At 41.4% G+C, this 144,179-nt stretch overlaps 1 protein-coding gene across 5 annotated transcripts; it reads left to right on the plus strand.

Annotated features, from left to right (window-relative positions):
- Positions 1–33,042: 33,042 nt before the first annotated feature.
- amot (angiomotin) lies at positions 33,043–111,462 on the plus strand. 5 transcript variants are annotated; one of them, XM_038708213.1, is made up of 15 exons: positions 33,043–33,331; positions 52,414–52,704; positions 55,130–55,205; positions 55,439–55,499; positions 57,241–58,246; positions 70,991–71,603; positions 72,427–72,571; positions 77,451–77,543; positions 77,754–77,899; positions 79,394–79,543; positions 88,204–88,400; positions 94,647–94,775; positions 106,834–107,072; positions 107,406–107,660; positions 109,444–109,577. In XM_038708213.1, the coding sequence occupies exons 4-15, from the start codon at positions 55,439–55,441 to the stop codon at positions 109,575–109,577; spliced, it is 3,168 nt and encodes a 1,055-aa protein (XP_038564141.1). In that variant the 5' UTR covers positions 33,043–33,331; positions 52,414–52,704; positions 55,130–55,205. The 5 variants fall into 5 exon arrangements, with proteins under 5 accessions (XP_038564141.1, XP_038564144.1, XP_038564145.1 ...); XM_038708216.1 differs by lacking the exon at positions 55,130–55,205 and having other exon boundaries at positions 109,444–111,462; XM_038708215.1 differs by lacking the exons at positions 33,043–33,331; positions 55,130–55,205 and adding an exon at positions 33,632–34,013.
- Positions 111,463–144,179: the final 32,717 nt, after the last annotated feature.

Raw genomic sequence — 144,179 nt, forward strand, 5'->3', positions numbered from 1 at the left:
TTCCTGTGTCCCCTATGTGGAGCTACATAGCACTTGCCGCTATGAATATAAATCGGTTGGCGTGTAGATGTCTGCGGGGTGGGAGAGTTATCAAGCACGTAAAGTTTGTTTCAGATGTGAGCATGTACACTGAACAATAATGTACCCAAACAATAAAATAAATTCCTTTTATATTTCCCTGCCTTGTTGTTTATGTGTACATACAGAGGAAGAATGTGAGAACAGCACACATTTCATCGTTACTGTGTGCTGTACCGCAGTTCTGTGTCCATGCATGCAGCAAACTGAAAGCACCGTCTGTCGGAGCGTCTACGTGAAAGAGAAGGAAGACATTGCTGGTAGTATTGTCTTCAGAGTTGTTAAACACCTCAGCGCACTGAAGGAAGCCATCTGACTGTGTGAGGGGCAAGATCGTTGATGTCTGCAGGCAGAGTAGGAGCTCTCCTGTCTGACTGGTCCACCAATAGCAGAGAAGATGACCCCTTGAGACACAGCCCCTCCTCATTTGCATAATGAGGCAGAAATGCATACAAAAATTTAAAAAGACAGGCAGAAATAAATACCATGGGTGAAAATAAATAAGGTAAATAAATACAAAGGAAGAATAAAACAGACAAAAATATTAAAACACACACATAAATAAATACATTAAAAAATTGTAATAAATAAAGTTGAATAAACAAATAAGGTAATTATAACAAAGGTGAATAGTAAAGGCACTAATTAAAATATATACATTTATGTCTCCTTGTATAATTTAATTACTACCTACATTTATTTATTTACTTTATTTTTTTGTGTATTTAATTGGATGCTTATTTATTTATTGAGCATTTATTTATTTCTGTATTTATTTCTGACTGTGTCAGGATCGGTCCTCCATAACGGGGTGGGAGAGTTATCAAGCACGTAAAGTTTGGTTCAGATGTGAGCATGTACACTGAAGTTACAACAACTTCCTGTGTCATGGCGAAGACTTGATCTCTGACGCCACGCCACGGACACACCCATTGACGAAAACTCGCAAATAGCACAACTTTTCATCTTCAATGCCTTTAGAAGGCACAGCACAAATTTGAAGTCGGTCGGACTAAATCCCTAGGAGGAGTTCGTTAAAGTACGAAGTGTGTAAATCATCCAAAATTTGACGTAAAATTCAAAATGGCCTACTTCCTGTTGATTTTAGGGCATCGCTCCAAGAGGCTTTTTTGTGCGTCTGGACAAGATACACGTACCACAGAAAATTCGTGCACGTAGGTAAACGTGCGGCGGGGGCTGCTTCGTTAAAAGTCACTTCCTGTTGCCAGCAGGTGGCGCTATGACTGTCTGTGAATGTCAGCATGTACATGTGTTCAGGGCGGGACTCTCATCCTACATGTACAGTTTGGTCCAGATGTAGCATGTACACTGAAGTTACGACAACTTCCGTGTCATGGCGAAGAGTTGATCTTTGACGCCACGCCACGGACACGCCCATTGACGAAAACTTGCAAATAGCACAACTTTTCATCTTCAATGCCTTTAGAAGGCACAGCACAAATTTGAGGTCGGTCGGACTAAATCCCTAGGAGGAGTTCGTTAAAGTACGAAGTGTGTAAATCATCCAAAATTTGACGTAAAATTCAAAATGGCCGACTTCCTGTTGGGTTTAGGCTATGGCTCCAAGAGACTTTTTTGTGCGTCTGGACAAGATACACGTACCACAGAAAATTCGTGCACGTAGGTAAACGTGCGGCGGGGGCTGCTTCGTTAAAATCACTTCCTGTTGCCAGCAGGTGGCGCTATGACTGTGGGTGAATGTCAGCATATACATGTGTTCAGGGCGGGACTCTCATCCTACATGTACAGTTTGGTCCAGATGTGAGCATGTACACTGAAGTTACGACAACTTCCGTGTCATGGCGAAGAGCTGATCTTTGACGCCACGCCACGGACACGCCCATTGACGAAAACTTGCAAATAGCACAACTTTTCATCTTCAATGCCTTTAGAAGGCACAGCACAAATTTGAGGTCGGTCGGACTAAATCCCTAGGAGGAGTTCGTTAAAGTACGAAGTGTGTAAATCATCCAAAATTTGACGTAAAATTCAAAATGGCCGACTTCCTGTTGGGTTTAGGCTATGGCTCCAAGAGACTTTTTTGTGCGTCTGGACAAGATACACGTACCACAGAAAATTCGTGCACGTAGGTGAAACGTGCGGCGGGGGCTGCTTCGTTAAAGGTCACTTTCTGTTGCCAGCAGGTGGCGCTATGACTGTGGGTGAATGTCGGCATGTACATGTGTTCAGGGCGGGACTCTCATCCTACATGTACAGTTTGGTCCGATGTGAGCATGTACACTGAAGTTACAACAACTTCCTGTTTCATTGCGAATCATCGACGCCACGGACACGCCCATTGACGAAAACGCGCAAATAGCACAACTTTTCATCGTCAATGCCTTTAGAAGGCACAGCAGAAATTTGACGTCGATCCGACTAAATCCCTAGGAGGAGTTCGTTAAAGTACGAAGTATGTAAATCATCCAAAATGGCCATAAAATTCAAAATGGCCGACTTCCTGTTGACTTTAGGCTATGGGTTCTTGAGGCTTTTTTGTGCGTCTTGATACGATACATGTCCCCAGAAAATTTCGTACATGTAGGTTGAACGTGAACGAGGGGCTAATCATTTCCAATTTTCTAGGTGGCGCTAGCGAGTCATTTTGCCACGCCCATGTGCGAAACTTGTAGAATACGAAATTTTTCACCGGTTCTGACATGTTTGCAAATTTTGGTGAGTTTTCGAGTATGTTTAGGCCATGTCATTTGGGCCTACTTTGCAGAAAAAAAAATAAATAAAAAAAATAAATAATCCGAGCAATTTCAATAGGGACCTCGCACGGTCGTGCTCGGGCCCTAATAATCCGAGCAAATTCAATAGGGACCTCGCACGGTTGTGCTCGGGCCCTAAATATATATATAATCCGAGCAAATTCAATAGGGACCTCACACGGTCGTGCTCGGGCCCTAATAAAATAAAATAAAAAAAATAATAATCCGAGAAAATTCAATAGGGACCTCGCACGGTCGTGCTCGGGCCCTAAAAATAATCCGAGCAAATTCAATAGGGACCTCGCACGGTCGTGCTCGGGCCCTAAATAATAATAATCCGAGCAAATTCAATAGGGACCTCACACGGTCGTGCTCGGGCCCTAATTAAAGCTGCAAGCAGCGTTGGGCGGGCCCTCGCACTTGTAAGCGCTTCCGCGTGTGAGCCGGCCGAGTTGCATATTCTTGATCTCTGCCGGTGCGGCTGTGAATTTGCTACGCGGTTTCGACGCCGCATGAAGGTGTTATATGTCACTTCCTGTGTCCCCTATGTGGAGCTACATAGCACTTGCCGCTATGAATATAAATCGGTATTGGTATGTAGATGTCTGCGGGGTGGGACAGTTATCAAGCACGTAAAGTTTGTTTCAGATGTGAGCATGTACACTGAACAATAATGTACCCAAACAATAAAAAAATTCCTTTTGTATTTCCCTGCCTTGTTGTTTATGTGTACATACAGAGGAAGAATGTGAGAACAGCACACATTTCATCGTTACTGTGTGTTAGAGCATGGGAGAACAGTGGATACTTTTAATACAGCCCACACCCCTAATACTGTGTAACTATAACAAGTAGAGAACAGAAGAAAAAGATGTTCTTATTCATATTGTGTAATGAATGAAAATAAATAGGCCTACTAGGCTCCTCTCTACTTTGACATTTAAGATTAGCTTGTTTGATCCACCTTCATACACATGTGACATTACTGTACAACTTGAGAAAGGTGAGTTGTTTTCTGCTCCAGCCTGCCTAAAAGAAAAGCGTTTTTGGGATTAAATGGACTTTATTAGCTGCTGCAGTGCAGGATGAACTCAGAACAGACCCATTTCTCACCTTATTATTCTAAATCATGCAACGAAGAAGAAGAAATGCATAATAAATCCTGGGACAAAATCTGTCCACAAATACTGTACAGCATGTAGTCTGATGAACAAGACTTGTGTTATAGCTGACTTGGGCAGTGAAATGTTAAATTTTTTTAATTCATGTGGTCATAGTTGTCCACAACTCAAATCAGAATATAAAAAGAAATGTTTTATACCACCTCAAGAAGGCTTCCTATCAGAAAGGTAGGAAGGTATTTCAAATGTACAACTGCAATCCTGAAATCTAAGTAAAGTAATTTCCCTGACATTTTTGTGTTACTTTACTTTTAATAGACCCATGTAACAGATTTTATACTTCCTGTGAGTATAATCCAATCAATCTTATTTTCATACTGTATATCCGTTGTGTAATTTGATAAATTGTGTTGTATGTCGTGCTCGCATCTCAGAGAAGACTCTGACTGCAACATGCGTCTTTGTAAAGAGAGAAACGGACAGAAAATGTCTCTAACTCTGCCTGTCAGCTCACTCTGCTCCGTTAAAACTGAATTTACCATACAGAATCAGAATTGAATACGAGTGCACTCCAGATTTAGCTGCAGCCAGCTGACCGTGTGCTTCTCCCTATACCGCAGTTCTGTGTCCATGCATGCAGCAAACTGAAAGCACTGTCTGTCGGAGCGTCTACGTGAAAAGAGAAGGAAGACATTGCTGGTAGTATTGTCTTCAGAGTTGTTAAACACCTCAGTGCACTGAAGGAAGCCATCTGACTGTGTGAGGGGCAAGATCGTTGATGTCTGCAGGCAGAGTAGGAGCTCTCCTGTCTGACTGGTCCACCAATAGCAGAGAAGATGACCCCTTGAGACACAGCCCCTCCTCATTTGCATAATGAGGCAGAAATGCATACAAAAATTTAAAAAAGACAGGCAGAAATAAATACCATGGTTGAAAATAAATAAGGTAAATAAATACAAAGGAAGAATAAAACAGACAAAAATATTAAAACACACATAAATAAATACATTAAAAAAATTAGTAATAAATAAAGTTGAATAAACAAATAAGGTAGTTATAACAAAGGTTAATAAATAAAGGTATTATTATATATTATATAATAATACTATTAAAGGCACTATTAAAGGCGTATTAAAGGCACTAATAAAATATATACATTGATGTCTCCTTGTATAATTTAATTACTACCTACATTTATTTATTTACTTTATTTTTTTGTGTATTTAATTGGATGCTTATATATTTATTGAGCACTTATTTATTTCTGTATTTATTTCTGACTGTGTCAGGATCGGTCGTCCATAGCGGGGTGGGAGAGTTATCAAGCACGTAAAGTTTGGTTCAGATGTGAGCATGTACACTGAAGTTACAACAACTTCTGTGTCATGGCGAAGAGTTGATCTTTGACGCCACGCCACGGACACGCCCATTGACGAAAACTCGCAAATAGCACAACTTTTCATCTTCAATGCCTTTAGAAGGCACAGCACAAATTTGAAGTCAGTCGGACTAAATCCCTAGGAGTTCGTTAAAGTACGAAGTGTGTAAATCATCCAAAATTTGACGTAAAATTCAAAATGGCCGACTTCCTATTGGGTTTAGGCTATGGCTCCAAGAGACTTTTTTGTGCGTCTGGACAAGATACACGTACCACAGACAATTCATGCACGTAGGTGAAACGTGCAACGGGGGCTGCTTCGTTAAAGGTCACTTTCTGTTGCCAGCACGTGGCGCTATGACTGTGGGTGATTGTGAGCATGTACATGTGTTCAGGGCGGGACTCTCATCCTACATGTACACTTTGGTCCAGATGTGAGCATATACACTGAAGTTACGACAACTTCCTGTGAAAAATATAATCTGAGCAAATTCAATAGGGACCTCGCACGGTCGTGCTCGGGCCCTAACTAACAAAAAAAATATATACATACACAAAAACTAAATCACATTTGCAAAACAGAACATAAATCAAAACGCAAACCACACACGAATAACGTTACACAAGCAAAACCACTGGTTTTTCGTCAATGGGCGTATCCGTGGCGTGGCGTCAAAGAACAACTCTTCGCCACGACACAGGAAGTTGTTGTAACTTCAGTGTACATGCTCACATCTGCACCAAACTTTACGTGCTTGAAAACTGTCCCACCCCGCAGACATCTACACACCAATACCGATTTATATTCATAGCGGCAAGTGCTATGTAGCTCCACATAGGGGACACAGGAAGAGACATATAGCACCTTCATGCGGCGTCGGAACCGCGTAGCAAATTCACAGCCGCACCAGCAGAGCTCCAGAATGTGAAACTCGGCCGGCTCACACCCGGACGCGCTACAAGTGCGAGGGCCCGCCCAACGCTGCTTGCAGCTTTAATTTATAGTTTTATTTCTTATAAATTAATTACTCAAGCAGAACTATTGTGGAAGAAAGGACTGTGCGTAACTTTGTAACTGCCGTGAGCATTCTGTCGTTTAGGCTGCTGCTGGCCGCCATATAAAGAGGAGGAGCGAACATTAAGAGCAACGGACTGAAAGAAGGGATTTCAAGGACAGTGACTATGAGGACCGAGACGGACTAAGGCTTGGCCTTTGAATCTTAGTAAATGTTTTATCATAGATGATTTAGATGATGAAGATGAATTTTTCTATTTAGGTCTTTTAACTGTTTACTTTTAACTGTTTATTGTTGTTTAATTTAATAAATATATCATTCGTTGGTTAAGATAAACAGTACTGGTCTGAGCTTCATGTGTTGTCTGGTGCAGCCTGTTCCCCAGCAGAATCCAAACTAAATTCAGTATTATTTTTTTTATTTGAATTTATCATTTTGAAGTCCCCCAGTAGACGGGAGGTGTGCCACAAACCAGATCACTACTACGGAGCCAGACAAGGATGCCCACTCTCACCATCCCTATTTTCTATTTTCATTGAACCACTCGCAGCAGCAATACGACAAAATAATAAAATTGATGGAATCCAGGACACCAGCTCACAACATAAAATTAGTCTGTATGCAGATGATTTATTATTGCATCTAAAAAAAATCCATCTGTGTCACTACAGGAAACATTTAACATCATTAATAACTTCTCTATAATCTCACACTACACAATGAAGTGGAATAAATCAACTATACTACTGCGATCTCTAGATGCGTGGGATTCTGCAGCTCAAGACTCCTCCTTTCCTCTTCATACTGTCAATATAAAATATCAAGGCATTAATATTTCTAATAAGATGTCAGATCTCTTCCACCTCAACTACGCCCCTCTGTTAAAAAAAAATAGAAGATGACTTTAAACGATGGACTAAACTTCCACTCAGTCTCATAGGACGAATCGCATCGGTTAAAATGAAAACATTACCTCAGATGAATTACCTGTTCTCAATGCTTCCCATCACCCCCACCGACCAATGGTTCAAAACACTAGACTCACTAACTACTCAGTTTTACTGGAAAAACAAAAAACCAACCATCTCACTTTCAACATTGCAAAACAAGAAATCACAAGGAGGCCTGGAAGCACCACATTTTCTTTACTACTTTCTGGCAAATCAATTACAATTTTATTTATTGAATTTATTCAAATGGACCCAAAAGCACAAGTTAAATTAAAGCTGCAAGCAGCGTTGGGCGGGCCCTTGCACTTGTAGCGTGTCCGGGTGTGAGCCGGCCGAGCTGCATATTCTGGAGGTCTGCCGGTGCGGCTGTGAATTTGCTACGCGTTTCCGACGCTGCATGAAGGTGTTATATGTCACTTCCTGTGTCCTCTATGTGGAGCTACATAGCACTTGCCGCTATGAATATAAATCGGTATTGGTGTGTAGATGTCTTCGGGGTGGGAGAGTTATCAAGCACGTAAAGTTTTGTTCAGATGTGAGCATGTACACTGAAGTTACAACAACTTCCTGTGTCATGGCGAAGAGTTGATCTTTGACGCCACGCCATGGACACAAAACTCACAGATAGCACAACTTTTCATCGTCAGTGCCTTTAGAAGGCACAGCAGAAATTTAAAGTTGGTCCGACTAAATCCCTAGGAGGAGTTCGTTAAAGTACAGAGTGTGTAAATCATCCAAAAATTGCTGTAAAATTCAAAATGGCCGACTTCCTGTTGGGTGTGGAGCATCACTCCAAGAGGCTTTTTGGAACGTCTGGACATGATACATGTGCCACAGAAATTTCATACATGTAGGTCAAATGTGCGGCGGGGGCTGCTTCTTTAAAGGTCACTTCCTTTATTATTACCATAACACTCGTCAGTTTAGTCACATTGATATTATTTGTGATTTTGTTCAGGGAGAATTATATTAAAACGATCAAATCAATATATAGGGAATTAAACATATTTCCAGCACATCTATAACTTTGTTTGAGCTCTAAGGTATTTTCCAATTGTTGTTGTTGTTTTTATTATATGATGAATATGATATTATTTTACCTCTTAATATGGCTTTGGTTGTTTCCCATAAGATTGAGGGTGAAATATCTGGAGAGTCGTTTATCTTCAGGAAGGATGCCCACTCTCTTCTCATAAGTGAGCTGAAATCCAGATTTTCTATGAGTGATGTGTTGAAACAACTGTTTTGTTGTAGTATAATTTTAATATTTGGCCATATATCAAGTGTTTCAGTAATGAAAACTAAATTACGGTAATGAAAGACCATGTTTCGGTAATGAATTCCATTATGTTTTGTTGGTTTATTCTTTTAGCATTAGACTGTTAGAATTTCCCCTCCATTTTTTTGTTATGGGGACAGCCCGGCTGACGGTGAGTGTCCTGGTTTCCTTTTTTTCTTTTCGCTTTATTCCTCCCATTGTTTTGCTCTGCCTGCCTCCCTGTGTTCTCTTCCTTTCTCTCTCTCCCTCCGCTCCTGAGCCCAGCCAACAACCCGCACCTCATCAGCCACCTCATCACCCTGCCACACGTTGTCGTTGCTCCCAACCCGGTGCCAACCTCTTGAGCTCTGGTGTTAATGATCTCTGTTTTCCAGTCCCTGGTTGTTCCTCGAGTGACAAACACTAGAGCCAAAAAGTTGATCACATAACAAATCTGAGGCAGAACATGCAAAACTTTTTCAGTCCCTTTTTCTCAACAAAACAAGTATTTTAATAGAAAAAGTGCTGATTTGTTTGTGATTCAAATTAATTAAACCAAATATTTATTGACAATATAATGAACATTTATTATATTGTTATTGAGGAAAGTTATATTGTGACAATTATCATTGTTTTATTGCCCAGCCCTACACTATGCCAATATTGAAAAAGAATTCCTTCAAACATTAGTATAAACAGTCCACAGCGATTTTGGCGGCAGAAAATAGACTGGGAGTCTTCGCAGAGCAAATACGGCAACATGCACAGTACAAGTATATAAGTGTTACTTGCTCAGGATATTTTAATAAAAACACCAAAACAAAAATACTTTCAGTAGCATTGTGTTTTTGCTTTGCATGACTGATAATACCCAATCAGAAAGCCTAATGTGAGAGTCTGCGTCATCGTTTTCAAAGTATTTTTTTATCACCTTTCAGCAGTAATACGTTAAGCTGGAGTTTTAAAACGAAAATGGGGTCGCAGCTTTTTCAAATTTGTTTTAGGTCTTCAGATTGGCCATTTAGTCTGGACGGGAGGTGCAAACGTACCACAAACTCATTAGGAAAGTGTTTACTGAGGTAAAAAGTCAAGTCAGAAGTAGGTGTTATTCTGCCATTATTACAACCAGACTTCTTTTTGCAACCAGTGGAGTCGCTCCCTGCTGGGCGTTACAAAGAATTCAGGTTTAAGTTACTTTGCATGGCTTCAATTTTCAGACACGGAGGTTGCCGCTTAATTAAGATTAGAGGCATTACATACACACACTCGTCACATTACTACAATTCTTAATTGGCCAATGGTGCAGGCCAGCTCTCCTGTATCCTGTGAGTGAGGCCGAGCGAATGAGAGAGAGCGAGCGGCATAACATGACAGGGAAAGTTAACGGACAAAAATACTTGCAGTAAGTTTCAGTCTCGCAGTAAACGTGCAATGAAGTTCACAGTGTGTCAGTTAAAAAAGTCTGTAGTTTCCCCAACTGCTGGAAAAGTGACAGCGGTTAGCACTAGCTAACATCTCCCCTGTGCAGCACGTGTTTTGGCTTTTATGTAACGTTAGCTCAATTAATAACAAAGTAATATTAATTAGCTCAGCTTTATGTCATTACTAAATTACTTGTCAAGGGTTGAGATCATCAGGTACAAGCTTAGACTAAACTGGTGTACAGCTCTGTCCTGTATACGTACTGTACATCCCGACAGTCTGACAACTGGTAAAGAAAGCTGGGGTTAATGAAGTAAATTAGGGACGCAAACTAGTTAAATTTTATCAAGAAGAAAACATTTCATATCAATCGACATCAATATATATCATAAATGTCAAATCATAATTTCTTTCAAGTTTAAGGGGGGATTTTTGCTTAAGGTTAGGTTAAACTATTCTTTATAGTCAGAAAGTGGTAAACACTTGATGCCAAACAGTGGATCATTTCACAAATCTGAGGTGGAACATTATTAGCAAATCTTTTTTCCATTTCCTTTTCCTCAACAAAATAAATATCTTGGTAGAAAAATTAAGAGCTAATTCGTTCGTGATTGAAATGAATTGAATCAAACACTTATTGACGATATATTAAACATTTGTTATATTGTTGAGGGAAGTCATTTTGCAATAATTATTATAATTATTATTGTATTATTGCTCAGCCCTGATACTGATATCTAACAAGCAATAGAAAACTATTCTCATATGAATCACCGTAACATCAGAATTCATTACCGTAACAGGCAACAAATGGCACGGTAATGAAAGATTGGTGTTATTGTAATGAATGCACTTTAGCTTAGCTAGCATTAAATGGCGGGAAACACAATGACTTGGCAAAAAATAATTCTCCATCACTACATTCCCACACTATCCATCCTATTATGTTCATAACGAATATTTGTTAGAGAAATATTAAATACTACAGTGTGACGGTAATGTACGTACACCCATGGTGAGGTAAGAGGGGTGTAAGAAAGCAAAAGTAGAGATCAAATGTTAACAGATAATCTTGCAATCTGCTTCCATTGGCTAAAAACGTAAGAAGCAGGCAGCAGAGTGTGCTTTAGCCGTGCCGCAGGGTCACACCTTTTGCTTTGACTTCAGTCGAGGACAAAATAAAGTGACTACTTTTGGCTGCCAAATGACCAGCATTCTGCGATTATTGAACCTATAAACATGGTCTTGGTATCATTTTAAAGTATATTTCAAGCTCTTTCTATCTGCACAATTTGTTTTAGCATTTAACCATGTTGAAAATGTTATTCACATAACTATAGTAAGTCAATATTTACCCTGCTATCACTGCTGGGTAACAGCTAACGTTAGCTATGTTAATCAACTCCTACGGAGCCATGGCAGCAAGTTACAGTATTAGGTAAAACTCATCAGATCACACAGAACACATGTAACTGTAAAGATAGCAATGAACCCAAATAATTTGGCATATTAGCAAAACTTCTAAAGGGAAGCTAGCTAACCTTGTTTTTTTTGTACAACCTTAGCTTCTGAAAAAAACACACAGGGAGTCGCGACAACAGTAAAAAAGCGTACATGTATCACATACACGCTTCATATGCAGTACTGAGTAGTAAAATCGAGACTTACATGCAGAAACAGTCGTGTTTACTCTTCTCTTATGGAAGACGGTTTCTTTTCCAAGTTTTGCTCTGCGGTCTGTCTGACAGGTTTCGTGCCAAAAAGTGCTGACCGTCCGGGCGCGCGCAGCCTGTTGTGAAACTGGATCCTGTTTCTGCAGTGTGCGATGGTCTAACTACTCTCCTTTTATAAGGGTCAGACTGTCATAAGATGCACATTCATACAACTTTATGTCCTTGGTAGCTAAGCTACCGTATGTTGTTTTATGAAACGGTAACGTTTGTTGTAACCGGTCTAGACTTAGTGTTGGGTACGTTAGGGCCTTTTCACACGGGTGTCAAGAGGGCGAGAGGGTAGGAAGGAAGGCGCGGGCATTCTGACGAAATTATGGCAAGTCATTAGTGCCAATAAACGTCACTCTTGAAGTATGTTTTATTTATAGAAACGTCGTTTTGTTTTGACACGCGGCGAAAAAGGGCGTTTTGTTTAAAAAACGGCGTTAAAAACGGCGACAGACCACCCAGAGGCAGGAAGTAACCACAGACAAGCATGAAAAACTCAACACAAAAGTCCCAGACTGATCAAGTAAATTGACTACATTTACCAAAATTTGAGCTACTCTAGGTTATAGCTTGTAACATCCATTGATTGATGATTGATTGACATAAATTATTAATTTGCATTTTATTTATTGTCACTGTCAGATGTAAGTATCTCCTAAAATAGTGCATACAAACATAAAGAATGTAAGTAATCACCTTAAGTGGAACAACTATCTTTACATGGTCATCAGTGAACAGTTTAATCAAATATAAGACACAGTTTACTTGTGAACCTGTGATTGTAAAGTCACAGTCACACCCACCAGGTTAGAATATTCATTATTTTTTGCAGTGGAAAATGTGTCTATAGGTTCAAACTGACTGTAAAGTTTTAGACATCTATTTTACATTAATAGAATCTTGCTCATTTCATATTTTATTAATGCTGTCAAAACACATTAAGGCTATCAGCAGGTAATAATAAAAAACTCACTTTTAAACCTTATTCAGGCCTATTTGTTTCAGCTGCACCATAGTCATCCTCACTCAGAAATAGTCACATTATCTCCAGTTGATAAATACGAATGTTCCAATCATTGCGGCTACAGTATGACAGATTACTGTTCATTGATCAGTTTTATAGGTTACATATTAAACAGTGATTACTGCAGTAATGTAGCTCACAGTACCTAAGTGTTTTCAGTGCGACTGTCCACAGAGTCGCAGCGTTATACCTAAAGACGGACATAGATTTTATTCTGGGCTGAGGATAAATCCACGAAGTGCGGAGATCTGTTCTTACATCGATGACAGATTGATCATAAAAGCGGTCATGTTCAAGATCATGTTTGGGTAAAAAAGTATTAGCCTATCTAACCGGGATTTGAAAGTATTTAAAGACGTAAATGTGTTCAGATACATGCTTTGATTCCAACTTGTGAACTTAACCTCCTAGAGGTTAGGTTCACAGCATCAGTTGTCGGAGTTACTGATCTAGGGATTATCTGGTCTTGCTCTCTGAAACAGAAAACCCTGACTTTCCCTCATCTCAAGCTCAACATAGGCCTACTCAGAATTTTCACTAATCCCGCTTTCTGTAACTGGACCCTGATCTGTTCAGTCCTGTTTTGACTTTTTTTGTGTTTGGTAACCTGTGTTCTGTCTTCTCCCCCTGTGATCACTCTGCCTGCCTCTGTTTCTTTCTCTGTATCTGATTGCCTCCACCTGGTCTTGATTCCACTCTGCTTGTTACCTGCTGTTAAATGTTTGCTTGTTGTGTTCAGTCACTGTGTGGTCATTGTAGCTTGTCATTCTCTTTCTTGTGCTGTGTTTTGTGTTGATTTTTGGATATTGCCTTTGGATTTAGTTTTAGATCTAGTTGTTTGTTTGGATTGTTTATTAGTCTAGATTTTCTGGACTCAGCCACTCAGTAAGTGTGCTTGCTATTAGTTGTTTAATAAATATTGTTGAACTGTGCCTGTATTAATGAATGACCGAAAAATACAAATCCACTTTTGATGTATCCGGGCTGGGGGGGCTTAAATTTTAAATTCAATTTTATTTATATAGCGCAATAATCACAACAACAGTTATCTCACAGCGCTTTTCATAAAAGAGCAGGTCTAGACCATACTCTATGATGTTATTAACAGAAGCCCAACAATTCCCACCAACAGCAGCACTAAGCGACAGAGGCAAGGAAAAACTTCCTTTAAAGAGGCAGAAACCTCGAGCTAGTGATGGCAAGTTCGAGTCTTTTGACAGACTCGTTCATTAAAATCTCTTTCATTAAAATGAACTAATCTTTTTTTGAGTCATTTCGTTCAATTGAACTAGGCTGGTTATTGCGTTCTCAAACACGGAAGGCTGCCTGGGTTGCTTTATTTGACAAAGTATAATGCACAAATTCACCTCTTGATTACTGTATATCATCATTATATAAACCCCCCTGGGCCCACAACCATATTCAAACCATGTAAAAACCACAGAAATATGTTGTCAGTATGTAATCACCACTACTCCGGCTAAAACCTGCCATTTTCACAATCTTTCCCGAGTATACAACCAGACCAGTCACATAAAGGCTTATGTATATAATTACTATCATTATCTCTAAAGTGCTCATTCATACAGTAGTCTAACGTCCCTATCCATGAGTAAAATATTATTAGATTATTATTAGATTATCAGATTTGCAGTAAATATATTGAAGTAATAAGCTTGATACACCATATGAAAAAACACACTCTTATTGAAATTCAACCAATTTAATAATAATCTGGATCAAGCTACCAAGAACTCCAGCACAGAGAGAGGAACAAAGAAATATTAACACATTATATAAGCGCAGCAGTTTGGCAGTTCTGGATGCAGAATGGGCCACATCAGGTCCTGATTCTGCAGACAGAGAAAGCCCATCGCTCTCAAACAATGCAGGTTGTTCACCAGTCAGGAGCTGTGAAACAACAGCACGGCTCTGTTGGTAAATAAAAAGGAAAAGTTACGTTGCATTCTCTGGCAGACCGGATCAGCTGTTAGCTGTTTACAGGGCTAACGCTAACATTGCTACGTGGATGTGTTTTAATGTTTTAATGACCAGGTCTGTTTGTTTTGGAGAGGAGACAACCTCTGAGGTAATTCGGCTCCAGGTAGAACCCTGTCAGGGCTCTGAAGTGGAGCGGACCCAGCACAACTCTCATCAGCTGTTAGCTGTAATGTTAAACACTAGCAGGACTAAAATTAAGGTACGGCTGTGTTAAAACTATAACTTAGCACAACATCACTGCACTGTAATAATGTTATGCTTTATAAAAAGTCACATAATTAACAAAATAGCTATATAATATCAGTCCAGTGACTGTTACCTGACGGCCGACCTGCCTCTCATTCTCTGGCGCTGGCAGTCACTCAGCCTGCCGAGTGAACGAAAGACTGAGGACCCATGTGAGCGTTGAACGAGTCGTTCATTCCTGCTCCACAGTAGGAGCTGTCACGTGACAAATGAACGACTCAGACCAAGAGACCCACAGTTGAGAGTTGTGAACTAATCAATACTGCTTCCGTGTGATGAGTGAACGTAAGAGTCCAAGATCCTTCACGCATGCATGAATATGAATGAATCACTCACTGAGACAACCCGTTCCTCCCAAGTCATACACACGTTTAGGTCTTATGAAGTCTATGAAGATTCTCAGTCATTCAGGTCATAGTTATCCAACGAAGGTTAAAGTCAAGGGCAACTGGACTTGGTTGAAAATACTGGAAGACGTTTCGTCCCTCATCCAAAGGACTTCTTCAGTTCTGACTGACTGGCTTGGTTGCTGTGACGACAGTCGTTACAGTCGTTAGGACTACCGGTGGCCAAGACTGAACGACCATCGTTGGTATCTTCACCTGAGGCCAATAGGTTACGTTTGTTGAGTTTCCTGGGAAGTGATGAAAGGACAGCATTGTAAGTGGGGGATAAGTGGTGGCGTAGACCCCCTCCTCTGTTCAATGACCGTTCTGTGTTGAGCCATGCGTTTGTGTAGTGGTTGTTTAGTCTCCCCAATATAGAGGTCTGTGCATTCCTCACTGCATTGGACCGCATACACTAGATTGCTTTTCTTGTGTTTGGGTGTGCGGTCTTTGGGGTATACCAGCATCTGTCTTAGTGTGTTCTTGGGTTTAAAAAACACAGGGATGTTGTGTTTGTTGAAAATCCTCCTGAGTTTCTCTGATACTCCAGACACGTATGGAATCACAATGTTGTTGCGTTTGACCTTCTTTTCCTCCTCCCCTGTAGTTTTGTTCTTCTTGGAGCTTGTGGCTGTTTTGAAACGTTCTTTGAACGAAACAACACTACCTCGAGCAGAACCATGGCTCAGGGTGGGCAGCCATCTGCCTCGGCCGGTTGGGGGTGAAGGAGAGAGAGAAGAGGGCAAGAGAGGAACAGAGAGGAAGAGAGAGAGGGGAGGGAGGCAGCCTACACAGTATACACAGAGGTACAGACAGTAAAGGTGATGTTGCTATAGACTAAATGAAAAAAGGTACAGATATTTATAGTAGTGTTAATGATAATAATCGTAATGTTAATGATAATAATAACAATAATAACAATAGGACTAGTAACAATGATTGTAGAAGAGGGTGTCAAGCAGGAACACGGGGGCAGCAGGTGACTCGCAAACACAGATCCAGATTCCACAGCTCCAGAGCCAGAAACACCTGCAGGAAGTGATAAGAGGATAGAGGAGAGGGACGAGAAAGCACAAGACTACCGGAAAGGGGAGATGTTGAGTTAGAAACATGCATTAATGGGATGAGGTTGCATACAGAGGGAGAGAAAGTAGAGGAGAGAGGAGCTCAGTGCATCATGGGAAGTCCCCCGGCAGTCTAGGCCTATAGCAGCATAACTAAGGGATGGTTCAGGACTCACCTGAGCCAGCCCTAACTATAAGCTTTATCAAAGAGGAAAGTCTTAAGCCTACTCTTAAATGTGGAGTTGGTGTCTGCCTCCTGAACCCAAACTGGAACCTGGTTCCACAGGAGAGGAGCTTGATAGCTGAACGCTCTGGCTCCCATTCTACTTTTGGAGACTCTAGGAACCACAAGTAACTCTGCATTTTGGGAGCGCAGTGCTCTGGTGGGGTAGTAAGGTACTATGAGCTCTTTAAGATAAGATGGTGCCTGACCATTAAGAACTTTGTAGGTAAGAAGAATGATTTTAAATTCTATTCTGGATTTTTACTCAGCTGAAGAGTCTTAATGGACTTTTTCGAGCAAAGTGATAATGAGGAATTGCAGTAATCCAGCCTAGAAGTAACAAATGCAAGGTTTTTCTGCATCATTTTTAGACAGGATGTTCCTAACTTCCGTAAGATTACGTAGGTGAAAAAAGGTGGTCCTTGAAATTTGCTTAATTTGAGACTTAAACGACATGTCCTGATCAAAGATAACGGCAAGATTCCTCACAGTGGTGCTGGAGGCCAGGGCGATGCCATCAAGGGAAACTATATCTTTAGATAATGCGTTGCGGAGGTGCTTGGGCCCCAGAACTAAAACTTCAGTTTTATCTGAGTTTAACATTAGAAAATTACTGGTCATCCAGGTTTTAACATCCTGAAGGCACATTTGAAGTTTAGCTAATTGATTAGTTCCATCTGGCTTGATCGATAGATATAACATTAATATTTCCTGATAATATTGCCTAAAGGAAGTATACAGGATTGGTCCAAGGACATACAGTATGCCAATGGAATCTTCCAGTCTCTGTAATTTTTGGGGTCCTTTTAAGGGGGCTGTGACAAAAAAAATGTGGAGAACCACTAGTTTAAATGAATGTAACTTCAGCTGTGTATCAACTGATGTTGACTCATTTCCGTTTCCGGTGGTTGAGTGTTGGTACCGTGTTGTGCTGCTCTCGCTAAATACCAGTTAAATTTGTTAGATTACAGCGGCCAACTGTCCGCTAAACACTTATTCTTACAGTAATTTTGCCTAAGCACTCACAGATCTTTCCATCTTTTAATGACTGCTATTCAGTCTCATAGCTCAAAAGTTTTGGTAGCCAACGCTACCGTACTTTAGCTTAGCCGTTTGCAACTTTAGCTTAGCAGCTAGCGATGGTTTCTCCTTCTCCCTCTCGCTCCTACTTTCTCCTGCTCGGTGTGTCAGATGTTCAGTTACTCCTCTGCCTCCTTTAGCGGTAATGGTACATGTAATAAGTGTAGTATATTTGTAGACATGGAGGCGAGGCTCAGTGATTTAGAAGTCTGGCTCCGCACCTTGGTAGATAAGTCTTTGATATTGATTTATTTTGTCTTGGCCTGGCTGGGTGATGGAGAATATGTTAGCCTAAATGAATCCACCCCTCCCAGTCATATTAATACTCACATTCCTCGAGGCACAGGCCGAGGAGGTGGAGTTGCAGCTATCTTTGACTCTACCCTACTAATCAGCTCTAAACCTAAACTAAATTATAACTAATTTGAAAGCCTTGTTTTTAGTCTTTCACACCCAAGTTGGAAATCACTGCAACCAATTCTCTTCGTTATAGTGTACCGAGCACCTGGTCCGTACTCTGAACTCTTATCTGAATTTTTGTCAACTTTAGTCCTTAAAATGGACAAAGTTATTATTGTAGGGGATTTTAATATTCACGTGTACGTTGAGAATGACAGCTTTAGTACTGCGTTTATCTCTCTATCTTAGATTCCATTGGCTTCTCTCAGAGTGTTCATGAACCGACTCGCTGTTTTAACCATACCCTCGACCTTGTTTTGGTATACGGTATTGAAATTGAACATTTAATAGTGTTCCCACAGAATCCCTCTTTATCCGACCACTGTTTGATAACTTTTGAGTTTGTATTGCTGAACTACACGCCATTAGGCAAACATTTTTATACAAGATGTCTGTCTGGTAGTGCTGTAGCTAAATTTAAGGATGCGATTCCATCAGCTCTAAATTCATTATCAGATCACAAAGTAACGGAGGACTCCTATGCTGCAGTCCTTCCCAAATCCTCTTGTTGATAGTGCTGCAGGCTCGCTGCGAATGACACTCGACTCTGTAGCCCCTCTAAAAAAGAAAATAATAAAACAAAGATGGTTAGCTCCGTGGTATAATAATGAAACTCGCAAATTAAAGCAAATATCGCGGAAACTTGAGAGGAATTGGCATTCCACCAAACTGGAAAATTCTCGTTTAATTTGGCAAGATAGTCTTAAAACTTATCGGAAGGCCCTCCGTAATGCCAGAGCAGCGTACTACTCGTCATTAATAGAGGAAAATAGGAACAACCCCAGGTTTCTTTTCAGCACTGTAGCCAGGCTGACAGAGAGTCACAGCTCTATTGAGCCAAGTATTCCCATAGCTCTCAGTAGTTACGACTTCATGAGCTTCTTTAATGATACAATTCTAACTATTAGAAACAAAATTCACCATGACCTGCCCTCACCTGGCACAGACTTATCTCTAAACTCAGGAACCTTAGAAACAGCTATAAAACCAGATATATGTTTAGACTGCTTTGGTTCCCTCAGTCTTTACCAACTAACTTCAATAATTTCTTCATCTAAACCATGAACCTGCCTCTTAGACCCCATCCCGACTAGGCTGCTTAAAGAAGTTTTATCCTTAGTCAGCACTTCTATACTAGATATGATCTAGATCTAGGCAATGTGCCACAGTAGCTGTAATTAAACCTCTTCTGAAAAAGCCCAACCTTGATCCAGATGTTTTAGCCAACTATAGACCTATATCTAACCTTCCATTTCTCTATAAAATCCTGGAGAAAGCAGTTGCTAAACAGCTGTGTGACTTTCTACAGAGCAATAGTTTATTTAAGGATTTTCAGTCAGGATTTAGAGCTCATCATAGCACAGAGACAGCACTGGTGAAAATTACTAACGACCAAAGTTAGTCATGGAGTTCCTCAAGGATCTGTGCTCGGACCAATCCTGTTCACTTGCTTCCTTTAGGCAATATTATCAGGAAATATTCCATAAACTTTCATTGTTATGCAGATGATACTCAGTTATATCTATCGATCAAGCCAGATGAAACTAATCAGTTGGCTAAACTTCAAATGTGCCTTCAGGATGTTAAAACCTGGATGACCTGTAATTTTCTAATGTCAAACTCAGATAAAACTGAAGTTATTGTTCTGGGGCCCAAGCACTTCCATGACACATTATCTGAAGATATAGTTTCCCTTGATGGCATCGCCCTGGCCTCCAGCACCACTGTGAGGAATCTTGGAGTTATTTTTGATCTGCACATGTCGTTTAAGTCTCACATTAAGCAAATTTCAAGGACCGCCTTTTTTCACCTACGTAATGTTGCGAAAATCAGGAACATCCTGTCTAAAAATGATGCAGAAAAACTACTCCATGCATTTGTTACTTCTAGGCTGGATTACTGCAATTACTTATTTTCAGGCTGCTCGAAAAAGTCCATTAAGACTCTTCAGCTGATCCAGAATGCTGCAGCACGTGTTCTGACAGGAACCAGGAAAAGAGATCACATTTCTCCTGTTTTAGCTTCTCTGCATTGGCTTCCAGTAAAATCCAGAATAGAATTTAAAATCATTCTTCTCACATACAAAGCTCTTAATGGTCAGGCACCATCTTATCTTAAAGAGCTCATAGTACCTTACTACCCCACCAGAGCACTGCGCTCCCAGAATGCAGGGTTACTTGTGGTTCCTAGAGTCTCCAAAAGTAGAATGGGAGCCTGCAACCTCATCCCATTAATGTCATGATTCTGTCCTGAGCAGTGTTATATTATTTTGGCCATACCTTCTCTGTGTTTTGATTTTGGTTTCTCTGTGTCTGGGTTTCAGTCCTGTCTTTGCCCTGTGTCCAGTATCCGTTATATAGTTAATCTGTGTTTTGGGGTTCAGTCATGTCTTGTGTCTAGTTTACTCTGTGTTTGTGCTGGTCTGTCTGGTTGTGCGGTTATGATCTGATTCTGATTTTTATCATTCTTCTGTAGCCTCCGTGTAGCCATGTTTATCCCCTTTAGGGGGCTTTCACACCTGAAAGTCTGCACCAAGGTCCGAACCAAAGTTCATGTTTTGATATATTTTGATACATTCGGTTAGTTTTGGTTTGGTTTCACACTATAATTCTGCGACCGCACTAAAGGACTTTACATGACAGACCTGCGTCCTGTCGTCATCATCTACGTTGGCTGCGTCTCCTTGTAGGCTACTTGACATTGATTGGTTTATTAAACAGTTCAGCGGGGAGCTTTGACAAGAATGAATGAATAAAAAATATAAATATGCATATTTGCCACTACATTGCAGTGTTTCAAAAGATGAGCTGTCACGGGAGATTTATAATTGTGTCCATATTTCTATGCATTTCTCCGTGCATTTATTTGTTTCCGGTTTAAACGGCAACCGCCAAACCTCCTGTAGGCTAAATAGTCTGAAAGTCTGAACCATCCAAAAAATGCTTTCACACCAGAAACGAACTGAACGATGGTTCAGGTTGATCCGGACCAAGACAACCTCTTTTGGTCGGACCAAATTCAGTCTCTTTGGACCAAACTGAAAAGTCCAAAAGTCTGGACCAAACGAGGTAGGTGTAAAAGCCACCTTAGTTTACTTAATATCTGTATTGTATCTTAGGTTTAGCTCTATCTTAGCTCCTCGTTCTGTGTCTCAGTTCATGTCTTTTCTGTGGGTCTGTGTACTTCTGTGTTTTACCCATGCCTGCTCTGAGTTCTGTCTTATCCCAGCGTCAGTCTGTTTTCCCTGTTAGTGTTAGTTTTGTTGTGATCTGTCTGCTTGCGTCTCAGTTAGTTTGTGTGTTATTTCTGATCTGTTACATCTTGTGTCATGGCCTTTGGTTAGTGTTCAGTAACTTCTGTTGTGTCTGACATGCAGAGGGATTACTGGGGTAACAGTCTCTCTGTTTTCCCCTTCTGTCTCTCTGCCTCGTTAACCCTGATCCCAGTCACCTGTGTTGCCCCCACCCTGCTCGTTAGTCCCTGTGTATAAATGTTTGGTGTTTGCTGTTCATTCCCTGTCCTGTCATTGTCGCATGTCTGTCCTGTCGGATGTCGTGTTACTACCTGTTGCTGTATCCATGAGTTTTGTCTTGCCAGTTGATTGTGCCTGGATTAAAGTAACCTGGAACTGCATCTGCTCTGCCTTGGTGTCTTGCATTTGGGCTCTCACCTCCTCTGCGTACCCAGCGAATGTGGCAATTAATGCATGTTACTAACTCGACTTCTCCCCTTTCCCGTAGTCTTGTGCTTTCTCGTCCCTCTCCTCTCTCCTCCTATCACTTCCTGCAGGTGTTTCTCGCTCTGGAGCTGTGGAGTCTGGATCTGTGGTTGCGGGTCACCTGCTGCCCCCGTGTTCCTGCTCGACACCCTCTGCTATTATAATAACAATAGGACTAGTAACGATAGTTGTATCGTTACTAGTCCTATTGTTATTATAATCATTAACATTACGATTATTATTATAAATATTACTGTATATATCTGTACCATTTTTCATTTAGTCTATAACAACCTTTACTGTCTGTACCTCTGTGTATATTGTGTAGGCTGCCGCTCTCGCGCTCGCTCTCGTTCTCGCTCTCGTTCTCGCTAATTAGCTTTATTGGCATGAATGTGTAATAACAATATTGCCAAAGCATCATACATACAACATAAGAACAATCAGCCCCATACATTTCTTTAAACAAGTAATTAAAGCGTAAAGTAATCAAAGTTTGTGTGTTATATATATATATATATATATATATATATATATAAAAAGGTAATTTTTTTGTGTGTTGTAATTTAGTGGTGTCTAATTAGAAATTGTATGTAACCTGATTTCTGTATTGTTTCTGAAAAATCATTGTCTTAGTCTTTGCTGTGTTTACTGTCAGGACCCAGGTCTGACAGAATCTCTGCAGGAGATTAAGGTGCTGCTGCAAACCTTCTTTAGTAGGTGAGAGCAACACTAAGTCATCTGCATACAGCAGACCTCTGATCTCTGTGCCGTTCAGGATGGGGCCAGGTGCCATGGAACGCTCTAATTGGTTCGCTAATTCATTGATATATAGGTTGAAGAGAACTGGACTGAGATTGCATCCCTGCCTCACTCCCCGGCCCTGGGAGAAGAACGCTGTTCTGCGTGCACATTCACTTTTTGTATACATGTTCTTAATCAAACATATGTTTTCCCTCCAATGCCACTTTAAAGTAGCCTATAGAAAAGGCCCTCGTGCCAGATGGAATCAAAGGCTTTTTGGAAGTCAACAAAACAGGCATATACTTTTCTTTTCTTAATGTTTAATTCTTGATCAATTAAAGTCTGGAGGTTAAATATATGGTCCGTTGTGCGGCAATTTGGCAAAAAAACAATTTGGCATTTACGCAGAATACTGTAGTTATCAACAAAGTTGACAAGTCGTTTATTAATGATGTTGCAGAATATTTTTCCCAGGTTACTGGATACACAGTTTCCTCTGTAGTTATTTGGGTCATATTTATCTCCGGATTTATGAACTGGGGTTATTAAACCTTTGTCCCAGATGTCTGGAAAAGTTCCAGTTGCTAGAATAGTATTAAATAGTTTTAGTATAGCCAATCTGGTTTTATGGTCTGAGTATTTGATTATTTCGTTGTGGATTCCATCAATACCACAAGCCTTTTTTCCTTTCAGGGACTGGATGACTTCTGTTTATTCTTGTTCTGTTACAGGGTAATCTAGAGGGTTTTGGTTGTTTTTTTATCACTGCCTTCAGTTTTTCATTTCGTAAATATCTTGTACTGATCATCATTTTTTGTAATACTACTAATTACTAATTACTGTATAATTCACTAAAGTGATTAATCCAAGTATTTCCATCTTGGATCGCCAATTCATCCTTCCGTTTTGTTTAGGTTGTTCCATTTCTCCCAGAACTGGTTGGACTCTAAGGATTCCTCAATTTCACAGAGTTGGTTCTTGCTGTGTTGTTCTTTCTTAGTTTTTAGGTTGTACATGTATTGTTTCAGAGTGGCCTCATATTGACAGCGTATGTTGTGGTTATCTGGGTCCCTATGCTTTACATTTGATTTCCTTATAGTTTTCTTAAGGTTTTTGCATTCAGTGTCAAACCATTTGTTATTGTTCATTTGTTGAGGTTTTGGTTTGGAGGCTTTCAAATTAGACAATGAAGCCAAATGATGAAATATTGAATTGATTTTGTCCACAGCAGAATTTACACCAGAATTATTCTGGGGAAATGTTTCAGTTAGAAATAAATGAGTTAAATGTATGTGTGTGTATGTTTTGATTTTCCAGTGATTTTTGGTACGCCCCCATGCTGTCTGGGGTCCACCTGTATGGTTATGTGCTGTTAAACAGTTCACAGGCACTAGGGGCTCCAGACTTAGACTGAGCCCTTCTCAGATAGATAGGGATTTTGCTGTGGTCTGAGATGGGTGTGAGGGGGCTGACTGTGAAAGCTCTGAGAGACACTGGATCTAGATCTGTAATGAAATAATCTACCGTACTACTGCCAAGAACTGAGCTGTAAGTGTAGCGACCCAGAGAGTCCCCTCGTAGCCTGCCGTTCACTATGTACAGACCCAGCGTACGGCTGTAAAAGCTGCAAACCACTTGTATTAGTGTGATTGTCAAAGCTCATTCTAGCAGGACATTCGGGGGGGGGGGGAAGCAAGTGTAAGTAAGTCCCCCTGGGTGTTCATAGTGTCAGCTCTTTCCCCAGTTCGAGCGTTCAAGTTGTTGAGAATTATTTTAGAACATTACAGCCTAAATTGTTATCATTAATTGCTAGAGTGAAGGTGGTCTGCATTGGCATCATTTAAAGTATTATTTTAGAGTGTAAAGTTAAGATTACAGTGTCAAAACTCTATAGCTATTGTCATCATTTAGAGTGTTATTTTATAGTGTAAAGTTAAGATCACAACGCTGAAACTCCATAGCTCTGAGAGTGTGTGGTCCTCTCTGTGTCTAGCTGCCCTGAGGCAGTAACAGTAGCACATGTGTGTGTAAGCAGGCACGTGTGCTCTGGGAGCAGAATGAGCACAGCAAGGCATCATCAAAAACACCAGCAAAGGAAAATGTAGAAGCGGAATTAGTGAAAATTGGGTTACAAAACAATCAATACAGTAAGAATAGCAAACAGAACAAGAGACACCAGCTTATTCCACAAAGTCAGGTTTTGGTTAAAATAGCATGATCAACAGAGGGCATGCCTAGGACACAGAGAGTGGGAGCATTGCAGACAAAATGTTAGACATAAGGCAAGAAACAGTCATCAGTGATTATCCTTGATTGATATTAATAATCATTGTTAATCATTTTAATCAGTTTTATTATCTTTAATCAGTTACTTTAAGTAATAATTCTTATATCATAATTTTTAATCATTTTACTAGTACTAATCATTAATCATTCTTAATCCAACCCGGTCTCACTCCCAAGTCGTCACATATGGACGCTTGGTCAAGAGCCATAATCGTCAGTTTGTGACGCACTAGGGATCCCTTTGACGTCATAGTTCGACGTATTGAGGGAAGCCCTGTTGTGTCAGTTTTTGATGGTAAAGGCAAGTATGATATTTAAGAGAAAAGACGAAGTAAGGAGGTGATTGGGGTGGATAGAGGGCCAGAACCCGGACCTTGAAGCAGGAGAACAGGGTTTGTGTCCCGTGCGAAACAAAACATTAAATGTTTTTATTTAGGCGAGTGAGGTAAATTGACATTAACGTTAGTTAACTTAAGTCTTAATTGACATACATAGCTATTTTAACCCAAACCATGATCTTTTCCTAACCCTAACCAAGTAGTTTTGTTGCCTAAACCCAACCAAGTAATTTCTGTGCCTAAACCTAACGAAACTGCAACGTTTCACGACTTTAATTATGCGCGTTTCAACATGGCAATGTATCGAAACGTTACGTTTTATCTTGAAAGTGTAACCGGATATTGCATATTTATTGTTGCTAAGCGTTGCTAACTTGACTGTGGATCCCTAAACGTCAATAATTGATGCAAAAGCGCTACCCAAGTCTTTAAAAAGCGACGACAAAGGGCCTTGACCATGCGTCAGACATTTGACGAGTAGGGAGTGAGACTGTGTTGCTCAATCATTTTCGTTTTTCCTAGATATGCTTTGGTTTTTACTTATAAGTAGTGAACTGTAGTTATGAACACAGAAACAAGCTCACTGTGGTTAGATCCTTGAGTGGGAGGAATGACTGCAGGAAGAGGCTGCAGATGGTTTGCCTTGTCCAACTGTCATCTACTGTAGATTGGGACCATAGGAGAGGCTGCAGGTGTGCAAGATCTGCCGACACTGTGACAGTGCATGCTTCGTTCTTCTGTTATCAACTGTTGTGATTACACGAGGAGCTGCTGATGTGTTAATCTGCTAATATTAAGACTACGTGCTTAATTACTGATTAAGGGGGTTTGATTGTCAACTTCCAACCTCTGATTATTATAGCCAGTATGAGCTGTGAGTGAATTTGCTTATGTCCTGTGTGAGCTTTGAGTGAACTTGCTGAAGGAGTGGGAGTTTGGCTGGATGTGGTCTGGATCTGAGAGGCGGGCACAGGGGGTTGTGTGGAATTCAGTCTGGCTTGTAGACTGAGCCTGTCCCTGTCCTGTAGCTCTTCTCTCAGTGTAGCCAACTCAGTTCTGCAGTTGTCTCTGTCCTTCCTAAGTTCCTTCACCTCCTCACTGAGATGATCCAGCTGTCTTCTCTGACGAGTTACTTCTTGTTGAAACTCTCTCAGCTGTGAGGTAGGCTGCTGTTGGTCCAGCTGCTCTCTGATCTGTACCAGTTCTATTTCCATCTGGGAGAAGTGTTCTCTCGTGATGTCCAGGGCCTCAGAGTGCTGTAGTAGGAGAGGATCAGTGTCAGCATTTGCAGGCTGTCTGTCTGGAGCAGGGACAGAACAGGACGGTTTGACTCCCAGGGTTGGAGCGATGCTTGCGAGGTACTCCTTCTCCTTCTCATCTCTCAGTCTCATAGCAGGAAAGTCGAGCTCAAACTGTCTCAGGTCGCCTTGTATCATGGCAGTTCCATTTTTGAACAGACTTACTGTTATTCTGCTGGTGACAGAGTCATTTTCTTCCAGTACATTTATTTTCCATCCATTACAAATGCCTGCTCTCTTTATTGCTGGGTAATGAGAGCTGAACACATTCAGCCAGGCATATGGTTCATCCGTCCAGAAGATTAAATTGCAGGATCTTCCATCTTTGTAGTGGTCCAGGAACAGAATTTCTGGTCTTTCTTTAAGTATTGTTTGTTTATATTTTCCCCTTGCAGTTTTGCTTTTGATAGCTGGGGGGTAGTCAATGGTTTCAGAGTGTGGAGACATCATGAAACAGTTGTTGATCTTCAAGCTTCTGTGTTCTGTGCTTAAAACAGCACTACTGCTGTTTGATGCCGTTGCTAGGTAACCACAGTCCAGTGTTAGCTTGTTAGCTATTAGCTTGAGTGTTTCAGTTGGGACTTGTTTTATAGTAATAAATGCAAAAACTTACTGATTTCAGTGTCCAGCAGTTTGCTGTAACTTGCTTGAGTCCCTCTATCCTCTTTTTGTTTGTTTTTGTTCTCGCCTTGTGTTCCTCTTCAGCTTGATGCTGTTTCTGAGCTCTGTTTTCTGAGCTCCTTCTTCAAACTGTATCTCTTTTCCTTCTTTCTCTTTCTTTCTCCTTCTTTTTCCTCTTTTTCTCCAATTTTTGGAGCGAAAACAAGTGTTTTGTTTAACAGCAAATCTTAAACATGACTTTCTCTCTCTCTCTCTCTCTCTCTCTTTCACCCCCAACCGGTCGAGGCAGATGGCCGCCCACCCTGAGCCATGGTTCTGCTCGAGGTTTCTGCCTCTTAAAAGGAAGTTTTTCCTGGCCTCTGTCGCCTAGTGCTGCTCTTGGTGGGAATTGTTGGGCTTCTGTAAATAACATCACAGAGAAGCTTGATAGCTGAACGCTCTGGCTCCTAGTCTACTTTTGGAGACTCTAGGAACCACAAGTAACCCTGCATTCTGGGAGCGCAGTGCTCTGGTGGGGTAGTAAGGTACTATGAGCTCTTTAAGATAAGATGGTGCCTGACCAAGAGCTTTGTAGGTAAGAAGAATGATTTTAAATTCTATTCTGGATTTTACTGGAAGTCAATGCAGAGAAGCTAAAACAGGAGAAATGTGATCTCTTTTCCTGGTTCCTGTCAGAACACGAGCTGCAGCATTCTGGATCAGCTGAAGAGTCTTAATGGACTTTTTCAAGCAGCCTGATAATAAAGAATTGCAGTAATCCAGCCTAGAAGTAACAAATGCATGGGCTAGTTTTTCTGCATCATTTTTAAACAGGATGTTCCTGATTTTCGCAATATTACGTAGGCGAAAAAAGGCGGTCCTTGAAATTTGCTTAATGTGATCATGTCCTGATCAAAGATAACTCCAAGATTCCCCAGAACAATAACTTCATCTGTGTCATCTGCATAACAATGAAAGTTTATGGAATATTTCCTGATAATATTGCCTAAAGGAAGCATATATAAAGTGAAGAGGATTGGTCCGAGGACAGATCCTTGAGGAACTCCATGACTAACTTTGGCATGCATGGAGGGCTCATTGTTAACATGTACAAACTGAAATAGGTCTGATAAATAGGACCAAGAAAGTCTAATGTCTAATCTTAAACCAGATTAGAGCGGTTCCTTTAATGCCAATGAAATATTCCAGTCTCTGCCATAGGATCTGATGGTCAATGGTATCATATGCAGCACTAACATCTAATAAAATCAGTACAGAGACAAGTCCTTTGTCTGATGCAATAAGGAGGTCGTTAGTAATTTTCACCAGTCCCGTCTCTGTGCTATGATGAGCTCTAAATCCTGACTGAAAATCCTCAAATAAACTATTGCTCTGTAGAAAGTCACACAGCTGTTTAGCAACTGCTTTCTCCAGGACCTTAGAGAGATCCTGGAGAATAGGTCTAGGTTGGCTAAAACATCTGGATCAAGTTTTCTTTTTCAGAAGAGGTTTAATTACAGCTACTTTAAAGTTCTGTGGTACATAGCCTGTTGATAGAGACAGAATGATCATATCTAGTATAGAAGTGCTGACTAAGGGTAAAACTTCTTTAAGCAGCCTAGACGGGATGGGGTCTAAGAGGCAGGTTCATGGTTTAGATGAAGAAATTATTGAAGTTAGTTGGTAAAGATTGAGGAAGCAAAGCAGTCTAAACATATATCTGGTTCTACAGCTGTTTCTAAGGTTCCTGAGTTTAGAGATAAGTTGGTGCCAGTTAAGGGCAGGTCTTGGTGAATTTTGTTTCTAATAGTTAGAATTTTATCATTAAAGAAGCTCATGAAGTCGTAACTACTGAGAGCTATGGGAATACTTGGCTCAATAGAGCTGTGACTCTCTGTCAGCCTGGCTACAGTGCTGAAAAGAAACCTGGGTTGTTCCTATTTTCCTCTATTAATGACGAGTAGTACGCTGCTCTAGCATTACGGAGGGCCTTCCTATAGGTTTTAAGACTATCTTGCCAAATTAAACGAGAATTTTCCAGTTTGGTGGAACACCAATTCCTCTCAAGTTTCCGCGATATTTGCTTTAATTTGCGAGTTTCAGTATTATACCATGGAGCTAACCGTCTTTATTTTATTATTTTCTTTTTTAGAGGGGCAACAGAGTCGAGTGTCATTCGCAGCGAGCCTGCAGCACTATGAACAAGATGATCGATTTGGGAGGGACTGAAATTAGCACTTTGTGATCTGATAATGAATTTAGAGCTGATGGAATCGCATCCTTAAATTTAGACAGACATCTTTCACATATTATGACATTCACACAATGATGGCAGATGCTGGCATGCAAGGTGCAAACTGCACAACATAACTAATACATCCACACACTATTTGTGGTTCAGTATCTTGCCCAGGGACAAGACCAGAGGAGCTGGGCATCAAACAACCAACCTTCTGATTAGTGAATGTCCTGCTCTACCTCCTAAGCCAAAGCAGAATAAAGTAATGGGCTCCTGAGCTTCACTGACTGTGGTTCTGTGATACTGGGACTTCTGACATCATATCACTTGAAGAGACTGCACACCGACATGAATGTTCCTGTTTACTTTGTCATTTTTTAACTCACCCTCATGTCAGATTTGTCAGATTTTTAGCTTTATTCTTAGAAAGAGCTCTTTAAAACAGGCACAAAGCAAGGATATAAAATTAGATAGAAATGTGACCACAGAACACACAGTCTGATTTCATATTTACCCAAGTGAAAAATAAATATGTTAAGTGTATTAAATGTTAGCATACTTGAGTGTACTTGTAGTCAGACTAATCATTAGTATATTTCAAGTTCATAGTTTCATAGTTCAAGCCCAAGCCAGAGAGAAGGAACAGAAACACCTGAAGGGGGCACTTACAGCCTGTGGATACCCTAAATGGACCTTTGTGAAAACAGCCACAAGATCCAAGAAGAACAAAACTACAGGGGAGGAGGAAAAGAAGGTCAAACGCACGGAGGATTTTCAACAAACACAACATCCCTGTGTTTTTTAAACCCAAGAACACACTAAGACAGAAGCTGGTCCACCCCAAAGACCGCACACCCAAACACAAGAAAAGCAATCTAGTGTATGCGGTCCAATGCAGTGAGGAATGTACAGACCTGTGTATTGGGGAGACTAAACAACCACTACACAAACGCATGGCTCAACACAGAAGGGCCAACTCCTCAGGTCAAGACTCTGCAGTCTACTTACATCTGAAGGACAGAGGACACTCGTTTGAGGACCACCAGGTGCACATTTTAGACAGAGAAGATGGATGGTTTGAAAGAGGCGTCAAGGAAGCCATCTACACCAGGGTTGAGAAGCCGTCATTGAACAGGGGAGGGGGTCTACGCCACCACTTATCCCCCACTTACAATGCTGTCCTTTCATCACTTCCCAGGAAACTCAACAAACGTAACCTATTGGCCTCAGGTGAAGATAGCAACGATGGTCGTTCAGTCTTGGCCACAGGTAGTCTTAACGACTGTAACGACTGTCGTCACAGCAACAAGAACCAGCGGTATCGATGACCCGGGCCAACGACCCCACTGAGGTTAAATAGCTGAGTTTCCCTGCCAGTCAGTCAGAACTGAAGAAGTCCGTTGGATGAGGGACGAAACGTCTTCCAGTATCTTCAACCAAGTCCAGTTGCCCTTGATTTTAACCTTCGTTGGATTAAAATGTACTGATACACACACTGAAACCATTTCACCAAGTTTTATATTGAAAAGTACAAATACAATTACCATTTTGTTTGCATAAAAAAATAAAATAACAGCAAATACCTTTTGTAAACATATGAAAATCATCTAAGTGTGCATTATCAAGATATGATATTTTATAGGTAATACAATGACCCCGTGGACAATTACATGAAAACAAATCAGTCTTTAAAAGACAGTGATAGAAACTGCATTAAGCCCAAAAACTGACATACTGTACATAATGTTAAGTCCTCTACCTCCCAAGAAAGCAGCTGGACGTTTAGCAAGCTAGCAACTTTACCTCAATATTTGAGCTAGCGTGACAAGTAACATGTAGTCTAATGTTACTTTTTCAAATATATATAAATATAAATATATATTACAAGCACGGCTTTTTTTGCCTCCACGACGTCGGTCTCTCACATTTTCTTTTGCATTTCCTCCTTGCCGAATTGGAACTAAACTGTGTCCTGCTAATCTAGCAAACCTGCATTCGCGTGAGTGAGCTAGGCTAGGATGTTCATTTGAACAAGGCTGGTTATTGTGGCACTGCAGCCCTATAGTGGGGATTAAAAAACAGCGCCGTTCTCAAACACGGAAGGCTGTCTGGCTTGCTTTATTTGACAAAGTATAATGCACAAATTCACCTCTTGATTACTGTATATCATCATTATATAAACCCCCCTGGGCCCACAACCAAATTCAAACCATGTAAAAACCACAGAAATATGTCTATATGCAATCCACTACTCCGCCTAAATCCTCTCATTTTCACAATCTTTCCCGAGTATACAACCAGACCAGCCACATAAAGGCTTATGTATATAATTGCTAACATTCATCATCAGATTTGCAGTAAATATATTGAAGTTATAAGCTTGATGACAGTGACTGTTACCTGATGGCCGACCTGCCTCTCATTCTCCGGCGCTGGCAGTCACTCAGCCTGCTGAGTGAACGAAAGACTGAGGAGGACCCATGTGAGTGGTGAACGAGGTTCATTCCTGCTCCACAATAGCTGTTACGTGACAAATTAATGACTCTAACAGACCCACAGTTGAGAGTCGTGAACTAATCAATTCTGTTTCCTGTGCTGACGGAGCCCATGCAGCTGCCGTGTGACGGGTGAACATAAGAGTCCAAGATTCTTCACGCATGCGAGAAAATGAACGAATCACTCACTGAGAAAACCCGTTCCTCCCGAGTCATACACACGATTAGGTCTTATGAACGAAACGTTCTTTGAACGACACAACACTACTGTTCAGAAAACTCAATTTTCTTGTGTGCACCTGTACTTTTGAAGTTTAATGTTTTGTTTGACATGTTTGTGTGTAAGATGTATTTTAACATGACACTTATTTGCCAATATAATCTTATTAAACATTACTTTTCACGAGTAGCTATTTGTGTACTTAGTTGAAAAAATATAAAAGGGCTTTCAGTGCATTTTTTGCAGTAATAAATGCACTGAAATACAAGCATGAATAAGTTAACTTAGTAATTACACATATCTAAAATATACTAAAACTTTAGCATATTCAAGTGGTTATTTTTAAAATAGGCTTTCAGTGCATTGTTACACTAATAATTTTGAGCATACATTTTCAAATATACAAAAAATATGTTTAAAAACAAAGTTGAAATAGTACACTTTGGAATTTACGTATAACTTTAACTTAAAGTATATTTTTATATAATGTATTTCTTGAAAGTGTACTATAGTACAATTATTTTAAAGTGTGTTCAAAGTTAGTATACAGTACAATTCTTTCTTAGTATATTTAAAATGTACTATTAAAAATTTTAAAATGTTTGAAATACTATAAAGTGTTTTTTTTCCACCCGGGTAGGCTCTAATCTTGTGCTTACTTATACCTTTAGTTCCGTCTTTTGATAGGACTCGGCAGTCTTTTTGTCCTCAGGGGCAGTTTGGTTTACAAACAATAAAAACAGCAAATAAAACATAGCCTACTGTTTGTTATAACAATGTATTTGTTTTATAATAATTAGATTTATACGATTAAAAACAGTCTAGAGAAGAAGAAGGAGGAGGAGGGATTTCCCTGCTGAAACCCCCCCTCTTTCCTCCAGTTTCCATTAGCTGGAGGAAGGGGGGAGGCTGGACATTCCTCTCATACTGCAGACTAGCAGGGGGGTGGGGGGGGAGCTTCGTGCCACTTCTCCTGTACAGCTTCTTTTTTTATGTGGCTAAACATGAATTTTACGAGGAGGGACGAAGACTTTGCGGCCGCTTCAAGGCTCCTATTCCAGGAGAAAGGATTAAACCCCGCAGAGAGCCTCACAACGGACCGGCAGCAGCCACTTTTAGGATTGTAACGTTTTCCGCAGCCCGATGAATCGCTTCAGTTCCACAGGAAAGCAGAAAAATAACAGAAACTGATGTTTCATTGAACTGAAGGGCCGGGGAAGTAAACAGAAAGGTAACGCTGCGTTTACTGCCATAGCATGATGTTGAAACGTGTGCTTAGCCACTGTGCTCTTCATACAGTGAAAACTTTGAGGGAGACTAAACTCTGTTTCTGTAGGACCGAGGGGCCCAGGGAGTTGGACTCAGAGCCTGAAATTTCTCTCCTCGCTCTGTCCCTGTGATATAAACACTCCTCTGTACTTTTACCACTTTCTTCCAGCTTCCCTCTCCCTCTCTTGTCTTGCCCCTCCCCCGCTCCATTTCTCTAACTTCCTGTCATCTGTTCTGCCCATTTTCTTTTTTTTTTTGTAAATCATGGCCTGCTGACTAGACTAACTCTCGCAGTAGAAAGAAAACTTTTCTCATAATCTAGCATTTGGATTGGGACTGTAAAATGATTTCCCAAAATCTAATATGATGAAATACAAGAGAGTTAATGATTTTTGTTGAAAAGCCAGCAAATTCTGATTTTACAAACAGTGAGACAACTTTGAGATCGAATAGTCAAGAAAGAATTACTTGGGTCACTCCATTTGGTCTTCTGTATAGTTTGTGTCTCCCAATTTAAAGAGTAAAAGTCAGAAAAGTGCTCTGATGGAAAGTTCTCATGAAATAGTAAACGGCTACGAGTTGTCAAACAAGGACCAGGAGAAATTAGCTGGTTGAGATACTCATCCTCCTCTGGCCTTGTCTCGGTAAGCAAGTCTTTCCATCTGTATGATTGAATTCATGTGAGCCTTCCATCTCTGGAAGGAAGGGAGAGAGCATGATTTCCATTACCTCAAAATTAGTCTTTTGGCGACAAGTCATACCCAGCATCAAGGACTGTTGCATGGCTGTAGGAAAGCACAGCATGGACTGAACCATAGATGGCTTCCAGCTTCCTTTTATAGGCCTTTGAGTTCCAATCTATTATTTTGGGCCAGAATGTAGTAAGTGAAGGGCAGAGCCAAATGATGTCAAACAGATCAAAATAATCTTGGGCAACCTGGATTTATAATAGTAAAGACATGTGGACAACTTTGAACTGGATCAGCTGGTGTCTGCTGTTAACTAGGGGTGCGATGAGCCATTTAGATGACAAGACGATTTTAACACTTTAACTCTTCAATGCTGAATTATATGACAATTTTGAGCATTAAACACTTAATGGTTCAGTGTGTAATATTTCTTATGATCTATTGACAGAAATGCAATTTACGATCCATAACTATGTTTTCAGTGGTGTATAAAGACCTTACATAATGAACCGTTATGTTTTTATTACCTTAGAATGAATCATTTCTAGCTACAAAAGCCCAGGTCCCCCCTTCCATGGACGTCGGCACGTTGCGTCGTCATGTTACTACAGTAGCTGAAAACGGACACACGTTCTTCTTGTTCTACTTCTAGTAGATTTCAGGCAGTGTAGACACTCATCACTACGTTGAATATGTCCGTTAGAAGAAGTAGTAGTAGTAATAAAATACTGCAGGGGTTGGCAAATACGTTTTGCACCAGAGCAATATTTTCAACCATGAGATGGTGGGTGAGAATATAAGCCATAATTATTTGATGCTATTGTTATGTTGTTCGGTTAGCTCAGTCAGTAAAGCGCTGGACTCTCACCTCGGGACAATTTTTTTTTCTCTCTCTGCAGCGAATGTTTCTAAGATTACAGCATGTGCTGCAGTGTATGTGTTTCGATGTTTGATCCTCATCCATCAACCTATGGATGCTTTTGCATTTCCCAAGTATCTCCAGGCAGAGGACATTTAGGGGAATCATGTTTTCTGACAGCTCTTTCAGAGGTGTGTCAAGCAATCAGACTCTTAATGTCGTTCAGATTTTTTCAAAGTAAAAGCTCAGTTCAACTCCAAATTCTCGTGCTTTTATTTTGTAGGTAAAACCCCTAAAGAGGAAGTGATTATGTGAGTAACTGTTGCTGCCATGTCTGAGATCTATTTCAGCACATCAAAGCATTTATTTATTTATATTTTTTACTATGAAAGCGCTGTAATCTGGCAGCAGGCCAGATGTTATTGCTGGTGGGCAGTTTTGGCGAGGGTCCATAATCACAGAGAATTATTGTGTTTCCCTTGTCAATGTTTGTATAAACTTTATCTAATGTGTGGTTTATAATGGACTGTGATCAGTCATTGTTCTAAGCAGGTTATAAGAGGTGTTAACTTCCATAAAGTGCAGCTCACTATCCCAAACAAAGCAGGGTTGCGCTTCAGTTCTTAGATGTTTATATTATTGCAAAACTCTACCAGCTACGTTACCACTGTGTCACAAACTGGCTGCAACTCATAGCGCATCTGGGAGTGAGGCATTGTTTGTAGTGGAATGGGTATTGGAACTTTACAGTCTGAATGTCTTGCCACGTGGGCTGAGAGTTGTAGTTGTTGTGTAAGTGGTCCTCTTTATGTAGGATGTAGTTAGGTTTAGCCGTTCTGATGCAGTTTTGGAGGTTGGTTCTGGCTGTGCTGTAGTACTGCAAAAGTATTCCAGTTTGTTGTCAGAATTTACTGTTTTGGAGTTCAGAGACTGCTCCCTATGGCAGTAAACAGTAAAGCCCTGGATATACTTGCTTTTAACTACACATTCGTGTATGCAAGATGGCTGACGCATATCCTGCGTTCCTCTGGAGCGTAGGTTGTGCACATCTCTAGAAACGAACGCTTTGCGTCCGCAAGATGCAATTCAGCACTTGAGCATGGGGGCAGTATGTTGATCTGACAGGCAGGTTAGCAGCAATCTACTGTTCCGCACACCCGCCCAGGTGGTGGTGGTATGCAGTTGGCTTGCCAACTGCCATTAAATGCAAAAGAGGTTAACAGCAGATTTAAAAGGAGATTTATTGTGGGATGTTTACAATAAAACTCCTGGAGCTCATCCGCAATTACCGAAATTGTTATGATCTGGTCTCAAATTCACACCGTCCTCGAGTGTCGCTATGTTTGGTTTGTTTACGATGTGCAATTTTAGAGGTTTTCAAGGAAGATAATCTGGTGGTGGCCTCCTAGTGAATTCACATTTAATCGTCCAGGTCCACGCAAAGTACGCAGGCAAGTACGTGAACAATAACGTTTGTGTCTATGCCTACGCCTTGGTGTTTCTAAACTGGAGCCAGGAACAAACAGAGGTCGTCGGACTGCCAAAAGTAGGGGCAGGGAGTAGCCTTGTATGAGTCTTTGATGTTAGTGTAAAGGTGGTCCAGAGTGTTGTGTCCCCTAGTTGAGCAGGAGAAATGTTGATGGAATACAGTCCTGAGGTTAGTATGGTTGAAAACACCGCCTATGATAAAGGCATTGTCCGGGTGTTTGGTCTGTTGCTGATAGCACACTTACCGCAAACAGTTCTGTTCTCTATGCGTGCATGCCCAATGTGGGTTGCTATTTATTGCTATTGCTATATTTTTTTGAGTACATTCTAACTTTTGGAAAAAAAGTGACAGTATTGTGAAACTGCTTATTAAAATGCAATGTATCTGAATAGATACCCGGATATTAATGGTACGATATTACCTTTGTGTTTACACAATGTATTTTTAATTCATTCTCGTTATCCTCATTGAGATCTCTGTGAGTCATTTGAGATGACAGACTCTCTTAAAATTATTACGGAGTATTGTGAGTTAGGGGAAACTTTATAAACATAGTGAATTGCTGTGTATACAATAAATTCATTATTATTTTCCCCTCTTGTAAATTCTGCAAATGTGGGATTTTTAGAAAATGAAACTGACGTGGTGGATAACGAATGACATCTGCACTGGCAACTGCAGTGTGTTCACTTCACTGTCGCTTTACATGGTCCATGCTTGTGAAATATCTACCGTGTCTGCGTCTTGTAACGTAATATATAACATCTCTCTCTGTGTTTGTCTGCAAAATGCTAAAATGGGTTTATTTAAATATCCCTGGGCGGCAATTAAAGAGGTGGTATTATGCTGTTTGGCTTTTCCCCTCTCCTTTATTGAGTTATATTTCTTTTTTGTGCATGGAACAGGTTTGCAAAGTGAAAAAGCTCAAAGTCCAGCCCAAAGGGAGTTTCCATCTGCCACAGAAAGCTCTGCTCTGAACTGCTTGAAAACAGCTCGTTTGTAGTCCAGCCATTTCCCTTCCTGCACTATGACGTCACAATGAAAACGCGTCATAAAGCTTGCCAAGCGGCTAGCGGGGTCAGGCACGCCCTCAAATCAAGCTAGTCTGAGCAGAGGCCCTTGGATTTTAGTTAAGCCCCTTTTCCACTGCACAATATATCCATTGTAGAAATGTTGCACCTGTACCTGCTTCCAGGTACTTTTTTTCGTATCACCTCACCTCCGTTGAGGTTCCAAGCGAGCTGAGGGATACTAAAATGTAACGTGAAAACACGACAGTCTGCTGATTGGTCAGAGAGAATATTCACTATTCATTGCATCATCATTGCTGCACCAGACACAGGCCAGCACCACAAAGTTTTATATTTTACAGTTTTCGTATGGAATTTCATCACTAAATCCACTTCTGAGAAGTTTTGAGGTGAGAAATCAGCTGTGTAGATTTCCAATATTGACAGTTTTACGAGAAGTGATGGCGGAACAAAAATGTGATGAATATTTTGGGAGTTGAGGAGCTCCGCAAGTGGCTGCGGGGGAAGCCTATACCAACCAGGAGGAGCGTGTGAGGCCGGCCAGCCGCCCGCTAACAGAGCCCTCTGCTCCCGCCGTCACACAGACCGCTGCAGCAACAACGGCAGAGGAAAACACAGCTGGAAGGTTTTCATACCGCTTATCTGTCTTTACATTCTGAGGAATGTTGAAACGTTTTAACTTTACAAAGAGAAATCTGTGTGGATCACTGGTGTGTGTGTCGCATTGAACATTACGTCGCGGCAGTTGTGTGTGACATCGCTATGACAACAAGCTACGTACTATCTCTGGGTACTATCTGCAATGGAAAACGGAGCAGGGCCGAGTAGAGCCCAGTCTATCAATTTGCGCTATAGTAGCATTTTTCAGCAATGCAGCATAGATCGTCAGAACACCGGCAACAGTTCAACGTTTAGTCCTAAAGACAATGCAACTGCGACTCTGTTTGGGCCTGGAAATTCACGATCATAACCTGTAAGTATGCTTTATTGGTTGTGAACTATATTTAAAATAAACACGGCAATGTATCGTCACAGACTGTTCAAGTGCGGAGTTGTTGTAAATGTTGGCTAACACAGCTAAAGTTATAACTATAATGCTAATGTTACACCTGATGTGAAAGCTACTGAGCAAACGTTCAAATTGTTTGGCCAATATTTATGTAAAATTGAGTTGAAATATGGTGATTTTTGTAGTGGTTTATGGTATGATGTGGAACAATGATGTTGTGGACTTGAGTGTAACTCATACCATCTGCTAGGTTACGGTCGCACTCTGAAGCGGCTTTGATTTGGATCGCACTACCTTGTTTCTTACGACCCGCCCTTCTCTGCTTCTGATTGGCTAGTAGTCATTACCTGGGAACTGCGCATGTGCAACTCCCAACAAAGATTTTGTACAAGTAAGATGCATCACTCTGTAGCTCAAGAGAGGAGCGTACAGCTGCAGCAGTGTGCAGTATGAGAAAAATATGGTGTTTTTTGAAAATTAAACCATGTAAACCTGTTCTGGTACAACCCCTAAATAAGATTTTGAACCTGAAAATGAGCATAATACCACCTCTTTAATATACCTGCGAGGCCAGCCCAAGTAAAGTCCTTGTGGGAAACACTGTGATTTCATTGGAACTTTGTGTTGCTACCGCAGAAAAGTTAATTAAAATATGTATTTATGAGAGAATGTATGTGTCCATTTTGATAGCATTTGAACAAATTGTAGAGATATAGACGTTTATTGATTTAGCATATTCTGAAAAATTTAGAGTGAATGACTTCTGAATTCAGAATCAGATTTATTTGCCAGATATGTGTACAGTAGAGCTGTACCGATTATATTTCAAGTCGATTAATCTAATGACTAATTTTGTGTAAAACTTTGCCTGTTATTCGATTAACATACCAATTTATCCAAAATAAATATCAAAAACATGTCTAATCAATAAATCAGTATTTTATTCAATCATCCAAATGAAGCACAATAGAATAATGACAATAGCAGCATATCTTCAAATTAATCAAATTTCCTTGTCACTGATGTGTTGTGATAATAACAATAACATTAGTTAGACATTAATTAGTCTACTTTAAATGTTTCTGACATGGATTTATTTCAATATTCTGTTAATCAAGTGTATTTCTGCATCAGTGTGTGCCAAAGAAAACAACTGAAACGATTCACAGACTGTGCAGACAGTCACAGATTGTCTTTAATGTTAGTTTCAGCTGTCTCAGTCATACGTGGCAGTTAAATAAACAGAAAATCTGAAACGGCCGAACGTTAGAAGACACACAGTGTAACGTTATGTTACCATGACAGCAGCGGGGCAGAAATTACTTTTAACATGAAAGCGATGAAGACATACATTTTAACACACTACGTGTCCTGATAATATGCCGTGCTTGTGCTGCAGTGAAGCTGTTTCCAATCAAAGAGCTCACAGAGCAGCACATTGTTGAATGTCTGTCTAAAATACTCCCAAACTTTAGATGGTCGAAGGCGCGGTCTTGTAACTGGAGCTTGTCCGGCTGAATCCCACTAACACCGGATGCAGCAACGCTTCGACGCATGTAATGCGAGTCCATGTATTTACCTAATCGATTACGTTGACGAATCGCCCTGGCCCTAGTGTACACACATGAGGAATTTGATTGTACATTGCTCAAGATGTGCTTACTCATACAATAATACAATAACACAATAATATAATCAAACACAGGCTACAGTATAGAGAACACCAATATACACTCTCTAAACACAAACAAAAACAATATTGACAGATTGACACATAAGTGGTAGTCAGTAAACAGGTGGCTGATTAGAGGCAGAGTTACTGGGTTATTGCACAGGAATTGTTCCTGAAACCGTGAGTCATCTGTTCGTCAGAGTGATGGCTTGTGGGAAGAAACTGTTCCTTAGTCTGTTGGTTTTGGCGTACAGTGCTCTGTAGCGCCTACTACAGGGGAGAAGCGGGAACAGGTTGTGTCCGGAGTGAGATGGATCTGCAGTGATGTTTCCTGCCCATTTCCTGACTCTGGAATTGTGTAAGTCCTGAATGGAGGGCAGGTGGACACTGATGAGCTTTTCTGCAGTCCTGACTGTCCTTTGGGGGGGCTCCTCCTGAAGTCCATGGTCATCTTTACAGTTTTGAGTGTGTTAAGCTCCAGGTTGTTCTGGCCGCACCAGAGAGCCAGCTGATCAACCTCCCGTCTGTAGGCCGACTCATCACCATCCCAGATGTGGCCGATGACCGTTGTGTCGTCAGTAAACTTCAGGAGTTTGACAGATGGGTCTCCTGAGGTGCAGTCGTTGGTGTAGAGGGAGAAGAGCAGACAGTGCTGGTAGTGAGCTGAAGTCCAGGAACAGGATCCTTGAGTATGTCCCTGGAGAGTCGAGGTGTTGCAGGATGTAATACAGTCCCAAGTTGACTGCATCATCCACTGACCTGTTAGCCCTGCAGGCAAACTGCAGGGGGTCCAGCAAGGGGCCTGTAATGTCCTTCAGGTGGGCCAACACCAGCCTTTCAAAGGACTTCATGACTACAGATGTCAGGGCGACAGGACTGTAGTCATTTAGTCCAGAGATGGAGGGTTTTTTGGGGACCGGGATGATTGTGGAGCGTTTAAAGCAGGAGGGAACTTCACACAGCTCCAGTGATCTGTTGAAGATCTGTGTGAAGATGGGGGCCAGCTGGTCTGCACAGAGGTTCAGGTAGGATGGTGACACACCGCTGGGGCCAGGAGTCTTCCTGATCTTCTGGCGCACATCTTCTTCACAGATCATGATTGCAGGTGAGGAGTCAGAGAGGGGGGGTGACAGCGTGGCAGTGGGGGAAGGTGATTGTTTGAAGTTGAAGATGGAGCGGGGGACCGACAGTCAAAACCATTCAGCTTGTCAGCCAGTCGCTGAGTACCAGCAGAGTTGGGGGATGGTCTCCTGTAGTTAGTGAGTGTCTGCAGGCCTCTCCACACTGACGCAGTGTCGCTCGCTGTGAAGCTGTTTCCTAGCTTTTCAGCGTAGCTCCTCTTTGCTGCTTTGGCCTCTGTAGTCAGAGTGTTCCTGGCCTGGTTGTACAGGACTCTGTTCCCACTTCTGAAGGCCTCCTCTTTGGTCTGACGAAGCTGCCTGAGTTTCGCTGTGAACCAGGGTTTTTGGTTGTTGTATGTGTGGAAGGTTTTACTCGGCACACACATGTCCTCACAAAAACTGATGTAGGATGTCGCTGCCGGTCAGGATAAGATGAACCAGACAGTGATCAGAGAGCCCTAAGGCTGCACGGGGAACAGAGCGATAGGCGTCCTTTAATGTTGTGTAGCAGTGGTCCAGTGTGTTAGTGTCCCTAGTGGGACACTTAATATGTCTGTATCTCTGTCTGTACTTTGGGAGTTTGTGGCTGAGGTTTGCTCTGTTGAAGTCCCCGAGAACAATGAGCAGGGAGTCCTGATGTTTTTTCTCCATGTTAGTTATTTGGTCGGCCAGGCCTGAGGTGGAATGTAAACAGCGACCAGAACAAACGAGGAAAACTCCCGTGGTGAATAAAAAGGTTTACAGAGTCCGCCTTGCCTTGTTTTTCCCGTGAGCTCCGTTACACGGTCCGCCAAGAAAAGATTAAATCCCGGTAGGTGAAGTACGCTGTCCAGGATGTGCTCAGTGAGCCAGGACTCAGTAAAACAGAGGGCAGCAGATCAGCAGAAGTCCAAGTTAGTTCTGTTGAGGAGCAGCAGACATTTGAGTGGTGGATAGAAGGGAGCGCAGTGCAAAAATCCCGTTTTCTCAGTTTAACCAGCACACCGGCATGCTTCCCCCTTCGGCATCTTTGATAGATCCCGTACAGAGCTGCTTTTCCTCCAACTAATAACTCAAAGAAAGTTCCAGGAACTCACCTCAACCACCACCAATGTATAGCACCCACCTGGGTGATGCACGGCAGCCATTTAGCACCAGAACGCCCATTATTATTATTTTTTGTCAAATAATGCATGTTGCAATTTTACGACTGGTAAAAATACTTTTAGTTGGTAAATTTTCTCAATTTTCCTGCAATTGGCACATGAGCTAAAATGTTAATTTTGGATCCTGCTGGTTAGTGAAGAAGTCCAGTATCCAGTTGCAGAGTGTTGTTTTTAAACCCAGAGTGCTGAGTTTGCAGATCAGCTTCATGAGGACTGAGTGGAGGGCAGTGGAGATGGCATCTTCTGTGGATCTGTTGGTTCTGAAAGCAAACTGGTAAGGGTCCAGGCTGGCTGGGATGTTCTTTATGTGTGACTGTCAGGGCTGCCCACTAATAGTCAACTGACAGTTAATTGATGAGTGTTAGTTGACCAACTTTTTATTAAAGTGTTAGTTACATTAACTAATTGCCCCTAGTGGGATTAATAAAGTTGACTGAATTGAATTGATAAAGAAAAAAACTCAGACTTGTCAATGGGACAAAAAAAAAATGGGACAATCCCTTGTCAAGGGGATTGTTGCAACTGGACTGAGAACTTGGAGTACAGGGGGCGTTTTTTTATACTTCTAGCAAAGGAGTTTTGGACTGCCAAAAGGGCCAGTTTGATCACAGGAAACATAGAACTGAGGTGATTTTACAGCAGCTCCTACCAGGACTCCAGTAGCATTATACATCATCACTGGTGTTAAGTCTGGAAGAATTTGTTCTTATGAAGTTGGAAGTTATTTATTCCAGTTTTTGAGACTTGTATGATGTTATACTGTGTTGAAATAAATTCAAAACTGTATCCTTCCTGGCTGTTCTGACACATTCAGAATCATTACCATTTTGGCCATTATCATTTAACATTGGCTTGGTGCGTGCCCCTTGTAAAATGTATATTTTAAAGGTTCATTATTACGGTTTGGTATTTCTCTGTAATGTAGCACAGTGTTAATAATGTTAACGTAGCTGATCCACCCAGGAGGAGTTTGAAAAAGTGTTTTGCATATCGCAAAAGAAGGCAAAAATGGGCATGGCTTAAATCACGAGATGCAGATAAAAGTGGGAACGTATGGATATAAGGCTTCGGAATGTGCGATGCACTAGTTACTGACCAAAGTGCACTTACCTTAAATATAGCGACACCTGCTGGTGGACAGTTTGCCGTGTGTGCACCATTCTACACAAACCCATTTTAAACAGTATTTTGGAAAAATTACTTTAGCACATTTCATGATTTTTCAAAAGAGCGCCACCCAGTGGACGATTGGTCCCACACGAGCCTCACGACGGGAATCCACTGACTCCGGCTACGGGACGTTACGGCTGAGCCATGGTTTTGATGCGTCCATAGCCCGGCGTCAAAGTCCACTGGAAGCGTCTCAGCAGCGGAGCGAGCAGCCTGCCCCACTTTATTGACTTGTTATTCATTTGTCATTTCCATGCTTCCTCACAGGTCTATGTGACCCCGTTTCGTTCCGTAAACTTCAGGCTGCATTTCTCAGAAGGGGCATTTCAAAATCCGAGCGTTTTGCCTGCCTGATTTTGCTGACATGTTTATATTTTGTTCATTTGGCAATCATTGTGTGTGTTTATTGTTGTTTTACGATCAGGAGGCTCCACATTTGAAAATTGACCGGATCCTCTTCGACCTGCTCTGTGCTGCTTGATGCGGCTAGCGGCGAAAATAGACCTGCTACCTATTCTCTGTGGAGCGGAGCGGAGAGACGCTTCTGGGACACGCTGTGGCCGCAGCTGGTGGACGAGCATTGACTTTAATGGCTGCTATTAGCTCCGGCAACCGCGGCACAGCCGTAACGCGCCATAGACGGAGTCAGTGGATTTTAAGGGTCAGTGTGGCATGGGAAACCAAGTTTCGTGTTAATCAGACATAACCTACCTGTGTGGAGATATGACATCCCTTCCTGTTTGTTTGACAGCTACAAGAAGTTGTTTCTTTATAACTTCTTTATACAACTTTTGATTGTGAGGGTCCATAAATTCAACATGCAAAGTTTTGTGCAGATCAGACTCAGCGCCTAGGAAGAGTTCAAACTGTAGTTTATAATTATAGGTGAAAATGGGCGTGGCCAGTATCACAAGATGCAGCTCAATTCAGTGAATGCATACATATAAGTTTTTTTAATGCGTCACGTACTGTGTGCAATGTTGGGCAAGTTACTCAGAAATTGTAATAAGTTACTTTTTACTCATTACTCCTTAAAAAGTAATAATATTACTTAATACTGGGTATTAAAAGTAACTGCAGTATGGAAGATTTTATTGGACTTTAATGTTTGTAACCCACAGAAAACAATCCACAAATGTGTACTATGATACGCAAATATTTTGCTATCTATAAATGTGTATTTTTACATTTGTGATGTGTAAAATCATATACACAAAAATACAGAGTGACTTCTACACACAAAACAGTTTATGCACATTTGCAGATTGCTTCCTGTCAATTTGTGGGTCATGTTACATTTGCAACTTCCTTTTTACACATTTGTGGAATTTTGTCCAATGTGTACTGTGGAGATCTGTAAAAAAAATATACACAAAAAACTCACTACCCAAAACATGTAATTTTACATTTGTGTTGTGTGAAATCATATCCACAAAAATACATTGTGATTTGCAAATATGTACAATTTACTCTGTATACACATATTTTAATTTCACATACAAAGTGTTATTTACGCATTTGTGGATCTATTTTTACGCACAAAACAGTTTTTGCACATCGCTTCCTGTCAATTTGCAGGTCATGTTACATTTATGACTTCCTTTTTAGGCATTTGTGTAATTTTGTCCACTCTGTACCACAGAGATCTGTAAATGTGAGAGCAGTTTATTAGCTACACCAGCAGGTGGGTGTAGGGACGAGAAAGCACAAGACTATAGGAAAGGGGAGAAGTCGAGTTAGTAACATGCATTATTGGGATGAGGTTGCATACAGAGGGAGAGAAAGAAGAGGAGAGAGGAGCTCAGTGCATCATGAGAAATCCCCTGGCAGTCTGGGCCTATAGCAGCATAACTAAGGGATGGTTCAGGACTCACATGAGCCCTAACTACAAACTTTATTTAGCTCCTGCTATATTTTAATTAAGCAAGTAATGGGGCATATTGCTAATGCAAACTCAACAAAAGTTCACTTAATTAAGAACTATAAATAGATTTTGACATTATGTCCATTATAGGCCGATGCTGAGGCTGATACAACAAAGAACTAAACTAAACTAAAACACCATGCAGGAGCTCTGCAGTTTAGCAGTTCAGTTTTGGTTTGTGAACACAAAGATGAAAATGATCCAGGTTTGCAATGTGAAGATGAAGAGCTGCAGAAGCTTTTTACAGTTTACAGCAACTACTTCCAACCTGAAGTGAAGCTGAACCACAGCTATTCTCTTCTGTCCCTGTCCTACTGACAGAAAGAGAGGCACAGTATGTTTCATGAATAAGACAGGATGGCCATGATGGTGTGTATGCCTTCAGGCCAAGGCATAAAGTTTTGAATCAAGTCATGAACATTGAACACCCACCTATTCCCCAGTTAATATCAAACATGCATGAAGGAATGTCAGTTCTTGCTCCACAGTAATTATACATTACAGATCTTTTGAAAGGTCAGTATCCAAGCCTGAAAGAATTTCCTTACATTGACACTGCAGTGGTTCCTCTGTGGCTTTGACTACTGTATGTGTCCAGATGATGGCTGCAGGTCATGTGTCTTCCCATGTTTTCTTGTAATGTCTGAATCAGCTGTCTGTGTCATCCTGTGAAGACTTGGTGACTGTCCCAAGCATTTGTGTAGACGCTGCTGACTCAGATGTTTTTGACAACTTTGTGTCTCTTGTGTGTTAATCTGCTGCAGCACACAGGGTTCTGATACTTTATTTTGTTTTGTTTGTTTTGGTGCATATTGTCTTCCCTATGAAATGAAAAAAATAGCACGGAGAGTATCAGCTTAAGGAAGTCCTCTGTGCTGTAATAAAGGTTAGTGGAAAGTCATCTGCCTCCATTCTATCGTTTTATAATCACAAAAAAGATGACGAAAAACATTACCCAGCATTCCACCTTGCACAAGCAGTGAAAGGGAAGTTACAGTCTCGAGTGTTTATCTCATTGACGGTTGGCAGAGTAAATTCTAGTGAAGCAGTTACACTAGTGCACAGGTATGAAGGAGTGGCTCAGTGCTGAATGGTTCCAGCTCCACCTGTCTCTACCTTCCAGCCCCACCTGTCGGAGTGCTGCCGGAGTGAGGAAAGGGGGGGGGAGGTGCCTCTAACCTGCACAAGTTGATGTAGACCAAGTTTGTACTACGTCCTGACTCGGGTTGATTTTATGAGAAGACACAGAGATTTTCTGAGGAAGCCACACAGGTAAATCTTTTACAGAGAACTCCGTCATTTAGTTAGGAGTTAGTTAAGGTGTTCATGGAGAAAAAATTAAATGCCCTTAATACAGTGGTTTGGTCTGTGAAGAGGAAACTCCCTAAGTTTGAACCTCAGCTTTGAACCTAACTCAAGAGTTCATTTGTCTGCCGTTGTGATGCACTGATTTCAGTACATTCACGTTACCTTGTGTATCTTGTTGTATCTGTTTTCATTAGTTCTGTTCTTTATTTTTTAATTCATAAATTGAATCTTTTTCAGAAGCAGTAGGCATATGTTTTCAGCAAGTCTGACTAAAATGAAAATCTAAAAAGTTATGAACAGAAACAATGACCAAACAATAAGCCAAGGATTAAATGAGTGATGACCAAAGAATGTGGCAGTGTAGAAAGTCATGTGTAAACTTGCTAAAGACGCTCTCACTCGCCTTTGGTTTTACATTTTAGATTTGGAATAAATTGTATGCTATTTCACACTGTTTTTCCGAGTTTTGTTACAGAGCTACTTGACATTATATTATATTATATTATATTAGGTATTCTGTCTTACTTGAATAGAAATGTTAAACTTGTTGAGCAATTGGCATTTCAGCAGACCCCCAGACTATCTAAGGACAATTTGATCCAGCCTTAATTCAACAATTCTGATTTTAAGTCTACATTTCAGTATCTTGTTGTGTTGTCCATTGTCTACACCATAATTAATATAGGGCTGCACCTAATGATTCTCTTTCAAACCAATTAATGTAAATATTATTTTTTTGATATTTTTTTGTTTAATCTAACGACTCATTTATTTTTGATTATTCTAAAGATAATTTTTTTATTTCTTGATTAATATAACAATTAATTTATCCAAAGATAAATATCAAACATGTGTCTCATTAATAATTTTATATTTCATTTAATCGTCCTGAAGTGGTACATAATAAGATAATATAATATAATAATAGTGGCATATCTTATTTTCCACATAACTGCTGTTGATGATATTATTATTATTATGGGCCCAAGAACGAACCCTGTTGAAACTGAAGGGATTATTTTTAGGGCGCGCGCACGGTATGTGTATCATGTCCAGACGTACAAAAAAACCTCTCGGACCCATTGCCTAAATTCAACAGGAAGTCGGCCATTTTGGATTCAATGGTCATTTTTGGCGATTTACACACTTTGTACTTTAACGAACTCTTCTAGAGGGAATTAATCGAATCGCCTTCAAATTTTCGCTGTGCAGTCTAAACCCATTGACGATTAAAAGTTGTACAAACAGCTGTTACCAGTCGACCAGTTTGCCCGTGGCGTGCTGTCAGAAAACAATTATTCGGCATGAAACAGGAAGTTGTTATAACTTCAGTATACATGCTCACATCTGCACCAAATTTAGTATACATCATAAGAGTCGTGCCCTGAACACATCCATATGCCAATATTCTCTCAAAGTCATAGCGCCACCTGCTGGCAACAGGAAATGACTCGTTTTACACTGTAATGTACTACTTCGAGCAGGTTGGACATATGAACTTCAGAACTGTCCCAGGAAACCCTTAATACATTGATGTGGTCATGTTGTAAAACTTGTGAGTTTTCGGTCAATGGCTTGGCAGTGGTGTAGCGGCAAAGTACCATGCTTCACCATGACACAGGAAGTTGTTGTAACTTTACTGTACATGCTCAGATCTGTACGAAATTTTACATGTTTAATAAGAGTCCAGCCCTGAACACATCTACATGCCAACATTTACTCAAAGCCATAGCACCACCTGCTGGCAACAGGAAATGACCTTTAACGAAGCAGCCCCTGTGGCATGTTTCACTTAAATGTATGAAATTTCTGTGGCACATGTATCATGTCCAGACATACCAAAAAGCCTCTTGGAGTGATACCCTAAACCCAACAGGAATCCGTCTATTTTGAATTTTACGGTTATTTTTGGATGATTTACACATTCTGTACTTTAACGAACTCCTCCTAGGGATTTAGTCTGACTGACTTCAGATTTTTGCTGTGTACTCTAAATGCATTGAAGATTAAAAGTTGTACAAAGTTGAGTTTTTGTGGAACGGCCAAAAACGATGATTCGCCATCAAACAGGAAGTTGTAACTTAAGTCTACATGCTCACATCTGCACCAAACTTTACATGTTTGATCCCGCCCGTTATAGTCATAGTGCGATGTGCTATGGCCGCCTCACACCTTGACGTGCTTCACGTGCGAGGGCCCGCCCAACGCTGCTTGCAGCTTTAATTAGATGTTATTACAGGAAGTAAACGAAATATGGCGGATAACCAAAAATAAGTAAATGACATGCTAGTCGCTATCAAAGTAAAATTTTTATATAAATTCATACGTAAATTCACAGCAAATGACATGCACACAGTTTTTAAAACATATATACAAATATTTGTCACCCTGACAGTCTAATGTGTGTGCTCCAGATCCACAGTGCTGGCCTTAAAAAGTTGCTTATATATTTGAAATTTTACAATTTCCTTCTGCCAAGGCAGAAGCTGCATGGACAGAGCCAGGCTTTTGAGGACAAGCCCATCCTCTGAGAGAGGTGGGACAGGTGTAGCTCTCCTTCTGCCTGTATGAAATAATAAAACCATATTTAGTGGAAGTACAGCATTGGCTCAAGGCATCAGTTGAAATCAGTCAAAAGACAGAAAGATTTATTTCATGCAGAAATAATGCCATAAAAATAAGTGATGTCATGTATGTATGGCGTGTTGTCAGTTGTTGCAGGGGCATCAACAGCACTTAATGCAGCCTCACCAAATGACAGATCTGGCAGGTTTGGAGAGGTTAGAATAGTGTTTAGTTCTAGTTAGGTATTTCCACATTTAATAACTTTAAGAATATCCCTACTGGCATGCAAAAAAATTAGTTAGTCTTAAAACGCAGAGTTTCCCATGTAGTCAGTCTTCAATTGTAAACAAACCTCCGATATCTGACGATGATGGTCCTGCTTTTGACTCTGAACCCTGGTCCTCGGCTGCTGCTGGTTCACTGGACTCAAACCCCCCGCCATGTTACTGCTCGTTTCTCTCGGGGTGACAATGGGGTCAAGGAATGAGAAGACCCCAGGGAACTTCGACTTCTTCAGGTGCCGGTCTGCTGACCCACTTCTTTTGTTCGTTTCCTTCTTCTTATCCTTCAGATACGTGTCTCTGAGGCCCTTCCACTTCTTCCTGCATATGTCCTCTGGCAAGAAACACACTGTTTTTGAATTGTTTAATATTGTAAACATTTTGAACACCGGGATAGGCTGCTGTTTGCTAACTTGGGTTAATGCTAGCTAACTTATATGCTAACTCGGAACTTACCAGACAGGCCAACTTCATTTGGTCTGAATGCATAGTAATAGCATGGCTAAAAGTTTGGCGTATAAATAGTGTATAAATTTTATTTTTTTAAGTTCATTTCTGTGGGGTCAGTCTCAACACCTGAGGATTTTTGGGGATTTGATGGAAAGTTTATATCTATCTATTTGAAGTCTTCATAATGAATGATGTCCACAGGCATCAAACACAAACAGCTCAGTGTGACCAATGACAGTTGTTGTTGCATTGTATTTACATGGTATTGCTGCAGCCCCTGACGTAGAGTTACATTGTTGAAGTGCACGTCAACTAATACATAGTGCTAAGCAGTAATACTTTAATGCAAGTAAATCTTTACGCACAGACAGAAATGCAGGTTTACATTCACACACACACACACACACACACACACACACACACACACACACAGTGGATGTCAGCACGTTACTTTGTGGTAAACACTTTTCTAACTCATTCAGTCTTCACCCAAAATTCCACTTGTGGTTTAATGTTGTGCTATGTGGGCTTGCGTGTTGTGTGTTTTGTTCCTGTAAACGTTTGTGTGACTCAAAGGTTCCACTGATGCATTTATTCATGTCACTGAATATTTGGTGGTACATTTCACTAGTGTGAAGTATACTTACATTCTACTTTAATAAATCAGGAATATTCAGTGTTTCTTCAAGTACTGGGTTCTTTCAGGCCTGTGGAAAGCCTTTTTAACAGCATAAACTCAATCAAACAAATGAAATACTTTAAAGATGAGCAGTTGTTTACCAATAAGTGCCTTTTAATGAAACAATTTGCCAAATACTATATCAAACAGTTAATCAGTATTTAAATTTGTGAATGTGATTAACATTTGTTTCACATTCAGAATAAGTGTGTTATGGGTGGGATTCTCTAGGCACCTCACAATTCGATTCTGATTCAGAGAACTATGATGCAATGATTGATGCATCACAATTTCTTTTTGTCACTGTGTGACTTTCTAATGATTCATGATTAAAATAAACAGATTTACTTCCATTATCTTTTAGCTTAGTTAGAAAACTTGCATTAGGAGTGTAAATGCTGTAAATATTTTTATTTTATTTTGAAAAATGTAAACATTCAGAGGTGGTGCATGATCATAATTCTTACTGGAAGAGTTAAGGCATTCAAATTTCTCATTATTTACTTTTCTTCAGAACAGATTGTCTGTTAAAGAGAGAATCGCAATGCATCTAAGAATCGATCCCCCAACAACCTAATGTGGGTGTGTAGGTTTTAGGTTTGTGTGTGTGGGTTTAGTCAGTAGGATGACTCCATGTTGAGACAGGAAAAAACTGGAATGAGTTCCACAGAATTTACACCTGGGTTCCGTTGCACCAACAGGGCTTACGCCTGGTCTGGAGTAACTTGCCGTTGTAAGTCCGACCTCATAGTTACATTGGTTGAATCATCTAGCCTTTGGCCACACTTACAAATGTGGGCAGTACCTCACAGTTTGGTATTAGTGAAGTTTAGCAATGATGGCACAATGTTTTCCACCGGCTTTTTTTGGACCCAGTCTCCAATGTAAGTGGTCCACTTTGTCCAGCTGTAGCACTGCAGTTAGCTGCTTAGAAACTGAGGTTTTAGAGCTGGAACAGGGTGTTTCGGAAACTTATGTTCCTCATTCTTCCTTCTATATCTTTGCACTTCTCTTTTAGTTCAGCCATTTCTGCCTTCAAATCACTCACTGTGTTTTTTAAGAGGAAACCTCCCCCCCCATCTCTTTGATACTAACCTTCACTTGATTGCCGCTCACACAATTGACTCTTGAGAAAATCATAATTTCTTTGAGAGAGTTTTTCACCGGCTTCTGGTCTTCTCCTCTGAAAATGTCAAATGTTGCATTATCCACGACTTGCTTGGATCCTGATCATTGCTCAGTTTCAGTCAGACTTTGGATAGGATTTTACACATGACAATGCATTGCTATGTTTCCATTCTACTGATCTGCTGTTGCTTTCCCTGACAGAAGTCTGTACCACACACGCTCACATAATAAGCAGATTAGAAATCCTCAAACCTGTATACATAGCCAGGCAACCAGCATTCTTCAGGAGAAATCTATCTGGGGAAACCAGGTTTCACAATCCTCTACCCCGATTACTGAAACAGGTTTCTCATTTACATGACATTTAAGAGATCAGCTTACTGGAGAAAGCTGACTGTAACCTTGTTATTTAAGTGCATGTAAACGCACTGACTGAATGAGGCAGAAGTTGTGGGCCTCTTTTCAAAGCTATCACCCATGTTTTGTTCTATGTTGCCATAAAAATGAACTTATTTCCTCTGTAGAGTGTTTGGGTCTCAGCGACACTGACCAGCGCCTCTACATCTTGGAGCACCTTGAGGACCTGCTGAGGCTGCAGGAAGGCCAGAACCAGGAGTTGAACCGCCTGCCACCATAAGGCTTCTACTACCTTACACCCGACCACCTTCACCCACAACAACAGCATCCACCCCATCTTTATGCTCACCCTTACCAAGCCCCGCCCAGGCCTCGTGGTGGGCCCGCAGCAGCATCACAGTATGAGCAGCTGTTGCCACTGATGCCCCTGGGAGAGCGCAGTGAGAACAGCCACACAGGTAGGTATGACAGGGAGCAGACTTGGGATTTGGGAAAGTAAGTTGGCCAAGGGAAACAGGTAGGGAGGAGGGAAATTTTAGCCAACAGATCTCTAATCTGTGAATGAAGTTAAAGTAAGGCTTCTAGAAAATGCGTCTGGCTTTGAGAAGAAAAATGGGGAATTGTAATTTAGTAAATTTAGCTAATGCAATATTTAATTGTCTCACCATCTCAATTAAAGGACTAGTCAAAGCAATAGTGTAAGTGTAATGTCACACCCCATACCTGATGAAAACAACTGAATCACAGCAATTTAGCCATGAGTGGGTCACCGTTAAGTTTGTCTCGTGACAAACACGAAGACACACATGGACACGCATGAAGACATAGGTGCGCATATGTGCATGCGGTACCCACTGCATATTTCACAGTTGGTCGTACACAATAATTAACACTTTTGACTAAAATGTCAAAGTTAATTGTGACCTCAAAATAGACGCAGTTGATATTGCCATGACCTGGAATGTGGTAGAACATGAAGCTTGATCATATAACTTGAAATGATGTGCAAGTGCTTCCACAGATATATGAGCCCAATAAGCCAAATGGTGATGCAATTTGGAAAGGCCAACAATAATGACTTTAAATTTCTCACACAAATCCAGCTTAATGTGTTCTACTAAAAGCCTATAGGACCATAAAATTCCAGCACAGTTGATGTTTAGGGTGGCTTGGTGGAACAGTGGATAGCACTGTGGCCGCACAGCAAGAAGGTCCTGGGTTCAAACCCCGGTCGTCCTGGCCTTTCTGCGTGGAGTTTGCATGTTCTCCGGGTGCTCCGTTTTCCCCCGCCATCAAAAACATGTTAGATTCTTCAGTCAGTGCCATTGACCAAAAACACTTATATACATCTGGAGTTGGTCCCCGGGCGCTGCACAGCGGCTGCCCACTGCTCCCTTCAGGGATGGGTTAAATGCAGAGGGTGAATTTCACTACATGTATGTGACAAATAAAGTACCTTTGAAAAAGAGTGAGTGAGACACTTAACCCATCGTTGCTCCAAAGGCGTGTGACCTCTGACATATATAGCAATTGTAAGTCCCTTTGGATAAGAGCATCAGCTAAATGAATAAATGTAAAGTGGCCAAGTGCTTGCTCATGGTGGGAATTGTTGGGTCTCTCTAAATAATATTACAAAACTATGCTCTAGACAATTTCTGTTATGAATTTACGCTATTTAAATACAATTGAATTAAACTTCTTACAATAGGCAGTCCATATAAACATTTGCCATTCATAGAACAATGTGAGCTCTGCATCCTCGCTGTTTGACTGACCCCCCTCCATCTCCCCATGCTCTTCCTTTATTAGCAGTTATTCTTGTATGTTTCTTAAATATGTGTTGATGTTCATTAACTGTTCTGGGGATCAGGTTCTGCCAGGGTAGGTTGTGAACTTAGAGACTGTTTGTTAAAAGCTGCTGTGATTTGTTTGACAGCTTCACATTAGCAGAGCCACACCGCCGAAGTAAAATGTTGCAGTAAATAGTTAATTAACTTGAGTGTCCAAGCCGACTAAAATTTCCGTTTCCAATAAAATATGCAGATGTAACAATTGTTATTTCTGGAAGTCGGCTTTCATTACATGCAAGCTTATTGTTAGGTTTGTGGTTATTTTTCGGACCCTGGCACAGAAAGATTATGTCCACCTACAAAACTCTGATTAGCTTAACACCAGACCTGAACCGAGTCACACCAGGACAGGGCTAGAGATCAGCCACATTTGTCTGTAATGTTTTCATGTACCTGCAGTACAACAGTCATTAGTAATTAAAGTAAAAACCCCTGCTAACTTTATTGACTGAAGTAAAGATTACAAAAGATCTGTGTGAAAAACTGTAAAGCCTCCTGGTACTTGTAGGTCAATAAGGGAGTTGTAGTCCGTATGATTTCAGAGGTCTGTCTGTCCAACTCACAGAGAATTTTATATTTAATCTGAAATTTAAGAAGAGGCCAGGGTAGTGAAGCCAGCCATGAGGTAATATGGGAGCACTGTGCAGTCAGAGCATTACAAAATGGAAGATGAGAGGAGAAAAAAACAATACATGATTTGTTCAAGCTCTTGGAAAGGGTCCTAGTTTGCACTCCACAGGTCAGAGGAGCACAATCTCACACTTTGTCAGCAATGGATACAAAGAACAGGCAATTTGAGAAATAGGAGAAAAACTGGAGAGAGACTGGATTTGGTCAATCTCCACAATTTCCAAATGTTGCATTCTGACACCTTTGACATTGATATTGGGTCTTATAATACGGAAGCTATTGAAAAAAAATCTTTCTATTGTTGAAATATATTTGTAATACAGAGGAACTACTAATATTTGATTTCAATTCAAAACTGATTCTGTGCATAAAAGCTATAGAGCTAACTGTAGAAATATTTCAGCAGCTGAGCAACAGCTAAGCAAAACAGACCAACTGAAGTCCGGCCAAGTGAACAGATGTGGCAGCGTAGATGAAAAGTTGAGTACTGTGTCTTTGTTAATGTCAGAGTTTATCAATGTCTAATGGAAATGTTTATAATCTTGGGCTGTCACAGTTTAAAATGAGCTTTTGTGCATGTGAATTTCCACCATTGTACTCCTGAAATACTTTTTCTTCTTTGTCTCTTCAGCTTGAAGAGCATTTACCATTTGCTGACATAGCGCCAGAGCTAACATTTTTCCTTTTGTCTCACGATTTTATTTACCTACAGATGTTTCGGAAAAAAGCATCTTCCTCCTTGAGAATGAGAAGAATAACAGAAAGCGCTAGATGTAATAATTTCTTTCTTTCTCTGTAGAACAAAGAGATGTTAACATTCAGCGTTGTCAGAAGAAACCACGTTTATATTAAAGCAGCCTTACTTTGCCTGCCCAAACAAACATGAAAAGAACTTCACTATATGCATAAAAGAAAAATAGTTTGTTTTTTTCACTTCTTTTTCAAAACTACAAAGAAGAGGTTATAAACAGTTTTGAGTTGACTTGTCGGGGTTTTATTGGCTCTAGTAGAAGAGAGATTTGACTCAGGAGGAAATAATCCTCTTTGATTTGGACCAACAAATCCATGCCAGGTGGTTTGAACTTTGACAACGTTAGATGTTTAACTGAAAACACAGTGCTTCTGTCCTTCACACTGTTTGAACATTTCCAATCGAGTTTCTTGGTAGCAGCTGTGAGAATTTTCAAATCACTGGGTTTTGTTTACTTGTAACTTATAATATCTTCTTTTGTGCCATAGCCAGTGGGTTATTATGATATACATTTCTAATAATTGTAATTTTCCTGCCCTTTGGCCTCTATAAAGGTGTAAAATGGAGTCACTGTGATCCATTTTGGTTCAGGTTAAGTCCATGTAGACGGACTGAAAGTAGTGTTTTGTGACTGATGGGACGTCATACAGTCTTGGCTGAAAACAACATCAAGGTTTTGTTAATGACATTAAAATGATCTGTGTGTAAAGCTTACTATCCAACTTTTCAGACTGACTTTTTAACCCTTGTCATGACGGTTTATTTGAATATTGAAATAGAAATGAATTAACTAAATCTTTTCATGTATTTTTAGCAAAATGACAAATTTGAGGGTTTGCTACTTTTCTCCATTTCAGATCATTGCAAACCAAATATCTTTGGTTCTGGACAGTTAGTCGCACAAAACAAGACATTTGAGAATTCACCTTTAATTTATGTTTGGCATCTTTCACTAGTTCTTGCCATGACATAGATCAAACCATTAACTGATTAATTGAAAAAAAAAACATTACATAGAATAATTTATAATCAAAATAATTATTACTTGGTGCCTTTGTAGTGTAGAAGTGAGGCAAGACAAGTGCAGATTTTGCAGAGGTCACAATGTCGAGGCACTTCAGGCAATTACTCAAAGATTTCCTTTGATCCTTTGATTAAAGGTTTTGCATTCAAATACTCTGTCACATCATGGAATGTGTAAAGTTTCTGTTAGTTTCTGATTAGTCCACAGGCCCCATAGCCATTGTTTAGTTATCAAACAGGGGCCAAGTAAACAACACTACATTTAAAATGTTAATTGATCTCTTCAGGATCCATGTTTAGTCATCACGCTGCTGCCGTAGTCTTCATTCTCTGATTTAAATTGTTAGCTTTGATATGTGTGTGGTTTGTTTGTGATTTGCGTTTAAGGGTTCAGGTGGTTTGGCTCCTCAGGTTTTTCAGGAATTGTTCTTCCTTCAGCCTCGTTCTACTTTCCCTCCATGCACCAATGGGTCTTCAGTGGCTTTGGGGCGGGGATGGGGGTGAATGGTCCATATGTATCTCAGAAGTTAATCCTTTCTGTCACTTTCTCTTTCATTCTCTCTTTTCCCCTTGTATTTCTGGAATATCGTCACTCTTTGTCTTTTCTTTCACTCTCTTGGATCTTTGCTCTTTCCATTCTTTCACTTTTTCCCTCTTATAAAACTCCAATTTGCATCCCTTCTCCACACTGCTCCCTTTCCTCTTTCTCTCCCTCCACATCTTCCTCTTCATGCTCTCAGGGAGCATTGACCGTGGGCGGAGCTTGTCCTTCCATGAGGTGCGTGGCCAACGGGAGGCAGAGATGAGGGCCGCAGCTGATGAGTCGTCCAACAGCAGCAACAGTGTAGGAGGTGGTGGCAGCACCGTCCTGCAGCGCCTCCTGCAGGAGCAGATGAACCGGAATTACGTGCTGCAACAGCAGCAGCAACAACATCAACACCAGGGAGGAGGGGGAGGGGGAGGAGGTTATCCAGGACAGGGACAGGTAGGCCCTTCTGATGATCACTCCATGACCCCCCACATTGCCCGTCAGGAACCCCAGGGACAGGAGCTGCAGACGGACAACGGCCTGGAGAAGCTGGGCTCCACCAGAGTTGGAGGAGGGGGTGGCAGCAGTGGAGGTGGGGGAGGTTTATCGACTGGAGGAGGCAGCGGAGGTGGTGGGAGCAGCCAAGGGCAGTGCCTGAACCCAGAGGACCTCCCTACCTACGAAGAGGCCAAAGTGCAGTCACAATATTTCCGTGGTCATGGGCCTCCTCCTCAGCCTCAGCAGCAGAACAACCAGCCCCAGCAGCCTTCTCTCCCTGCCTCAGTGGGTGCCGCCTTCTACGTCACTGGGATGACCAGCGGCAAGGTGCGCACTGAGGGTCGCCCCACAGTGCAGCGAGTGAACGGCGCGGGGAAGGTGCACCAGGATGATGGGCTTAAGGATCTGAAGCAAGGACACGTTCGGTCTCTCAGCGAACGACTAATGCAGCTCTCCCTGGCCACAAGTGGTGTGAAGGCCCATGCCCCTGTCAGTAGCGCCCCACTCTCCCCCCTGTTGCCCCCCCCAGGGCCGCCAGGCGACTACTACAAACCACAGCATCGTGGCCCACCTCCAGACTATCCCTTCAAAGGAATGGGCTCACCTACTAAGCAGCAGGAGCCTGGAGGCCATTTTTACCAGGAGCAGAGAGGGAGGGAGCACTCAAGGGAGGTGCCCCACGTTCGATACCAGCCTCCACCTGAGTACGGCTCATTCAGGTAAGGAACATGCACACACACACACCTCTTCATCATCACACACGTATACACACTTGAAGCTGCTTCAGTTATAAATATTTTAAAATATCCCAGACAGAGTTAGAGCCTGAGGCGAGATTTGAAATTGGCATCATCATTTAAAGAGAATTCATAATATTTTTAATTCTACCTGGCATTTCCTCTGCAGTGCATTACGTTATTGCTCTGCTGGTTGTGACGTTATCCCCTTTAGACCTTTTGACAGACACAGTTTGAGACTGCATGCTGCATGTGAAACCAAAACTAACTGAAACCCTGCTGATCAGGCACAAATCTCACCACAAATCCACACGTTAACTTCAGCAGCTCCGATAAAGTGCAGCTCACAGTCCCAAACAGAGCAAGGCTGCTTCTGTTTTGAGATGTTTATATTGCAAAACTCTACCAGTTACGTTACAGTATGGACTCACAGCTCAAGGTGCACATGATTAAAATCATCGGTGTCGCATCAGCTGGGTGGAGTTGACTCGTGCTGAGTTGAAAACCTTCTCTTACGGCGCCCTAGGCTGATCCCAAATAATACTTTAACAGTGAATAAAATGCCTACATGTAATGTGAAGAGGGTCGCCTAAAAAACCAAGAGAATAATTAGTGGAGCTATACTATCGGACTATCACCTCTCGAGGAACAAAGTGGTAGTATGAGACAGAATCCATTTTGGTCCCACTCAACTAGCACTGGACGATATGGCCAAAAATGTTATCACCACAAAAAGCTTCATATCTTCGATCGATATCATGATATGTGTCAAATTATTATTGCTTTCAATTTTAAAGGCTGATTTCTGCTCCTGAGTGGAAGTTGAAGAAACTTGATGGTTAGTTAGGGCCCGAGCACGACCGTGCGAGGTCCCTATTGAATTTGCTCAGATTATTTTTTTATTTTTTTATTTTTTTATTTTTTCTGCAAAGTAGGCTCAACTGACATGGCCTAAACATTCTCGAAAACTCACCAAAATTTGCAAACATGTCAGAACCGGTGAAAAATTTCATATTTTACAAGTTTTGCTCATGGGCGTCGCAAAATGACTCGCTAGCGCCACCTAGAAAATTGGAAAAAATTAGCCCCTCGTTCACGTTCAACCTACATGCACGAAATTTTCTGGGGACATGTATCATATCAAGACGCACAAAAAAGCCTCAAGAACCCATAGCCTAAAGTCAACAGGAAGTCGGCCATTTTGAATTTTACGGCCATTTTTGGATGATTTACACACTTCGTACTTTAACGAACTCCTCCTAGGAATTTAGTCGGATCGACGTCAAATTTCTGCTGTGCCTTCTAAAGGCATTGACGATGAAAAGTTGTGCTATTTGCGCGTTTTCGTCAATGGGCGTGTCCGTGGCGTCGATGATTCGCTATGAAACAGGAAGTTGTTGTAACTTCAGTGTACATGTTCACATCTGGACCAAACTGTACATGTAGGATGAGAGTCCCGCCCTGAACACATGTACATGCCGACATTCACCCACAGTCATAGTGCCACCTGCTGGCAATAGAAAGTGACCTTTAACGAAGCAGCCCCCGCCGCATGTTTCACCTACGTGCACGAATTTTCTGTGGTACGTGTATCTTGTCCAGACGCACAAAAAAGTCTCTTGGAGCCATAGCCTAAACCCAACAGGAAGTCGGCCATTTTGAATTTTACGTCAAATTTTGGATGATTTACACACTTCGTACTTTAACGAACTCCTCCTAGGGATTTAGTCCGACCGACCTCAAATTTGTGCTGTGCCTTCTAAAGGCATTGAAGATGAAAAGTTGTGCTATTTGCAAGTTTTCGTCAATGGGCGTGTCCGTGGCGTGGCGTCAAAGATCAACTCTTCGCCATGACACGGAAGTTGTCGTAGCTTCAGTGTACATGCTCACATCTGGACCAAACTGTACATGTAGGATGAGAGTCCCGCCCTGAACACATGTACATGCTGACATTCACCCACAGTCATAGCGCCACCTGCTGGCAACAGGAAGTGACTTTTAACGAAGCAGCCCCCGCCGCACGTTTCACCTACGTACACTAGATTGACAGCCGCACCGGCAGAGCTCCAGAATATGCAACTCGGCCGGCTCATACGCGGACGCGCTACAAGTGCGAGGGCCCGCCCAACGCTGCTTGCAGCTTTAATTGTGGTTTAAATTTCTTTATGGTCAACAAACACTTGATGCCAAACAGTGGATCACTTCACATATCTAAGGCAGAACATTCAAAACAGTTATAGTAAAATCTCTGTTAACAATTATGCATGTGTAAAATTAAGTAAAAGTTTTTTTAATTTTCCTCAACAAAATAAACATCTCAAGTCCACTTGAATGATTTAAGTGAATAAAATCAAACATTTGTTGAATATTTATTGAACATTTGTTATATTGATATATTGTCCAGCCCTACACTCAACTATGCTTGGAATTAAACTACTACTATACAAAGTAGAAGAATCCCATTTTCAAAGGATTCTTAACACATTATAAAGAGTGGTTTGGACATTAAAAAAACAGCCTCTTACAAGATTTCAAGATGATTGTTTTTAGTTTTGGTTATCTTGTTTATTAGACTAACCTTTTCAAGACGAAAACAAGGAAACATACTGTCATTTTCCTTTATTAAAGCCTACAAAAAACTACATTCGTTTGCCAGATTGGCCATGACACTGGGGAACCTTCGACTCTTTGTGACAAGTGCCATGCGCTCTTTAATGACCACAATGAGTCAGGACCTCAGTTTAACGTCTTGTCTGAAGGACGACAGTTCCTACAGCACATTCCCCATCACTGCACTGGGTTCTTATGATTAGGACCAGAGAGAAGACTGCCTCCTACTGGCCCCCCAACACCTCTTCCAGCAGCACTTAGTTTTCCCAGGAGGTGTCCCATCCAGGTACTGGCCAAGCCCAAACCTGCTTAGCTTCAGGCATTTAGCAGTAGCAGGTTTCACATTGGTATGGCTGCTGACAGATGAAGAACAGTCCTCCTCCACATTGCCAATTATCAGCTGGATCATTGGCGCTTCTGGGGAAAAAAGAAAAAAAGGATTCACTGAAAATACCTTACAAAGTAGGATTTCTTTGTTTGAATAGTCTGTACCGCCATGTGCTTCCCTTGCTTGCACAAACTACCAAATAAAATAGCATGTGCATTGGTTTACTTAGTTAAATGGTTAATGGTCTGTTTTTTGTATAGCGCCTCTCTAGTCTTTTCAACTACTGCGCTTTAAACTACATCACATTCACACACATTTACACTCTGATGAGCAGAGACCAAGGTGCCAACTGCTCGTCAGAAGCAGAAATTTCACACAACAATGGCATACCAGCAGCCATTTGGGGTTCAGTGTCTTGCCCAAAGACACTTGGCATACAAACCACCAAAAGATCATATGTTATTACCATATTATTAGGGCCCGAGCATGAAAGTGCCAGGGCACCAACGGTGTCCTAGCACAAAGTGCAAGGAACCTATTGTTTTTGCTCAGATTATTAATATGATTATTATTATTTTTTTCTCCCTGGAGAACTCATTTTTGAAGGCCTTAGGATACTCGAATCCTCATGAAATTTGCACACCTCAGGTCTGGTGGGAAATCCAATGTTCTGCAGTGATTGGGGTCGGGTGTGGCCAGGGGGCTCAATAGCGCCCCTAAACAAACATGTTTTGGAAAAAGTTTCTTTGATCTTCACATGATATGTGGTGGGATTATTGTAGGGCTGAAGCGATTCATTGATTAAATCGAAAATGCATTGATGCTTCGTTTAATCCATATAACTATAAAGCACACTGTTTCGCACAGACATTTATTACTGTCGCACATCGCGCTTACGCTGTGAACAGGACGTGATTATGATGACGCTGTTTGCAAAGTGAAGGAGGAGAGAGAAAGTAGCAGGGACAAAGAAGAAAGTGTCCAAAGTATGGGAATATTTCAAGCTAAAAGAAAACAACAACGTTGTAATGTTACCGTCCATCCACCGTAAAATGAAACTTATGTCGCCTCGGCAACAGCACGACGACATCTGATCAGAAAGCACCTGGTGTTATGCCAGCAGACACTAACAGCAACTTTAGCATTTAACTGAAATCATGATTCATTGTTGAGTTGAAGCCAAAATCAGACCTCAGCTGATAATGTCCACATGTGCATTTGTTGTTCTCCTTTTTGGGCCGTGAGTTGTAACGTCACAGTCATTCATTAACTGGGTGTCGGGAGCTGCACCTTTTAACTCCCCTCCAGCTCTCTCTGTAGCTCAGACGATCCCTGCTACCTGCTGTGCTAATCCATCCTTTCACCCATATTCTTTGTCTTTATAATTGCCATCTTTATAATAACAAACAGCTGTTTCGTGTGCAGGATCGCTCATTTTGCGTTTCACATTTCACACGTGTTTTCTTGACAAAACGTGGTTTGGAGACCTGCATCAGGTGACACAGCTGCTGTCAGCTCGTGTAGTGTGTGACCCCCTGTCACCGATCAGTCACGTAGTGTGAACGCCAAAACAACTTCAAGACTCCTGTCACAAGACGGCAAGTTGTGTAGTGTGAACAGCACGGCCATTGGCGTGTAGTCTGCACGAGCCTTTAGTATAACTTGTATAGCACTCGGTGATGTTTGTGTTTGTAAAGCAGCTGTCTGGTTGTTGGTCTGATGTTTGCTGTATGGCACGCTATGAATTTCCGAAAGGACCAATAAATATGTATCACCTATAAACGTGCACAGCTGATTCTGTTGCCGGGAGGTGAAGTACTTCTTAAACGACGCATTGATGAATCGTTGAAATAATCTGTAGAAGCTTCGAATACTAAAATCATCGTTAGCTGCAGCCCTAGATTATTGCTCTTATTACAAAGATTTTGCCCAACAGGAAGTCAGTCATTCCACACTTCCTGCGTCATTTTCAGTTATTAAAACAGATATTTGAGGCCTTTAGGATGCTCAAAGAGCCACAAAACCTTGCAGCCAGACTCGAACTGGTAATGTTTGAATTTGATGTCATTTTTCAGACTGAGGGTTGACCGTTGGCTCTATAGCGCCCCCCCAAAGCCCTTTTCTTCTCATGCCAACTTTGTTTGAACTAGCTGACAACATTAACCTATACTGGCAACACACAGTAGCATTATCGGCTTCTACATTAAAATAGGTGCTAATATACTAGCATGCTAATGCACTAATCTCACTACATCTTGATAAAGGAGTACACAAATAAGGTATTTACCTTCTGCAGATTACAATATGTCCGTTACCACATACCTACTCACATCCACATACCAAGAACAGTGTGGAGCAGGTCAGATTAACCAATCATATTCAGAGCAACGTGGTGAGACAGCCAATAGGAATTGTTTCAGCATGGAACTATAAAAGCAACTATAAAAGATGACTTGTTAAAAGGACAGAATAGAAATATATTTATTTGGCTGTATTTGTAAGCTGTGTTTTATAAATTGGTCAAATGGTGTTTTTATTGCAGTGTATGAATAAAAATGTAATAATGTTAAAGTTTTATTAATACCAATAGACACACACACGGTATAGTTTATGCCATATATATTTCCACACTTGACCATTTCACTTTGAATGTAAAAGTACACATAAAAATACAATGTATAAGATTTACCTTAAAATTACAAAGAAAAATGTAAGTATGGACAAAGTCCTTTATATGACCTATATATTTATTTACAGATAATGATTTGTCATTTGTATGACATTTAAAATATCTAATAATTGTTGGTTCTTCTACCGAAATGAGAAATAAATTTGTGATTATTGACATAATGCATAAAGTAACAGTTGGGTTGTTAATTTATAGGCGATGTCCTTAATTTTACAGAGTTTTGTATACAATTTAAAAAAATAACAGAACATTGCTGTAAAGATTTAAAGTTATATGTCACTAAATATTTTACAGTGTATAATGTATTGACCAGGAGGGGTCAGAAAGAGATTATCAAAACATGTAATAGTTTGTTATTAAGTGAAGGGAGCCCTGTACAAAAGTTGAACCTTGTTAAAGCACATACAGCACAATATGTTTGTGTGTGAACTTTTAGGTCTTTGGATTTACTTGTTTTTGATGACAAACGCCATCTAAACTAATCTTTGTAATAAACTTAAGAGTCTGACGGTACTTTCTATCCATTTATGAATCTGTATTCTTGAATCTATTCATGCCATGTGTTTGGCTCTTTGGTTTAGTTGTGCACATTCATCACAGACAGTGCTCTACACTACACTGCCTTACCTGCCTTTCAATTTAACTTATTTATTTAATATACTTATTTAAAGGTTAACTGAATTAGTACTGAATAGTTTGTAAACTTTGTTAGAATGTTAAATCAATAGATCAATAAAGTCAATTATACTACAAAAAGACAAAATTAGTTTCGTCTGGTCTCACAGCCCCCATCAACCCCGTCTTAGGCCCCGTCCACACTACTACTGCGTTTAGGTTTTAAAACGGAGACCTTTTGCTACGTTTGCACCTCCAGTCCAGACTAAGTCCAGACTTTTGAAAACTCTGCCGACCCTGTTTTTCGTTTTGAAACTCCGGAGGGCGTTTTAGGCAAGACGGCCGAAAATTGAGGACTTTAGAAAGCAGACGCTCACTTTTGGCTCTCTGATTGACTCTTACAAGTCATGCAAAACACGATGCTGCGTTTTTGACTTGGTATTTTTATAAAAATATTTTGGAAACACTTACAGCCTACACATGTGCATTGACTCACTTTGCACACTGTGCATGTCATCGTATTTACTTTGCGACGACTCCCAGTCTGTTTTCTGGCCCCACAGCCGCTTTTACATTCAGTAACAGTCCCAGCTTGTTCTTGGTCCATGCAAAATAAAATCTGGTGTGGTTCTTAGTCTGTATTACTTTCTTCACCAAATCTTCTGTAACCACAGAATAGACCATCTGCTTCGTGTTTACACCGGCTCGCGCATGCCCAGTGTACCTGAACGGCCACTAGAGGTGCGTTGTCAGTCGTTTTAATGTAGATGCAGATCAATTCTGATACACAGCTAAAACGCTGCTGTGGACAGAGATCGTATATTCGTGTTAAAACTCCGTTTTTAAACTAAAATGGAATAGTTTAGATGGGGCCTTACATTCATCGGGTGGACACAAACTCTACTCCAAATGAATGCTAATGTAGGGCTAATGGTGGTCTCTCAGTTTGTGGTGTGGTTCACCTGCCAAGTACAGAAGAGCTGTTCTGCTCTTTATACATGAGAATTTCTCAATGTAGATAATAATAAGCTTTATTTATATAGCACTCAAACAAAGTACAAAGTGCTTCACAACAAATCACACATAAAATACAAAAACAAATAACCATGTGGGTAAAAGATACAGGGGGATAAAATACAGAATATAAGAACAAGGATCACAATAAAGTATAACAAATATGTTCAGTAGGAGGTAAGGAAGATAAGACAAGCAAACAAAGTGATAAGAACGGTAGGGCAGGAATAGTAAAACGAGTGGCAGCTCAGATAAAATCTGGATATGCTTTCCGGTAAAAGTGAGTTTTTGAGAGATTTGAAAGAAGAATCAATCAAGATCATTTTAAAACACAAATTTTAACAGTAATTAATAATGTTGAAATCCAGTTGTAGTGCCATAATTATTTAATCTTATAATCTGTTTTTATTTAGTTTGTTTCTCCATCAAACGTCAAAGTGGTTTCCACAGCAACTGCAGAAGGTACAGGATATGCTGAATTTGAGATTATCCACAAAGACACCCAGTTGTTAATTAGTTAAAGTGGGTTGCCTGGCACCAGATAGCTTATTGACGCTAGCTGTTCTTCCCCTGGCCTTTCCTAAACACTGTGTCACAGACTGAATCTGAACACACAGGTTTATGAAGAGTTTCACTGTTCAATGAAGACGTAAATGCTGCTTCAGGGTGTGTTTCCATGCCAACAAGGACAAAATTATAAGAAAAAGACTTGCTTTGTGTTTTCTTGATTAACAAGTTGAAAATAATAAAAACAAACAAACAAAAAGATGAGACGTGAGAACTTTTCATGGTTTTCCAAGAGTGTTTTTTGAGGTGGTTAAGAGAGATCCTGTTGGGCCTGTTTGATGCCAGTGTCTTAACCTCGGGGCAACCTGATACAAACAGCCACATAATTTTAATAATCAGGGCAGGACAAGTCGGGACAAGATCAGCTTGGCTTTGATGACATTCCTTTGAGGGCTGAAGGCAGGAATGTTTGCTCCACACAAAGCCAGTTGACAGACCCACTCAGTGAGCAAGCAAACAGCAGGTGAATCGGACTTGGCTAGAGGACATTAATGTTAAAGGTAGCAATTAAATCTTCACTCACTGTTGGACGGTCTTTCCTGAGAGACACAGGAAACCTTGTTGTTTAGAACACCTCACTGTTATTTTAGATCCGATGACAACATTCAAGGTTCAAGGGTAATTTATTTATCATTATACAACAATGAAATGCATGCTGTAGTCATAATACTCAAAAAAAAAAAAAAACTGGGAAAGAAGCTGCTCTACAGTCTGGTGGTGTGGCAGCAGAAGCTTCTAAATCTCTTCTCAGAATGCAGCAGGGTGAACAGGCTGTGGGTGGGTGGGTGCTGTCCTTTAGTATCCTTTGGGCTCTGCGTAGGCACCTCACCTCACTGATATCACTGATGCTCGGGAGATGGGTACCAAACACGTGTTGCCAACAGGGGAGTTGCAGATTCATCTATGGTGGACAAACTATTCAACCACCACACTCATAACGTGACTGAAGAATCCGTCTTCCTCTCTGTTTCTTTTTTGTCATTTATAAGCTGTAATAAATGTAATGTCTGTTGATGCCTAATCTAACTTGACATAAAGTATGAATAATGAGCTGACTCCAGGAGTTCGTCTTCTGTGTATCTTTTTACTGATTCAACATGCTTAACAACAACACAGGCCTCGCAGTTCCCTACGTCATCAGGACATGCCCTCTAACTCTTAAAGTGACAGAACATTCTAGTACACTTCTATTCATTACATCTCCCCCTCAAATATAATATCCCAATAGCAGCCAAGAACTGTGGCTGTAGCCAGCTTTAACTTTAGGGTTCAGTAACTTCCATAACTCTTAGCTCTGTAGCATATTCCAGCTTTTACAAAACAGAATGAATGTTTCCTTCTATTACTGGCTCTCAATTCAGATAAAACAAGAAACTTTTAAACCTAAGCCTGATGGGTATATGACATCTGTTTTAACTGCGCTTAAGTCAAACATGTTACGACTTAATTGAATACACTTCAGGCTATTGAAAACAATGCACTTGTCCCACTTCCCCCAACAGCACAGAAAATGCCTCACAGTCCATAGTTCGTCTGTCTACAAGTCCATCCTGGAAGCTGGTTTATTCACTCTACCAGAGCGAGTGACTTTAAACCCCTGTGCAAGAGTCTCTGGCGTGTCGGCAACCGGTGTTCCTGTTCCTGTTCAGAACATTTACCGATGGATGTGACCTCGTCAGGTGTGGCCAGCAGGTGACGCCTGTTCCTTCGGTAACGCTCACCTTGTGGTGTCTCCACTATGTAAGATCTGGGAGTGGAGCTCGAGCTGTGAACAACAGCTGGTGTAGTCCATTGTTTGTGTCCACTCAGCTTCGTGAGCACCGTGTCCCCTGGGCTCAGCGGTGGTAGACTCGTCACTCCATTTCGGCGGTTGTAGAAGTACGCCTGCTTCTGCTTGGCTGCAGTGTCAGCCTGCCGGTATACGTCCATGTCAGGCCAGCTGGGTTTCAAATTGTCATGCAGCGTGGGCAAGGTAGTCCTGAGTCTCCTGCCCATCAACAGCTCAGCTGGACTGGAGCCTGTAGAAGAGAAGGGTGTGGCTCTGTATGTCATGAGGGCAAGGAGGGGGTCTTCCTTTCGAAGAATTCCTTTGGCGATCTGGACAGCCCTCTCTGCATGCCCGTTGCTCTGAGGATAATGTGGGCTTGACGTAACGTGGAGAAAGTCAAAATCCCTACTAAACTTCCTCATCTCTGCTGAAGCCAGCTGGGGTCCGTTGTCACTCACTAACACTTCTGGGATGCCATAATGTGCAAAAGTAGCTTTCAGCCTACCAACTACCTGACTGCTAGTGGTTGTTGGAAGATGTAGAATCTCTAAGAATCGTGAGTAGTAGTCAGACACTACCAGATAATTTTGCTTTTTAAACTCACAAAGGTCTATTGCAACTTTCTGCCATGGTCTTGCCGGGAGCTCACTTGATATCAATGGCTCTTTCCTCTGCGTGTTTCTCTTTTCTTTGCAATATGTACAGTGCTGCACTTTGACAGTGATATCACGTGACAATTTGGGCCACCAAACAGCTTGATTAGCTCTTTCTCTGCACTTGACTAGACCCTGGTGCCCGACTACTAAGCCGTCTAGCTCAGATAGCTCTCCTCTCACCTGGTAGAAGTCTCTGATTGGCTCAGGTACTTTACCCATGTACTCAGGCCATCTAATGAAGCTCAAAACTGTCTGAACCTGTGGATCATCAGCTGTGCTTTGTTTTATTTCGTCCATCTGCTGGGGAGTGTCTGGCACCTGACATATGACGGCGTCAACATGTGCTGCCACGTCTTCTTGAGTAGCCCCATCCCCACAGTACTGCTCTGGGCCATTGGAGAGAGCATCAGCCACTGCCAGCGTTTTGCCTGGTGCATATTCTGCTATGGCATTGAAACGCATGAGTCTCATCAATAACCTCCGGCACCTGATGGGAACATTGTCCAAGTCCCTACTGTTCATGAGGGGCACTAGCGGTTTATGATCAGTAATTAGTCTGAAGTTGTCAAGTATGAACAGATATTTATCGAATCTTTCACATGCCCATACACTGACTAGACACTCTTTTTCTATTTGTGCGTACCTGGTCTCTGCATCACTAGCTGCTGGCGTCTGCAGACACTACAGTAGGCTTGTTAGCGTCGTAGAAGGTTAGAACCGGGGCGGTGGCAAGTAGGTTTTTGAGCTTTTGGAAAGCTGTGTGCTGTGCAGGCCCCCACAACCACTCTACTTTTCCTCTTAACAGTTCGTAGAGCGGCTGACCCACGGTGGACAGCTCAGGGACATATCTAGCCAGATAATTCACCATTCCTAAGAACCTCCTGAGTTCCACAACGTTGTGCGGCTGGGGAAAGTTTCTATCCCCATCACTTTGTCTGGGTCGGGTCTGACGCCTGTCTCATCGATGACATGTCCAAGGAAGCGAACTTGTGTCTGTTTGAATTTACATTTGTGCTTGTTCAACTTAAGACCTGCTGCCTCTATGACTTTCAGTGCCTTTGCCAAGCGCTGGTCATGGATCTCCTCAGTCTCTCCGTGGATGAGGATGTCATCCATGTAGATCTCAACCCCCTCGAGCCCTGCCAAGGTTTCAGCCATCTTCTGTTGGAAAATTTCCGGAGAGCTTGTGATCCCGAATGGGAGACGGCGAAAGACGTTTGCCAGTTGAGCCTCCGGGTGGTTGGTCTGCAGACTAACCTGTTTAGTTAACTCCTCTGCCTGGCGCACTTGTTCAATAACTTGGGCTAACGTGAGGTTAGCTTTGAGCTGGAACCTCCGGGATAGCTCTTTATCTTGTATACCCACAACTAGGCGATCTCTGATGTGCTCATCCCTTTTGTCCCCAAACTCACAGTGTTCAGACAACTCGTACAACGTCCTTATGTACAGCTCTGCGGTTTCCCCGGGCTGCTGGCTGCGTTGGTAAAAACATGCCCGCTCGTGTATGACGTTGCGACGAGGGATGAAATATTCATCAAACTTCTTGAGAACCGCTTCGTAGTTTTCCTCCTCGTCCTCACTAGCAAAGTCGAACGAGCTGAATATCTTTTCGGCCTCGCTCCCCTTCGAATAAATCAGCGAACTCACTTGATGTCCCCGCTATCTTTGTTAAGTTTAGTGGCCAACCTGTAGCGTGCAAATCTCTGTTTCCACTCCGGCCAGTCCGCGGGGCGGTCGAACTTGAATTCACTCGATGGATTAAACTTCGCCATGACGACGTCACTCTGATACACAGGCTTACTTCTGACACCATGTAATGTCTGTTGATGCCTAATCTAACTTGACATAAAGTATGAATAATGAGCCGAGTTTGTCTTCTGTGTATCTTTTTACTGATTCAACATGCTTAACAACAACACAGGCCTCGCAGTTCCCTACGTCATCAGGACGTGCCCTCTAACTCTTAAAGTGACAGAACATTCTAGTACACTTCTATTCATTACAATAAATATCAGTACTGCTGTTATGACATCATAGGCATCATAAGAGTAGACTGATTGGATTGCACTAGATTGTGCAGGTGTACCCAACTAAGGGGGTACTGACAGACATTTTATATACAAAATGATTCAATTAATTGAAATATTCTGCAAATTAATATTGTATGTAACTCACAAACGTGCCCAAGAAAATCCTCTTTGATGATCTATTTAATTTGCTCATTTTCCTGTCTACTTTCTGCAATTTATTTTATTATATACACATGCTCAATTTTAAATAGAATTATAATTATTATATAATAAGATTTGATTATATAATAATAAGATTATTTTGTGTTTTAAAATCCATCTACAGTCATCTTTCTCTGCTGAAAGATGCTGTATGCATAAGGATCATTATTATAATTATTATGAAGATGGTACAGGATTTTGGGCATCAGTACAGACACCCGCTGAGGTTTCTAACAATCTCTCCTCAGGTCTAGTAAAGAGGGATCGGTTCATTCCCAGAGGCCCCTTCACCAGCACAGTCCCACCTCCTCCGTCACCTCTGTGGGCTCCTTGTCCCGCACCCAGTCCTCCACTCTCAGCAGCATGCTCAGTGCCTCCCACTCCTCACATCCCTCCTTCCCTCACCAGCAACCACATAACCAGGGAGAACCCTTTCCCAGCATGGGGCCCCGCAATACACAGGGTCCCGGCTCCCACCAAGCAAGCGAGCCCTTTACTCTGGGGCCCATTCACCCGACACCACCAAGAGGTCACGGTTTCCCTCATGACCCCTACGGCTCCACCCCACGAATGCACCATCAGCAGCAGCAGCAGCAGCAGCAGCAGCAGCAGCAGCAGCACCACCACCATCAGTATCAGCAGCAGCAGCAGCAGCAGTACCAAGGACCTCCACATCCCCACCTCCAGCCGCCAGTCCAGGTCGGACATTTCCCCCACCCGCACTCCTACTCCCACATGCAGGGGGAGCCCTTTGCTATGATGGCGCGCGCACACCAGATGGCAGATGTGCTGGCAGAGGAGAACAGGATGCTGAGACAGGAGATGGAGGCCTGCCGCGAGAAGGTCACCAAGTTGCACAAGGTAACATCTTCTGCAGAAGAGCTTTATAGGATAGGCTAAATCTAAAAACAAAAGTGACATGCCCATATGTACACAGCAAGGGTTATTGATTGCTGTAATTGTTCCTCCTGTCCATACTGGCCACAAAGAGATTTCTTCTGAAAGCAGTTTCAGTATAAGTAATGGAGGACAAAATCCACATTTCTTGTTTTGCATTCTAAAGTTCAACTGAAGATAATATGAAACTTTAGCAGTCTGAGTTAGAACAAAATTGAGTCTTCCACAGATAGGATTTTAAACTAAATAGATTGTAGACAGTTGACTAAAATGTAAATAGTACAATAATTAGTGCATTGTATGTGATTTGAAGTTTCTTTGAACGAATGTAATGTTTAGCTACTGTACACTGGAACATGTTTATACAAACTCTGACCCATTCCATAAAATTTAAAACACATTTTGGATGTCGCTCATTTAAAGTAATTCATTCAGACAGTTTGGACAAACAAGATTTTAGTTTCTTCTTTCTTATGTGCTTTGGTTGAATTCTGTTAAAGCTTTGATAAGCCCGGAACACACCAACTTGAGTGATCCCAGTTCCATGTAAATAGTGACCCCTCACATTTGGTGAAGCTAGGTACCATGCTGCACCTGGTAGTAGATGTCAGACCCAACAGTCAAAATATGTGTTGTTTGGAATATGGTTTTCTGTAAGGCCACGTGTGACCCATGTCAATAATTGGATGTGAATATGGATATTCAGTGAGTAAATTAATTATACAGCAGTTTGAAAAAAAGGTTTGGTGCATCTCCTTCACTCTGTTTCTCCTGTATCTGTGGGCAGTTGGAAACAGAGATCCAGCTGGTGTCAGAGGCCTATGAAAACCTCGCCAAGTCCTCCTCCAAGAGGGAGGCCCTGGAGAAAACCATGAGAAACAAGCTGGAGCTGGAGGTGCGCCGGCTGCATGACTTCAACAGGGACCTCCGAGGTGAGAGAGCAGAGAGGTGCAACAACAGTGTTGGAACCACACTGCTACTGCAAGTCACTGCAAATTCAACATATTACTGCACTTGTGGATCCAGAGGCCTGTATGGTTTGTCTGTTACATATCAAAACAATTTCTCCATAATGTATTGGGGAAGAGAGATGACAAACATACAGATGGGTGGAGAATACAGGATACTAAAAGTCAGTATCCACCCAGCCACAGCCTGTTCATCGTGCAGGGACCTAAAGTTTGGGGCTAGGCCAGTTAAAAACCCAAAACTTTAAGAAACTCTCCAAAATAGTCAATAAGTTATAGTCGAAAAACTTCTCTGGAGACAGTCAAAAATCTAGTTGTTATTCCATTAAAAGACAAAAACCAGTGTTACATCCTAGCAGGCATCAGAATTAACTGAGTGCGCAGTTAAGGAACATCTCCTTTTATAATCTGCTCCCATTTAGGTGGGATTTCTACGTTACCGCACCCCTTCTGGCTCGTTCTGATAGTGAATTTCTTATCCTCTGCTGCCTTCTAGTGGCAGTTTTAATGTACTGATTTTCATGCCCTATTAATTATTAAACCATTAAAAATTAAACAAATAGGGTAACATGTTTTCTGGTTACACAATCATTTAAAATCAACCATGGTGCTCAACTCATGGTGCAAGTTTCCACTCTAAGGGGTTCCTCGAAACTATTGTCTTTGAACTCTCAAAGGGGTCCCCCCCTCAAAGCAGTCTCTCCCGACTTTTCAACTAATTTCATATTCATAATAGCAGGAAGGAGTGTGGTTTTTACAAAACATATAACGTTTCTTAACGCCACTGGCTGAAATAAAAAATAAAGCAAGTAAATCCTGACTTTTGAACTACTTTTTTTCTGCATATGTATTTATAAGAGCAGTATTCAGTATTTTTACAAAACATTACGTTAACGCCACTCTCTCCCAACGAGTCCAAGCATCAGTGGCAGTAGCTGCCGGAGTTTCTTTCTGTAAGTTTCATGTTGGTGTGCTGCTTCAGCAGATGCTTCAATAAATTGGATGTAAAATAGTTCACGGTTGAAAGCTTTTTGGTCTCACAAAGTTTACGATGGACGACAATGTTCTTTGCCTCTTAGACTGTGACACAATAATGGCAGTAGCTTCTTACAGCTGTGAAAAGAATGCCTCTCTCCATCGTTCTCCCTTCTTCCCTTAGCCTTTTGGCTAACAGCTGACTTAAACAACATAAAGTCCGGTGCTGCTGACCTGTCGCGCAGTCGACGTCAAGGATGGTGCGTTCAGTATCGCAGTATTACTTAGATTAGTAACTGTAATAATATTACTGTTTTGAAATAAAAAGAAACAACCTGAATTAATGAGTAGAGAATCATAACATTATTAATGCAGATGCTTCCACACGGTTGCACTGCATGGTGTACAAGCAATTAACATCCAGTCATGCTCTGTGGCATAGCCAGCTCAGTGACTAATGTGACATCTGCATTTGGGTAAAACGTTAGTAAATAGAGTTGGAATTTGTGGTTGACAGCGCACATTTGATGAGGGTGACGCTTGTGCATTACTGCGATATGTAAGGAAAAACAGAAGAGCAACTCTTTCTGAGTGCCTGAGAATATCAATGCAATGCAGGGCGTGATCAGACTGTGACAGCATTACTATATATTATCTACAAGAGAGATATTAAAGTAGGGTTGCACTGCAACTTGTCATTATAAAGACCAACGCACATCTGAGAGTCAGATGAGTCATCCATGAGGACGGTACAGGCCAGAATGCTGTATCACTACAGTGAGATTATCCAGTGGCTCTGTTATGCTGTGGGGGGCCATTTTAGTGCAGCTAAAAGACCTGGCCTATGACCATCTAAAGTTTGGGAGTATTTAGATATTGACCAACAACATGCTGCTCTGTATGCTCTGTGGATTTGAAATTACTTCACAGCAACAAAACCGCTGCGCACGAACACAAGCAACACGAACATGTGAAGCTAAAGCATCTCGGAGAGCTTTGTCAAGCCACGAGCTGCCGTCCCCATACAAGCCTAACAAGATTATCAACACGAGGAGCGTGTCACTTAAAATTGATTTTATCCTTATGTTAAAAGTAATTTCTGCACTGCTGCTGTTATGGTAACGTAACGTTACACCATGCGTCCATCTGATATTCAGCTGTTTTATATTTACTGTTTGAGTGAGAAAATGGCTTAAACTTACATTACAGACTGCTCCTCCCGTCTGTAAATTGTTATTTTCTTTGCCCCACACTAGTGCACTAGTAATTATTCTGTGATTATCTTACTGCGAGTTTCTCCAGTGACAGAATTAATCCATGTCAGAAACATTGAAAGTTTTAAGTCAAGTACTTCTCAGGAAAGAGTTGACATGGAGAGTATAAATGAATCTGTGTCACAGCGATCCTTTGTAATTTGAGGTCCAGTATTTCAGGCATCTGACACAAAGGGTCTGTTATTATTATTAATATTATAACACAGCAGTGACATGGAAATTAGACTCATTTTAAGAAATGCTACTCTTATCATTATTCTGATGCGTTTCAGGTGTCACTTTTTCAGGATGGTTTAATAAAATCTTAAATTATTAAAGAGACAAGTTTTAGATATTTATTTTGGATAAAATAATTGTTATATAATATTATTTGAGTAATGAAAATTATCTTTAGAATAATCATAATTAAATTAGTTGTTAGATTAACCGACTAATCGAAAAATAATTGTTAGATTAATAGATTTGAAAAATAATGCATCTGTGGATGCTCTTCCCTAGCCAACGGCCAAAGTCAGGGCTCAAGACTAACGTTTTCCACCTGTAGCACTGGTGCTCACTACTGCTAATTTTAGGAGCAGCGGCTTAAAATGTAGTAGCGCCACTTAAATTGACATGCCACCCCAAGCAAAAATCTGCTGTACAGAACAATATGAGGTATGAAAATTATTGAATGTTGTTGTTGTTATTATTATTATTGAATATAATATTTTCCATAGAATTTTAAGATAAGTGAATATTAACATTAACTTAAATAAGAAATTGTAGAAAATAATAAAACTTAACACTGAGCTTTGGCTCTGCTGCCTAGTAATTAGTACAGTCAATTAATTCATTATAAATGAATGAATTCAGTTCAATTCAAATGTAACCAATAGTCAGTATTTACCCATTGCTCTCCATCATGCATTAGTGCAAAGTTGTAACTCAACCTTGACGGAGAGATAGATAGTTGAATATTATGTGGTTTTACATTTCTGTGTGCCGTCACTCATACTTGGTCTGGACTAGTCTCACATAGGTCGCTGCTGGAAAGCGCAAGTTTAATTTTGTGCATGCGCATATGAAGGTTGGCGTTAATCAAACAATAAAGTTGTATTTCACTCTCACTCATTTCCTTATGAAACATGCAAACACTCACAACCCCCTTAACATTCTTTCCTTTCCGTATAAGTGTCTTTATAGTTGTGTCCTGCAGTAGCAAATGTGCTGCTTCTGCTACATTTTGTGAGACTGATTGACAGAATGACTTCTAGTCGCTGCAAATACACAGCAAACAAACCCCTGTGATAGCAACACACAGGTAAAAACATCCATCTATCGTCAACTGCTTATCCTGCGTACAGGGTCGCGGGGCAGGTAAAAACAATCAGTTTTAAATGTAGGCGAGTGTGAATATGTAGCACCGAATGAATCAGGGCAATCAAATAAACTGTTCTGTGACGAGTTGAAAAAATAATTCTGGAGCATTTTCCTCTTCAATTGTCACCAACACACACATATACACGCATGCAAAGGAGAGAAGAAATGGTTCATGGTTCAGAGCCCAGACTCAAGTCCACTGGGAGCCTTTCGCAACACATCACCACAGAGCAGTTTTTCTCTTTCCTGCTTCCCTTCCTTTTTCTCCCTCATACTCATACATACTCAGTTTTCTGGGTCAAAGGTCAACATGTATCATCACTGGAGTTGTTGTTTTGGATGAAAAAGAATTGATCTTGTGCTCTGTTGACAGCACTTGAGTAGGTGTAGCTACATACTAGTGGTATTATAGATTATAAAATATTTAGGCCTGCTAGCTCCTGGCACTGAAAGCCTGTAAGTTCCCAGTAAGATTATTGTTTTTCTGCCTGTAGAAGGTGTTTTGAGTGGCTTAGGATTCCTGAAAACTTGCACACATGTCTGGACTAGTGAAAATCACAGAATTCTGCAGTGATTGGGCTCGGGTGGGCCCATGGTTGAGACAAAGTTGTTTTAATGTTCATGAGATTTGGGGTGGGTCATTGCTGAAAGCAATTGTGCCGTTGACCAAAACATACCGGGTCGAAAGTCAATGGCGCAGTATTTCACTGTTGTTTGTTATTTTAGGGCGCATTACTCCGATGGTAAGAGAGACGCTGTGCACATTTACGCACGTGGCACAGCAAGATAACTTAATATTAAAATCTCCCGACATGCCGGCAGGATCGGTTAGGATGCAATATTAATTCATGTTCTGTGTTCTTTGACACCCATAAACCTCTCATACACAGTCCAGGTTCATCCATGCTGAGCTCCATCAGAGAGTCTAAATGATTTCGGAAGCTAAAAGTTGAATTCTGTTTCCTCTGGAGCATTTCCTTTGTCCTGTCATGTCACATTTAAAACTACAGTTTTTTAGTTTTTCTGCTTAAATGCCCCAAGATATTTGCTGTGACTTTACTGAGCACATGGATATGTTTAAAATGATCAGAAACATTTTTTATGTCACCTCCACAGTTTTATTTTCAAACTCAGTTCCGTAGACCCCTTTAATATCTAATGTGTGTATAAAATCTTTATTTGTGTGTGTGTGTGTGTGTGTGCCAACTCTGAGCATGAGTGTTGTTGTTTTAAAGAGCGCATGGAGACGGCCAATAAGCAGCTTGCTGCTAAAGAGTGTGATGGCTCAGAGGACAACCGCAAAACCATCTCCCAACTGCTTGCACAGAGTGAGTACCACACACACACACACTCAGAGCCATCCCCGCCATTCTTCAGGCACATTCTAAGCATCTGGACATTTTTTCAAATCAATTTCGATGTGACATTTGAGTCCATGCATAGATTCAGATCTATGGTGGGCACAACAAAAACCTGTTTAACAACTAGACTGAAAAGATTGTGTTTGTACATGCTTTCATGTGGGTATGTGTCTTCAGACAAAGAGACGCTGCGTGAAAAGGAGAAGCTGGAGATGGAGTTGAACGCGTTGCGCTCTACCACAGAAGACCAGAGAAGACACATTGAGATCAGAGACCAGGCGCTCAACAACGCCCAGGCCAAAGTGGTCAAGCTGGAAGAGGAGGTAAGAGCGTCAGCTAACTTTCTTACTGGAAGTAATTTGGGTTTACTGCTTGATAGAAAATCTACATTTAGAGAAAGTACATCAAATAGTGTCAGAGAGAGAAAGAGGGAGGGATCACATTCATGTCCCCAAGAATCCCAAGTGGGAATGATTTTGACATCAGTGTTAAAAACCTCTTGCTGCTGCTTTCTGACTGAAGCTTAGATAGGATCTACTGGCTTAGACAGGAGCAGAAAGCATTGCAGTATCCAAAGATGCTGCTTTGGAAATGACAAAACATGAAATATTTGAAATGTTGCAGGAAACAAGGTTGGAATTCTGATTCAACAGAAAGTATGCAGGTTTTCTTTTTTTGTGCATTTTCATGCCTTTGTTGGAGGTTTGTGACCTTAGGGAGATGACGGGAAATGTGGGAAGAGTAATTGTGGTTCATGGTCATCGCCTTAACCCCCTGACGCCAATATTTCTGTAGTGAGATGATTAGAACTCAGTAGTGACCTGTAATAAACCCCATGAATCTTGCTTAGACCTAGTAAATTGAAATAGGAGAAAATGAAAATGGTTGTGGAAGGAAAGAGCAAAAGCAGAACAGATAGGTGCATGTAAACAGGGTTGCCATACTCGTGCGCGTGTTGTGTGCAGCAGCTGCGGACTGCCTCCATCCCCAGATTTGTCACACATTCACTAACATATTCCTGGCGAGTTTCAAGTCACATCTTAAATCTACTGCGGCGATCATGATTGTATAACTGAACACTACATTATAAAGCCACACACGAAAAAAGAAATGAAAGAAAATAGACTTTTTACAAAATCGCGTCAAGCTTGATTGGAACTCACCTGAGCAATAAGTACCATCGACTCCCTGCTCTTTATGTTACCTGCGAGCTGATTGAGCAATCACAGATGACTGTCTTCCAGTCACATATTGATCCAGGTAACACTTTGTTTGGGCTGATCTAAAACAACTGGTTACCTTGAGTGATCTTAAAAATACCGCAACATGTTTATCAAGGTGTTTTTCTCGCCAGGAACATGTTTGTGAATGTGTGACGAACATTAGATGTTTCCGCTGAAGGGAGACAAATGGAAACAAAAATATGACTAAATTCTGCAGTTTTTGAAGTCAGTTTATATCTCCTGTCCACTGACCTCTAAAGGATTAACCACAGCAGTCTGATGATGTCTGTCGTCTTGGTGCTCCTTGAACTTCTTTGAGTATTTGCTGAAACAGATTTGGTCAACAAAGAAAACCGATCAAAGTAGGCAGTAATCGTTCTGGTTGTGTGACAGCAGTTCCTGCTGATCCACTGCTGAAGGAAGCTTCTGAGGTTTCTCTGTCCTGGATCCTCATAACTTCTTGGTGTGTAGCAAATTTGCCACCTTGAACCATCAAATAACTTCACAAACAGGGTCCTGTGTGAATGTGAATTAGCACAGCAGAGTTTCTGGATGTAAATATTACCGTGTGTGTGTGTGTGTGTGTGTACGCAGCTGAAGAAGAAGCAGGTTTACGTGGAGAAGGTGGAGAGGATGCAGCAGGCCCTGGCTCAGCTCCAGGCAGCCTGTGAGAAGAGAGAACAACTCGAGCATCGACTCCGTACAAGACTGGAGAGAGAGCTGGAGTCGCTACGCATGCAGCAGGTAGCACACCATTAAACAATATGTCAGAGTAATTTTATTGGGAGCCTTCTTGTGCCCTTTTATCTGAACCTAAAACCTGACAATGTAATACCTTCCCAATAATGTAATAATCTCTGTACCAATTAATGTTGTTACATTAATTAAGGTTATTACACTATTGGGTTAACCTTATTTTTGCAGAACCTGATGTAAGAATGTAATAATTTCCCAATATTGCAATAAGTTGGCCAATGTTGTATTAGCTTACCACCAATAATGTATTAATGTTTTGGGAATGCATTGTTTTTGTAATTAAGTCATGAGGCGATGCTATAATGACATTTCCAAAAAGATGAAATTATACACACTAAATACCCCTAGAAATTGGAGTATTGTAAATGTTCCGTACTTGTATAGCGCCTTTCTAGTCTTTTCGACCACTCAAAGCGCTTTTACACTACATCTGCATTCACCAGTCACACACATTCATACACTGAGCCTAAGTGCTCCAACAGAAACTAACATTCACACTCACTCATACACTGGCGGAATAGCCGCCAGGGGCAATTCGGGGTTCAGTATCTTGCCCAAGGACACTTCGACACGCAACCAGGGGGAGCCAGGGATTGAACCGCCGACCTTCCGATTAACGGCCAACCCGCTCTACCTCCTGAGCCACAGCCGCCCCACTCCCCCCCCCCACTCCCCCGCTCCTTGTGTTTTGTTAGGGCTGGAGCAAGAACCCTATTGGAAGTCTGGGAAGGTTCTCAGTCATCCAGGTCATAGTTATCCAACGAAGGTTAAAGTCAAGGGCAACTGGACTTGTTTGAAGATACTGGAAGACGTTTCGTCCCTCATCCAAGAGATTTCTTCAGTTCTGACTGACTGGTAGGGAAACTCAGCTATTTAACCTCTGGGATTGTTAGCTAGGATCATCGATACGGCTGGTTCGATAGTGCTCCTGGCTGTGGTTAACGACAGTCGTCATGGTCGTTAGAGCCACCCATGGCCAAGTCTAAACGACCATTGTTGGCATCTTCACCTGAGGCCAAGAGGAAATGCTTGTTGAGTTTCCTGGGAAGCGAAGTGATGGCGTAGACCCCCTCCTCTGTTCAGCGACGGCTTCTCAACCCTGGTGTAGATGGCTTCCTTGACGCCTCTTTCAAACCATCCATCTTCTCTGCCTAAATGTGCAGCTGGTGGTCCTCAAACGAGTGTCCTCTGTCCTTCAGATGTAAGTAGACTGCAGAGTCTTGACCTGAGGAGTTGGCCCTTCTGCGCTGAGCCATGCGTTTGTGTAGTGGTTGTTTAGTCTCCCCAATATACAGGTCTGTACATTCCTCACTGCATTGGACCGCATACACTAGATTGCTTTTCTTGTGTTTGGGTGTGCGGTCTTTGGGGTGGACCAGCATCTGTCTTAGCATGTTCTTGGGTTTAAAAAAACACAGGGATGTTGTGTTTGTTGAAAATCCTCCTGAGTTTTTCTGATACTCCAGACACGTATGGAATCACAATGTTGTTGCGTTTGACCTTCTTTTCCTCCCCTGTAGTTTTGTTCTTCTTGGATCTTGTGGCTGTTTTCACAAAGGTCCATTTAGGGTATCCACAGGCTGTAAGTGCCCCCTTCAGGTGTTTCTGTTCCTTCTCTCTGGCTTCTGCACTTCTTGGGTTTACATTTTACAAGTTTCATCGACATATCTGTACCAGTTGCTCGGTGCTGTTCCTCTGAAGGAGTTAAGGGCTTTTCCCTCCACTTCTTCCATGTAGATGTTCACCACGATAGTTGAGACCGGTGAGCCCATGGCACAGCCATGCTTTCATCTGTAGAATCCTACGTTGTATTGGAAATAGGCGGTGTTAAGACAGAGGTTGAGTAATTTACAGATCTGGTCAGGGCTCAGGCTGGTTCTGCTGTCCAGAGTGTGGTCTTGTAGTAGCCGTTTCCTTACGGATTCCATTGCCTCCATGGTGGAGGTGCAGGCAAACAAAGAGGTCACATCATAGGACACCATGGTTTCATCTGGGTCCAGTTTCAGTCCTCGTACTTTGTTTACAAAGTCAATGTATTTTTAGATGTGGTGGGGTGTGTTGCCAACCAAGGGGGCTAAGATGGTGGATATGTGTTTGGCAATGTTGTAGGTGACCGAGTTAATGCTGCTGATGATTGGCCTGAGTGGGGCTCCTTCTTTGTGTATTTTGGGTAGTCCATATATACAACCCTGGACAGTAGAACCAGCCTCAATCTACAGGCTCTGTACTTTAATGAACTCCTAGAGAATTAATCCTATAGACTTCAAATTTATGCTTTGCAGTCTTAAACCCGATGATTAAAAATTGTACAAACGGTGAGTTTTTGTTAAAAATTGTTGATTAGCCATGAAACAGGATGTAGTTGTAACTTCAGTGTACATGCTCACATCTGTAACAAATTTGACATTTAACAGTCTCGCCTTGAACACATCCATATGCCAATATTCACTCAAAGTCATAACACCACCTACTGGCTACAAGAAATGTCAAGTTGTGTGGACTACTCCTACAAGCAGATTGGCCATATCAACTTCAAAACTGTCCCACACAAACCTTAACAAAGATATGATGCTATGTTGTGAAGCTTGTGAGTTTTCGGTTAACAGAATGTCGGCGTGGTGGCCTATGGTTGGTGGATATGTGCACTCTGTGTATAATCTTTAACTGTATTGCTTTGCCACGATTGCAGACTGAAATTGATTTATCATGTCTCCAGAAATCCCTCCACTGTTCATCATCAATTGTGATGTTTAGCTCACCCTCCCATGTGCCCTTAAGCCTCTGTGAAACACATAGCTTTATAAAATAGACTCACAGATATCTCTCTGTCTGTTAAATTCTCAACAGGAGAGCTTTAATGGTTCTCAATTAAGATATAATGCCTTACCTGCAAATAACAAAAGAATATTTCTCTAATCCTATTTTCAAGTAGGGTGATGAAAGATCTGAATGGCTGGCTAAGTTCCTTCATATGGAACAAGCGCAGACCAAAATTTTGAACAGGACACAACAATCACGGTAAAATATTAATCAAGGAAATACATCCTAGGCATGAGGCGGGCAAAGAATTCCATCGCTCCAAATCCTGCCTCACCGCAGCCTTGCCTCATTCCTCTATACAATGAGAAAACTCAAAATAGTCAAAATAGCCTGATTGTCTGAGGACTGTCATACAGAATTTCGACCCACCTAATATAATTATCCCCAAACCAAATTTATTTAAAGTATAAAATAAATAAGCCCATTCCACCCGATCAAAGGCTTTCTCGGCATCTAGAGAGAGCACTAAACCCTCAATATTTCTTTGCTGGAAAGCCTGGATTACACTGAGAAGGCGCCTGACATTGGTACAGGAGTTATGACCTTTTATAAAACCTGTTTGATCTTCTTTAATAATTCTAGGCAGGAGGTCTAGTAGCTAGAATTTTTGAAAGTATCTTCCGGTCAACATTAAGAAGAGCTATCGGTCTATATGAGGAACAAGACTCTGCGCACGTCCCCTTTTTCAGAATGAGAGAGATATTTGCTTCTGTTAGAGTCCATGGTAATCTATTATGCAAAAAAGAGTGGTTAAACAACTAATGGGTCTGCTAACAAATGACAAAATTCTTTATAATATTCACTACAAAATTGATCAGGTCCAGGGGCTTTTCCATTTTGTAAGGTTTTTATAGCAGTCAATACTTCCTTTCTGGAAATGGGGGAGTTAAGATTGGTTTGCTGCTCTGTTGATATAGTAGGCAGACTAAGCTGAGAAAAGAAATAAAATTCTTAAGGAGGTTATCTAAGGTTGATCTGACTGCAAATATTTCTCGCAATAAAGCAGGGGTTGGAGAATCGACATAGAGTCTTTCTTTTGTTTTAAGCTCAATCATTAACAAATTTTGCTTCCTCAATTTCTGCCGCCGCTTGCTGGCTGAGAATGAATAATAAATGAATAAAAACAACCTTAGTATACGCCTTCATAGTTTCCCATAGGAGGGTAGGGTCATCTGTTGACTGAGCGTTAATAGAAAGAAAATATCTAAACTCGGTATTAAAATAGGAAACGAAGGTATGGTCCTTTAAAATACTTGTGTTCTGTCTGCAGTATTTTACTCCGTTTCCTATACCCTTCAGAGAGAGATCCAGCACTACATTGGCATGGTCTGAAATGACAATACTGCCTATTACACAAGATAAGACTGAATGCAAGGAAAGCCCAGGTAGAAAAAAGTAATCAATCCAAGTATGACACCTAAAGTGTTCTCTTTATCCGAGGGATGAATTGTCCTTCATACAGCAACAAATCCTAAATCTTCACATATAGAATTGTGTGACTTAGCTTGTGAAGAAAGAGGTGAAGCTGTGTGGGGGAGTCTGTCAATGAGGGAATTCAGTACACAATTAAAATCTCCACCCACTATGGAAATATCTGAGCGAATCTCTGAGAAATCTAAGAATACTTTAGTTATAAAATCTGACAGGTGAGCAGGGGGGTAATAAATATTCAGTATGGAAATAACAGTATCTTGGAAGATCCCCTTGATTGTAACTGTGGCTGGGCACGTTAACGCGTTATTATCTCGCATTAATTAACGCCGACAATTTTTTTATTGCACTTTAACGCAGTTTTTTAAATTATTATTTTGAAAGTCCGTTGCTTACTGGCTCTGAATACACATAGGCCTACAGTCAAACCATGGGTCACAGGAAAGGTGGGATGTTGATCAGCCTGAAAATAACCCTCCCAAACAAGCAGCGGAGAGGCTTCGGCAGGTTCTCTCAGGTGAACAGACAGGGAGACAGCGCTCCGCGAGTGAACAGCAGGCACTCTGTCAATGTCAATTTTATTTATTTTATATGCATGGGGAGGTTGTTCCATAGGATGGCGGCACCCACTGCAAAGGCTCTGTCGCCCTTATTTTTAAGCTTTGATTTTGGGACATCCAGGAGCAGCTGATTTTTTGACCTCAGTGTTCTTACTGGACAATGGTGGCATAAGAGATCAGCTAGATAAGGTGGCGCCAGACCATTTAAGGCCTTAAAAACAAGCAATAAAATCTTAAAATCTATCCTATAACGGACAGGTAGCCAGTGGAGGGCGTTATGTGTTCATGCTTTTTTGTTTTTGTTAAAAGGCGAGCAACTGCGTTTTGGACTAACTGGAGACGATTTAAAGATTTCTGATTTAGACCCATGTATAATGAATTACAATAATCCAGCTGAGCAGTAATAAAAGCATGGATGACTTTTTCAAGGTCTTTGGGAGGAAGATAGGCCTTTATTTTAGCTAGAAGTCTTAACTGGAATAAGCTGGTTTTGACGACTGCACTGATTTGCTTATTGAATGTGAATGAGGTGTCAAAAATAACATCAAGATTTTTAATAGAGGATCGATTTTGGGAGGCTAAGGGGCCCAAAGTGCCAAGAAGGTCACCCAGTACGTCTAAACGTCCACACGTGATGATCTCTGTTTTATTTTCAATCAGAGTGAGGAAGTTTAACTCCATCCAGGAGTTAACCTCCTTTAAGCAGTCTAACAATGGTTGCACAGACTCTTTGGTTATGGATTTCATAGGAAAGCAGATTTGGACATCATCAGCAAAACAGTGATAGGAGACGTTATGTTTCTGGGAAATGGAACCCAGTGGCAACATATACAGTGAGAAGAGGATAGGGCCCAAAATAGAGCCTTGAGGGACCCTGCAGGTGAGAGGAGCAGCTGACGAAGAGTGTTCAGCTAAAATGAACAGAGAAGCACCTATCAGTCAGGTATGACTGAAACTATTTTAAGGCAATACCTTTGATACCTACACAGTGTTCAAGGCGAGATAAAAGGATTGTGTGATCCACAGTGTCATAGGCGGCAGTCAGGTCTAGAAGCACCAGAACAGCAGAGCTGCCTGAGTCCACCGTTAAAAGGAGTTCATTAAAAACCCTTAAAAGAGCCATTTCTGTACTATGACGTGGTTTAAAGCCAGACTGGAACTTCTCCTGGATGCCATGGTTGTCAAGGAATGTTTGTAATTAGTTCAGGACTATTCTCTAACACTTTTGAGAGAAAAGGTAGTTTGGAAATAGGCCTGAAGTCAGAGAGAACATCATGATCCAGATCAGATTTTTTGATAATAGGCTGCACTACAGCATGTTTAAAAGCAGCTAGGACACACCCTGTGCTCAGACATGCATCTATTAAAAAAAGAATGCTGGACCCAACAGTATTAAAAATGTCCTTTAGAAGACAAGAGGAAAGGATATCTGAGGGATAATTTGTAGGCCGCAGACTCTGAACTATATTAGATAGTGAGGAGAGTGATATAGGCTCAAACTGCTTAAAGACAGCTGAGTATATAGGAGGAACTGAAGGGTCTATGGCAGAGGAGGTTGGTAAAGATCTAAGCACAGAAATCTTTCCAATAAATTTTTTTTTTTAAATCTTTGCATAATGTAAGTGTGGGCACAATTTCAGCTGCATCGCTAGGAGGGAGTAAGGAGTTTAGAGTTTCGAAGAGAACTTGGGGCCTATCATTATTGTTGGAGACAATGTTGCATATAAAGTTAGTTTTAGCGATTTTTACAGCACTCTGATAGCTTGCAAGGCAGTCTCTTAGAATTTCTAGGGAGACCTGGAGCTGATCTTTTTTCCATTTCCGGGTAAGACAACTATACGTATGTTGCACCTGCGACCTCAGTTGTCCAGACCATCTGTGTTCTGCTTGTCATGTACTTGCTTCTTGAGATGTACCAACTTCCCCTCCGATGATATCGCTGCGGCCTCCATATCAGCAATTCGTTTCTCGGATTTGCCCATTCGGGCCGCGACTGCCTGTAGCTGCGAGGTCTGTCTTTTAATGGCTTCCAGGAAAGTAGAAATTTTGGTGTTGATAAGGTTGTTAAGGTTATCGGTTATTCTGTCGAGGGCTCGAACAATCCCTGGTTCCATAGAGCCAGACCTAACACCTGCTTTCGGTATCTTAGATGAGGCACTTAGCTCTCCCTCACTTTCAGCATTAGCAGGGGTTTTCTTTGATGAATTTTTCGTATTTCCGGGCACTTCCCGTTCAAAATTCACATGCACAGTTCCTAGTTAAGGACTACTAGCCAGTCAGAGAAGGGCAGGTCAGCGAGAAGTCGGTAAACACGGCTTCAGTTCAGCTGACCTGTTCAAGTTCAAGTTCAAGTTCATTTTTATTTATATAGCACATTTTATAGCAGCCAATGACTGACCAAAGTGCTTTACAGAACAACAAAATTAAAAGACACTAACACCATGCATAGCAGCACATCATAGAACAGTACAGCAAAGATAAGAACAGCTTAGAACGGAAGAAGCACAAGCAATCATAGAGTTATCAAAAATAAACAACAGAAAGGACATATAAACATACACACACACACATATACATATAGGTATATGTATATACAAAGATACTCATACATAAACAACCTTAATTATAGGCCAAAGAAAACAAGTGCGTTTTTAAAAGTGACTTAAAAGAGATCACAGAAGGGGCTATCCTAACGTCTAAGGGCAAATTGTTCCACAGCCGAGGCCCAACCACAGAAAAAGCTCGATCCCCTCTGCGTTTAAGTCTGCAGTGAGGGACTTGTAACAGATTTTGTTCGCCTGATCTGAGACTTCTCGATGGAGTATACGGTTGTAGCAGTTCAGTTAGGTAGCTAGGTGCTTGGTTGCATAAAGCTTTGTAGACAAATAACAGGATTTTAAACTCAGTTCTGAAATTAACGGGCAACCAATGAAGAGACCGCAGAATTGGGGTGATATGATCACTTTTACGACTATTTGTCCGACCTGCCCTCAGTTCAGCTGAGGGCGTGTCGGACTAGCCGTTTGGTGAGCATTATGACCCGCACTTTGGGGTGGACTTTGGGGTTTTTCACTTTGCAAACCTATTACAAGCACAAAAACATATATAACTCAAAAAAGGAGAGGGAAAAAGCCTAAAAGCATAATATGACCTCTGTAAGTACAAGATTTTTATAGTAGCATTTTCACATTTCAGGTATTTTTGTGTGTGTTGTATGTTTTGTTTTGTTTTGCCTACACTCTGCTTAACTAAGGACATATATTAAGACATGTAGTATCATATGGAAATACAGGACTAGATGAAAAAGACTATTTAGCTCTTTGGCTCTATTTTCATCGACCATAGACCAATGGCAGTGCAGCAATGTGTAATATCCACATTTAATAATGATAAAAAGTACAATGTTATTATACATGATTATTGCGTTGTCTATTAAATAATGACCAACTTACAAAAACAATGCATTCACAAAATGTTTGGTGGCATGTTATTACAACATTGGTCAAGTTATTACAATATTGGGAAATGATTAAATTATCAGATTCTGCAAAAATAAGGTAAACCCAAAAATGTAATAACCTCTCGTTAATGTAACAATTTATTACATTATTGGTACAGAAATAATTACATTATTGGTTAAGACATTTCATTACATTATTGGGAAGTTATTATGTTATCAGGTTTTATTACATTTTTGATGGAGTTAAGAGGATATAAGAAGATTATATGACCGTATCAGGAAATTATTACATTATTGGGTCTATAAATCCTCTTCCTATGTTATGTCTCCTTTATTGTTTTTGCCTCCCCTCTTCTTGTCTCTGTTTTCTTGCCCAGCGTCAAGGATTCTCCCAAAGCAGTGGTGCAGTCCCATCAGAGTACAACGCCACAGCACTGATGGAGCATCTGAGGGAGAAGGAAGAGCGGATCCTGGCTCTGGAGGCCGACATGACCAAATGGGAGCAGAAGTACTTGGAGGAGAGCGTAATGAGGCAGTTTGCCCTGGATGCCGCCGCCTCTGTTGCCACTCAGAGGTACATGTGCACAAAAGTTATTGATGATGCATTCTCTGTTTCAGACACTGATGTCTAAAACAAGTTCATAAACAAAAATCACATTGCAGCAGTGGGTGTGCTATTAAAATTTCTCAGGATTATGAGGCATTCATACTCCTGATAGAGTGATCTTAACATGTACAGTAAATACAGCTGTCAGCCATGTAGTTTTGGAATCAAACAAACTTACACATTTAGGCAGGTGAGCCTGAAAATGACAGCAGTTCTAAACATTGGCCACTGACTCCTGTACAAACTGAGAGCAGACATTTCTGCATACATTGCCAGTTTTCTAACTTGTTGCAGCTCGCACATTTTTACACACACAGATTTCACACAGTGTGTTCACTAGAACTAAACCTGCATTCTATGGCCAGCAGGGGGCAACTCTACTTGCAAAAAGAATTCAGATTGTATAGAACTCTATGCGAAAATGTGCCTATTTCTCACATAATTTATTACCTCGGTAAACACTTTTTATTATTTTTATTATACTTTTATTTTACCAGGAAAGTTAATTAAGAACAGTTTGGCAGGAGCCAAAGTCCTCCTGTGGAAAAGGGTACTGGGATTAAAAAAACAAACAGTATAAACAGTACACAGAGGACGCAAGACAACAACACAGTCCCAACAACAAACCAATAAGTTTATTGTCTTCAATGGTCCGAAATGTCGCTGTGTGTAAGGCTGAGACCTACTGCTATCCAGGTGCTAGGATTTTGGACGCAGCTCATTAGCAAGCACTCAAACGCTGAAACTGTTGGATCTAATGACATTAGGCTCCGTCAGTTGGAAAAACTGTACGAGGACTTTAAAAAAATTAACAGACACTATGCTGGATTCCGGTAAGCAGTGTATCATCTCCCGCCCATTTCCATCACCCTGTTTCACCAATATTACTTTTAATGGTATTCGTCAACTACATGTCTGGCACAAGGGTTTCACCTGGGCAAATGGAATCCCTTATGTGGATAACTTCGCAGCCTTTTTTGACCGACCAAATCTTTCTTCAAGATGGATTGCACCCTAACAGGTATGGTGCCAGTATTCTCTCGTCAAACGTGACATTTTCCCTGAATTCGTGTAGAGCCTTAAATGCTTGACGGCGTGAGCAAAAGAATTTTAGTAACAAGATGTTTGTTATTCCTTTCCATATCTAACACCAGGAATCCACTGACTCTGGCAGGTTACGACTGTGCCACAGTTTTGATCCGTCCATAGTTTTCAAAGTCCACTGGAAGTGTCTCAGAAGCGTTTCAGCAGTGGAGTGTGCAGCCTGCCCCACGTTATTGACTTGTCATTAATTTGTCCATTTTGTGCTTCTGCTACCATCACAGCTCTCTGTGACATTGTTTCGTTCCGTCAACTTCAGGCTGCATTTCCCACAAGGAGAATTTTAGAATCAGAGCATTTTGCCTACCTAATTTTGCTGACAGGTTTAGATTTTGTTGATTTGGTAATCAGTGTTTGCATTTTGTGCTTCTACTGTGATTAAGTAGGCTACGTAGTTAAATGATTTCTTTTTGTGTGCTTTTTTACCATGTTTACTGTTGTTTTACGATCGGGAGTCTCCACAGGGTGTTTTATATTGAAAATTGACCGTATTCTCTTTGCCGTTCTGTGTCTGACTTCCTGCCTGGTTCAATCTGCTCTGTGTTGCTTGACGCTGCTAGCGGCAAAAATAGACCTGCTACCTATTCTCTGTGGAGCGGAGAGCTGCTTCCGGGTCGCATCTGGTAGACTCACGAGCACCATAATGGCCGCAGTTAGCTCCAGCAACCGCGGCGCAGAGTCAGTGGATTTTAGGGGTAAAAGACTGAGTCAGATGGTGACAAAATGTGATCTGAAGCCTTGTGGGGTAATTTAATTACAATCAGTACACAATATCTTAATTGTATTCTTAAACCTGTAACCAGTGATTTTTAGTGTTTTTAGAAATCGTAACGAGCGGAGCTTTTGCACTAATGCATAATGCCTAAAATGGATTTTATTAAGATTTTGGTTTCCCAGTTAAACATAGAAGTTTTGATTTTAAGTAAAACAGGGTTAACCAAGAATGATAGATGCTAATCAATGAATTATTCATAATATAGGCATAGTGCTGGATGGATACAATGTATAAAGAGCAGATGGTTGAGTAAAGGTGTTGGCTTAGTGAATTATACAAAGAAGTCAGATTATATTAAATACTACTTTTTCTTACACAGCTCATCACAGAGTCTACTAGGTCCAATGTAAAGGTGCCCTCAAAGTCTACTCTGATTGATTATATTTTAACAAATGCACCTGACAGATATTGTGCTAGAGGTGTCTTTCCTTTATATATTAGTGACCATTTTTCTATTGCATGTAGAGATGTTAGAATTCAGAAGGGCCAACCACTTATTATCATTAAAAGAAACATTTTAATGAACAAACTTTTTTAAAGATCTTGAAGACAGTGACTTGGATTGCATTGGTGAGCTTTCAAACTCAGAGCATTTTATTAAAGTTTTTAATTCTGTTGCTGATATGCATGCCCCTTTTAAAAAGGTTTGGGTGCAGTGTAGATCAAATCCATGGTTTAATAATGATATTTCTGATGCTATTTATAACAGAGATGTGGCTTGGGCCAAGGCTAGAAACGACACACTACAGTGACAACACTGCAGCTAATGAAATGCATTACACTAACACCATAAAACAACCGAATCAGAAAGGCTGGAGAAACACGGAGAGAGTCACATTAGCTTGCCGGCTAACGCTGAGCAGTTGCTAATATTATCCGGTGCAAAGTTGCATTGCTTTCCACATTACTTCACCAACTAATGCAACCCATGTTACTATCATGTGTACCACCGATATTATGTCAAAGCGACTAACCTTACAGTAACGTTACATACTGCCGTCTAACTGTTATAAACTGTGACAACAATCTCATTATAATATTCTGTATTACAATATTCAGTCCAGCTCACCAACCGTTGGTCGATCCAATACATTTAGCTGTGCTCACATTGCTGAGCCTCCAGTGAAAGATAAGCAGATAGTAATAGTAAACCTGAGTTTCCAGCATGTTGTGTGAAGCTGTCTCACTGTCTCTATAGTATTGTTTTGATAAATTATCACTACTACTACTAAGATGATAGCCGGATACTTACAAGAAAAACACGATAGTCAAGATTTTACAATAAAAACATTTGATGAAGATTAAGTCCTAGATACCTTACTTACTATAAATGCTAGGAAATCAACTGGTCCGGACAATTGGATCCATGCCTGCTGGTCAGGGCAGCACCCTTTATTTCAAGGGCACTAACGCATATTTTTAATCTAACTCTGTCAACTGAAGTAATTCCAATGATTTGGAAAACTGCGTATGTGCTCCTGCTTCACAAAGAAGGAGACACTAGAGTGCTTGATAATTATCAAACTATATCAGAGCTGTCTTGCCTGGCTAAAATTCTGGAGTCTCTAGTAAATACACAGCTTCATTCTTTTTTAACTGAAAATGACGTAATGAACAAATACCAGGCCACAGTACGATTACCTTGGCCACGCTGGTTGTAGATGATTTTGTTAAGGCCTTGTATGCTAAACTAAGTTGTGTTGCTTTATTTATTGACCTCATCATTGGTTATGAAGAGGAATACTTGTTTGGGGTTTCAAAACTATCTTGATAGGGCTCAAGCAGTTATCTCAGATGGATGTGAATCAAACCTTTTGGCCTTTACATAAAGGAGTTCCCCAGGGTTCAATCCTGGGTCCTTAATTGTTTACTATATATAAATGATATTTTTAGGCTTCTGAGTAAGTGTTAACAGCTCACTTTTATGCTGATGACACAGTGTTGTGCACGGCAGTTCCCTCTCTAGCACAAGCACTTTTGAACTCGATTTTCAGGTTTTGCAGAATTTCTTTTAGATCTTCACTCAGTTTAAATTAAAATAAAACGTAAAAGTATATAGTGTTTTCAAGATCTGGAAACATAAGTGATGATTCTTTCAAACTTACCAATTTACAATTCGTTTTTTTTTTGTGTGTTTTATTTTATTGTAAATATATGCTTAGCGTAGTTTAAGTGTGCCTCTTTTGTTTTTGCACTTGTAATATGGGGCACATCTGTAAATGAGACCTCGGTCTCAGTGTTTTTTCCCCCTGTATAGATAAAATATGAATAAAAAGTAAAAAAAAATGCTTCAAGCAGGACAATGCACGATGTCACAAAGCTCAAATCATCAATCATCAAAACTGGTTTCTTGAACATGACAGTGAGTTCAGTGTAAATATTTTTTAAATATTTTATAGTTAGGTCTATATATATACTGTGTATATATAACGTTTTTTGTTTACCTATTTACTAATGGTAATTGGGAAATGAGCCGTTTTTCGTTGTTGTTTTCTTCGTTTCAAAACGAAAATCTGTTGGCTGCCAAGTACACAGAGCCGTATGAAATTCGTTTGAAACACCCCACTTTGATGACCGAGTTGATGCATATAATTTGGTAATGAATGATTGATGAAGTGGGTGTGGCTTTTTACAACAAATGCATATTTCTAGACAATTCACATTCCAAACTTAAAAAAAGAAAACGTTAAATGTTATGCTCTTTGTATTAAATTTTTCAACTTTTCCAACTCCCAATTTTTGAACAGTGTATTGCAATACATTTGAGATTTCAGGTTTGGTGAGTTCGTTGCAGATTTCTGGATCTTCAGCAATACCTTGCGATTTATTTCAGTTGTCAGCATTCATTTTCTGCAGGAAAAGCAATTTTCTAGTTATTCCTCATCTTCTGGCTGGATTTTTGTCCAGCTGCTAGTCCCATACCATGGCCAGCACATACGCAAAAAATACATTAAATTGCTCGGATCAATCAGGATCAGCGTGCCATGACTTTTCTCAGAGATCAGCCCAGTCGTCATGAAGAGAGCTCATACCCAACCCTCTTTGGCCACACTGCTTCGCCATACATAAAATGACACAACAAAAACAAAATTTAAAGTTTAAACAGGCCAACAACAAGTGGGATTCATTACATTTTTAACTCTCTATATTTTTAACACCACAAACATGAAAGTTACATCAGTGCGTGCTGCGGACTCATTTGGTTCAGATGATATCTTTATTTGGATCTTTACTGGATTTACAGTCTTTGAGCTAGGAGCAGGGTTTTGAAAGTATACACTACTAGTTGTTAGCAATTAGAATTACTACTGAGTAGAACAGAATACCTCACAACTGATGTCATTAAACAATAAGTGATTAGAATTGGATTTTTAATTTTGAGTTTTTTCCTTTAGATATAAGAGGCTTAAAAAGTGATTAAAACAAGCCAGCTGATTTATTGGAAGCGCAAAAAGAGAGTGAGAGGTGCAGGAAGAAGGGCGACATGAAATAGTTCCTGTTTGAACTTTGTGAAGCTTCATTTTACATGTTTTAAGGTACATGTGTTGAATTATTTGTTTGAACTTTAAAAGTCAGATTGCAGAAAGACAGGAAAGGGCAGTACTTCAGGCACATTCAAAATTTTTCAGTTGATGTTCTGGTTGCTGAACAAAGATTCTTTTGTTTGAGCAATGGAATGGATCTTGAATGAGGTCCAGCAAACGGCAGCCAGAATAGCAGCAACAGTGTCAGTCAAGCTAAAATGTGTTTTCCTAAAAACAAAGTACCTAACGTCTAATGGTCATTAGAGGTAATACAGCTCATGGCATTTTTTTACACTCACTATACCACCCTGCTATGGTGGGTACTGCCAGTTTGAAATGGTCTCCTCAGTGTCTGTTTCAGCTGTTTCAGCATTCAGCAGCATAAATTGTACTTGCAAGTATCTCCAGCTTCAAACTCGAACGGGCTGGGAGTCTCACATGCAAGTCAGATTTGTTGCAAAATCATGAAATATGCAAAACCTACTTTTTCCGACTCCTCATAGGCTGAGAATCAGATCTGCACAAAACCTTGCACATAGAATCTGTGGATCTGTCTCTCATGATCAAAAGTTATTAAAATAATTTTGGAACTCCAAAAAATGTAACATAGGAAAATCTTACATACTCATACGTAATTGTTATCTTACGTACTCATACAAAGGAAGTGACGACATATCTCCACAATACAGGCCAATAGCTTCCCATGCCAATTGACCACAAGAAAATCCTGAAATATACAAAAAAAAAAAAATCTAAAATACTCGAACTAAATGTTTTCCGATCTCTGTGCTGCTCTCCACCTACGACTGGCAGGGATACATCTGTAGCAGTGATCAGCCATTCTCCCAGCAGCAGCTATGACACATCGGTTGAGGCTCGAATCCAAAAGGAAGAAGAGGAGATTCTCATGGCCAATCGGCGCTGTCTGGACATGGAGAGCAGGTAATGCACACTCGACATACATGCAGCCTCCCTGAGACCTGGATATGTTAATATAAATGCATGGAAACTAACAACAGCCTGGTAAATATTCATTTTTCTTGGGAACGTTATCTCATGAAGTTTCTCGACGATGATGAGTTTTTCTTTTCAGAGTGATATAGTGGATACAGTTACTGGTTTAACAAAAGGATCTTACTCTAGGTGTATCTCAGTAAAGATCCTTCCTTAGGTCCGTCCCAATGTTGTCAGACACTGGTAATAACATTCTGAGTCTCTCAGTGGCAAAAGCACTTTAGTGGATGTACTTTGACAGGACACAATTGCCCTCAAGGATTATATTACAGTCCTGTTTTGCTGCTGTCGACTGCAGCGGACTGAAAGATACCAAAGTTACCCTTTAACAAGTACAGAAACCAATCATATGGCTAGCTACATGGCTGTGTAATGTATGCCCAATTAATGTCTTGAGTCTACCTATTGTCTGCCTTGGTTAGTTGTGTCAGTAACATTCAGTGATGTTTTGGAGAGATGTTTCAGCTTTTAGCTTCCTACTTTAACCAGACAGCAGCAGGAGGGCCATCGACCAGACAGAAGATGTGGCCTGGCCCATGGCCACACACGGCACAGGGGGGAGTGAAATTTTAATTTAGCTATTCAACCTAACCGTTAACCCACCTATGCAAAAGGGGAGAGATAGCATTAAATAGTAAATATTTCTACTACAAGTTTCAAAGATTCATGTTTGGACTGATTACAGATACAGATATCAAACTCATGTCACACATGTTAACAAAAATTATATTTTAATTCATGCACTGCATGTTGTGAACTGCGACTGTTTTCATAGACTGGACAGAACAGGAAGTCACTTGACTTTGTCTTTCTCATTGCTCTTTTACCAGACAATGCATTATTCCACGAACCAGACAGAATAGCAACTCTCAACTGAACAACATCTTCATTCTTAAAAACCGAGGTGGCAAAGTGTCTTTTGTTTATCTTCTGAAAATTTTGTAAAATTCACCAGTATGCTGAATGATGCATCCACACTGAAACTTTATTTCTGGAGATCTTTGAATCAAATGTTTTATCAGCACTTTATTGGATCAGAATGAATTCACTCCACACAAACTTATCCATATTTAAAAACCTTATTGTAGTACTACTGTAAATCCTGTGCTTTAAAACACCTTGACAAAGAACACCAAATAGTTCAACCTAAATGTCCAGAAAACCTTTTCAGACCATTCATATTAAGGAAATGTTACTACTACTGAGTCAAATAAAACATTGCTGACTATAAACTTTCAAAAACTACACATAGACTTCATAGCATAGCATCTGAGATTAACCTGACAATGAAGATTATTCATATTATTGATTATTAAAACTGTGTCTGATAGTTAAGTCTTAACCGTGTTGATGGATGGATGAACACAAATGTCCATTATGAAATTAAGAGTGTGTAAGTGTACTGTACAGGCCCGACAGAACATTTAACAGAGTGCTCATTCCCAAAAAGTTACATGGCATCAGTGCTTGCCAAGCATGACTACCCTACAGTAGAGAAACTGGATCTGGACTGCTCAAATGTGCCACCTGCTGGTTGTTGTTGTGCACCGCAGCTACTCCTAGATAAATTATTTTACTCGTTGCAATCATGTCAGATGAAACAAGTGACAGTTGTTCTCTGGTGCGTTTGTAGCTGTTACATGAACTCCGCAGAACCAACAACTGGAAGGAGATTGTCTGAAAAAGCAGGTCTCAGTGTGGTTCATTTGGGATGTGTAAGTGAAGCAGACCAACAATGAGGACTGTGTGATCTGTGATTTTAGCAAGAATTAAAAAGTTACATTGCTAATGGACCCATCTTTTTATCGACTTTCAAGGAAGAGATCTTAGTGTGTTTTCACTCTTGGTCCCTTTTAGCCTTTCAGCCCTTCTTTGCGTGTATGTGAAGGAAATGAACCATACTCATACCTCATCAGGTGACTTGTGCACACAAACAATGGTGGAGACGTTTCTTGGGTTATCATAGGCTGGACAATTAATTGAATTAGTTGGTTATTTCGGTTTTTTAATCCTGTTCCCCACTGTTTGTCTTTATCGTGGTGTTCATGTACTTTCACCTTAAAAACATACTACCATTTGTATAGCTTGACCCTGTCCCATCCCACCCATAACCACCTTCACTTTCCTGCAACAGAGGAAGCAACATACAGACTTTTATTAACAGACACACTGTGACGTAAATTGTACATTGACTGCCAGACTAAAAAACTTACTCGCTCGCTTTTACCATAACTTTCTGCCACTCATTCTATTTCAGTCGCTAACCTTCAAGACCTAACTGCTGCTCTTATAACAGCACCTCACATAGATGACATTTTTAGGAATGATGAGGGGAAGTGTTGAGTGTTGCCGTGCTTGCAATGTGTTCCAATGGAAATGATTAATTTTGCACTGATATTAGTAATAGTGTGAAATTTTAGATGCGCTGAATAGGGGAACACACTATGTGCTGGTCAACACTATGTTATCAAATAATATTTAGATTATTGACATCGGTGAATTAATTTTATTTATTTTATTTAAAGTGTTTATTTTGAATATGCGTAAAAAGAAACATCAGACATGAAATAATTGAAACAAAAAACGACATAATAAATAAGTCAATAATAAACAAATTACAGCCAAGGCAATTATTCAAACAGGAGTGGGAAGAAATAGTTTGAGCATATTTACAGTACAAACCTTGTCAATGAACTATGAGGAAAAAAACACTGCAAAAAAACAAACAAAATAAGTGTAATCGTAATCCAGGTAAAGTGTTCAAATAATCGTGATTTTGATTTTAGGTCATATCATCCCACCCTAGGTTATCATACAGGCAGTGGAGAGGCTTTTACCAAAGAGGTGTGAGATGGAACAGTATTCTATGTTAGTGGAGATCCTCCATAACTTAACAGCAACGCAATGCTTCACTGTCAAAAGTATCCTTATCCTTGATCCACTCAGTGTGGCGCGCGTGCAGCCCCGGACATCTAAGGGCATCACAGACCTGTTATTGCTCAATCTCGTGTGGCTGAACGCCACTTGTCCCTCTAAGAAGATGGACGCCGACCGCACGGGGCCGTGTAACTAGTAAGTTCTATGCCACTGATGGAAAGGTCTCAACTGCTGGCAGAATTAGAGCAAAATGTCCCTGCCCATTCTGAAATTCCGAGAGTGTCAGTCAAGGCATTTGTGCCCTCACACCAAATCCCAGATCTGGGTTTTGTCCAGCACGATCTGTGAACATATATAGAATCAATGTCCACCAGCACCAAAAAGAGAATGTCTGAATCGTTTTTGTTCTTCTGTTAATCTGTTAATGTGTTTACCATTAGGATGTTGCTTGTAGTGGGATGAGAATTAGCTAGGTGCACATTTCTGAATTCACTTTTATATGTAATACCAACCTTCCAGGTGAAAACTGAAGTCTCACAAGTGTTGCTAGTTTCATCAGATGCTGCCTGATCAGTTTGTATTGTTGCTCCATGCCTGCCTCCTTTACAATCTCCTCAGTCATGTTTTGTGTTCAAATGCAGGCTATGTTGAGTCAGGCAGCAGGTGACAATTCAAAATATAAAAAATGTATAGAATATAATGCAGTGAGGCTTTCTGACATTCTGTAGCTATTGCTTTTAAATATCCAATATTTCTCCTGTAGATAAACTTTTCTAATTTAACAAATTCCCCGCTGAGTCAGCACACATGCAGGCATGATTCAGTCTTCCCTCTTTTGTGTCTTTTGCATGGGGATGTGCATGTGGCACCTTTTCACCTCAAATAAGTTAATTTTTAAGTTAAAAACTCCCGGACTTTAAGAAATCCTGTTTTAGCAGGTTTTCTGCTTATGTTCAAAACTTTCTGCACATTCAGAATCTCTGTGCTGTGTGCTCTCTGACATGTCGAAAAAAAAAAGACATAATATTAAGAGACTAACATCATCATTTGATGAGAATTCATAAGATCGTCTACCCTCTGTTTATTGCTCCGCTGGAATTATCCCCTTTACATTGTTTGACAGACACAGTGCACAGACTACATGTTGCACATGAAACTGAAACCAACTGGAACACTCACCACAAATCCACACACACGATAACTTAACAGCACCTCACAGTCCCAAACAGAGCAAGGCTGCACCTCAGATTTTAGATGTTTAAATTGCGAAACTCTACACAACGACTTGACTCGTCACAACTGTCTGGACTCGAGGTGCTCTTAATTACTATCACGGCGTACACCGGTGTCACAGCAGCTGGGCTGAGTTCAATTGCAGAACGTCGAAAACCTTCTCTTGCGGCGCCCTCTGACATTTTGCGCCCTAGGTAACCGCCTATGCCACGGGCCAGCCCTGTTCAAATGGGATCTAATTATTAGGGCCTGAGCACGAAAGTGCCGTCTGCCGGCCCGCTCAAGGTCCCGGCGCCCGAGCGACCTCCAAGCCTGCACCCCGGCAACCCTGCGTCCCTCCGCTCGAAACATCTCTGAATGGACAGTCGTCCGGTTCCAGAAAGAACTCAACCGGAGAAACATCTCCTTCCAGCATTCCGACAATAAAGCGAAACTTTTCCAACTGTACAAGGACACGCACACTCTCCAACGGCGAGCTCCCCAGCACTTCCGGGTCGCTAGTGTTACTTCCCGGGGCAACGCCAACGACTCCGCGGCGCGTCTCACAGCAACAGAAGCATTACAACTCCACATCAGCTCTCACACAGGGCCAGGTCGTATCAAATTCAGTTGCACCTCAATCTCTTTCTCATTCGTTTTTCTATTTCTCAAACATCACTATCAACTAGAGCACATGCATCCCTCCATCCCCGCATCCTTTCCTCTTCCCTTGTTCCTAATTTCCCTATCCCATCTCCTCTGGCACCATCGGTCCTTCCTACCCCGATACCGGCTACCGCAGCCGCCCATAGACCTCACCTACACATGAGATCTACGAAAACGCCATCGACCAGACTATTCCTACTGTCTGCACTTTAGTCGACACGTACGCCTTCTCTTGTAACTACATTGCTAAATAAACAAACAAATATAAATAAATAAATAAAATGTAAAAAAATAAAATACAAATGGTTTGCTTGCAGCCAAACACGCAAGCAACTCAACGAAAGACAGAGAAGAGCGCGCCCCTTTTCTCCTCATGTGCCTGTACCATAAACCGTATAATAAAGTTCTGCACGTGGCAAGTACATGTGTGATTTAACAGCTGCACACCTTCGACTGCGGTCTAAGGCATGTTTGCCTCCGTTGCAAGTTTCCACCACAAGCTCGGATTTCCGTTGGTGTCATCTTTCGGTACCGTCACTTCGCCATACATTTTTATGCGCTATTCCCGCACGTCCGCTGACTCAGTCAATGCGATACTCACCCATCAATCACGCCACCGCCTGCACCGCAGGACGAGGAGCCTGGCCATCCAAGGCAGATATCAACAGCGCTTCGAAGCGTTTCCCACTCTGCCCGACTACTGGCACCTTTTCGTTGTTCTCTGAACGGCCGTCACTACTTTCTCGCCTAACCTTTGGGCGTAAAAGCAGCCGAAATATAAACTGAAATAAATAAACAACAAAAGCTAACTAAATTAATTAATATATTGAATATATATATTTAACATATATTAACGTCTCAGATGACTTCCTCACCTTTTTGCCACCCTCTACGGTTTCAACATCTCAAATTCCGCACTCCACCAACTCGGAGTCCCAGGGTCACTCAGGCATCCTTGCCCCTGAAAAAACACATTGCATTTCCTTGCTAATTTCTAATTTCCTTCCCGCCACCGTTGCACCAAACGGCGTCTTCTCTCACTACTGGGCCACTTACCTACACCACCCCATCCCACAAGGTCTGTCCTTCCTGTCACATCTCCCTTCCATAGCCGCTTCCGTCCCATCTCTCCATGACCACATCAAACCAGACGCCGCATGCATGAAGCTTAAACATAGTTGCGTTCCTTTCATCCTGGAACGGCATCTCCCTCTCCACGTCACCAAGCCAGAAGTCATCCAGCCCTCCACAGATGCTGCCCCTCCTGTTGTCTTTGGCTACTGCGGCGGTAGTCGGTTCGCAGCGGACTGGCCACCTGAATTTCTAGCCCTCCCTCCTTCCCCTACCATCGACGACACCTACCCAGTTTATCGCAGCCATTCTTTGGGGGTCCAAACTGTCTAAGAAACTATCACAGTATACTCAGACTTTGTGCAGTGGTAGACATAATTAACAGAGGATGATCCCATTGCCCAGACATAACGCAACCCATCCACCTTGGTTCAGCACAGTGCCATTCGTCATCCGAGCCACTCATATCCCAGGCTACGAAAACACTATTGCCGACACTCTTTCTTGCTCAGATCAGGCCACCTGACTCCATTCGCGGACAGAGTCCTAGAATCCACATTCCTACTGACATTTTAGGCTTCTCACGCTGCCCAGAGTCCACCACCTCCAGCCTCAACTCAACTCTCCATACCATCCGCAGACACACTCCTTCATCACCCCAAATGCAGCGAAACCAACCAATCCGGTCTGCCGCAGCCCATCTACCTCTTCCGACTCGATTTCTTATCTCAGTCCATACGAACCATACAACTCTACGTAGACTCGATAATAGCCAGCCACGCCTTCCCCCCAAGATCCTCTGTATGTCACATAGACAGGCAAGTAGCCACTCTTCTGGTGTCACCAACTCCTCCGCCAAATTCTATCCAAATCCGGCATTTCCCCCAAACTCTACTCGGGCATCCGTTCCACATCAGAGCCGCCTCCGCTGTCTCCAGGCAGGGACTCCCAGCCAACATAACCAAATCCTCGGCTGCTGGTCCTCACCAGCGTACCTCACTTACATCCGTTACAACCTAAACATTTTGGGGGTTTTCGCACGTCCGCGGACTAAGAGACAGCTCTCCCACCCCGAGTCTCGACTCCACCGGTTCCCGCACACCTTCTCGCCAGTAGACACCGATCTGCTCTTCATTCACGCATCCATCGGCGCGGATCCGACTCCTCCCCTTCATCCTCATAATGTCATGAGGTCACAATAAACCATGTGTGATGTATGGAGTTGTGTTAGACCAAATAAATGCTTATGAAGTTTAGAATTTCTTTCTGGTCACCAAAAACCTCTCCTCCACACTCTAGGTGGTCATGTGACAAATGATGAAATCTCCAAAAAGTTGTAAAACTCCTCACTTCAAAGGTAAATTTCTACTAAACTAAGCATTTTTTGCAAATGCCAAATTTATTGAAACATTTCAGCATTGAAAGATCAAAGTCTGGTTTGAATGGAGTCTGTATGCATATATGCAGTGCTTGAAGTCGAAGAAATAGGTGCCAGTAGCCCACCCCCATACTATCCTCAACCTGAAGGAGAAACTAGTATAAATTAGTGTTAGTAAATATTACAACATTAAATACAAAGTATAATGTTAGTTTGCATCTGGGGTGAATGTAAACAGCAGCAACCGGATGATAATATGAAAGTTTCATCTTCACAATAAACAGTCTGACATCTGAGAAACAGAGTTCATCCTGACTGTGTTTGTGCACCAAGCGTCATCGATGTAAAAGAGTACTCTTCCTCTCATCTTGCTGGAGTCTTGCGCTGACAGCTCAGAACATGGACCACCTGCCGAGTGCTTGATCCAGGATGTTGATGGGGCAGGTCTCTGTAACGATGTGGGCACAACAGTCTCTGAATTCCGTTGTCTGGTCAATATGAATCCCATTTTGTCCAGACTGAATTTTTAGGAGCAGAATTAAGTCCAAGCTGGGCCAGCATGGCTCCTCTCCTGGCTCTCTTTCCTCTCCTCTGAGCTGCACACTCCTTGGCTCCTGGTCCAGTTGTTTGGGCCGTGGTCTGCTGCTCTTTAATCCAAAAACCCATTCTTCATCTTCCAATGACTGTTTATGTCACAGGCAACGCATGTTTTGGCAATAAAGCCGGAAAAAAACAGATAAAAAAACAAAAGTGTAGCAAAGTTTGAAGATAATGTAAAATATTAAATTGAAAAATCTGTTAAGGTGTGTATGCACAAAAAAGGCGTACGGCACTTACTAAGCAAACTGAGGGATTTTTATAAACCAAACCTGACGGGTCCTCCATGCTAACTCTGAGCCATGCATCTGCACATAAACTGGAGAAATGAGAAAATGTGACTCACACGGCAGAATGAAACGGTTTGAAATGGATACTGTTGTGTAAAATACAGTGCTCAAATCAATCTCATTAAATACTCCTTTCTTTACGTAGCTGAATGTGCTGACAACAAAATCACACAAAAATTATCAATGGAAATCAAATTTATCAACCCATGGAGGTCTGGATGTGGAGTCACACTCAAAATCAAAGTGGAAAACCACACTACAGGCCGATCCAACTTTGATGTAATGTCCTTAAAACAAGTCAAAATTAGGCTCAGTAGTGTGTGTGGCCTCCACGTGCCTGTATGACCTCCCTACAACGCCTGGGCATGTCCTGGACAGTCTGTGGTGCAATGGAGCGAGACATGATGTCCCAGATGTGCTCAATTGGATTCAGGTCTGGGGAACGGGCGGGCCGGTCCATAGCATCAATGCCTTCCTCATGCAGGAACTGCTGACACACTCCAGCCACATGAGGTCTAGCATTGTCTTGCATTAGGAGGAACCCAGGGCCAACCGCACCAGCATATGGTCTCACAAGGGGTCTGAGGATCTCATTTCGGTACCAAATGGCAGTCAGGCTACCTCTGGCAAGCACATGGAGGGCTGTGAGGCCCCCCAAAGAAATGCCACCCCACACCATTACTGACCCACCGCCAAACCGGTCATGCTGGAGGATGTTGCAGGCAGCAGAACGTTCTCCACGGCGTCTCCAGACTCTGTCACGTCTGTCACATGTGCTCAGTGTGAACCTGCTTTCATCTGTGAAGAGCACAGGGCGCCAGTGGCGAATTTGCCAATCTTGGTGTTCTCTGGCAAATGCCAAACGTCCTGCACGGTGTTGGACTGTAAGCACAACCCCCACCTGTGGACGTCGGGCCCTCATACCACCCTCATGGAGTCTGTTTCTGACCGTTTGAGCAGACACATGCACATTTGTGGCCTGCTGGAGGTCATTTTGCAGGGCAGTGCTCCTCCTGCTCCTCCTTGCACAAAGGCGGAGGTAGCGGTCCTGCTGCTGGGTTGTTGCCCTCCTACAGCCTCCTCCACGTCTCCTGATGTACTGGCCTGTCTCCTGGTAGCGCCTCCATGCTCTGGACACTACGCTGGCAGGCACAGCAAACCTTCTTGCCACAGCTCGCATTGATGTGCCATCCTGGATGAGCTGCACTACCTGAACCACTTGTGTGGGTTGTAGACTCCGTCTCATGCTACCACTAGAGTGAAAGCACCGCCAGCATTCAAAAGTGACCAAAACATCAGCCAGGAAGCATAGGAGCTGAGAAGTGGTCTGTGGTCACCGCCTGCAGAACCACTCCTTTATTGGGGGTGTCTTGCTAATTGCCTATAATTTCCACCTGCTGTCTATTCCATTTGCACAACAGCATGTGAAATTGATTGTCAATCAGTGTTGCTTCCTAAGTGACAGTTTGATCTCACAGGAGTGTGATTGACTTGGAGTTACATTGTGTTGTTTAAGTGTTTCCTTTACTTTTTTGAGCAGTGTATATTGAAATATTACCTCTGAGTGTTATTTAAGTTATTATGACCTAATGTGCAAAAACAGATTAAAGCCATTCTTAAACGAATAAACAAACACCTGTTTGAACACCATTCTCTCAAGTGTGCAAAAGAAATAAGATAATTTATTTAAAATGTGATCTTATGGTATTTCACTGATACCCCCTGGAGTTTCAGTTGATTTAGAACACCTCAGATATTTTTAATCAGGAATCACATTTAATTTGATCTGTAATTAATTCTTGCATGCTATGAACTGTATTCTCATAAATACAGAAGGACAGATGCCATTTTCACTGAGGCCATTTTTGATGCCTATAGTTTCATATAATGTTGTCACATCTTCGTTGCCCTATCCCCAGTCCTTTGAGCCGTGTGCGCCAGCATGTGGATGTGATGCGGCGCTTGTAAAATCACAAGGTATGGAAAATATGCTTTTGGTTTACTCCCTTTTCAAATGAGGGAATACACCCCTCCACCTCCCTCACTACTTTTCACTCCTACAAGTCGCTCATCAAGGGAGTGGAGCTCTGGTGTCCCCTTTCCTCCGGGGCCAAACACTTTGTACACCAAACAACTTCTTCTCTTCTCTCAGTCTATCTTATTAATTTTAAATTTGTAAATTAATTGTCTTTCCTCTTCTTATACTTTTTATACTTGTATATTGTATATTTCTATGTACATGCAGCAACCATGCAGTCCAAAACAAATTTCCTTTCGAGGACAATAAAGTATACTACTACTACTACTACTACTACTACTACTACTACTACTACTACTACTACTACTCTCCTGCTTCAACCTCCCCAAGAACTTTACTCTCACTATGGGTGGAAATTTTTTTTTAGGTTTTCTCTCAGAATTTGCTGTCCTTGTCTTTATGCAGTGTGTATGTTTTTCAGTGTGTGATTTAGTGGCATCTCTGGTGGTGAGGTTGCAAATTGCAAGGTGACTGACAGAGCACAAAAGGTGTCTCTTCTGAGACAGCAGAGAGTGGCCAGTCAAGAAATGAGGTTTCTTTAGGTAGATTTATTAAGAGATATTATTTAGTAAAACCATATGTTATTGTGACTTGAGATAACATGGAAATGCCCTCACCAAAACTGCCCTCCAGCAATAACATCTGGCCTGCTGCCAGATTACGGCACTTTCATAGCGGCAAAAATATAAATAAAAAAATGCTTTGATAGCCGTGCTGAAATAGATCTCAGACATGGCAGCAACAGTTACTCACATAATCACTTCCTCTTTAGGGGATTTGCCTACAAAATAAAAGCACGAGAATGTTTTTGCAGCAATGCTCTATATTGAGTTGAATTGAGAGCTTTTACTTTGAAAAATTCTGAACGACAATAAATAGTCTGTAGCCTTCTTTTTTCCCTCTGCATGGATACTGTGGAAATGAAAAAGCGTCAGTTTGTCCGTTTTTTTAATTTACTCTAGAAACATGGCAGCACAACATGGTCGACATCAATGTGAGGGTTCATTATGTAAGGTCTTTACACACCACCGAAACATAGTTATGGATCGTATATTGCATTTCTGTCAATAGATCATTAGAAATATTACACACTGAACCTTTACAGATGTTTCACTGACTGTTTATAGGCAACTACGGACATTAAAAGGGTGGGACAAGATTCTCACTCACCTTCTCTAACTTTTGAGTTGATAGGGATTTATAAAGGGAAATTGGTGTGGGTTGTGCACTGTGTCATGAATCAGAATATTTTTGTCCGTAAGCACTTTGTGTTTTGTTGTATGTTCTGATTTTGTAGCACTTTCCCTAAATCCCTGTCCTCGCGCTCAAATAGCCCCTGCTTACGGTTACATTTACCCTGCTTCTGCTCAAACTGTGAGCACTGCTTCTGGCAGTCAGGAAGAATGAAATCAAACAGAGGTGTGTTGTGTATTTTAGCAGAACCCTTGCTATTACTAATGACAGGTGAGGTCCAATTGCAGTCTCGACTTATATGTAATGCATCAGTTCTTTCTCGGTGAGCTCTTTGTGACACCAAAGTGGTAAATAAACACATAAGACCCGTTGTTGGTCTCCGTACTTTTATCTCCCTACCAGTGTCCATGTAGCGCTGATAATGCAGCATGACATCACCAAAACAAATGAGTTACTTGTCAGTCTATTTGACTTTATGTTTACTCATCTTGATTCTTCAGTAAAAATCAACATGAGCATGAACATGGAGCAGACCAAGGGAAACAATCGGTCGTTCTTTTCTGTAGTCTGGACCACATAAACTGAACTAGAGTTGTCAAAGCTCTCAGGGTCTAACATGCAGTAACTGTGGCTCCAATCTGGTCCTCTGTCTGCCTAATCCAGGATAAAGAATCTCCATGCCCAGATCATAGAGAAGGACGCTATGATCAAGGTGCTTCACCAGCGCTCCAGAAAGGAACCCATCAAGTCAGACGCGCCATCTGCCATGAGGCCGTCCAAGTCTCTGATGTCCATCTCCAACACTGGCTCCGGTGGTTCAGGACTGCTCTCCCACAGCCTAGGACTTAGTAGCTCGCCCATTACCGAAGAACGCAAGGACACCAGCTGGAAGGGCAGCCTCGGTAAGAACAGCATCTCTTGCTGTGGGTGAAACAGACAGTTTCCAGGGCGGCTGTGGCTCAGGAGGAAGAGTGGGTTGCCCGTTAATCGAAAGGTTGGCCGTTCAATCCCCGGCTCCTCCAGGCTGCATGTCGAAGTGTCCTTGGGCAAGATACTGAACCCTGAATTGCCCCTGGTGGCTGTTCTGCCAATGTATGAATGTGTGTGAATGTCAGTTTCTGTTTGAGAAAAGACTACAAAAGCGCTGTACAAATATGCAGCATTTACAGTCACTTGTAGGTGTGCTGCTGTCAGTGGTTTGGAGTAACAATTGTTCTCTTCACATGTTCCTCCAGGGGTTCTGCTGGGTCCTGAGTTTCGTACAGAGTCTCTGAGGACAGAGTCTATCTCATCATCCCCCTCCCCAGTGCTTCCTTCCACCCCGATGGCCGCAGGCCACTCGAAGACAGGCAGCAGAGACAGCTGCACGCAAACCGAGAAGGGCCAGAGTCAGGACACCAGCAAGCCCAGCACTCCAGCCCTGCAGAGCATGACGCTGCCTGCCCGCCTGTCCAGTCCCAGTCCTGTCTACATCCCTGACCGCATAGCAGGTCAGGTCACACTGTCTGACAGATGTTTAAGGCTCTGATCACACCACCATGCCTCAGTTGGAGAGTGGTCTCACGCATAGTTGTTTTAAGAGTCTCAAGAGTCTTTGAGCACCTCCAAATGTAGGTTTAGGACCCCAATGGACCCCAGTGAAGCGACACGTTTTCAGTATCAATTCAGACTATTGTCTCAATGAATTGTGTAGTCTATAAAATTTCCATCACATTTTCCCAGACTCCAAGTCTTCAACTGTCTGAAGATATTCAGATTAGAATGACACAAAACAGACAAGCAGAAATTATTAATATACTGTCAGTGGGTTGTGCACTGTGTCATGAATCAGGTAGGTAGGTTTATTGTCACAATATAACTATGTTGTAAACTATCATCAGTGGAGCAGTGCTGAGGATGAATTAGAGTTTAAGAGCCTGATAGCTTGGGGGAAGAAGCTGCTCTGCAGTCTGGTGGTGTGGCAGCAGAAACTTCTATATCTCTTCCCAGAAGGCAGCAGGGTGAACAGGCTGTGGCTGGGTGGGTACTGTCTTTTAGTATCTTTGGGCTCTGCGCAGGCACCTCACCTCACTGATATCACTGATGCTCGGGAGATGGGTACCAATGATCTTCTGAGCAGTTTGAATCACCCACTGCAGAGCCCTCCAGTCCTGGGCCGTGCACATCCCATGTTAGTGATGTTTCCAGTCAGGATGCTTTCTAGTAATACAGTATGTTGAATAGAACCAATGAACAAATGATCAGCATTGTCAATCTCTTACTGACCTAATTTTAGTAGTTTGACACATTTTTAAATAAATGAATGAATTCTTTCAACTACTACAAGTAATGACATCTAACCCAAAGTTCCAGGCAGGAGGCAGCAGCAACACACCTGACAGATACAAGGTCTGTCCCAGTACACTCACAACATGGACAAATTCACGTACCTACATCTTCCCAGTGTACTCATTCACCACATCTGTAGCCACTAGAAAAAGAGTTCTCATATTCCTGTAATTCTTAGAAATACAAGAATTACAAGGTGAGTTTGCAGGAGCAACGATGAATAAGACAATAAATAATTCAGCTTATTCTAAATATACAAAAAAATTTATTTACATCATGTAATAAATGTATATGTGATATTGTAAACATTACTAATGTTCTATAAGCTTTGGTCTGTCATGTTTCAGTGTGTAGAACCACACAAAATGTTGCATACTATGAATGCTGGGTAATTTTAATCATGACAAGGATTGCATTCAGTTGTAATGATTGATGTGATGCAGCCATGGCACTTCACCTTTTGTGGCCTCCTATTGGCTGAGTCAGGAGGCCATTGAGGGTAGTCATGGCCGTGTAACAACTCACTTCCTTGTTCACTCACTACTTCCTGTATAACAGAAGCTCAGTAGTTTACTGTATGGTGAGCAGTAAACTGTGAATTTTGGACACTTATGACTAGTCATCATCTTGTATCATCAGTGACAGGTGTAGAGTCAGTAATTTTCCCATCTATGAAATGTGACATGTTGCATTGTGGGATTGATAGCAGAAAGTAGTGTACATTACATGTTTGAGGCTCTACGATGAGGATAAATGTCACACTGGCATGAAATGGTGGACAGTAATGTAGTGCATGTAGAGTGAATAAAGAAGGATTTTTGTTTACTGTGCTGTATAACAAGTACTGGTTAACCTCCATGATTAAAGGTTTATAATACAGACAGACCAGATCATCAGAAATGCTGATGGATCATATTTTGGATGTTCTTTGTCGTCTCTGTGTAGATGTGCCAGTGTTTCACAGCAGCACCCTGGAGCGGAGGTTCCCTGTCCAGTCCCACCCACAGCAACAGGCACCTCCTCCAGCTCTGCCCACCCAACAGGAAGTGGACAACGACATGGTGGAGATCCTCATCTGAACCTATGACCTCTGGAAAAAAATCATCCAAACAAATGAGTGGATGGCAGCTCTACCAGGCAAACACAGTGACAGACATGTCAATTTTGCCAGCTCAGTCTGTGTTTGACTGACCCACACCAACACACATTTTCATTCTCATATTCACACGTGCATTCATTCAAACACTTCCAGCGTGACTGCAGGTTCTCACATTTCCTTCACTGAACCGCTGTTTATCATCCATCATATTAGGATAGCCAGAAATAAGTAGTAGAAGGCAGAAAAGATCTTGTCTCATCTCAGTGGTTTCCTAAATGTGTATTAAGAGGATGTGAACGTAAAAATGTAAAAGTTCATAGCCCCATATTTATTTTTCAAATGCATCTTTGTAAGCTGCCTTAGTGCTGTCTTTTTCACAATGATGTGACACATTTAACTTGTCGACTGATGTTTGAAGTTGAACGAGCTGAAGGGTTAGGCATAACCTTTTTTTTAAAGGTTGACACAGTTGACATTAATGAGATAGAAAAACTATAAAAAGGAGTGGGCAAAGATACAAGCCAAAATCTTCCTTAAAATTCAACATAAAGAGCATCCACATACACATGCATTTTGAACTTTTCCATTTAAGGTGAAGGATTTCTCTCTTTGTCCCTGTTGTGTGACTCCCTGGGGTCAATGTCTAAGATTTTGTTTAAATGCACTACTTTTTGACCTGGGGTGTTTAGTGTCATTGTTAGTGTATGTACAGAGTAATTGTGTCCATATTAACGGCAGCAACAATGGCATATCAGCATGTTTGCAAAAAATTACAAGCAAATGATTAATGATGAGGAAACTGGCTTTGCTACAATGATTTAGCTGTGAGGGGAAGCAGCTTGTTGCCTGGAGACATGAGAGAGGTGTGTAAACTGTCCTGTACAGTGTTGCTTGAGGCTCATTAGCTCCATTGGACCAAATGTATCAGCGACATTATTATTATTATTTTTTAATGGTAGTTAGACATGACACTTGGGTGATCAGTAATGATGTAAACTATAAACATTGTTAATTGTGTAAGTAGGGTAAATACTTTGTGTATGTACTGTCATGGCTGTGGAGGGTTCTGACAGCTAAGCCTTTCAGTCGTTACATTTCCACAACTATTGAATTAGGCAGTTTGGATGTTGCCTTTTTGTTAGCAGACTTGTTTTGCTCCATGGTTGGTGCAAAGTAACTGGCCCTGTTTGGTACTGGCACAAGCGCGCTGACATCTCTCCCTGAGTAAAACTACTCAATCTGATGAGCTTTCCCTTTTTTGTTAATCAGTTGACATAGCCCTCCTCCCTGTACACCAAGCTGTAAACTCATCTCCTCAATGGCAACAAATGTTCATTTTCCTGTCAGAGATGCATTTAAAATATAGGATATAGGATGAACAACACTAAAGTGTATCGTAGCAGAAAAGGGATACCTTGGCCAACTGAAGTCAAAGTGCTGCATGGATCAGTAAATACGCACAGTTGTTTACGAAACACTGAAAGCAGGTTTTCCTGAACAGTTCTTTCACCTAGCTCCTAAAATGGCCATGTGTAATTAGATAGCGTTTATTATCATGAATAAAATGTAGCTCTGTGAACGTGTAGTTAGACACACAAACTAACCTGCTTTCTCTTGGCTGCCTCCCTGCCTGGACAACATGAATGTTCTGCTTTTACTGTAGTTAATGCAATATCGTTATTTCAGCTGAAACACCTTACCATGTTGCTTCACTAGATTTTAATCATATACTTGCAGTAAATACATGTGTAAATAGGCAGTGTTTTTACTGTTCTTTATCTTATTTAATTTGTAACACCTTATCCTGTTAATTCACAACATTTAATTATATACTCACGACGACAAATAGCTTTGATATCATCCTACATCAGCCACACGTTTTATTCATTCTTTCTTTCCATTTTGACTTTCCCATTCCTTTGTGTAATTACTGGGGAACTTCACTGATTATCAGCGTTGGGATCGAGAGGCGGGCTCCAGCGGGTGGCGAGTATCAGGCAGGGTGTGTGTGTGGGAGTGTCCCGTGTGTTATTTATTAGGGCCCGAGCACGAACCGTGCGAGGTCCCTATTGAATTTGTAAAGATTTTATTTTTTTTATTTTTTTCTGCAAAGTAAGCTCAATATTGGGGGCCTAAACATACTCAAAAACTCACCAAACTTTGCACACATGTCAGAAGTGGTGAAAAATTTCGTATTTTATGGGTTTCGCGCATGGGCGTGACAAAATGACTTGCTAGCGCCACCTAGAAAATTGGAAAAGATTAGCCCCTCGTTCACGTTCAACCTACATGTACGAAATTTTCTGGGGACATGTATCGTATCAAGACGCACAAAAAAGCCTCAAGAACCCATATCCTAAACTCAACAGGAAGTCGGCCATTTTTAACTTTACAGCCATTTCTGGATGATTTACACACTTCGTACTTTAACGAACTCCTCCTAGGGATTTAGTCGGATCGACGTCAAATTTCTGCTGTGCCTTCTAAAGGCATTGAAGATGAAAAGTTGTGCTATTTGCGAGTTTTTGTCAATGGGCGTGTCTGTGGCGTTGATGATTCGCCATGAAACAGGAAGTTGTTGTAACTTCAGTGTACATGTTCACATCTGGACCAAAGTGTACATGTAGGATGAAAGTCCCGCCCTGAACACATGTACATGCCGACATTCACCCACAGTCATAGCGCCACCTGCTGGCAACAGGAAGTGACCTTTAACAAAGCAGCCCGCGCCGCACGTTTCACCTACGTGCACGAATTTTCTGTGGTACGTGTATCTTGTCCAGACGCACAAAAAAGTCTCTTGGAGCCATAGCCTAAACCCAACAGGAAGTCAGCCATTTTGAATTTTATGGCAATTTTTGGATGATTTACACACTCCGTACTTTAACGGATTTAGTCCGACCGACTTCAAATGGGCGTGTCCGTTGCGTGGCGTCAAAGATCAACTCTTCGCCATGACACAGGAGGTTGTTGTAACTTCAGTGTACATGCTCACATCTGAATAAAACTTTACGTGCTTGATAATTCTCCCACCCCGCAGTCATCTACACACCAATACCGATTTATATTCATAGCTATGTAGCTCCACATAGGGGACACGGAACCGCGTAGCAAATTCACAGCGGCACCGGCAGAGCTCCAGAATGTGCAACTCGGCCGGCTCACACCCGGACGCGCTACAAGTGCGAGGGCCCGCCCAAAGTGTAGACCTGGCAACCCTGCCCCCACTGATCACTATCGAACAGCCTTTTCAATAGCAGAGGCTCTTAATCACTCAGCATTTCACTTCCCATGCTTGAAGAACAAGATGGAGGAAATGTATCTTTTAGTCTCAAAATTGACAATGACTTTAATGTGAATATTTAGATTTTCAGGCACTTTTAGGTATTACTGTAACTACGATCCATCTGACTGGTTAGCAGATCAAAACAAACCATGAAAAGTATTTTCAGACACCATTTGACCAACTTTAATTTGAAATAACACCAGCCTCAAGGGGTTGTGAACATGAAAGGTATGCAACAATCGACTGCTCTTCCAGATACCAGACTAGGGCAGTTTTGCATTACGCTATGCATAATGAAGTACCTTCTGAGCTCGACATTGCGTGCTTTTCTCCAAATGTAACAGAATGGATCGGTACTCATCCCACATCATATAAGCAAAACCCTTGTTCATGTTCAAAATGCTAGAATTAGTGGGGTGAGGTCATTCCCTCGGCTTCAAAAATTTTGTTGAAGAAAGTGATAATATTTTGAGACCATTAGTCTCTCAAGAGATTGGAATGTGCTGCATTTCCAGAAATTTAATTGTTTGGTTTAATGTAGTGTACATAAGCTACCTATGAGCTTTTAAATCAAGCCACAATGTCAAGAATAACTGAGCCTTTACAAAGTCAAATGTTTATTTGACTTATGTGGTTAAATATTACATTTCCAGTGAGGTTAATATAGTTTGATTCAAAATGTCCACTGTACAACCAAAAATGTTGGACCAAAGAGGCTAAGAAAGGTCAGCTAACCAATGTAAATTAAGAATGCACTGATATGGATGCTGATATGCCATTTTAGCGAGGGATAAGGATTTAGACCACTACTTCAGCCAAACAAAAAGTGTTATTTTTCTCCACTACAGATCTGCAGTCCTGTGTGGGAAATCATTTGAAAGTCAAGCTGCTTTGTTTCCTGTCACAGGACACACAGCATTCTGATTTTGACTGAAACATGTTCATAGCTGCTAAAACACTTTAGTCAACTGTTCTGGTGTCCAAACCTGTATTAATATTGATGGATCCCTAAAAAAAGGTTTCGTGGTGAGTGTAACATTGTGTTGATGGCTCTGACATGTGATTCATGGTTGTGTAAAAACAAACGGAATGCAAAAAGCACAATGCCAGTGCTAATTAATAAATATGTTGCCATCGCCAGCACATTATTCAGTGTCCTTAATGCTGGTACTCTATATCTGTCTGAGCTGTGTGTTGGTGGGCTCAGCTAAAATCTTGAAGACAATGGACCCTGTGGGAACTATAAGGCCTCAGGTGGGATGGCTGCAGGTTTCTCAAAAGCTGCTTTAGATTGACCATAGTTAATTTTGGTTGGGAAGTTTTGAATGGGTTTCATGAATCATTACCTTCAAGCGCAAAAATGTAGCTGCAAAAGCAGCAAAGTAAAAAAGTCATTTACATTTCTGTTGCTGGCATTCCCAGCCTTGAAAAACACATTTCTCAAAATGGTCATATGTCTGATATGTTGAGGCTTTATTAATCAGACCCGAACATTTCAAAATACAAAGATCTTTTCACGGTTGGTTGTGGAAAATGAAATGCCAAACACTGAAAGGATGTACAGCTATTTGATAAAAACAGTACTGTGTTAAGTTGGGAATTTAAAATCTAGTCTTTCAACTACAGTGTAGGGTCTGAGAAACAGAATAAGCTTGGTTCTGATCAGACGGATCTGAGAGGACAAAAATAACCACATTTGAAAACCCAGCAGATATTTGACACTTTTGTCTATAAAAACACTGGAAAATGGTTGTCCATTTATTTTATGTCAATCAGTGAATAGTGTCAGCATTACTACAGTGTAATTCCATAAGGCAGTAGGTAACGAAATGTTTGCATACAGCAGTTAAATGAGATGAGAGATGCACTGATTTTCTTGGCCGAACCCTAGTTCCATTTTCTTAAGGTCTGACCTGCCAATTCAGATTTTCTTTCTTTCTAAGAATTCTGACTTTCCACAGAAGGTCAGTGTAACTGTGGCGGGACAGAGGGTATATTTAGGGCCCGAGCACGAACCGTGCGAGGTCCCTATTGAAACTGTAAGGATTTTTTTTTTCAAGACACACAAAAAAGAACCCATACCCTAAACTCAACAGGAAGTCAGCCATTTTTGATTTTATGGTAATTTTTGGATGATTTACACACTCCATACTTTAACTCCTCCTCCTAGGGATTTAGTTGGGTCGACTTCAAATTTCTGCTGTGCCTTCTAACGGCATTGACGATGAAAAGTAGTGCTATCTGTGAGTTTTCGTCAATGGGCGTGTCCGTGGCGTGGCGTCAAAGATCAACTCTTCGCTATGACACAAGAAGTTGTTGTAACTTCAGTGTACATGCTCATGTCTCTACCATTTCACACAATTGATAAGGCCGCTTCACACCCCAACGCGCTACACGTGCGAGGGCCCGCCCAACGCTGCTTGCAGCTTTAATTGTATATTGCATTTGAAAGAATACATGACCCTATTTCGAGTAGGTTATTTCTTATCTCACTATTTTAATTCTGCTTAATTCTCCACCTTATTTTAGTGTTTCCTCTGAAACTGCTTTAATCTGCTCACCTTGCACCTACCTACACCCATCTCCACCCGTCTCTGTCTGTCTCTCGCTCCCTGTATCTGTCTGCTCTGCTAACTTTATTTGTCAGCTGTATTTCTTACAAAGTTGCCCAAAAAACCACAACTAGCAGTGTACAGCTGTGGACACGGTCAGCATCAGAACGGAAGTGTATGCTTTGTGTTGTGTGTAATGTTTTAAGAGCTTTACCTTGCTGTCAAACAGTCATTCATTTTGGATCTATATTTTCTCAACTGTAGAACTTTGGATATGTCAGTCACATATTTGGCCAGTCGATCAGTGCATCTCTACTTAAATGAACTGCTTTATGACATTATTGGCATTCATCATTAAAAGCAATATGCACTATTAGCATGAGAATAGCATGAATTGACTTCAATTGTATTTATATAGCATTTGTAAGTAAAATATAGATTTTTACTGCTCATTTATTGAACCTTGATGACAGCGCTGAAGACCATCTGAAAGGTTTGGACCAAAACTTTCTGTAAGCGACCCACCTGAGTGCTCACCACAGGCCTCGGTCCTGCCTCTGGCCTCCACCAAAGCATCCCACAGCTTACAATCTACCATGCACACACATACTGCTTTTTTTGGAAGGAAATAACACTTTCAAGCCATTTCCTCACTCCTACAAGTGATGCAGTTACTTTTTCAAAAAGGTCCATGTAACAAGTGCCTCTACGCCTGCCATGATATAGATGACTAGTGTTTTTGTGGACAAGATTTTAGGTTGAGTCTTGTTGTCTTTACCAGGCACTCATGCATTTTTTCCTATGCTGGCACTTCAGTCATTTAAAGCATTGTTGTCTATAAGCATGTGGAACTAACCATCAGCTGTCATTCTCTGCACTTCCTGAATGTACAGTTTTCCCATAATGTGACGAATGCCTGGCAAAGAAAAGATCAATTCAAACTGTTGTGAAGTTTCCTCAAGGGGGTGGAGGAGGAGGACTGATTACTCCAACTTAAGCTTCTGCTGAAAATAGAAAGTTGGAGCAGTTTGCAATGTTTACCAGCTGTAAAATTGTCAATGTCTGTATTGTATTTGTATTGCATTGTGTGCAATTGTGTCATTGCTGTACAATCAAAATTCAAATTAAAGCAATTTTCTGATTAACAATCTGTTCTTTCACAACGTTCATCCAGGGTCCAAAATGAACTTTTTGATCGATCTGCCAATGGCTACAATACCAAAAAATGTACCTGTGGGCCATAAAACTGCAAGATATAATGTCATTAAAAATAAGATGCAGCACACACTGCTACTTTATTGTATTGGCAGTCTCTCCTCACCACCTATCTGTGAAGCGGCACTTCTCTGAGCTACAATTATTGGTGGTCATACATTGCATGTGTGTAGAGCAGTGTGCAGTGAGTCCATGTAAAACAGATGTGGTCCATCAACTTCTGTGCTGCAGTGAGGAGTTTGTAGTGAAGTATGCCTATTTCAGAAACCCTCCAATGGCAGCTGACCTCATTTTTTTTTTATTCTTTCCCTCCCCACTCCATGGCGGAAACCATTAAATCCTCATTTAAATACGGCCACCTCCATTGTGTTTTTCTACGCAAGAATTCTTAGTAAATCACCCATAACAGGTACTAAACTTGCACATGCAATATTTTAGAATGCACACGCAATTTAGTACTCTTTATTCAGGATGTTAGTAAATCCGGCCTTAAGTGGTCATTGAGAAAGCACTGACATTCAATATTTTGTACACATTGGTTATTGGGGTTCTTGCCTGCCTGTTGCTGGGGTCGGTGTGGCACAGTCCCACTCTCACTAAGAACTACATTCTTTAACAGGCTTATGCACACACACAGTCACAAACAAATTTAGGTTGTAAATGCTCTGTATTTGTATAGCGCCTTTCTAGTCTTTTCGACCACTCAAAGCACTTTTACACTACGTCTGCATTCACCAGTCACACACATTCATACACTGAGCCTAAGTGCTCAAATGGAAACTAACATTCACACTCACTCATACACTGGCGGAACAGCCGCCAGGGGCAATTCGGGGTTCAGTATCTTGCCCAAGGACACTTCGACACAGGGATTGAACCGCCGACCTTCCGATTAACGGCCAACCCGCTCTACCTCCTGAGCCACAGCCGTCCCTGGTAGAATTATTCCTGATGCTTTTCTTTCAGTTACTTTTTTAAATTAATTGCTATTATTCCAGCTCTCATGGCTGTGCTGTGTTGCTTATTTAGTGTGCGTGACTGTTTCTTGTTTCCATTTTTCTCTTAGTTGTCTTACTATGTCAGCTGTTTATGGCTGCTGTTCGGCTGGTTGTCTTTTATTAGGGCCCGAGCACGACCGTGCGAGGTCCCTATTGAATTTGCTCGGATTATTTTTAGGGCCCGAGCACGACCGTGTGAGGTCCCTATTGAATTTGCTCGGATTATTTTTTTTTTATTAGGGCCCGAGCACGACCGTGTGAGGTCCCTATTGAATTTGCTCGGATTATATTTTTTTAGGGCCCGAGCACGACCGTGTGAGGTCCCTATTGAATTTGCTCGGATTATTTTAGGGCCCGAGCACGACCGTGTGAGGTCCCTATTGAATTTGCTCGGATTATTATTAGGGCCCGAGCACGACCGTGTGAGGTCCCTATTGAATTTGCTCGGATTATATATATATATATATATTTTTAGGGCCCGAGCACGACCGTGTGAGGTCCCTATTGAATTTGCTCGGATTATTTTTTTTTTTTTTTTTTTATTAGGGCCCGAGCACGACCGTGTGAGGTCCCTATTGAATTTGCTCGGATTATTTTTTTTTTTTTTTTTTTTTTTTTTTTTCTTTTTTCTGCAAAGTAGGCCCAAATGACATGGCCTAAACATACTCGAAAACTCACCAAAATTTGCAAACATGTCAGAACCGGTGAAAAATTTCGTATTCTACAAGTTTCGCACATGGGCGTTGCAAAATGACTCGCTAGCGCCACCTAGAAAATTGGAAAAAATTAGCCCCTCGTTCACGTTCAACCTACATCTACGAAATTTTCTGGGGACGTGTATCATGTCAAGACGCACAAAAAAGCCTCAAGAACCCATAGCCTAAAGTCAACAGGAAGTCGGCCATTTTGAATTTTATGGCCATTTTTGGATGATTTACACTTCGTACTTTAACGAACTCCTCCTAGGGATTTAGTCGGATCGACGTCAAATTTTTGCTGTGCCTTCTAAAGGCATTGACGATGAAAAGTTGTGCTATTTGCGCGTTTTCGTCAATGGGCGTGTCCGTGGCGTCGATGATTCGCCATGAAACAGGAAGTTGTTGTAACTTCAGTGTACATGCTCACATCTGGACCAAACTGTACATCTAGGATGAGAGTCCCGCCCTGAACACATGTACATGCCGACATTCACCCACAGTCATAGCGCCACCTGCTGGCAATAGAAAGTGACATTTAACGAAGCAGCCCCCGCCGCATGTTTCACCTACGTGCACGAATTTTCTGTGGTACGTGTATCTTGTCCAGACGCACAAAAAAGTCTCTTGGAGCCATAGCCTAAATCCAACAGGAAGTCGGCCATTTTGAATTTTACGTCAAATTTTGGATGATTTACACACTTCGTACTTTAACGAACTCCTCCTAGGGATTTAGTCCGACCGACCTCAAATTTGTGCTGTGCCTTCTAAAGGCATTGAAGATGAAAAGTTGTGCTATTTGCAAGTTTTCGTCAATGGGCGTGTCCGTGGCGTGGCGTCAAAGATCAACTCTTCGCCATGACACGGAAGTTGTCGTAGCTTCAGTGTACATGCTCACATCTGGACCAAACTGTACATGTAGGATGAGAGTCCCGCCCTGAACACATGTACATGCTGATATTCACCCACAGTCATAGCGCCACCTGCTGGCAACAGGAAGTGACTTTTAACGAAGCAGCCCCCGCCGCACGTTTCACCTACGTGCACGAATTTTCTGTGGTACGTGTATCTTGTCCAGACGCACAAAAAGTCTCTTGGAGCCATAGCCTAAACCCAACAGGAAGTCGGCCATTTTGAATTTTACGTCAAATTTTGGATGATTTACACACTTCGTACTTTAACGAACTCCTCCTAGGGATTTAGTCCGACCACCTCAAATTTCTGCTGTGCCTTCTAAAGGCATTGAAGATGAAAAGTTGTGCTATTTGCAAGTTTTCGTCAATGGGCGTGTCCGTAGCGTGGCGTCAAAGATCAACTCTTCGCCATGACACGGAAGTTGTCGTAACTTCAGTGTACATGCTCACATCTGCACCAAACTGTACATGTAGGATGAGAGTCCCGCCCTGAACACATGTACATGCTGACATTCACCCACAGTCATAGCGCCACCTGCTGCAACAGGAAGTGACTTTTAACGAAGCAGCCCCCGCCGCACGTTTCACCTACGTGCACAAATTTTCTGTGGTACGTGTATCTTGTCCAGACGCACAAAAAAGTCTCTTGGAGCCATAGCCTAAACCCAACAGGAAGTCGGCCATTTTGAATTTTACGTCAAATTTTGGATGATTTACACACTTCGTACTTTAACGAACTCCTCCTAGGGATTTAGTCCGACCGACCTCAAATTTTGCTGTGCCTTCTAAAGGCATTGAAGATGAAAAGTTGTGCTATTTGCAAGTTTTCGTCAATGGGCGTGTCCGTGGCGTGGCGTCAAAGATCAGCTCTTCGCCATGACACGGAAGTTGTCGTAACTTCAGTGTACATGCTCACATCTGCACTAAACTTTACGTGCTTGATAACTCTCCCACCCCGCTATGGAGGACCGATCCTGATACAGTCAGAAATAAATACAGAAATAAATAAATGCTCAATAAATAAATAAGCATCCAATTAAATACACAAAAAAATAAAGTAAATAAATAAATGTAGGTAGTAATTAAATTATACAAGGAGACATAAATGTATATATTTTAATTAGTGCCTTTACTTATTCACCTTTGTTATAATTACCTTATTTGTTTATTCAACTTTATTTATTACAATTTTTTTAATGTATTTATTTATGTGTGTGTTTTAATATTTTTGTCTGTTTTATTCTTCCTTTGTATTTATTTACCTTATTTATTTTCACCCATGGTATTTATTTCTGCCTGTCTTAAATTTTTGTATGCATTTCTGCCTCATTATGCAAATGAGGAGGGGCTGTGTCTCAAGGGGTCATCTTCTCTGCTATTGGTGGACCAGTCAGACAGGAGAGCTCCTACTCTGCCTGCAGACATCAACGATCTTGCCCCTCACACAGTCAGATGGCTTCCTTCAGTGCGCTGAGGTGTTTAACAACTCTGAAGACAATACTACCAGCATGTCTTCCTTCTCTTTTCACGTAGAAGCACCGACAGACAGTGCTTTCAGTTTGCTGCATGCATGGACACAGAACTGCGTATAGGGAGAAGCACACGGTCAGCTGGCTGCAGCTAAATCTGGAGTGCACTCGTATTCAATTCTGTATGGTAAATTCAGTTTTAACGGAGCAGAGCGAGCTGACAGGCAGAGTTAGAGACTTTTCTGTCCGTTTCTCTCTTTACAAAGACGCATGTTGCAGTCAGAGTCTTCTCTGAGATGCGAGCACGACATACAACACAATTTATCAAATTACACAACGGATATACAGTATGAAAATAAGATTGATTGGATTATACTCACAGGAAGTATAAAACCTCTTACATGGGTCTATTAAAAGTAAAGTAACACAAAAATGTCAGGGAAATTACTTTACTTAGATTTAAGTACTGCAGTTGTACATTTGAAATACCTTCCTACCTTTCTGATAGGAAGCCTTCTTGAGGTGGTATAAAACATTTCTTCTTATATTCTGATTTGAGTTGTGGACAACTATGACCACATGAATTAAAAAAATTAAACATTTCACTGCCCAAGTCAGCTATAACACAAGTCTTGATCATCAGACTACATGCTGTACAGTATTTGTGGACAGATTTTGTCCCAGGATTTCTTATGCATTTCTTCTTCTTCGTTGCATGATTTAGAATAATAAGGTGAGAAATGGGTCTATTCTGAGTTCATCCTGCACTGCAGCAGCTAATAAAGTCCATTTAATCCCAAAAACGCTTTTCTTTTAGGCAGGCTGGAGCAGAAAACAACTCACCTTTCTCAAGTTGTACAGTAATGTCACATGTGTATGAAGGTGGATCAAACAAGCTAATCTTAAATGTCAAAGTAGAGAGGAGCCTAGTAGGCCTATTTATTTTCATTCATTACACAATATGAATAAGCTATGCAGACAGTTGTAAAGAAAGAACATCTTTTTCTTCTGTTCTCTACTTGTTATAGTTACACAGTATTAGGGGTGTGGGCTGTATTAAAAGTATCCACTGTTCTCCCATGCTCTAACACACAGTAACGATGAAATGTGTGCTGTTCTCACATTCTTCCTCTGTATGTACACATAAACAACAAGGCAGGGAAATATAAAAGGAATTTATTTTATTGTTTGGGTACATTATTGTTCAGTGTACATGTTCACATCTGAAACAAACTTTACGTGCTTGATAACTCTCCCACCCCGCAGACATCTACACGCCAATACCGATTTATATTCATAGCGGCAAGTGCTATGTAGCTCCACATAGGGGACACAGGAAGTGACATATAGCACTTCATGCGGCGTCGGAACCGCGTAGGAAATTCACAGCCGCACCGGCAGAGCTCCAGAATGTGCAACTCGGCCGGCTCACGCGCGGACGCGCTTACAAGTGCGAGGGCCCGCCCAACGCTGCTTGCAGCTTTAATTTTTTTTTTTTTTTTTTTTTTTTCTGCAAAGTAGGCCCAAATGACATGGCCTAAACATACTCGAAAACTCACCAAAATTTGCAAACATGTCAGAACCGGTGAAAAATTTCGTATTCTACAAGTTTCGCACATGGGCGTGGCAAAATGACTCGCTAGCGCCACCTAGAAAATTGGAAATGATTAGCCCCTCGTTCACGTTCAACCTACATGTACGAAATTTTCTGGGGACATGTATCGTATCAAGACGCACAAAAAAGCCTCAAGAACCCATAGCCTAAAGTCAACAGGAAGTCGGCCATTTTGAATTTTATGGCCATTTTTGGATGATTTACACACTTCGTACTTTAACGAACTCCTCCTAGGGATTTAGTCGGATCGACGTCAAATTTCTGCTGTGCCTTCTAAAGGCATTGACGATGAAAAGTTGTGCTATTTGCGCGTTTTCGTCAATGGGCGTGTCCGTGGCGTCGATGATTCGCATGAAACAGGAAGTTGTTGTAACTTCAGTGTACATGCTCACATCTGGACCAAACTGTACATGTAGGATGAGAGTCCCGCCCTGAACACATGTACATGCCGACATTCACCCACAGTCATAGCGCCACCTGCTGGCAACAGAAAGTGACCTTTAACGAAGCAGCCCCCGCCGCACGTTTCACCTACGTGCACGAATTTTCTGTGGTACGTGTATCTTGTCCAGACGCACAAAAAAGTCTCTTGGAGCCATAGCCTAAACCCAACAGGAAGTCGGCCATTTTGAATTTTACGTCAAATTTTGGATGATTTACACACTTCGTACTTTAACGAACTCCTCCTAGGGATTTAGTCCGACCGACCTCAAATTTGTGCTGTGCCTTCTAAAGGCATTGAAGATGAAAAGTTGTGCTATTTGCAAGTTTTCGTCAATGGGCGTGTCCGTGGCGTGGCGTCAAAGATCAACTCTTCGCCATGACACGGAAGTTGTCGTAACTTCAGTGTACATGCTCACATCTGGACCAAACTGTACATGTAGGATGAGAGTCCCGCCCTGAACACATGTACATGCTGACATTCACAGACAGTCATAGCGCCACCTGCTGGCAACAGGAAGTGACTTTTAACGAAGCAGCCCCGCCGCACGTTTTACCTACGTGCACGAATTTTCTGTGGTACGTGTATCTTGTCCAGACGCACAAAAAAGCCTCTTGGAGCGATGCCCTAAAATCAACAGGAAGTAGGCCATTTTGAATTTTACGTCAAATTTTGGATGATTTACACACTTCGTACTTTAACGAACTCCTCCTAGGGATTTAGTCCGACCGACTTCAAATTTGTGCTGTGCCTTCTAAAGGCATTGAAGATGAAAGTTGTGCTATTTGCGAGTTTTCGTCAATGGGTGTGTCCGTGGCGTGGCGTCAGAGATCAAGTCTTCGCCATGACACAGGAAGTTGTTGTAACTTCAGTGTACATGCTCACATCTGAACCAAACTTTACGTGCTTGATAACTCTCCCACCCCGTTATGGAGGACCGATCCTGACACAGTCAGAAATAAATACAGAAATAAATAAATGCTCAATAAATAAATAAGCATCCAATTAAATACACAAAAAAATAAAGTAAATAAATAAATGTAGGTAGTAATTAAATTATACAAGGAGACATAAATGTATATATTTTAATTAGTGCCTTTACTATTCACCTTTGTTATAATTACCTTATGTTTATTCAACTTTATTTATTACAATTTTTTAATGTATTTATTTATGTGTGTGTTTTAATATTTTGTCTGTTTTATTCTTCCTTTGTATTTATTTACCTTATTTATTTTCACCCATGGTATTTATTTCTGCCTGTCTTTTTTAAATTTTTGTATGCATTTCTGCCTCATTATGCAAATGAGGAGGGGCTGTGTCTCAAGGGGTCATCTTCTCTGCTATTGGTGGACCAGTCAGACAGGAGAGCTCCTACTCTGCCTGCAGACATCAACGATCTTGCCCTCACACAGTCAGATGGCTTCCTTCAGTGCGCTGAGGTGTTTAACAACTCTGAAGACAATACTACCAGCAATGTCTTCCTTCTCTTTTCACGTAGACGCTCCGACAGACGGTGCTTTCAGTTTGCTGCATGCATGGACACAGAACTGCGGTACAGCACACAGTAACGATGAAATGTGTGCTGTTCTCACATTCTTCCTCTGTATGTACACATAAACAACAAGGCAGGGAAATATAAAAGGAATTTATTTTATTGTTTGGGTACATTATTGTTCAGTGTACATGCTCACATCTGAAACAAACTTTACGTGCTTGATAACTCTCCCACCCCGCAGACATCTACACGCCAAACCGATTTATATTCATAGCGGCAAGTGCTATGTAGCTCCACATAGGGGACACAGGAAGTGACATATAACACCTTCATGCGGCGTCATAACCGCGTAGCAAATTCACAGCCGCACCGGCAGAGCTCCAGAATATGCAACTCGGCCGGCTCACACGCGGACGCGCTTATAAGTGCGAGGGCCCGCCCAATGCTGCTTGCAGCTTTAATTAGGGCCCGAGCACGACCGTGCGAGGTCCCTATTGAATTGCTCGGATTTTTTTTTTTTTTTTTTTTTTTTTTTTTTTTTTCTGCAAAGTAGGCCCAAATGACATGGCCTAAACATACTCGAAAACTCACCAAAATTTGCAAACATGTCAGAACCGGTGAAAAATTTCGTATTCTACAAGTTTCGCACATGGGCGTGGCAAAATGACTCGCTAGCGCCACCTAGAAAATTGGAAAATTAGCCCCTCGTTCACGTTCAACCTACATGTACGAAATTTTCTGGGGACATGTATCGTATCAAGACGCACAAAAAAGCCTCAAGAACCCATAGCCTAAAGTCAACAGGAAGTCGGCCATTTTGAATTTTATGGCCATTTTTGGATGATTTACACACTTCGTACTTTAACGAACTCCTCCTAGGGATTTAGTCGGATCGACGTCAAATTTCTGCTGTGCCTTCTAAAGGCATTGACGATGAAAAGTTGTGCTATTTGCGCGTTTTCGTCAATGGGCGTGTCCGTGGCGTCGATGATTCGCAATGAAACAGGAAGTTGTTGTAACTTCAGTGTACATGCTCACATCTGGACCAAACTGTACATGTAGGATGAGAGTCCCGCCCTGAACACATGTACATGCCGACATTCACCCACAGTCATAGCGCCACCTGCTGGCAACAGAAAGTGACCTTTAACGAAGCAGCCCCCGCCGCACGTTTCACCTACGTGCACGAATTTTCTGTGGTACGTGTATCTTGTCCAGACGCACAAAAAAGCCTCTTGGAGCCATAGCCTAAATCAACAGGAAGTCGGCCATTTTGAATTTTACGTCAAATTTTGGATGATTTACACACTTCGTACTTTAACGAACTCCTCCTAGGGATTTAGTCCGACCGACCTCAAATTTGTGCTGTGCCTTCTAAAGGCATTGAAGATGAAAAGTTGTGCTATTTGCAAGTTTTCGTCAATGGGCGTGTCCGTGGCGTGGCGTCAAAGATCAGCTCTTCGCCATGACACGGAAGTTGTCGTAACTTCAGTGTACATGCTCACATCTGGACCAAACTGTACATGTAGGATGAGAGTCCCGCCCTGAACACATGTACATGCTGACATTCCACAGTCATAGCGCCACCTGCTGGCAACAGGAAGTGACTTTTAACGAAGCAGCCCCCGCCGCACGTTTTACCTACGTGCACGAATTTTCTGTGGTACGTGTATCTTGTCCAGACGCACAAAAAAGCCTCTTGGAGCGATGCCTAAAATCAACAGGAAGTCGGCCATTTTGAATTTTACGTCAAATTTTGGATGATTTACACACTTCGTACTTTAACGAACTCCTCCTAGGGATTTAGTCCGACCGACCTCAAATTTGTGCTGTGCCTTCTAAAGGCATTGAAGATGAAAAGTTGTGCTATTTGCAAGTTTTCGTCAATGGGCGTGTCCGTGGCGTGGCGTCAAAGATCAGCTCTTCGCCATGACACGGAAGTTGTCGTAACTTCAGTGTACATGCTCACATCTGGACCAAACTGTACATGTAGGATGAGAGTCCCGCCCTGAACACATGTACATGCTGACATTCACAGACAGTCATAGCGCCACCTGCTGGCAACAGGAAGTGACTTTTAACGAAGCAGCCCCCGCCGCACGTTTACCTACGTGCACGAATTTTCTGTGGTACGTGTATCTTGTCCAGACGCACAAAAAAGCCTCTTGGAGCGATGCCCTAAAATCAACAGGAAGTCGGCCATTTTGAATTTTACGTCAAATTTTGGATGATTTACACACTTCGTACTTTAACGAACTCCTCCTAGGGATTTAGTCCGACCGACTTCAAATTTGTGCTGTGCCTTCTAAAGGCATTGAAGATGAAAAGTTGTGCTATTTGCGAGTTTTCGTCAATGGGTGTGTCCGTGGCGTGGCGTCAGAGATCAAGTCTTCGCCATGACACAGGAAGTTGTTGTAACTTCAGTGTACATGCTCACATCTGAACCAAACTTTACGTGCTTGATAACTCTCCCACCCCGCTATGGAGGACCGATCCTGACACAGTCAGAAATAAATACAGAAATAAATAAATGCTCAATAAATAAATAAGCATCCAATTAAATACACAAAAAAATAAAGTAAATAAATAAATGTAGGTAGTAATTAAATTATACAAGGAGACATAAATGTATATATTTTAATTAGTGCCTTTACTTATTCACCTTTGTTATAATTACCTTATTTGTTTATTCAACTTTATTTATTACTAATTTTTTTAATGTATTTATTTATGTGTGTGTTTTAATATTTTTGTCTGTTTTATTCTTCCTTTGTATTTATTTACCTTATTTATTTTCACCCATGGTATTTATTTCTGCCTGTCTTTTTAAATTTTTGTATGCATTTCTGCCTCATTATGCAAATGAGGAGGGGCTGTGTCTCAAGGGGTCATCTTCTCTGCTATTGGTGGACCAGTCAGACAGGAGAGCTCCTACTCTGCCTGCAGACATCAACGATCTTGCCCCTCACACAGTCAGATGGCTTCCTTCAGTGCGCTGAGGTGTTTAACAACTCTGAAGACAATACTACCAGCAATGTCTTCCTTCTCTTTTCACGTAGAGCTCCGACAGACAGTGCTTTCAGTTTGCTGCATGCATGGACACAGAACTGCGGTATAGGGAGAAGCACACGGTCAGCTGGCTGCAGCTAAATCTGGAGTGCACTCGTATTCAATTCTGTATGGTAAATTCAGTTTTAACGGAGCAGAGCGAGCTGACAGGCAGAGTTAGAGACTTTTTCTGTCGTTTCTCTCTTTACAAAGACGCATGTTGCAGTCAGAGTCTTCTCTGAGATGCGAGCACGACATACAACACAATTTATCAAATTACACAACGGATATACAGTATGAAAATAAGATTGATTGGATTATACTCACAGGAAGTATAAAACCTCTTACATGGGTCTATTAAAAGTAAAGTAACACAAAAATGTCAGGGAAATTACTTTACTTAGATTTAAGTACTGCAGTTGTACATTTGAAATACCTTCCTACCTTTCTGATAGGAAGCCTTCTTGAGGTGGTATAAAACATTTCTTCTTATATTCTGATTTGAGTTGTGGACAACTATGACCACATGAATTAAAAAAAAAACATTTCACTGCCCAAGTCAGCTATAACACAAGTCTTGTTCATCAGACTACATGCTGTACAGTATTTGTGGACAGATTTTGTCCCAGGATTTATTATGCATTTCTTCTTCTTCGTTGCATGATTTAGAATAATAAGGTGAGAAATGGGTCTATTCTGAGTTCATCCTGCACTGCAGCAGCTAATAAAGTCCATTTAATCCCAAAACGCTTTTCTTTTAGGCAGGCTGGAGCAGAAAACAACTCACCTTTCTCAAGTTGTACAGTAATGTCACATGTGTATGAAGGTGGATCAAACAAGCTAATCTTAAATGTCAAAGTAGAGAGGAGCCTAGTAGGCCTATTTATTTTCATTCATTACACAATATGAATAAGCTATGCAGACAGTTGTAAAGAAAGAACATCTTTTTCTTCTGTTCTCTACTTGTTATAGTTACACAGTATTAGGGGTGTGGGCTGTATTAAAAGTATCCACTGTTCTCCCATGCTCTAACACACAGTAACGATGAAATGTGTGCTGTTCTCACATTCTTCCTCTGTATGTACACATAAACAACAAGGCAGGGAAATATAAAAGGAATTTATTTTATTGTTTGGGTACATTATTGTTCAGTGTACATGCTCACATCTGAAACAAACTTTACGTGCTTGATAACTCTCCCACCCCGCAGACATCTACACGTCAATACCGATTTATATTCATAGCGGCAAGTGCTATGTAGCTCCACATAGGGGACACAGGAAGTGACATATAGCACCTTCATGCGGCGTCGGAACCGCGTAGGAAATTCACAGCCGCACCGGCAGAGCTCCAGAATATGCAACTCGGCCGGCTCACGCGCGGACGCGCTTACAAGTGCGAGGGCCCGCCCAACGCTGCTTGCAGCTTTAATTTTTTTTTTTTTTTTTTTTTTTTTTTCTGCAAAGTAGGCCCAAATGACATGGCCTAAACATACTCGAAAACTCACCAAAATTTGCAAACATGTCAGAACCGGTGAAAAATTTCGTATTCTACAAGTTTCGCACATGGGCGTGGCAAAATGACTCGCTAGCGCCACCTAGAAAATTGGAAATGATTAGCCCCTCGTTCACGTTCAACCTACATGTACGAAATTTTCTGGGGACATGTATCGTATCAAGACGCACAAAAAAGCCTCAAGAACCCATAGCCTAAAGTCAACAGGAAGTCGGCCATTTTGAATTTTATGGCCATTTTTGGATGATTTACACACTTCGTACTTTAACGAACTCCTCCTAGGGATTTAGTCGGATCGACGTCAAATTTCTGCTGTGCCTTCTAAAGGCATTGACGATGAAAAGTTGTGCTATTTGCGCGTTTTCGTCAATGGGCGTGTCCGTGGCGTCGATGATTCGCAATGAAACAGGAAGTTGTTGTAACTTCAGTGTACATGCTCACATCTGGACCAAACTGTACATGTAGGATGAGAGTCCCGCCCTGAACACATGTACATGCCGACATTCACCCACAGTCATAGCGCCACCTGCTGGCAACAGAAAGTGACCTTTAACGAAGCAGCCCCCGCCGCACGTTTCACCTACGTGCACGAATTTTCTGTGGTACGTGTATCTTGTCCAGACGCACAAAAAAGTCTCTTGGAGCCATAGCCTAAACCCAACAGGAAGTCGGCCATTTTGAATTTTACGTCAAATTTTGGATGATTTACACACTTCGTACTTTAACGAACTCCTCCTAGGGATTTAGTCCGACCGACCTCAAATTTGTGCTGTGCCTTCTAAAGGCATTGAAGATGAAAAGTTGTGCTATTTGCAAGTTTTCGTCAATGGGCGTGTCCGTGGCGTGGCGTCAAAGATCAGCTCTTCGCCATGACACGGAAGTTGTCGTAACTTCAGTGTACATGCTCACATCTGGACCAAACTGTACATGTAGGATGAGAGTCCCGCCCTGAACACATGTACATGCTGACATTCACCCACAGTCATAGCGCCACCTGCTGGCAACAGGAAGTGACTTTTAACGAAGCAGCCCCCGCCGCACGTTTACCTACGTGCACGAATTTTCTGTGGTACGTGTATCTTGTCCAGACGCACAAAAAAGCCTCTTGGAGCGATGCCTAAAATCAACAGGAAGTCGGCCATTTTGAATTTTACGTCAAATTTTGGATGATTTACACACTTCGTACTTTAACGAACTCCTCCTAGGGATTTAGTCCGACCGACCTCAAATTTGTGCTGTGCCTTCTAAAGGCATTGAAGATGAAAAGTTGTGCTATTTGCAAGTTTTCGTCAATGGGCGTGTCCGTGGCGTGGCGTCAAAGATCAACTCTTCGCCATGACACGGAAGTTGTCGTAACTTCAGTGTACATGCTCACATCTGGACCAAACTGTACATGTAGGATGAGAGTCCCGCCCTGAACACATGTACATGCTGACATTCACAGACAGTCATAGCGCCACCTGCTGGCAACAGGAAGTGACTTTTAACGAAGCAGCCCCCGCCGCACGTTTTACCTACGTGCACGAATTTTCTGTGGTACGTGTATCTTGTCCAGACGCACAAAAAAGCCTCTTGGAGCGATGCCCTAAAATCAACAGGAAGTCGGCCATTTTGAATTTTACGTCAAATTTTGGATGATTTACACACTTCGTACTTTAACGAACTCCTCCTAGGGATTTAGTCCGACCGACTTCAAATTTGTGCTGTGCCTTCTAAAGGCATTGAAGATGAAAAGTTGTGCTATTTGCGAGTTTTCGTCAATGGGTGTGTCCGTGGCGTGGCGTCAGAGATCAAGTCTTCGCCATGACACAGGAAGTTGTTGTAACTTCAGTGTACATGCTCACATCTGAACCAAACTTTACGTGCTTGATAACTCTCCCACCCCGCTATGGAGGACCGATCCTGACACAGTCAGAAATAAATACAGAAATAAATAAATGCTCAATAAATAAATAAGCATCCAATTAAATACACAAAAAAATAAAGTAAATAAATAAATGTAGGTAGTAATTAAATTATACAAGGAGACATAAATGTATATATTTTAATTAGTGCCTTTACTTATTCACCTTTGTTATAATTACCTTATTTGTTTATTCAACTTTATTTATTACTAATTTTTTAATGTATTTATTTATGTGTGTGTTTTAATATTTTTGTCTGTTTTATTCTTCCTTTGTATTTATTTACCTTATTTATTTTCACCCATGGTATTTATTTCTGCCTGTCTTTTTAAATTTTTGTATGCATTTCTGCCTCATTATGCAAATGAGGAGGGGCTGTGTCTCAAGGGGTCATCTTCTCTGCTATTGGTGGACCAGTCAGACAGGAGAGCTCCTACTCTGCCTGCAGACATCAACGATCTTGCCCCTCACACAGTCAGATGGCTTCCTTCAGTGCGCTGAGGTGTTTAACAACTCTGAAGACAATACTACCAGCAATGTCTTCCTTCTCTTTTCACGTAGACGCTCCGACAGACAGTGCTTTCAGTTTGCTGCATGCATGGACACAGAACTGCGGTATAGGGAGAAGCACACGGTCAGCTGGCTGCAGCTAAATCTGGAGTGCACTCGTATTCAATTCTGTATGGTAAATTCAGTTTTAACGGAGCAGAGCGAGCTGACAGGCAGAGTTAGAGACTTTTTCTGTCGTTTCTCTCTTTACAAAGACGCATGTTGCAGTCAGAGTCTTCTCTGAGATGCGAGCACGACATACAACACAATTTATCAAATTACACAACGGATATACAGTATGAAAATAAGATTGATTGGATTATACTCACAGGAAGTATAAAACCTCTTACATGGTCTATTAAAAGTAAAGTAACAAAAATGTCAGGGAAATTACTTTACTTAGATTTAAGTACTGCAGTTGTACATTTGAAATACCTTCCTACCTTTCTGATAGGAAGCCTTCTTGAGGTGGTATAAAACATTTCTTCTTATATTCTGATTTGAGTTGTGGACAACTATGACCACATGAATTAAAAAAAAACATTTCACTGCCCAAGTCAGCTATAACACAAGTCTTGTTCATCAGACTACATGCTGTACAGTATTTGTGGACAGATTTTGTCCCAGGATTTATTATGCATTTCTTCTTCTTCGTTGCATGATTTAGAATAATAAGGTGAGAAATGGGTCTATTCTGAGTTCATCCTGCACTGCAGCAGCTAATAAAGTCCATTTAATCCCAAAACGCTTTTCTTTTAGGCAGGCTGGAGCAGAAAACAACTCACCTTTCTCAAGTTGTACAGTAATGTCACATGTGTATGAAGGTGGATCAAACAAGCTAATCTTAAATGTCAAAGTAGAGAGGAGCCTAGTAGGCCTATTTATTTTCATTCATTACACAATATGAATAAGCTATGCAGACAGTTGTAAAGAAAGAACATCTTTTTCTTCTGTTCTCTACTTGTTATAGTTACACAGTATTAGGGGTGTGGGCTGTATTAAAAGTATCCACTGTTCTCCCATGCTCTAACACACAGTAACGATGAAATGTGTGCTGTTCTCACATTCTTCCTCTGTATGTACACATAAACAACAAGGCAGGGAAATATAAAAGGAATTTATTTTATTGTTTGGGTACATTATTGTTCAGTGTACATGCTCACATCTGAAACAAACTTTACGTGCTTGATAACTCTCCCACCCCGCAGACATCTACACGTCAATACCGATTTATATTCATAGCGGCAAGTGCTATGTAGCTCCACATAGGGGACACAGGAAGTGACATATAGCACCTTCATGCGGCGTCGGAACCGCGTAGGAAATTCACAGCCGCACCGGCAGAGCTCCAGAATGTGCAACTCGGCCGGCTCACGCGCGGACGCGCTTACAAGTGCGAGGGCCCGCCCAACGCTGCTTGCAGCTTTAATTTTTTTTTTTTTTTTTTTTTTTTTTTCTGCAAAGTAGGCCCAAATGACATGGCCTAAACATACTCGAAAACTCACCAAAATTTGCAAACATGTCAGAACCGGTGAAAAATTTCGTATTCTACAAGTTTCGCACATGGGCGTGGCAAAATGACTCGCTAGCGCCACCTAGAAAATTGGAAATGATTAGCCCCTCGTTCACGTTCAACCTACATGTACGAAATTTTCTGGGGACATGTATCGTATCAAGACGCACAAAAAAGCCTCAAGAACCCATAGCCTAAAGTCAACAGGAAGTCGGCCATTTTGAATTTTATGGCCATTTTTGGATGATTTACACACTTCGTACTTTAACGAACTCCTCCTAGGGATTTAGTCGGATCGACGTCAAATTTCTGCTGTGCCTTCTAAAGGCATTGACGATGAAAAGTTGTGCTATTTGCGCGTTTTCGTCAATGGGCGTGTCCGTGGCGTCGATGATTCGCAATGAAACAGGAAGTTGTTGTAACTTCAGTGTACATGCTCACATCTGGACCAAACTGTACATGTAGGATGAGAGTCCCGCCCTGAACACATGTACATGCCGACATTCACCCACAGTCATAGCGCCACCTGCTGGCAACAGAAAGTGACCTTTAACGAAGCAGCCCCCGCCGCACGTTTCACCTACGTGCACGAATTTTCTGTGGTACGTGTATCTTGTCCAGACGCACAAAAAAGTCTCTTGGAGCCATAGCCTAAACCAACAGGAAGTCGGCCATTTTGAATTTTACGTCAAATTTTGGATGATTTACACACTTCGTACTTTAACGAACTCCTCCTAGGGATTTAGTCCGACCGACCTCAAATTTGTGCTGTGCCTTCTAAAGGCATTGAAGATGAAAAGTTGTGCTATTTGCAAGTTTTCGTCAATGGGCGTGTCCGTGGCGTGGCGTCAAAGATCAGCTCTTCGCCATGACACGGAAGTTGTCGTAACTTCAGTGTACATGCTCACATCTGGACCAAACTGTACATGTAGGATGAGAGTCCCGCCCTGAACACATGTACATGCTGACATTCACCCACAGTCATAGCGCCACCTGCTGGCAACAGGAAGTGACTTTTAACGAAGCAGCCCCCGCCGCACGTTTCACCTACGTGCACGAATTTTCTGTGGTACGTGTATCTTGTCCAGACGCACAAAAAAGTCTCTTGGAGCGATGCCTAAATCAACAGGAAGTCGGCCATTTTGAATTTTACGTCAAATTTTGGATGATTTACACACTTCGTACTTTAACGAACTCCTCCTAGGGATTTAGTCCGACCGACCTCAAATTTGTGCTGTGCCTTCTAAAGGCATTGAAGATGAAAAGTTGTGCTATTTGCAAGTTTTCGTCAATGGGCGTGTCCGTGGCGTGGCGTCAAAGATCACTCTTCGCCATGACACGGAAGTTGTCGTAACTTCAGTGTACATGCTCACATCTGGACCAAACTGTACATGTAGGATGAGAGTCCCGCCCTGAACACATGTACATGCTGACATTCACAGACAGTCATAGCGCCACCTGCTGGCAACAGGAAGTGACTTTTAACGAAGCAGCCCCCGCCGCACGTTTACCTACGTGCACGAATTTTCTGTGGTACGTGTATCTTGTCCAGACGCACAAAAAAGCCTCTTGGAGCGATGCCCTAAAATCAACAGGAAGTCGGCCATTTTGAATTTTACGTCAAATTTTGGATGATTTACACACTTCGTACTTTAACGAACTCCTCCTAGGGATTTAGTCCGACCGACTTCAAATTTGTGCTGTGCCTTCTAAAGGCATTGAAGATGAAAAGTTGTGCTATTTGCGAGTTTTCGTCAATGGGTGTGTCCGTGGCGTGGCGTCAGAGATCAAGTCTTCGCCATGACACAGGAAGTTGTTGTAACTTCAGTGTACATGCTCACATCTGAACCAAACTTTACGTGCTTGATAACTCTCCCACCCCGCTATGGAGGACCGATCCTGACACAGTCAGAAATAAATACAGAAATAAATAAATGCTCAATAAATAAATAAGCATCCAATTAAATACACAAAAAAATAAAGTAAATAAATAAATGTAGGTAGTAATTAAATTATACAAGGAGACATAAATGTATATATTTTAATTAGTGCCTTTACTTATTCACCTTTGTTATAATTACCTTATTTGTTTATTCAACTTTATTTATTACTAATTTTTTTAATGTATTTATTTATGTGTGTTTTAATATTTTTGTCTGTTTTATTCTTCCTTTGTATTTATTTACCTTATTTATTTTCACCCATGGTATTTATTTCTGCCTGTCTTTTTAAATTTTTGTATGCATTTCTGCCTCATTATGCAAATGAGGAGGGGCTGTGTCTCAAGGGGTCATCTTCTCTGCTATTGGTGGACCAGTCAGACAGGAGAGCTCCTACTCTGCCTGCAGACATCAACGATCTTGCCCCTCACACAGTCAGATGGCTTCCTTCAGTGCGCTGAGGTGTTTAACAACTCTGAAGACAATACTACCAGCAATGTCTTCCTTCTCTTTTCACGTAGACGCTCCGACAGACAGTGCTTTCAGTTTGCTGCATGCATGGACACAGAACTGCGGTATAGGGAGAAGCACACGGTCAGCTGGCTGCAGCTAAATCTGGAGTGCACTCGTATTCAATTCTGTATGGTAAATTCAGTTTTAACGGAGCAGAGCGAGCTGACAGGCAGAGTTAGAGACTTTTTCTGTCGTTTCTCTCTTTACAAAGACGCATGTTGCAGTCAGAGTCTTCTCTGAGATGCGAGCACGACATACAACACAATTTATCAAATTACACAACGGATATACAGTATGAAAATAAGATTGATTGGATTATACTCACAGGAAGTATAAAACCTTTACATGGTCTATTAAAAGTAAAGTAACACAAAAATGTCAGGGAAATTACTTTACTTAGATTTAAGTACTGCAGTTGTACATTTGAAATACCTTCCTACCTTTCTGATAGGAAGCCTTCTTGAGGTGGTATAAAACATTTCTTCTTATATTCTGATTTGAGTTGTGGACAACTATGACCACATGAATTAAAAAAAAACATTTCACTGCCCAAGTCAGCTATAACACAAGTCTTGTTCATCAGACTACATGCTGTACAGTATTTGTGGACAGATTTTGTCCCAGGATTTATTATGCATTTCTTCTTCTTCGTTGCATGATTTAGAATAATAAGGTGAGAAATGGGTCTATTCTGAGTTCATCCTGCACTGCAGCAGCTAATAAAGTCCATTTAATCCCAAAAACGCTTTTCTTTTAGGCAGGCTGGAGCAGAAAACAACTCACCTTTCTCAAGTTGTACAGTAATGTCACATGTGTATGAAGGTGGATCAAACAAGCTAATCTTAAATGTCAAAGTAGAGAGGAGCCTAGTAGGCCTATTTATTTTCATTCATTACACAATATGAATAAGCTATGCAGACAGTTGTAAAGAAAGAACATCTTTTTCTTCTGTTCTCTACTTGTTATAGTTACACAGTATTAGGGGTGTGGGCTGTATTAAAAGTATCCACTGTTCTCCCATGCTCTAACACACAGTAACGATGAAATGTGTGCTGTTCTCACATTCTTCCTCTGTATGTACACATAAACAACAAGGCAGGGAAATATAAAAGGAATTTATTTTATTGTTTGGGTACATTATTGTTCAGTGTACATGCTCACATCTGAAACAAACTTTACGTGCTTGATAACTCTCCCACCCGCAGACATCTACACGCAATACCGATTTATATTCATAGCGGCAAGTGCTATGTAGCTCCACATAGGGGACACAGGAAGTGACATATACACCTTCATGCGGCGTCGGAACCGCGTAGGAAATTCACAGCCGCACCGGCAGAGCTCCAGAATATGCAACTCGGCCGGCTCACGCGCGGACGCGCTTACAAGTGCGAGGGCCCGCCCAACGCTGCTTGCAGCTTTAATTAGGGCCCGAGCACGACCGTGCGAGGTCCCTATTGAATGCTCGGATTATTTTTTTTTTTTTTTTTTTTTTTTTTTTCTGCAAAGTAGGCCCAAATGACATGGCCTAAACATACTCGAAAACTCACCAAAATTTGCAAACATGTCAGAACCGGTGAAAAATTTCGTATTCTACAAGTTTCGCACATGGGCGTGGCAAAATGACTCGCTAGCGCCACCTAGAAAATTGGAAATGATTAGCCCCTCGTTCACGTTCAACCTACATGTACGAAATTTTCTGGGGACATGTATCGTATCAAGACGCACAAAAAAGCCTCAAGAACCCATAGCCTAAAGTCAACAGGAAGTCGGCCATTTTGAATTTTATGGCCATTTTTGGATGATTTACACACTTCGTACTTTAACGAACTCCTCCTAGGGATTTAGTCGGATCGACGTCAAATTTCTGCTGTGCCTTCTAAAGGCATTGACGATGAAAAGTTGTGCTATTTGCGCGTTTTCGTCAATGGGCGTGTCCGTGGCGTCGATGATTCGCAATGAAACAGGAAGTTGTTGTAACTTCAGTGTACATGCTCACATCTGGACCAAACTGTACATGTAGGATGAGAGTCCCGCCCTGAACACATGTACATGCCGACATTCACCCACAGTCATAGCGCCACCTGCTGGCAACAGAAAGTGACCTTTAACGAAGCAGCCCCCGCCGCACGTTTCACCTACGTGCACGAATTTTCTGTGGTACGTGTATCTTGTCCAGACGCACAAAAAAGTCTCTTGGAGCCATAGCCTAAATCAACAGGAAGTCGGCCATTTTGAATTTTACGTCAAATTTTGGATGATTTACACACTTCGTACTTTAACGAACTCCTCCTAGGGATTTAGTCCGACCGACCTCAAATTTGTGCTGTGCCTTCTAAAGGCATTGAAGATGAAAAGTTGTGCTATTTGCAAGTTTTCGTCAATGGGCGTGTCCGTGGCGTGGCGTCAAAGATCAGCTCTTCGCCATGACACGGAAGTTGTCGTAACTTCAGTGTACATGCTCACATCTGGACCAAACTGTACATGTAGGATGAGAGTCCCGCCCTGAACACATGTACATGCTGACATTCACCCACAGTCATAGCGCCACCTGCTGGCAACAGGAAGTGACTTTTAACGAAGCAGCCCCCGCCGCACGTTTACCTACGTGCACGAATTTTCTGTGGTACGTGTATCTTGTCCAGACGCACAAAAAAGCCTCTTGGAGCGATGCCTAAAATCAACAGGAAGTCGGCCATTTTGAATTTTACGTCAAATTTTGGATGATTTACACACTTCGTACTTTAACGAACTCCTCCTAGGGATTTAGTCCGACCGACCTCAAATTTGTGCTGTGCCTTCTAAAGGCATTGAAGATGAAAAGTTGTGCTATTTGCAAGTTTTCGTCAATGGGCGTGTCCGTGGCGTGGCGTCAAAGATCAACTCTTCGCCATGACACGGAAGTTGTCGTAACTTCAGTGTACATGCTCACATCTGGACCAAACTGTACATGTAGGATGAGAGTCCCGCCCTGAACACATGTACATGCTGACATTCACAGACAGTCATAGCGCCACCTGCTGGCAACAGGAAGTGACTTTTAACGAAGCAGCCCCGCCGCACGTTTACCTACGTGCACGAATTTTCTGTGGTACGTGTATCTTGTCCAGACGCACAAAAAAGCCTCTTGGAGCGATGCCCTAAAATCAACAGGAAGTCGGCCATTTTGAATTTTACGTCAAATTTTGGATGATTTACACACTTCGTACTTTAACGAACTCCTCCTAGGGATTTAGTCCGACCGACTTCAAATTTGTGCTGTGCCTTCTAAAGGCATTGAAGATGAAAAGTTGTGCTATTTGCGAGTTTTCGTCAATGGGTGTGTCCGTGGCGTGGCGTCAGAGATCAAGTCTTCGCCATGACACAGGAAGTTGTTGTAACTTCAGTGTACATGCTCACATCTGAACCAAACTTTACGTGCTTGATAACTCTCCCACCCGTATGGAGGACCGATCCTGACACAGTCAGAAATAAATACAGAAATAAATAAATGCTCAATAAATAAATAAGCATCCAATTAAATACACAAAAAAATAAAGTAAATAAATAAATGTAGGTAGTAATTAAATTATACAAGGAGACATAAATGTATATATTTTAATTAGTGCCTTTACTTATTCACCTTTGTTATAATTACCTTATTTGTTATTCAACTTTATTTATTACTAATTTTTTTATTTATTTATGTGTGTGTTTTAATATTTTTGTCTGTTTTATTCTTCCTTTGTATTTATTTACCTTATTTATTTTCAGCCATGGTATTTATTTCTGCCTGTCTTTTTTAAATTTCTGTATGCATTTCGCCTCATTATGCAAATGAGGAGGGGCTGTGTCTCAAGGGGTCATCTTCTCTGCTATTGGTGGACCAGTCAGACAGGAGAGCTCTTACTCTGCCTGCAGACATCAACGATCTTGCCCCTCACACAGTCAGATGGCTTCCTTCAGTGCGCTGAGGTGTTTAACAACTCTGAAGACAATACTACCAGCAATGTCTTCCTTCTCTTTTCACGTAGACGCTCCGACAGACAGTGCTTTCAGTTTGCTGCATGCATGGACACAGAACTGCGGTATAGGGAGAAGCACACGGTCAGCTGGCTGCAGCTAAATCTGGAGTGCACTCGTATTCAATTCTGTATGGTAAATTCAGTTTTAACGGAGCAGAGCGAGCTGACAGGCAGAGTTAGAGACTTTTTCTGTCCGTTTCTCTCTTTACAAAGACGCATGTTGCAGTCAGAGTCTTCTCTGAATGCGAGCACGACATACAACACAATTTATCAAATTACACAACGGATATACAGTATGAAAATAAGATTGATTGGATTATACTCACAGGAAGTATAAAACCTCTTACATGTCTATTAAAAGTAAAGTAACAAAATGTCAGGGAAATTACTTTACTTAGATTTAAGTACTGCAGTTGTACATTTGAAATACCTTCCTACCTTTCTGATAGGAAGCCTTCTTGAGGTGGTATAAAACATTTCTTCTTATATTCTGATTGAGTTGTGGACAACTATGACCACATGAATTAAAAAAATTAAACATTTCACTGCCCAAGTCAGCTATAACACAAGTCTTGTTCATCAGACTACATGCTGTACAGTATTTGTGGACAGATTTTGTCCCAGGATTTTATGCATTTCTTCTTCTTCGTTGCATGATTTAGAATAATAAGGTGAGAAATGGGTCTATTCTGAGTTCATCCTGCACTGCAGCAGCTAATAAAGTCCATTTAATCCCAAAAACGCTTTTCTTTTAGGCAGGCTGGAGCAGAAAACAACTCACCTTTCTCAAGTTGTACAGTAATGTCACATGTGTATGAAGGTGGATCAAACAAGCTAATCTTAAATGTCAAAGTAGAGAGGAGCCTAGTAGGCCTATTTATTTTCATTCATTACACAATATGAATAAGCTATGCAGACAGTTGTAAAGAAAGAACATCTTTTTCTTCTGTTCTCTACTTGTTATAGTTACACAGTATTAGGGGTGTGGGCTGTATTAAAAGTATCCACTGTTCTCCCATGCTCTAACACACAGTAACGATGAAATGTGTGCTGTTCTCACATTCTTCCTCTGTATGTACACATAAACAACAAGGCAGGGAAATATAAAAGGAATTTATTTTATTGTTTGGGTACATTATTGTTCAGTGTACATGTCACATCTGAAACAAACTTTACGTGCTTGATAACTCTCCCACCCCGCAGACATCTACACGCAATACCGATTTATATTCATAGCGGCAAGTGCTATGTAGCTCCACATAGGGGACACAGGAAGTGACATATAGCACATTCATGCGGCGTCGGAAACCGCGTAGGAAATTCACAGCCGCACCGGCAGAGCTCCAGAATGTGCAACTCGGCCGGCTCACGCGCGGACGCGCTTACAAGTGCGAGGGCCCGCCAACGCTGCTTGCAGCTTTAATAGGGCCCGAGCACGACCGTGCGAGGTCCCTATTGAATTGCTCGGATTTTTTTTTTTTTTTTTTTTTTTTTTTTTTTTCTGCAAAGTAGGCCCAAATGACATGGCCTAAACATACTCGAAAACTCACCAAAATTTGCAAACATGTCAGAACCGGTGAAAAATTTCGTATTCTACAAGTTTCGCACATGGGCGTGCAAAATGACTCGCTAGCGCCACCTAGAAAATTGGAAAAATTAGCCCCTCGTTCACGTTCAACCTACATGTACGAAATTTTCTGGGGACATGTATCGTATCAAGACGCACAAAAAAGCCTCAAGAACCCATAGCCTAAAGTCAACAGGAAGTCGGCCATTTTGAATTTTATGGCCATTTTTGGATGATTTACACACTTCGTACTTTAACGAACTCCTCCTAGGGATTTAGTCGGATCGACGTCAAATTTCTGCTGTGCCTTCTAAAGGCATTGACGATGAAAAGTTGTGCTATTTGCGCGTTTTCGTCAATGGGCGTGTCCGTGGCGTCGATGATTCGCAATGAAACAGGAAGTTGTTGTAACTTCAGTGTACATGCTCACATCTGGACCAAACTGTACATGTAGGATGAGAGTCCCGCCCTGAACACATGTACATGCCGACATTCACCCACAGTCATAGCGCCACCTGCTGGCAAAGAAAGTGACCTTTAACGAAGCAGCCCCGCCGCACGTTTCACCTACGTGCACGAATTTTCTGTGGTACGTGTATCTTGTCCAGACGCACAAAAAAGTCTCTTGGAGCCATAGCCTAAATCCAACAGGAAGTCGGCCATTTTGAATTTTACGTCAAATTTTGGATGATTTACACACTTCGTACTTTAACGAACTCCTCCTAGGGATTTAGTCCGACCGACCTCAAATTCTGCTGTGCCTTCTAAAGGCATTGAAGATGAAAAGTTGTGCTATTTGCAAGTTTTCGTCAATGGGCGTGTCCGTGCGTGGCGTCAAAGATCAGCTCTTCGCCATGACACGGAAGTTGTCGTAACTTCAGTGTACATGCTCACATCTGGACCAAACTGTACATGTAGGATGAGAGTCCCGCCCTGAACACATGTACATGCTGACATTCACCCACAGTCATAGCGCCACCTGCTGGCAACAGGAAGTGACTTTTAACGAAGCAGCCCCCGCCGCACGTTTTACCTACGTGCACGAATTTCTGTGGTACGTGTATCTTGTCCAGACGCACAAAAAAGCCTCTTGGAGCATAGCCTAAACAACAGGAAGTCGGCCATTTTGAATTTTACGTCAAATTTTGGATGATTTACACACTTCGTACTTTAACGAACTCCTCCTAGGGATTTAGTCCGACCGACCTCAAATTTGTGCTGTGCCTTCTAAAGGCATTGAAGATGAAAAGTTGTGCTATTTGCAAGTTTTCGTCAATGGGCGTGTCCGTGGCGTGGCGTCAAAGATCAACTCTTCGCCATGACACGGAAGTTGTCGTAACTTCAGTGTACATGCTCACATCTGGACCAAACTGTACATGTAGGATGAGAGTCCCGCCCTGAACACATGTACATGCTGACATTCACAGACAGTCATAGCGCCCCTGCTGGCAACAGGAAGTGACTTTAACGAAGCAGCCCCGCCGCACGTTTACCTACGTGCACGAATTTTCTGTGGTACGTGTATCTTGTCCAGACGCACAAAAAAGCCTCTTGGAGCGATGCCCTAAAATCAACAGGAAGTCGGCCATTTTGAATTTTACGTCAAATTTGGATGATTTACACACTTCGTACTTTAACGAACTCCTCCTAGGATTTAGTCCGACCGACTTCAAATTTGTGCTGTGCCTTCTAAAGGCATTGAAGATGAAAAGTTGTGCTATTGCGAGTTTTCGTCAATGGGTGTGTCCGTGGCGTGGCGTCAGAGATCAAGTCTTCGCCATGACACAGGAAGTTGTTGTAACTTCAGGTACATGCTCACATCTGAACCAAACTTTACGTGCTTGATAACTCTCCACCCCGTTATGGAGGACGATCCTGACACAGTCAGAAATAAATACAGAAATAAATAAATGCTCAATAAATAAATAAGCATCCAATTAAATACACAAAAAAATAAAGTAAATAAATAAAGTAGGTAGTAATTAAATTATACAAGGAGACATAAATGTATATATTTTAATTAGTGCCTTACTTATTCACCTTGTTATAATTACCTTATTGTTTATTCAACTTATTTATTACTAATTTTTTTAATGTATTTATTTATGTGTGGTTTTAATATTTTGTCTGTTTTATTCCTTTGTATTTATTTACCTTATTTATTTTCACCCATGGTATTTATTTCTGCCTGTCTAAATTTTGTATGCATTTCTGCCTCATTATGCAAATGAGGAGGGGCTGTGTCTCAAGGGGTCATCTCTGCTATTGGTGGACCAGTCAGACAGGAGAGCTCCTACTCTGCCTGCAGACATCAACGATCTTGCCCCTCACACAGTCAGATGGCTTCCTTCAGTGCGCTGAGGTGTTTAACAACTCTGAAGACAATACTACCAGCAATGTCTTCCTTCTCTTTTCACGTAGACGCACCGACAGACAGTGCTTTCAGTTTGCTGCATGCATGGACACAGAACTGCGGTATAGGGAGAAGCACACGGTCAGCTGGCTGCAGCTAAATCTGGAGTGCACTCTATTCAATTCTGTATGGTAAATTCAGTTTAACGGAGCAGAGCGAGCTGACAGGCAGAGTTAGAGACTTTTTCTGTCCGTTTCTCTCTTTACAAAGACGCATTGCAGTCAGAGTCTTCTCTGAGATGCGAGCACGACATACAACACAATTTATCAAATTACACAACGGATATACAGTATGAAAATAAGATTGATTGGATTATACTCACAGGAAGTATAAACCTCTTACATGGGTCTATTAAAAGTAAAGTAACACAAAATGTCAGGGAAATTACTTTACTTAGATTTAAGTACTGCAGTGTACATTTGAAATACTTCCTACCTTTATGATAGGAAGCCTTCTTGAGGTGGTATAAAACATTCTTCTTATATTCTGATTTGAGTTGTGGACAACTATGACCACATGAATTAAAAAAACATTTCACTGCCCAAGTCAGCTATAACACAAGTCTTGTCATCAGACTACATGCTGTACAGTATTTGTGGACAGATTTTGTCCAGGATTTATGCATTTCTTCTTCTTCGTTGCATGATTTAGAATAATAAGGTGAGAAATGGGTCTTCTGAGTTCATCCTGCACTGCAGCAGCTAATAAAGTCCATTTAATCCCAAAAACGCTTTCTTTTAGGCAGGCTGGAGCAGAAAAACAACTCACCTTTCTCAAGTTGTACAGTAATGTCACATGTGTATGAAGGTGGATCAAACAAGCTAATCTTAAATGTCAAAGTAGAGAGGAGCCTAGTAGGCTATTTTTTCATTCATTACACAATATGAATAAGCTATGCAGACAGTTGTAAAGAAAGAACATCTTTTTCTTCT

This window comes from Micropterus salmoides, unplaced genomic scaffold (genome assembly GCF_014851395.1).
Source record: "Micropterus salmoides isolate LMB-PRFRI ecotype aquatic unplaced genomic scaffold, ASM1485139v1 Ms_hic_scaffold_9, whole genome shotgun sequence".
Lineage (NCBI taxonomy): Eukaryota > Metazoa > Chordata > Actinopteri > Centrarchiformes > Centrarchidae > Micropterus > Micropterus salmoides.

Coding starts and splice junctions, on each gene's coding strand:
- amot (XM_038708216.1), top strand. CDS start 55,439: ATGTTTCGGAAAAAAGCATCTTCCTCCTTGAGAATGAGAAGAATAACA. Junction 88,401..94,646: donor GCCTCTGTTGCCACTCAGAG/GTACATGTGCAC, acceptor TACGACTGGCAG/GGATACATCTGTAGCAGTGA. Junction 94,776..106,833: donor TGTCTGGACATGGAGAGCAG/GTAATGCACACT, acceptor TGCCTAATCCAG/GATAAAGAATCTCCATGCCC.